This window comes from Oenanthe melanoleuca, chromosome 8 (assembly GCF_029582105.1).
Source record: "Oenanthe melanoleuca isolate GR-GAL-2019-014 chromosome 8, OMel1.0, whole genome shotgun sequence".
In the NCBI taxonomy this organism is placed as follows: domain Eukaryota; kingdom Metazoa; phylum Chordata; class Aves; order Passeriformes; family Muscicapidae; genus Oenanthe; species Oenanthe melanoleuca.
The window spans coordinates 27,263,566-27,405,549 of NC_079342.1; the positions used below are offsets into that span (position 1 = coordinate 27,263,566).

General features: G+C 54.7%; 1 protein-coding gene across 1 annotated transcript; it reads right to left on the bottom strand.

The window, feature by feature from the left end:
* Positions 1-14,421: 14,421 nt before the first annotated feature.
* Positions 14,422-110,175, bottom strand: LOC130256350 (voltage-dependent R-type calcium channel subunit alpha-1E-like). Its single transcript, XM_056497897.1, has 48 exons — positions 109,874-110,175; positions 109,086-109,352; positions 100,755-100,860; positions 100,195-100,334; positions 88,355-88,458; positions 87,479-87,631; positions 87,203-87,384; positions 74,443-74,546; positions 63,560-63,675; positions 62,613-62,666; positions 62,142-62,267; positions 61,686-61,895; positions 60,260-60,372; positions 59,905-60,017; positions 59,641-59,772; positions 59,269-59,341; positions 58,437-58,554; positions 58,080-58,147; positions 56,561-56,658; positions 52,981-53,037; positions 50,026-50,607; positions 49,672-49,928; positions 48,962-49,121; positions 48,338-48,467; positions 47,838-47,897; positions 47,466-47,572; positions 42,430-42,526; positions 41,283-41,443; positions 40,779-40,916; positions 40,059-40,260; positions 39,717-39,881; positions 39,133-39,243; positions 38,122-38,205; positions 37,913-38,038; positions 37,690-37,755; positions 35,924-36,015; positions 35,639-35,804; positions 35,359-35,486; positions 32,941-33,037; positions 27,226-27,331; positions 24,997-25,104; positions 24,440-24,540; positions 24,073-24,179; positions 23,418-23,526; positions 21,900-22,028; positions 20,358-20,538; positions 20,075-20,265; positions 14,422-18,652 (listed from the first exon to the last, which is right to left on the bottom strand). The coding sequence occupies exons 2-48, from the start codon at positions 109,349-109,351 to the stop codon at positions 18,113-18,115; spliced, it is 6,834 nt and encodes a 2,277-aa protein (XP_056353872.1). The 5' UTR covers position 109,352; positions 109,874-110,175; the 3' UTR covers positions 14,422-18,112.
* Positions 110,176-141,984: the final 31,809 nt, after the last annotated feature.

Genomic DNA, 141,984 nt, shown 5'->3' on the forward strand with positions numbered 1-141,984 from the left:
ATGCTCTTTAAAAGTGCTGCCCCACCTTTCCTGTAAGTTCTCCAAGGCTGCAATTAGGTCACCCTTTCCAGGCTGAGCAATCCAATTCCCTCAACCTTGATGGAGAAGGATGGAGCAAGCCACATCCAGAAACACCTTTAAAGCAGTGCCAGATGTCTCTTGCTGGCACCCAGAGAGGCTGGAGAAGATGCTGTGGTTCCTTGAGTCCAGACACACAACCAAGGAATTGGCAGCCTAAAGCCTGGCATCCCTGGGCAGAGCAGCTTGTTTAAATCTCTATCCCATGAAGATGCCAGGCTTGGTCTAGACCTCAGTTTTTGTTATTCCTCAGGCTGGTGCTGACAGATCCCCTTGCCTTGGGGTGGTGTGGGGAAGGTACCAAGGGCTTTGCAGGATGGATTTTTGCCTCTCTTTGTCCCAAGAGGCAAAGTCCAGGACAGGGTAATGAGAAAGTATCATGGTTAAAGAGCTGGCAAATATTTCTGCACCAAACAGAGATAAAGTTTAGATGGTTGGAGTGCAGTACCTGGAAGGCAAAGTTCTCCTGAAGGGCAAATTTCTGTGCAGCTGTAACCAGGACACTGCAAGCAGCATCTCCACAAAAAAACAAAAACAAAAACAAAAGGAGAAAAGCAGACCCAATTTGCCATCCAGGCCTCAGTATTTCCTTGCCCATTTTTCCATGTGCACCAATCTGCCAAGCCAGATGTCCAAATGAGCTGTGTGGGCAAACAGGCACTCGTGTGAGCAAACATTGCCTTGACGTGCACGCTCCCATGGGCATGGAATCAGGCACTGCACTTGGGAGAGAGCAGGGGAGGGGCTGGGGGATGCTGACCCCTCTCCTGGGGCACAAAAAACCTTCCCTTACTGCCTGGCACCAGCAGGCCACGACAAGCAGGCTCAGCAAGGTTGGCACTGCTGCAGGAGCTGCTTTCCCCAGCAGGCTGGACCATCCCACCTTGCTGCTGTGGGGTTTGTCGGGCTCCACAGCCAGGGTGATGTGATGGCAGTCACAATGACATCAAGGTGCCCACCCCATCTCACTATGAGTTCCTGTCTTCCCCAGGCTGAGGAAGGACTCCCAGGGAAGCAGGAAAGCTGTAGCACCCTAAGGTGGCATAGATATCTTCCTCTATCTATGAATAACCTTGTCTAAGCCATTAAAAGCAGAAGCAATGCATTTGCCACACTTTCACAAGCTATTCAGGATCATTACAACAAATGAGCAGGTAATTAACCAGCGTCTCAACCCCAGTAATCACATATTGTAATTCCAGCAGAATCACAAAGACTCTGTAATATTGACTCCTCTAGGAAGGAAGCAAAATTAACATATAGTCTGGATTGCTGCTCTTAAAGCAAATTCTCACAGAAACAGCAGTGGGAAGGGAATATTTTCCAGCTTGGTGCCCTTGGAGCACCCAGACCTGACAAGCCTCAAGCATCATTCCTGACAGCTCCTGCTGAGCAGCCCCCTTGGGCAGAGCAGGTCTGGGAATGGGTGAGAAGGATTTCCCCTGGAGAAAGCCTCAGCTGCAGGGTGGCCACATGTGGAGGGCTTGAGATGAGCACAAAGAATCACTTGTGGGAAAGCAAGAGTGGGAGAGGGACCTCTCAAAGCACATCCTTCTCTCTTCTGTGGGCTGGGGACCACCAGGCCTGTGTGATGCTGGATTTGGCAGTGCTGGATTAGCAGTCAGACTCAGTGACCTTGGAGGTCTTTTCCAGCCTAAAAGGACTAGGGAAGAGGATGCCAGTTCTCAGTCAGTGTGGAAGATCTTCATTCTGAACCCCAAGAGCCAGGATGGATTCCTGGAACCATCTCTGTGATTCCTGGAACCATCTCTGTGATTCCTGGACACCTCTTTGTGTCAGAGGCCAATTACCTGTGCCTAGAACACCCTGAAATGCACTCCAGGGCCTGAATATGAGTGTGCTGCAGGTTTCTCTGGGCTCAGTTGCCCCCTGGAAAGGCTGAATGCCAAGGGTGGCTCTGAGCAGAAGGAGCTGACACACGCAGCTCCCTCCTGCAGCGCCGAGCACACTTTGGAGCACGGCTCTGCTGCAGAGGATGCCAATCTGGCATTGAATTCCTCCTTTAAAATATTCCTCTCTCAGCTCTTGAAACGTCCCCCTCCCTCCCCAAAATAAACAAACAGGCTGGGGAGCTCAGGAGCCCGGGAAGGGGCAGGAAGCGCTGCGCAGTGACGGGGCTCCCGCGTCCCACGGCGGGCGGGGGTTTGAGCATCCTGCTGCCTCCTTCCTGCTGCTTCAGCCCCTCTGCCTCACCCCCACAGCTCCTGCTCCCCCACACCTCAGCTCCCTGGGGGTGGCTCACGCTGACACCGCAGGGTCACAGCAGGTGCTGTCAGGACACGGAGGTGGCACTGGGTGACCTTCAGGGGAGCAGGGTGAGGCTGTGGGCTGGTGGCTGGCTGGGGACACGTCAGGTGTGTGTTATCAGCTCTGGGTAATGGTGATTTACCCCCATGCCACACCACAGTGCTCCTCTCCATCCAGCTGGGACAGTCCAGGATGGTTTGGGTTGGAAGGGACCTTAAAGATCAGCGAGTCCCCCCAAAATCGAGGGAGCCAGGAAAGGGACTGGATGATTTCAGCCTCCATCTCCCATCAGTGAGGGCAGGATGAAGGGATGCTCCTCTCAGGGTTGAACAACTCCAAGGCTGCTCCCATCTGTGCCAAGGGCTGAGGCAGCTGAATCATCTCTCCTCTCCCTACCTAAACCTCATCTGCCCTTTATAGGTCTCTGCCCCCTCCTTCCTCGAGAGCAACAAAGCAAAGTGAAAAACAGAGGCTTCATTACAAACAGTACCTGTTTCCATAGAGATTTGCTAAGAAAATTACACGAGACAAAGATGGAAATTAGTGAGGAAAACACAAGGGCTCATCCTTGTGCACCAAAGCAATGCCTCAGCCTCCTGCAGAGCCCAGCAGCCCCACTCTCCTGGAGGGGGATCAGTGTGGCTGAGAGGGACAAGACCCCCAGCCCATCCTCACTGGCCACAGGAGCTGGTGTCCCCTACCACAGCATCCCCAGGGAGATGCTCCCAGCCAGCCCCCTCCAGAGCTCAGCAGTAAACAAGAGCCTGACTGCAAAATGGCAATGAAAAAGGCAGGAACAACATCTCCTTGAGGGAGAGGATGGAAGGACAAGCTGAAAAACTGGGAGGGGTGCAGGCAGGGCAGGGTCTGCCTGTCTGGCAGGCTCAGAATCCCACCCTACTGCTGCTGGAGGAAACGATCCTGCTGGTCCCACACATTTGGTAAAGCATATCATGGGATGCAAGCAAGGGATTAAATGGGTAAGACCCATTTAGACCATGGTGTTTTCTTCAGGAAAGGCAAGCAAACTCCCAAGAGAGCAGTACCAGGCAGAGGGGTTGGGCCTGGGGATGCTGGCACTGTTCTGGAGAGCCAGTGCACATTCCTGTGCCACAGGAGAGGTTGTTCCTACCAGGATGGATTGGAACCTGCCTCTGCACAGGCACTGTGACAGGGACACTTCCCACTATCCCAGGCTGCTCCAAGCTCTGTCCCCCCTGGCCTTGGACACTTCCAAGGATGGGGCAGCCACAGCTTCTCCGGGAAACCTGTGCCAGGGCCTCACCACACTCACAGGGAAGAACTTCTTCCTAATATCTGATTTAACTCTGCCCTCTCTTCTTGTCCTGTCACCCCATGCCCTCATCACAATTCTCTCTCCAGCTCTACTGGAACCATATTAGGCACAGGAAGGGGCTCTAAGGTTTGCCCAGAACCTTCTCCTCTTTAGGCTGAGCATCTCCAGCTCTCTCAGCCTGTCTTCATAGGAGAGGTGATCCAGCCCTCTGGGCACCTTTGTGGCCCTCCAAAGATGGATTTTATTGGCACACTTGGCTGCATAGAGGGCTGATCCATGAATGTAGGTGCAACTGCTTCCCAACAGCCCATCAGAGACAAGCAGCCATTTGTACAGAACAGACACATGAATGGCAAACACCTCTCTCAGCTAAAGAAACCCATGGATTCACGGGAAGAAAATGACAACAGACTCATGAGGGACTCAGGCTCCACCACACAGGGGCAAACAAACCTTCTCCTTGAGGAGCAGCAATGACTCAGCCCCACCAGCTGGGGAAAAACAACCAGACGGAGCCAGGCATTTTCTCAGCACAGGAAAACCTCGCTGGGGAGAGGGCAGTGCTCATCCCCACCCCTGTGAGGTTTGGGATGGAAAGAAGCCGAGTGTCCTCCTGAAGGAGCACCCGTGCTCTCCAGGCCACCCCAGAGCCCTCAGTGTCACTTTGGTGCCACCTCTCCTGGCAGCCAGGGTAAGCCCAGCTGCTGGTGCTGCCCTCTGTGCTCATTGCCCACAGGAAGGGAGGACAGTGGTGTGCCAGCCTTTACCAACAGGGCTGGGAAATTAAAATGCAAACAAGCTCATTTGGTGCAATCTTAGCTGGGTACATGGGGAAATCATCCAGTTTTTACATTCCTGCAGAACAGGAGATGCTCTCCACTGGCAGGGCCTCTGCTGAGGAAAGGAAAAATTCCTCCACCCTTGGCTGTGTCCAAGCAGGCACAAAGCAGGAGTGCTGGAGCAGAACAAGGACAAGCCATGTGTCCCCCCAGGGTGACAAAGCCCACGCAGGTCAGTGGTGGCATCCCAGGAGGAGAGTGGCAGCTCAGGCTGCTTGTTCCTGCAGGCAGCAGCTGCTGCTCCCAGGGATGAGAGCTGGGAGTGGGTCATGTCTCCGTGACAGTGCTGGCAGCAGCAGGCACATGGGGACAGCCGGGAGCGCAGAGAGCGGAGGGGAGAAGGAGCAGCTTTCCTTTAAAAACACGGACATTGTGTTCACTTGAACGCTTCAGCTGAAGTGACCAAAGCCCAGCTGGGTGAGCAGGCTGTCAGCAGCCACTGTGAGTCACCCCACAGAGCTCCTCTTCCTGACTCAGCCCTGAAAGATCCATCAAGGGCCTCCTGGGAGAGGCTCTTAGGAGACACTTCTGTGTTTGTGGCTGCTGCTGGAGAGCTTCCAAAATGCCAGAATACCTTTGCACAGGGGATCCTCACCGCTGCTCTGGGAAGCTCACACAGCTGCTGGAGCCTTGTGGAGCACCTTTTCCAGCCTCAGAGCCATTGCCATGCAGCCTCTTCTGTTGACAAACTGCCCACAATTCCCTTTGTCTTCCAGCACCCGGATCTCTGTGACACCCCAGATTTGACCAAGCCACAGGGCACAGAGGTGCTGGGTTCACCTCGATTATCTGTGGAGAGATTTTTAGATTCCATGGCAATCCCTGCAGCCAGGCAGGCATGCAAAGAGCCCCGTGCCAGGAGAGCCCAATCTGTGCTGGGCAGGCAAGGCAGGAACCACTGCCTGCACGGTGAGAGAGCTGCCTGCAAGCATCCAAAAGCATGTTCTGCTCCCTGCACTGCTGAAACCTCACATGATCAGGGAATTTGTGCTTGAAGCCAGGGCTGGGATGCTCAGGGCTCGGTGTCACCTCCAGGACAGTCTCCTTCTCCCATCGACAGGGCTGTTTGTGCCCCCATGAAACAGGATTTGCTTCTTCCACCCTGAGCTGACACATTTCGGGGAGCAAAGGCTGTCTCCTGCTGTGCATGCAGATGGCCTCGGCCCCAGGATCCCTGTCCCCACTGAGAGGCAGGCTGTCACTGCAGCACACAGCCCCAGCCCTCCCGGCAGCCTCGGAGCAGCGCCGAGAGGGCTCGTGGAGCAGAAGGGACAGCACCTTGCAGGTATCCTGCATCCATCCCTGCAAGTGTGCCAGGCCAGGTGGGCAGGGCTCTGGGCAACCTGGGCTAGGAGAAGGTGTCCCTGCCCCTGGCAGCAGGCTTAGAACAACATGAGCTTTAAGGTCCCTTCCAGCCCACAGCGTTCTGTGGTTCTGTGATCTGTCACCGTGACCACGTGAGCACCACAGCTCTATTAATGAAAAGCTGTTAGGTTGCAGCTCCCTCCTTTCATCCTCATGCTCCCAGGGGCTGGTTTTGCTTAGAATGGCTTTTCATGGGTCACTGCCAGCCCTGCTGCTCTCTCCCCTCCCTTTTGATTATGCCCTCCCTCCCTTCTTACACCCATCACCCATTTGGTGGCACAGTGACATTTAATCCTGTGTCGTAGCCAATTCCACCAGACAAGCCAAGATACAGTTTGGATTCATAGCCCACAACCCACTGAAAAAATCCCAGCTGGTTCACCCCCCAGTTCCCAAGCCACCATCACTGCTGGGATAACAGCAGGAGAGTCTGGCAGCTGCCCAAATTGCCCCATAAAACAGAGATATAGCCATGGCCATTTAGTGCCTCCACTGCTGAATACACCACAGGCCCCAGCGTTCTGCCAGAGCCCTGGAAATGCAAATTAAAGCATGGCTGTTCAAGGGAGGGTTTGCTATTCCCATGCCCTAAGCAGAGATGAGTTTCACGGAGCCACTCTTCACACCTGTCCTCACATGCACAGGAATAGACAAGAGACAAAATTCCAGCTGCATCTCCAAATAAATCTGAGTGCAGTGGTACTGCTTGACTCTCAGCTGTCCCCTCCATCCTGCCTGTCTCATTTCTCCCTCTGCCCAGGGGGGTGATGGACACAGCCAGGGTGTGACCCTGTTCAGGGGAAAACCTTTCTCTGGGGGTGAAGGAGAAAATGGTGAGGACCAGGGGGAGGATGCCCAGGAGGGTCCTTGGTGACACGGGCAGAAAGGAGCCCTCTCTCCTCTCTGCAGCACACCTTGGCATTGCCACCGGGCTGGGGATGTCAGTGGCTTGGCCACCAGCATTGTTACATGGCTTCTTGGCTTTATGGCATCAGGACCAGGCAGCCCCAGGTCCATCCAGTCCAGGTCCCTCACAGGAATGCCTCTGCCATCCTATGTGCCCTATCTGCCTCTGGATGCCAGCACCCCACGGCTCCTTCCTCCCCTGCAGGACCCAGCCTGGGGCTCTGCATTCCTGCTGCACCCACAGGAGCGTTGCTCCTGCCTTCTGGAATGCCGTACAGGGAAACAGGAACTGCAAGCACTGGAGCAGCTCCCTCTGCCTAAGCCCTGCTCTATATTCAGGCTGTCCTGTCAGGCGTTTGTCAGGAACAGGGGATGCAGTGTTCTCCGTATGGCAGCCCTGGCAGAACCAGCCACTTCCACTCAGGGCTGTGAAATTCAGCCTGGGAGGTCTGTCTAACCCTCCTGACCCCCCGTTTCCCAGCTCAAATCAGTTTTTGTGGTTGGGAGAAGAGCCAGACTCCCTCCTGGCGCTGCTGGAGGCTCTCCCCATCCCCAGCCTGTGGGACAGCATTCTCCCATCTCCCCCACGCCTGCAGTGCTGCACAGCAGTGGCAGAGCCATCCCCCTCCACTGTGAGCCCAGAAAAGGGGTAGAATGTGGGGGGGAAAAGCCTCTTCCTCAGCCTGATTTCATCCAGGAGATGATTGTAGAACATCACTTACCCACTTTTCCCTTCCCAGCCTGAAACCTGACCTGTCCTCGTAGCCTGTAATAACATCTCTGAATTAATTCACTGGAGCTGTAGTCACTTGTGTGCCAAAATAGGGCTGAAACTCTTTCCCTTGGTGCAGAGCCTGCTCCGAGGGGTGGGTGAGAGCCCTGGGGAAGGTGGGGCAGCAGCTCAGCCCCACCAAGAACTGCCCTGACTGAAAGCCTCCCAAACTCCCACTAGCAGAGCAAAAAAAGGGTTTCTGCAGGGGAGAACTCTGTGAAACACAATTAAAACATTCAGGCAGCAAATCCACAAAATGCCCTTCTCCAACAGTTTCCTGCAGCCCGCTTGCTTTGGCGTTCTGAAGGCGGTGATGGAGACAGGGGCTCTGGGGTGACAGTGCAAAAGGCTTTTCCCTGGAGAGCTGCTGGGCTCTCCAGCACCCTGAGAGCCTTTCCTGGTGGGATGAAGAAAGTTAGTAAGTTTTAGGGTGAGCTCTAGTGCTTTCAGTAAGTGAAAGGTTTCAAATGCCAGAGTGGCAGTGCGAGTTCTAATAAAAGTTAAATAACATCCTAATGTTTTCAGTAGAGGCTCCAAGCCCACAATTGTAAATGGTACTTAAACATAATAGAGCTATATTAAAAATATTGCTTACAATTACCCAATAAAACAAAATAAGTTGTTTGTGTAGTTTATATGTAACCTAGCGTGTTAAGAAACTAGAATTCTAATAGGTTAAGGAGTGGTGGTCCGAGTTTGTGTCAGAGCTTGTTAAAAAATTCCTGTATAAGAGTATGTATTGGGGAGAGTTGGTGCTTTTAGCCATTGGCTTTTGCCAGGGCTTTTTAGCCATCTGCTTATTGCCACTGCATTTGCCATTTGCTTTTGCTACTGCTTTTACCATTGCTTTCCTGCCTGCCTTTCAAAACTAATGTGCTTTGTAATAAATAACAACTTTAGCAACTATTAGCTGCTTGCTCAGTGTCCTGGTTTGGAGGACAGGTGTCTGCCAAAAAAGGCAGAAGCTTCTCTCTGAAATGGAGAATGGAAACCCCCTCCCTCCAAATTATTATTATAATTTTGGAATTAAGGGACTCTCAGGCAAAGATATGGGAATTAGGAATAACAGTTCTTCACTAGGAAAATTCAAATAGAAATACAGTATTACAAAGAACAATCCCAAAACCCTGCCAGAGTCAGAATCCAAGCTGACACCCGTCAGTCAGTCAGGGTGTTGGCACAGTCCCATTCAATGGTGGCTGCATCCTCCTGCAGGGGCAGATGTGGTTCAGCTGGAGCAGTGCTCCTGGAGAAGGTGCAGTTTTCCTCTGAAGGTGCAGGGATGATGTGGAAAGGTCTGGCTTTCCTCTGGAATGCAGTGGAAAGAAGGTCCCTTGGTGTCCCAAATCTCAGTTTTTATCTGGGTAGGAAAGGCTTGGCTGCTCCCCTGGCTGGAGCATCTCCCAGTGGGATGATGGAATTTTATCAGCCATGCAGTGGGACTGAATGGGCCAGCAGCAGATGATATCTTCCTGGAGGGAGGATGGGCTGTGGGAAAGATAAAGATGATTGCCCAGCTGGTTTAAAGCTGGCCCATGAGCAGATAATATGTGCCAGGAGATCAGGGTCACTGCCCCACCCGGCTCAGCAGATGGGGACAGAATACACATTTCTGGCCACATCAACCCAACACACCCATTCAAGACAACCCAACCAAGTCGGAGCCAAGAGCTCCGGAGCTCTGTAACCTCACAGGGAGCAGAGCCCCTGTCCCAGGGCTGTGGCAGTGCCCCTGAGCTTGGCAGATGCAGGGATCCCTGCTTGTCCCGTGGCACTCCCTGCTGCAGGAGGCAGCTGCAGCTATTCCTGCCGGAGGTGTGAGACTCTGCCACGGGGCAGGGGAGGCTGTGCTAATTCACAGCTCCTTCGCACAGATCGCTGCTTTCCCAATGCGCTCCTGGCTGTTGGGGAGGTGAGACTTGCTGATCCAGCACAGTATCACATGCTGGAGGAGGAGAGGCTCAAGTCCTGAAAATCCTATGGCTGTGTAAATGGGGGCCACGCTTTGATCGGTGAGAAAAAATTAAAAAAAAAAATTAAAAAATGAAGCCTGATTGCACTTTTTTCCCCTTCGGAAGTAAATTGTCTCACGAAATGAAGGTATTTGCAGGCACCTGCAGCACTTCAGAGGCCAAGGGAAGGGGCAGCTGGGGCTTGTGGCTCTGGCTGATGATCCTGCACACTGCATCCCTCACCCAGAGGCCCCAGAGATGCACAAACCCCCTTTATTTGCCCTGATACCATAGGATTAAACTTTGCTGGGAAATAATACCTTGGATTTATTTTCTTTTCTGCTCTTCCTCTTTTGGAAAGGAAAAAAAGCCAACTCCTCCCATCATTCATGATGGCCATGATTCTGTAGATCTGTGAAAATCAATCTGAAGATCACATCATCCATGGCTCCATAAATTGACTGAGTCCCAGGGGAGTGTGTGGGAGGGAGAGAGTCTGGCCTAAGCCTGACTTTGAAAAACAACCCATCCTTATCCCAGATCCCTCTCCCTTGCACCCCAATAGCTCTGCTGGAGTCTGGAGCTGCCCACAGGCTGTGTCAGGGCGCTGGAACACCGCAGGGACACCCAGCTCAGGTCTGCAATGCCTCCAAGCTGAGCACAGAGGGCGATTTGGGATTATTTTGGCTGCAAATCACCCCTGCTGGGTTTCCACCCACTCTCCCAGCCCTCCCAGCATCCAACTGCCCAATGCCAGGGACACCTGGAGAGCCCTGCTTTGGGGAGAGGGAGGTACCAGCTGGGGAAGGAGAGCAATTAATGCTTTTGGCATTCATTTACAAGCCAGAACTGTGTTGGTTTGGGGTTACTTTTAATTATCTACACAGAAATAGCAGAGTCAAATGAACAGTGAGCTCTTCCCTGCTCAGTGGAGTTTCAGCAGGGGATGGGATTGTGAGACAAGACAAGCTCAGCCCTGCCCATCCCTTGCTCCCTGCTGCCTGCAAAGCCAAAGGTGACACAAAAGAGCTCCCCAAAACCTCCTGGGAGGCAGCAAGTGCCAGCTGGCTCTTCTGTGCCCTGGTAGGGGTCAGTCTCCAGGGAATTCCATGGGATTTCACCTGCTCACAGACCCCCTGCTCTCCGTGGCTGCTGGCAAACACAGCCAGTGCAGATGTGCAGCTCTGCACCACTGAGCAAGGCAGATCAGTGTCAAGAGACAGAAATAAATGAGAAGAACAAAAAATAGAGGTGCTGAGCCAGGCCAGGCTGTTCCAGCCCCTCAGGGAGAACAATTCTTGCAGGCACTTCCTGCTTCCCTGGGGAACACAGTGGTTCTGGAAAAGGAGTGGGGTTGTATGGGGTTGTTTGTCAGTGGGGTGCTCTCCTGTGGGACTGAAAGCAATGAGGGATTTGTCTTTGCAAACAAGCTGGTGGATAAAACTAGCTCTGAGAGAGAGAAGACACAATGGGAAGGATTCCACTGTTAGATGAACTGATTGAGAGATTTGTGTTTACAAGTAAACTGTGGGTCTGGTGATAAATAAAGTTAGATAGAGAGAGACGAAAGAAACAATGGGAAGAACCATAAATTCCACAGGAATTCCACTGATTGACACAAGGAAAAGAAAAAGGGGGTGGGGGTATACATTAGAAGGGGGTCTTAGGCAGTAGGCATTTTGGGAAGTCTGTGGCCTCTCAGTTACCTCAGCCCATGGGGAAAGAGAGAGGGAAATGTGGCCAGGAAATTAGAATAAAAAGGAGGCTGAGTCCTCTAATAATTTGGGACCCCATGGGAAATGCTCATTGACCTCTCCTTTTATTGGAATAAAGTTACAGGACTCCTCTGTCTCCTTTCAGGACATAAACCTCTGGTGCTGGTGGATTAGTTTTCCTGTCAGGGGAATGGATGCTCACCCGTGGGGGCTGCTCCTCCATGAGGGAATGCTGTCCCAGTGTGAGTGTGTCCCAGCTCCCAGTGTGAGTAAGCACCAGCCCCACTTCAGAGCCCACACACATCCTTGGTGTGCTCCCAAGTGCCACCAGAGGAAGGAAAGGGAAGGAGGAGGATGAGAGCCACCCTGGCATGTCCAAACTCTGCCCCCTAATCCTTGAACAGATGGATTTTAGGACGGGAAAAAGGAAGAGAAAATGTTTCGTTCTTTCAAGTTCCTGCCCCTTGCTCTTGTCCTTTGCACCCCTGGACACAGCCCAGGCCATGCACAGTGCTCACTCAGTGCTGCTGCCAGGGGCTGGGATTGCTCCCACATTCTGGGAGCCTGGGCAGCTCTGCTGGGACTGGGGCTGGGAAGGGTCCTGGAGCACACAGGATGTCCTGGGTTGCAGTACAGGATGTGGCCAGAAATGTGTATTCTGTCACCATCTGGGTGGGGCAGTGACCCTGATCTCCTGGCACATATTATCTGCTCATGGGCCAGCTTTAAACCAGCTGGGGCAATCATCTTTATCTTTTCCACAGCCCATCCTCCCTCCAGGAAGATATCATCTGCTGCTGGCCCATTCAGTCCCACTGCATGACTGATAAAATTCCATCATCCCACTGGGAGATGCTCCAGCCAGGGGAGCAGCCAAGCCTTTCCTACCCAGATAAAAACTGAGATTTTGGACACCAAGGAACCTTCTTTCCACTGCATTCCAGAGGAAAGCCAGACCTTTCCACATCATCCCTGGAGCTTCAGAGGAAACTGCACCTTCCCCAGGAGCACTGCTCCAGCTGAACCACATCTGCCCCTGCAGGAGGATGCAGCCACCATTGAATGGGACTGTGCCAACACCCTGACTGACTGACGGGTGTCAGCTTGGATTCTGACTCTGGCAGGGGTTGGGATTGTTCTGTGTAATACTGTATTTCTATTTTAATTTTCCTAGTGAAGAACTGTTATTCCTAATTCCCATATCTTTGCCTGAGAGCCCCTTAATTCCAAAATTATAATAATAATTTGGAGGGAGGGGGTTTCCATTCTCCATTTCAGAGAAGCTTCTGCCTTTTTTGGCAGACACCTGTCCTTCAAACCAGGACCCAGGGAAGCTGAAAGGAGCACACACAGAGCAGGTTTTTGGTCTCTGGTGACCCTGCTGCCAAGGAGGAGCAGCCCCAGCACTTCTGGCAGCCGCACCAGCAGCATCTGTTTCTGGGGTACTTTTGTTCCCAATTTATCCCCTGTCTCCTGGAGCTATTATAAGCAGGTACAATCTGCATTGCCATTGTTATTCAGATGATGTACAGATAATTTTAACCTTTCTGTTCCATTTGTCAAGGGGCTTTTTTTAGCCTCTGTGCCTGCCGGGTGGAGCTCTGTCTCTCTGACAGCGAAGGCTCCCCATTTTGCAGCACCAGTTTTCCTTGTGAGGGTGAAGCTCTGCATTGCTCTGAGTATCTTCTTCATGGCCCCAGATATTTTAGGGAATCTGGGGAAATGTGGTCAAGTAGCTGCATTCACCACTCCTCTTTGTACCAGCATTCGAGGTGGGGTTCCATGGGATGCCCATCAGAGACCTGCACACTCCAAAGGCTTTCAGAGCTTTTGGAGCAGCTCATATTTAAAACAGTCACTTCAAGGAATGTTACTGCAGCACTTCTGGCCCACACAGGAGGACATCCTCTCCTCAAACTGCTTCCAGCAGCATTGCAAAGTCCTCAGCAGTGAAGGTGGCATCACCACCCTGCAGAGCCTTCCCCACAGTCAGGGCTGCAGATCACTTTTTTGGCTATGAAATGGGAACTTACTTCCCAGCCTGAAAAAATGCTGGGCTGTCATTGGATTTGTCGCCTCGGGAAGTGCTCTCAAAGCTGGGCCATCTCCTGGAACTCTACACTTCCCACTGAAAACTTTTTATCACTTCATGAGCCAGAGAAGTGAAAAACAGATCTGTCAGCATTTTGGAAATAAAGGGAAATTTGCACAAAGTGAAGGGCAGGATAAAAACTGTTCCTACTACAGGTCATTTGGGCTTAGTCCTTGGTGGCACCAGACTTGTGAAACACACACAGGGTAAAGCTCAGCTCAAGAGAAGACGACTGCCTTCATCCTTCTCCATGCTCTTCTTGGCACAGTACTGGGAAAGCAGGAGACTGTTCTTGAAAAGCCATAAACCATCCCTGTCACCTGAGCTCAGCCTGGAGGCTGCCACAGGCTGCTGCCTCCCCACTGGCTGCTGGAAAAATTTCCATGCTTCAAACACAAAAAAAAAAAAAAAAAAGAAATACAAGGCGTGACTTTGCTTGACAACTCACCCACGAGCTTTGAACCAGGCAACAGCATCTGCATCCACCTGGCATCTCTTGAGTGCAGACATGGAGGGGTGGCCAAGCTGTTTGGATGCCCCAAAGGCATGGATCCCATCCCATCCCATCCCATCCCATCCCATCCCATCCCGTCCCGTCCCGTCCCGTCCCGTCCCGTCCCGTCCCGTCCCATCCCATCCCATCCCATCCCATCCCATCCCATCCCATCCCATCCCATCCCATCCCATCCCATCCCATCCCATCCCACGGATCCCATCTGTTTCCCAGCTCGATGCCTTTCTCCAGTGATACGATGTCACCATGATGCTCTTGGCTTCCCCTGGCCAGTTTGCTGCAGTGACACCACTAACTAACCTCCAGCTCCTGGCCCTGGCTCTCCCAGCTCCCCCAGACCCCAGCACCCCTCAGCTTGTGTCTGGAAGCAGCCAGGTCCGAGCCACAGCTAGCCCAGGATATCTCAAATATCCTCCCTGCCTCTCTCCTCCACAGCCCCCCACCCTGCCTGGGGTTGCAGAACTCCCCATCCCAAGTGATGGCAGTGCCAGCACGGGCTGTGTGCCTCCCCTCCCTGCCATGGGGACCTTTCCAGGGGTCCATGGCTTTACCCAGAGTCCCCACGGCCCCACCAGCATGGAGGAGTGCCAATGAGACCAAGCCTGCAGCAGTTCTTTACAACAAGGTTTTATTTTTTTCTTTCCTTTTGACAAAAAACATTGAGGAGTTGTACATTGTTGGTGGTCAGCTCGGTTCCCCGTTCGGGTCCAAACGAGCACGTTATGTTACAACATCCCGCCCCAGAGCCTGGGGGACGAAGGCAGAGCATCTCCCACCCTCCCTCCCACAGCCCCAGGAGACACCAGCCCCACACCGGCGGGGCTCTGCCATCCTGTGGGGACAGGAGGATGGTGCTGGGACAGCCAGCCTGAGGGGACAGCGGGGCTCTGTGTGCCAGGGCTGCCACACCTCCCCGCACACCCACCACAGCCCCCCCCAGGAGATTTGCAGGGCTTTGAGTCCAGCCCCAGCACCGAACTGGGAACCAGTTGCATGCTACTGGTGAACTCCTGCCTGGGCAGGGCATGTCCTGTGCAGGCAGAGGTTGGAATTCATCCCCCTCCCCATGGGCACGGCCAGCAGCCACCGGCGGCGAGGTGTCCTGGTGTCCGGGAGGCGGAGGAAATGTCCAAAAATCCACAGAAGAGAGACTGTACAGCAGCAAAGCCGAGTCCAGCGCCTTGAAAAGCAAGGCACGGCTGCAATGGTGCCTTCGGGTTGCCTCCCCCTCGGCACAGTCCATCCCGTGGCTCTCCCGGGGGCTGTTTTTGGTTTCGCAGAGCGCTGCGGAGGTGCCACCGTGTCCCCGCAGGTCCCTGTCCTGTCCCCCGCGGGGGCTGCTTCACCGGGGCAGAACGGGGCGTTTTCGGACCCTTTCCGGGTAAAAAGGGGCTCTGTTTTGTTCCACACAGTTCCTGTATATTAGTTAAACACAGGGCTGACACGCCGAAAAGCTCAGGTTCGATGCGCCCCGGGGGCTGTGCCACCGCTGCCGAGCATCACCAACACCGCTCGCCGGCCCCGTGCCGGGGCTGAGGAAAGAAAAGCGCCCAAAAAGCTCGAAACCCGCATGAAACGTGCCCCCGCTTCGAGAGCATCGCTGCCTCCCTCCCACCCGCCAGGCACAGACACAAAAAGCCGCCTCCTCCCCTCCCCGCGGGCTCTTACTCAGAGCCCGGCGCATTGTCAGACACCTTTCCGCATTTAGAAGGAGACGATACCGACGCCTATATTTAGAGCAGGTGCGGCATCGCCTTCCCGGCCCCCAGCAGCACCGTGTCCCTGCTCCCCCATCGCACGCTGCCCGCCGGACCCGGCTCTCCCAAATTCCGCCACAGGGAATTTGCAGCTTCGGGGTGAAGCCACAAACTGCTCGCGGATGGCTGGAAGGGAACAGGTGGTGCCCGTGCCCCCAGCCACCACCAGGGACCTTCCCCACGGCTGCATGGGACATGCTTTGTCCCCAAGAGCCGAGAGGGGGGATGCAGCATCTGAGCCAAAGCTAGAGAGGTCTGCCTGTGGAATTTTTGGACCAAAGTGTCTGTCTGGGAAGCAGCAGGGACAGCAAAGGTGCTCCTCACCATCGGGGGCCACTGGAAGCAGGAGGAGCTTTGGGCCCTGTACGGGTGCACTGAGGGCACTTTGACCATTAGAAAGAGGGGTTTGGGTCCATGCACGAGCCCTGGGGCAGGAAGCCTTCGGAGCCACTGGGATTTGCTTCTGACAAAGCAGAGCTCCTTCGGGGAGCTCGCAAAGCGATCGGGGCAGCGCTGATCTGCACATGCAGGAGCAGGGCAGCTTGTGCACCTCTCGGTCACGAGAAGGCAGGAGCTACCCAGGCCCGAAGCAAAGCCTGGCCAGAGCTGCTGCTCGGCTGCACAACAGCCCCGAGGACCCAGAGCACAACAACCTGCAGCAAAGCAAAGCCATGGGCAGGAGATGGGCAGGGTGTGGCCGTGCTGCCTTTACCTGCCCATCCCCACGTCCCATCCCCACACACGCCCGGTCCAAACGCACCGAGCATCCCCCAGCCCTCAGAGCACGCCCTTCCCTGAGGCTCCAAAGGCACAGCACCTCCAGCCCCCCAGGACCACGCTCGGGCTGATGACAGACACAGCTCATAGCAGAAACACACCACTGGTCACCAGGGTGAGGCAAAGGCCACCAGCAGCACCTCCCCGGGCTGGCAGGCACAGCACTGCACCCAGCATGGATCGCTGGGAGCTGACAGCCCATAATTACCGGATTAATTAATGGCTGGCGCTGGGAGGTGGCTCTGTTCTGCACCTTCAGTGTTTGCAGGAGGGCTGAGCTACCCTGCTCACCCCCTGGACGATGCTCCTTCCCCTGTTTTGGACACCCACCTGCTCCCCGTGGGTTTGCACAGCCAGCCCCCCACGGCAGCCCTTCTCCAAAGGGGTGCCAGGCCCAGGAGAGGGCAGAGGCCATGGCTGCAGGGGAAACTGAGGCAGGTCTGGTGCCAAAGCCAGCCAGGTCTGCCTGGAGGACAGGTCTTAAGGTACATCATGCACTCACAACATCTTCACTCCCCTGCTGACATGGATATCTTCCTTTCCTGGGAAAACAAGCAAAGAGACTTCTGAGAGGTTTGTCATCACCCCTTGGCACTGCTGGTGCCATGTGAGCCAACTCCTGGGGACAGCCCTGTCCTCATCCCTTGGGCATCCCACTCCTGCAGGCACTGAGCTGCCCAAGGAGCCCTCGCCACAGCCATCTCTAACACAGAAAATGCAATTCCCACCACTGGAAACACCTGGGAGGGAGAGGGAGCAAGGTGACATTCCCAATGCTCTGTACAGCAGCCCCCCTGGGAGGCTCGGTCCTGCCCCCAACAAAGCAGGGTGCAGGCAGCAGGAGCCCCAAGGGGCTCCCCAGCATTGTCAGGTGATTAAAACAAATCTATGTATGTGTATATCTTTATATATACAGCATATAAATATATATACACACACACCCCTATATACACACACAGGCACACCTAGAGTTCTCCGTATATAAATAAATATATGTCAGTGGGAGACAGGATACATTCGGCAGCACTGAGCCCCCCAGCCCCAGTACAAACCAGTTTTGCCCCTTCTGGCAGCCAGAGCTGCTCTGGTCTGTCTGGGTGCATCCCAACCCCTCATCCCCTGCACCCTGCCGTCGCATCTTGCCATTGTCCGGGCAGGATGGGACTCTTGGGGAGGGAAATTCAAAGCCACAGCAGCACAAGCCCAAGCGACAGAGCAAAGGGGAGCCCTTGCATCCCTTTGCTGGGACTCTCCGGCCATAGGGAGCAAAAAACCATCGGGAGGAGCTTTCCCGGGGATCTGTCTTGGAGCAGGGAGCAGGGCTGTGGCTGGGGGGGCTCTCCCTTGTCCCCCAGCACACAAGCCCAGCCGGGCTGCTCTGCTGCCCATCACATGTTTCTCTGTGCAGAAAAAAAAAAGTGATAGTAATAAATGAAAGTTGACGGATTTTAATTTTTTTTTTTGCACAAAGACTTTTTTTTCTGTTTCTTTTCTTGTTGGTGGGTTGTTTTTTTTTTTTCCCTTTTCCTTCCCCCTCCATTCCATTAGGTTGGGGTGGTTTTTTTGTTTGCTTGCTTTTTGTTATTTTTTCCCCTCTTTCCCCCCCCCCCCCCCCCCCAACCCCGCTGCGTTTGGTTTTTGGTTTGTTTTTTTTTTTCTTTTCTTTTCTTTTTTTTTTCAGTTTCATTCCCAGGCGTGGCGAAGAGCATGCATTGGAGAAGGGCAGGGCGGGGGGTGCGGGGGGGTCGGGTTGGCGAGGAGCGGGGGGTGGGGGCAGCTTCTAGCACTTGTCATCCTCCTCGGTGTCGCTGAGCACGTCGATGCTGGCCCCGCACATCACGCCCTGCGCCGCGCCCCGCCGCCGCCGCCGGTAGTGCCCGTTGGGCATCTGCCAGCTGTGCCGCAGCGGCGGCGCCGAGCCGATGGTGTTGGAGCGGCCCAGGCTGGTGGCCACGGCCGCCTCGAAGGTGAGCGTCTCCTCCTCACCGCAGTCTGAGGCGTGCGAGTCGTCGTGCAGCGCCAGGTAGGGCTCGGAGATGTAGCGCTGCGGCGTGGACTGCCGGCTCTGCTTGCCCGCCGGCGAGCTGGAAGACTCCGCCGGGCCGGCGGCGCTGGGATCCAGGCTGGAGGAGAGCAGCGGGGAGCCCCCCTCGCTCTCGTCGGCGGGCGGAGAGGCGTCCCCGGCGTGCCGCAGCATGGAGGCGTAGGACAGCAGCGGGCGCGGCTTGGGGGGCACCGGCGGCAGCTGGCGGCGGCCGCGCCGGGGAGTGCTGGTGTCCGAGATGGAGGGGATGGAGCTTTCGCTCAGGGAGCCCATGCCCTGCAACGCAGAGACACGCTGGGGAATGCGGGCAGCACCCCCTCTGCCCCCAGCCCCACAGAGCATCCTCGGAATTGGGAGGTGTTGGAGGCAGCGAGGCAGGGGTGTCTCTGAATTCTTCAGAGAGAAAACAGAGTGCAGGGATTGAGTAAGTCTTAGAGCGAGTTCTGATGTTTTTAGTAAGTAAAAGGTCTCAAATGCCACAGTAGCAGTGAGTGTTCTAGTGAAGGTTGCAAACATACTGGTATCTTCAATAGAGGCTCCAGGCCCACAGCTGTAGGCAGGACTTAGACATAATAGAGCTATAGGAAGAATATTGCTTACATTTCTTAGATAGAACACTATTGGTTGTGTACATAGTCTTATACATAACCTGGTGGGCTAAGAAACTAGAATTCTAATAGGTTAAGGACTGGTGGTCTGAGCTTGCATCTTAGCTTGTTGGAAAAATCCTATATAAGAGTTTGTATTGGGAGAGTTCTTGCTTTTAGCCTTTGGCTTTTGCCAGGGCTTTTAGCCATTCACTTACAGCTTATTGCTAACTGCTTTGCCATTGCTTTTTGCCATTGCTTGTCTGTTTACTGTTGAGACTGATGTGCTTTGTAATAAATAACCTTTTTAACTATTAGCTGCTTGTTTATTTAAGATTACCCAACAAGTAGGAGCCTATAGAGCTCCGGAGTTTGGTGCCTTAGAGCACAGGGTGTCAGAAAGAACCCCATAGGAAGGATGATTCTGCCCCAGGCTGTGGTCTGCAGCTTCCTCGCCAAGGGAAGCGCCCTGGTCTCTGCACTGACTCAAGGGAACAGCGTGAAGCTGTGGCAGGGGAGGTCTAGGGTGGTGAGGCACTGGAAAAGGCTCCCCCAAGGCAGTGTCACAGCAGCAAGACTGACAGAGCTCAGGATGCATTCAGACAATGCTCTTGGGAACATGGTAGGATTCATGATGCTGCCCTGTTCAGGGACAAGTGCTGGACTCGATGGTCCTTGTGCTCTGTTCCAACTCAGGATAGTCTACGATTCCATGCTCTTGGCGGTCAAAAGCCAAAAGCACTCCCAAACCCGCTGCAGGAAGAGCTGACACCTCACCATCTGCTGCTCTCCATGGGTGACATCTCCATGGGTGGCCTCAAGCTCACTCAAGCACCGGCACCTCCAGGTTGTGCAGCTGGGGCACCTTGACCTTGGCAGGGAGCAGATGCCACAGCAGCAAGAGGATCAGCACGAGACCCACCCCTGTCCCCAAACGCTCTGCAGGGTGCCCGAGCAGCCCCAACCTGCTCAGCTCATGGGAGACACAGAGATGCCACCACCAGGAGATGTGATGGTTCAGAGCTCCCAGAACTGGGGCTTATCTTCCCGATTCTGGCAAGGAGCTGCTGCTGTGATTCCCCTGATGCTTAGGAAGGGATCTGCCACCCACCTGCCTGCTGGGTGTCTGTGACCTGCCCTCGCTGGGTGACCGGGACTCGCGCCGCCGCTCCGGGGACTCCTCCTGTGCCTGGGGACTCCTCTCCTCGGAGTTGCAGCGGGAGATGTCAGGGGACAGCAGGTGCTTGCGCTCTTTGGATCGGCCCCGCTCCCTGCCCGAGCGGTGCCCCTCGGACCGGTGGCCTGCGGGATGCCCACGTCAGTCTCCTCTGCGCCAGCAGGGAACGCTCGGCTGGAGGGATTTTTGGGGATTTTCTGGGGATTTTTGGGCTCACCCGAGTCGGCGTTGAGGCGCCGGGCGGACAGCTGGAGCGAGGAGTGGTAGCTGCGCCGGCGGGACTTGTAGGTGTTGTCGCTGCTGCGCTCCATGGAGAACTCATCCAGCCAGGAGCTGTTGGGCCGCTTGTCCCGGATGGTGGAGAACGATCTCCGCATGGAGCTGGTGTCTGTCACCACCTGCAAGCAGCCCCGGCCGGCCGGGGACAGCGTTAGCGCCGGGCGGGGCTGGGGTGAAGAGCGACCAGCTCACCCCACCACGGGGATGGGGAAATCCGGGGTGGGGGGCAGCCAGCCTGAGAACAGCCCCCCCAGGTAATCTGTGCACAAACCAGGGGTGGGAGGAGAGCGGGGTTCAGCCTTGGAGCTCGTGGGGTTTAGCCTTCCCCAGCTGGCTGGAGCTGTGCTGCACAGGCAAAGCCAGCGGATCCAAGCCCAGGGGCTGGGGGAGAGCAGCAGCACCTCTGCTGTGTGTGGGGACATGGAGGGTACCACACCACTGCCCCCCAGGCTGCCTCCCCAGCACCCCTCCCCACCAGGAAAACAGAGTCAAGAGGAGTGATCATTGTTGGCAGAGGGGTCCCCCAGTGCCACTTGCTCTGTGTTCATTTTTCCAGCTGCCACCACTCTTCCACACGCCTCCCTACTCTTCCTTTATTCCCACATCCCTTTCCCCTGCACTCATTCCCTATCTCCCCACTCATGCTGTTGTTTTATCTTCCCTTTCCTTTTCTTTCTCCCTCCCATGCTTCTCCTTCCTACTTTCTCCCCTTGTTACACCCTGTGTTTTCACATGTTATGGGGAAAACATCACCTCCTTCCATACTTCCTTTGCCTAATTCTAGCAGCTCTTTGCCACTGCAGCCTCAGGCTGTTCTCCATCTCCTCTCACCCTTCCTGCTCCTATCCCCTCCTCCTGGTCACCTCCTTTGCTGATGAATGGCCAAGAGAGCCCATGAGACAAAGCCTGTCTTTGTCTTCACACCCCCACAAACTGCCACACCAAGACTTGGTGCCTGCACCAAGGTGACAAAGCACACCCAGAGACTTCACAGAAACACCAAACCCCAAAAAACATCTGTGTCTTGAGGGAGGCTGAGCACAGGACACAACAACAGAGAAACCAGGCAGACAGATGAGGAGGTGAGATGTGTCCTGGGTTCCCCTGGACAGACAGAGAAGGGCACATGTTGGGACAATGGGAAAGGACAGAGAAGGTGTCTCATCACCTGTGGTCATCTGACAGCTGGGCTGAGGCTCCTCAAACCTCAGCCAGTGCCCAGGGCTGGAGGAAAGGAGGGGTTGTCCCACCTGGACCTCCCCAGGAGCCAGGAGACGGATCCCCCAGGCTGCTCTCTGCTGCCAGTGTCCCCCTTGTAGGACAAGAGCAGCTCTCCTACTTGTGCAGCACCCAAAGAAGGGCAGAAGCTCCAATATTGGGGTGCTGGGGATGCCACAGGGCTCGGCACAGAGAGAAGCCCCAGCATTATCTGGCAGGCTGTGATCAGACCCAGCCTTGTGGAGGCTTTGCTTGGTTTTACCTGGGGATCCACAGTGAGACGAGGCATGGAGGAGGCCCTCCCAGAGACAGCGTGGTCCTGAGTGTCCACGGGAAGGTAGCTGCCACGGTTAGAGGGCTGCACTCTTTGAAACTCCCTAACCTCTGGCTCCTGGAAATAAACACACAGCCAAGCTCTTGGGGTGGCCTTGGAGCAGGGCAGGGGACAGCCCTGCTTGCTCAGCCAGGGGCAGAATTTCAGCTGGCCAAAAACAGGTGGTAAAACACTGGCATAGGTTGCCCAGAGAGGTGGTGGATTCTCCCTCTCTGGAAGTGTTCAAGGCCAGGTTGGATGGGGCTCTGAGCAACCTGATCTGGTTGAAGATGTTTCTGCCTATGGCAGGAGGGTTGGAACTAGAGGAGCTTTAAAAGATCACTTCCAACCCAAGCTATTTGATGATTCTATGACAAATAGAGTCTAAGCCATTAGAATTCATCACTTGCCACTGAAAAATGCTTTCCAGCTCACAGTCCCCAGGTGAGCCCTGATGTGGTGCTTCAGGCTTGCATGGTGGCCAGCTGCTCTTGCACCTCTACAGCAACAGTGGAAACCCTGCCTGGATCTGGGACACCCTGACTGCCCAGGGCTTAACTCCTTCTTTTGCCAGGAGGGGACAAATGGATGGGGTTTTGTTTCTGACCCTGCTGCAAAAGCTTCCTGGCCACATCCCTGTTAAAAGAGCACACACTGCCCGTAGCACTTGCATGCTTTGGTTAATTCCCAGTTTTTAGGGGACTCTGTGGGTGTTCACTCATGGCATCGAGGAGATGGGCACAGAGTGACCCCGGGGTTCACTAGAAGGTGACTTTATGGGGGCAGGGGGATTCTCATCTGCCACCTCTCCCTGTGGGGGAGGCAGGGGACGCCTGCCTGTGTCATGCACAGGTGACACAGAGCTACAGAGCCTGGGGACACGGACTGGGCTGGGTACCACACTGCGCTGGGAGGCACACGCAGACACGCAGATATATAGAGATGTGTGATATATATAGATATGTGATATATATAAACGTGTGATATATATATATACACACACACACAGACAGCCAGCACGTGTGTGAGGCCAGAGAGGGCTGCTCCTGCTGGAGACAGCTTGGCTGGGGACTGGGGACACCACCACTGACAACAAAATGGACACGAATCTGAAAACATCAGGTACCATCACTCAGCACGGGGTAACCCACTGACATTGAGTGCTCAGTGGAAAAAATAGCCTGTGGAGAGAAGGATATTTTACTGCAGGACATTGGTCATGGCTCTGGCCCCAAAAGCACTTGTGCTGCCTGGTCCCACGGATCAGGGCAGGTCCAGGGACCTGTGTCCCCAGGGCCAGAGGAGAGGGGCAGAGCCCCATCTGGGGGACATCCAGGGATGTTTGTCCCGTTTTGGATCTGTGCATGACCCAGCAGCTGCCATCCCTGTGCTGTGCTCGCTCCCCACACCTCCCCGTGCCCACCAGCATCTGTGCTGGGCCTGCAGAGGAGCAGTGCACGACTTTACCAGAGACTGGTGCTCCTGGTACTGCTCCTGGGCCGGATCCATGCACGCCAGCTGGAAGATCTCCTGCGGCGAGAGCGGGCTCAGCGAGGGGAACCCGCCTCGGCTGCTCCTGCAAACACAGCCCGGCTTCAGGGAGGCCCCCAGCCGGGTGCTGCCATCCCCGGGATCACCTCTCCCACAGCTCAGAGATGGGGAGCCCCGTGCCTGGCCCCCCAGGCTGTTGAGACCCCATGTTTGAGACAAACATCATGTTCCCTGGAGAGCTGCCCCAAGGCAGGAGAGGACACCAGTGCCCCGAGCCCTGCAGCAGCAGTGGGACATCCCAAGAGCAGTGACAGAAACCTGTATCATCTCACTCCCAGCACCAGGGTGTGGAATCCCCCACTGACCCTGCACTGCCCACAGCTCCTGGGGCTCAGCTTCACCCCTAGGAGGTGAAGCTCCTTCAGGAGGAGCATCCACTGGCCCCTGGCCATCCCCTTTTGCCACCTCAGCTGCTGCTGGCGATGCTGACACACACCAGGTACCTGGAATCCTGCAAAAGCTTTGTGCCAGGAGATTTCTCCCTGCTCCCAGCAGCAATTTAACCCTCTCTGGAGGTTCCTAAGCAGGAAACAAGGGCTGCAGGACCAGCAAAGTGACAGGCAGTACTCACAGGCCCGAGAGGGTGTCCTGCTGGAGGTACGGCAGCGCCTTTGCGTTGGAGATGATTTCCTGCGGCAGGGAGGACGGCTCCATGCGCTGGAACATGGGGGCATTTTTCTGCATTGGAGACAGGAAGAAACTGAGCCTGTAGGAAACCTGGATGAACAGCCAGAGCTTCCCCAGCCAAGCTCCCACCACTCAGAGAGAGAACACCGTGCTCATGTTGCCTGAGGATGATCACAGACACGCCCTGCAGTCCCCAAACCCCGACCTGCAGCACTGTTTCCATCCCAGCTGGCTGCATGTTCGGGTTGGGAGGTGGTGGGAAGCAGAGAGGATGATCTGAACGTGCCCATCCTGCCCTGGCTGAGCCTCACCTGCTCCTCCAGCTGCTGCCGCTGCTTCTTCGCCTTGCTCTGCTTGTAGTAATCCATGATCATCATGGCTGCATATATTTTCCCAACAGTCAGGTCAGAGGCTGGGAGCATGAGAGGGAACAAAACAGGGTCACTTGTGTCATAAGAGAAGGCACCAGTGTGGATCATGGGAAGAGCCCTGCTCTGGGATGCTCTAGTGACATTCAAACTCTTCTCACTGTTCCAAAAGAGAGTGCTGAGCACCCAGACACTCTCCACGGAGATAAAATAGATGAAGGTGGCTGGAAATCATCATCCTAAGCCACCAAGGCACACGTGCTCATCATATCAGGTGTGCTCAGCCTCTCTCCCTGCTATGCTCCAAAGAGGATTTACAAGAGACTGTGGCTTTGGCAGGAGTAGATCCCTGCAAACTGGGCGGTTTTCCAGAGAGTTCCCAAGCAGAACAAACCCTTTCCCCACTTCTCCTCAAGCTCTCACTTCTTCCTCCTTTGGGAGGAAGTTGCTGTGGGGATGAGGTGAATTTGAAACCACTAACAGCCTCCCCAGAGACTCACTTTTTGGCATGGGTACCAACAGGTCAAGCATCTTCTGGGACAGGTGAGGCCAAATGGTCAGGATCTCCTTTTGAAGCTCGGAGTCCAACTGCTGCCAATCTGCACCACCTTCAACAGCAGGGAGCAAAAATGGCCCACACACATCAAACCTTGGCACCAGGGTCCAACCAACCCCCCTCTCCCATCCTGAAGTGAAGTTCCACATCAGCATCCATCTCTCTGGGCTGGGAGGGCCATCTTGCATCAGCCATCCTGGTCTCCCACAGGGAAACTTTCCTACCATCCCCTCCATATGTGCCTCCATCTCCCCATCCCCTACCCTCCCACTCAAAGCTGCCACCTTCAAGCTTGCCTTGGGTCCGTCTCTGCAGCTCCAGTCCCACTCCAGCCCACACACACCTGCTGCTGCCCCACTTTCTTTTTGCTGGTGAGCAGATCATGTGCTGGTGGACGAGCAGCTCCGCTTGGTGAATCCTGAAATGCTCGGTGAGGCTGTGCACAGAGCTCTCTGGCCAGGGTTTGCTGAGCTTGGGAAGCCCTGGATCATCAGAAGCTGGCAGTGTGCCCCAACAGTGTCACCCAAGCACAGGGAAATTTGGGTGAGCTGTAGCAGACCCAGGTTCAAATCTCTGCTTTGTCTAGAGGGGCTGGAACCCATTGTTGTCTGAGCACTGAGCTTGGGATGATGTCTTGCCCTGGGTTGGGTTTTTTTCCAATAGATGAGCTGTTCCTAGGGGATATTTTATTGAAATTGCCATGTTTCTGCAGGAAGTTTTTGATCTGATGAATCACAGCCTTTCTAGCAACAACAACAAAGCAGGTTTTCCTGCTCTGAACATTTTATCTTCCCTGAGAGAGAGAGAGGTTTCTTTCTTTCCCCCACAACCTAAGGGAGCCAAGCACATATTTTCCATCTGTGGTTTGGCTTTTTACGCAGGGAGGAAGGGGAATTCTCTCTCTCCTCCATTATACAGTGGACATCAAGCTGTTTCTTTTCTCTAGAAACAGCTTCTGGTACAGAATTCTCTACCACTTCCCTAAAGAAATAGATTTTTTTTTTTTTAAACAGAAAGTGGCAGAAATATGCCTGTTCAAGGTACTTGCTCCCATCTATGTTCATCCAGGCTCTTGGCAAGCCAACCCCAAATTAGCTGTGAGGTCCTCAGCCCAGCTAAAGAGAAAGGGACTTTTTGCAAGGTGGTAGGACAAGGAAGAAGGACTTTAAACTGAGTGAGGGTAGATTGAGATTGTATATTAGGAAGAAATTCAGAAGGTGGTGAGGACCTGGAACAGATTGCCCAGAAAAACTGTGGATGCCCCATCGCTGGAAATCTTCAAGGGATGGATGGGGGAAGGTGTCCCTGCCCACGGCAGGGGGGGTGGAACAGGATGATCTTTAAGGCTCTTTCCAACACAAATCATCCTGGGAATGTACAGAAGGACGATGGACACTCTGCAGCTGTCTCGGGTTGCCATACAGGATGTGACCAGAAATGTGTATTCTGTCCCCATCTGTTGAGCCAGGTGGGGCAATGACCCTGATCTCCTGGCACATATTATCTGCTCATGGGCCAGCTTTAAACCAGCTGGGCAATCATCTTTATCTTTCCCACAGCCCATCCTCCCTCCAGGAAGATATCATCTGCTGCTGGCCCATTCAGTCCCACTGCATGACTGATAAAATTCCATCATCCCACTGGGAGATGCTCCAGCCAGGGGAGCAGCCAAGCCTTTCCTACCCAGATAAAAACTGACATTTTGGACACCAAGGTACCTTCTTTCCACTGCATTCCAGAGGAAAGCCAGACCTTTGCACATCATCCCTGCACCTTCAGAGGAAAACTGCACCTTCTCCAGGAGCACTGCTCCAGCTGAACCACATCTGCCACTGCAGGAGGATGCAGCCACCATTGAATGGGACTGTGCCAACACCCTGACTGACTGACTGGGTGTCAGCTTGGATTCTGACTCTGGCAGTGTTTGGGGATTGTTCTTTGTAATACTGTATTTCTATTTTAATTTTCCTAGTAAAGAACTGTGATTCCTAATTCCCATGTCTTTGCCTGAGAGCCCCTTAATTTCAAAATTATAATAATAATTTAGAGGGAGGGGGTTTACATTCTCCATTTCAAAGAGAAGCTTCTGCCTTTATTGGCAGACACCTGTCCTTCAAGCCAAGACAGCAACCCCGCTGGCTCTGTGCCCTCTCTAGAGGCCTTTAGCCTTTACCTTTGGCAATTTTGATGTCCAGGGCCGTGCGGATCAGGGCCATGAGGGTGGAGGTGAAGTGCACTGTCATGTCCTCGGCCACGGGCATGTTCATCAGCACCAGTCTCTGCGCAAGAGAGAGAAGAAAACAGCGGACGGAAAACAATATCGAAAAACACATCGACCAGGCTGGAGGAAAAGAAATTAAACATTAAACAAAAGGGGAAAAAAATAATCGAAATTAAAAAAATAATAAAAAGAAAAAATAAAAAGCAACAAAGAGTGTCAAAACAGCACAGCCAAAAAAGAAGGGCAAGGATCACCCCGCCGCCCCCCCCGCCTCCCCGGCTCCTTCCACCCCAGGACACCGGCTCACTGCCTTCCAGGGCTCTTCCTGCACCCCAGGAACGGCCCCTGAGCCCCCCTCCCCACGGCACCGGGGCTGCCACTGCACCCCCTGGCACTTTAGGGAAGACACACCCGATCCATGGGGGATGCGGGCGTGGGATGTGCGGGAGGGGGAGATGGGCTCAGGTTTCCGTTCCCGGGTGGTTTGGCTTTCCAGCTCTCAACCCTTCCCAGCTGGGGCAGGGGAGAGGAGGGTCCCTAACCTTCAGGGACTTCAGATCGGCTGGATTCCTCTAGCATGCTACATCCTGGCACTCCCTTTTTGCGTCTTTCAGAGATGAAGTTTGCCAGCACATGCAGGGGTCCAAATTATCCATGGGTGGGGAAGGAAAGGAAGGGAAGGGGAGGGTAGAGAAAGTGCAGAAGGAAAGAGAAAAGGGCAACCAAGGCAGGTTAGACACGCCATGCTCCTTCCCCACCCTGGGCAGGCGGGGTGCAAACCGAAGTGACCAGATCCACTTTCCAGAGAGTATATTTTGCTTTGTGAATACCTTGGGTCAGCCCTTCCCTGCCCATTCCTTCTCACCCAGCTTCTCACATCCCTTTCCTGCTTTCAAGCTCCCTTTTTTCCCCCCTGGAAGAGTGTGATGGTGGATGTATGCTTGTGTGAACAAACACGCGAGAGTCGGGGAGGGTGGAAGCGTGTTTGGAAGTGTGCAGGAATCCCTTTGTGCTAGCCCTGCTAAAAGGCCAAGAAAAATCCCTAATTTCCTCCAGGACAATAATCCTCCTGTAGCTCTGGGCCCTGTCCTGGCAGCTGGTGGCCCCAGAAAGCCAGGCAGTCCTACAGCACATCCTCCATGGCTTCCCACGCTCCTGATCCGTGCCTACGCAGCCAGGACCTGACTGACGGCCACCACGCTGGGTGGGACAGCTCAGAGCTGCCTGTGGAAGGCCCCTGGCTTTGCCTTTCCCAAGACATCTCTGGGATAGCCCCTGCTGCTGGTCCTGCCTCCTCAAACATGGCAGGCCTGCTCCTGCGGGATTTGGGATTTGTCCCCACTGCCCACCTGCTCCCCATCTCCAAGGGCTGCTGCACTGGCTGGGATGAGGATGGCTCCAAACCCCTGGGGATGAACTCCTGAGGACAGCTCACCCTCCTAACTGTGCTACAGGGTTGCTCCTCACCTCACCTCACCTCACAGCTCTCCCACTTCCACACTACAGCTGATCCTGCCCCTCCTTTTCCCCTGGAGCTGCGAGTGACCACGGCAGCTCAGTGCAGCCCAGCCAGCGTGGTCTTGTGGGCACACCAGGCTCTTCAGGAGTGAGCCAAACACACTCTGGGCACCCCAACGACTCCCCAGCTTCCCCAGTCCCACCTCCCGCAGGTGCCCCGGCTCCTGCTGGGCTCTAACCCCCGGAGAAGGAAGGGTTGATCTACCTTATAGGCCACTTTGGAAGGACATCTCTTGCCGAGGCCTAGCGGTGGTGACATAAGAGTCAGCATTTCATACATCTCAGTGTAATGGATTCGGCCACTGCTCATGGAGGGGGAAGGGGAGGGAGGGAGATGCAGAGAGAGGAGGCATTCCCAGAGAGCGGAAAAACGTACAAACGAAAAATAGTACAGGAAAAACAGGAGAGAAAACAAAACAAAACAAAACAAAAACAAAACAAAAAACAAACGGACAAACAGGAAAAGAATAGGAAACCCGTTAATCAAGGCAAATCATACGTGAGAGACTGTCCTGATGTGGATTTATAGCACTGCTCACACAGACCCAGGAATGCTGGCGGAAAGCAACTCACCCCTCTCCTCTCTGCTGCTGGCCTCAAGCGCCTGTCTCGCTACCAGCCTGGGACGACTCCTCTGGTCTCAACCCCTCTCCTAAAGCCCTCCAGCAGCCCCCACCTCGTCCCACAGGTTCCAGGGCTGTGTGCGAGTGGTATAAATCAGATACACGGCACTCGAGCCATGGGTTATTTGAGATAAGAGTGGTTTGCACCACGGTGCTCTGTGGCCTCCGGAGCGTCTTCCCTCCCGGGGGGGTGCCTGGTATTGCTTGGCATGGCCACCTAACCCATAGCCAAAGGCTGTGTATCCCCAGCTCGTGGGGTCTATGCAATTGGGAGGCAGCATCTTGCATAGAAGGCAGTGGGCCAGGGTCACTTGTCAAAGGAAGATGCCCAGTTGCTTCCGTCTGGCTCTGCGGATGGACCACTTTCCCACCATGCACCAGTGCAAAAGGCATGCTGAATCGGCTGGAAAAAAAAAACCGGGAGGAAAAGTCGGGCATGCCATGCTCCCGCCCTGGCTCTCTCCCGCATGCGGCTGCAAGTTCCACCAGGTTGGAGTTTAAAGAGTCTCAGCAGAGGCAGCTGTTTGGGCCTTCCAACATTGGGGCTCGTTTGGGTTTCCCACAGGAGCAGTTAGGGCCGGACCCACCCCCCTCTCCTTGCACTCCTCTGCTCCGTAAGGACCTGCCTGGGGTTGCTGAGCAAGGAATGCCACCAAAAACGGGCCACCTGGGACTGCCCTCTGCCAGGCTGGGGTGGCTGGGCCGTGTCTCCCTCTCTCTGCACGTCCACATCTCCCAGGGATCATCCTGGGCTTGGTCACCTCTTCTTCCCCTCGTGCCAGGCTCCCAGCCTGATTCGAGATGGTCAGTGGCACCAAAGGCATCGACCCTCGCTGCTGGACAGGAGCCCATCTCAGCTGGGGTGCCCTGGGAGAGAGGGCACTGCCAAAAAAAAGCAAGCACCCCCACGGGATCTTGGCTTCTTCCCTATAATGTGCTCAGAGCAGCATGGAAAAGGGAGACAAGATCTCTTCTTCTCAGTGTTTGGAAGCAGCCCCCCAGTCAGAAAGGGTCCTACCAAGATAAGTCCTGACTTTTCAGACGTGAACAGAACTGGTGACAGGAGCTGTTCGGGGTGCAGGCACAGAACGGGCTGGGCCAGTCACACCCAAAAGATGGTTGGTAACAACACTGGAGAATGAAAAGCAGGATGATCAAGAGGAAATACCCAGGAGTCAGCACCTTGGCAGAGCTGGATGCCCACCAACTCAGGGTGAGATGACTACAGTTTTCATGCATGAATTCAGTGAAAAAAAGGAAGCAAGTCAGAGATCTTCCAGCCATCCTTCCTGGCAGGGGGAATTTTGGGGAACCCAGCACAAAACAGGCACTGCCTTTCACACTCCACACAATGAAGGAGGAACAGAATCCATGAAAGGAAGACTTTGCATCAGTGACCAAGATGGATCACGAGAGAACTGCACACTTTGCTGCTCCTCAGAGCAGGGATCTTGGAGCTTTCTGTGCCCAGACACCACTTCCCCACAGACTGAAGCACAGGCAGGCATGTGGAATGACATCCATCTGAGCAGGATGACTCCAGGAGCTGGTCCAAGAACGGGCACATCCAGGATGGAGGATCTGACCCATCCACCTGTCTGGGCAGAGATGTGACCCACGCCTACAGCACAAGGTGGCCTGCAAAATCACCAGGGATTAATGGCTTGGCCCTGAGAGAAGCCTGTGATGGCAGAGAAGGAAATGTGGGAGACAGGACATTTGTCCTCCTGTGGTTAGGAAATAAGTACTGTGCCACACAGGCTGTTAGGAAGGGAGCACCAGGAGTTCTGTGAGAGTAGATTCAGGAAAAGGTGATGGCCACAGGGATATTATCTGTGGAGCATTCACCTGACAGGCAGGGCAAGCTCACTGAACTGAAGGGTGTGCAAGCTGACTTAGCATTTTGAGATCTGGCAAGATGCAACAACCACATGGACTTTTTTTTTTTTTTTTACATCTTTTGGGAATTGTTCCAGAGCAATAGGAACCCCTGAAAATCTCATGTTCTTGAAATATCTCTTGCACAGGGAAGAGGAGACCAAGGTAACACAAGGTAGAGATGGGGATGGTCTCCCCCACAGGACAACAGAAGCTGTTCTCTGCTTCTGCATTTCCTTGAGTTTATCCACCTGCACTGTTCTGCCCATCCACAGTCAGCAGAAATCCCATCACTCCAAGACTCCCTCTCCAAGGAAGCATTACAGTCCCCCTCTGAGCCCCAGGTGATCCAGCTTAGGAGAGCAGCATCTGCCAGTGGAGCCCTGCTGAGAAGGGCTCACCACTCCTCCTGAAGGAGTCTTTTGCCTGCAGGGACCTGAGCAAGCTGCCACCTTTTGCCAGGGATGCAGCAGCAGGGAAGAGTGGAAAGACTCCAAGGAGCCCTTCCTGGAACAGATGACCCATCTGAGATTCTTGCAAGAAATCTCCTGTTCCTAAACACATCTTCCTAAATGAGATGACCAATCATCAAAAGAAGCCTTGTCTTCATTGCGCTGCTTTGCCTCTGGCAAAACCGTCCCCATGTCCAGCTGTGGAGGGTGACAGAGCTGTTCCAGGAGTGCCATCTGGAAGAAAAGCCTTTCTGATGTTTCCAGAAGCACGCTGCAGCAAGGAGCCCTCCTCCTCTGCAGAGGCACGAGCAAGGGCTGGGGTTGTCTGAGTTCCCTCGTACGCCTCAGACACCGTGAGGGATGCAGAAGGAAGAGCAAGCTCTGTAATTCAGCCTTTTGTGCCCTGGGCACAGACAAAGGTGTCATGGCACTTCAGAGAATGTGGCAGGTGCAGGATTTTGCTCAACTGTCACCCCAAAATAAAATTTGAAAAAAGAAATCCCTTCAAGTCAGAGAGACCAAGGAGACCCAGTCGCTGCCCTGGACTCATGGCCAGCAGCCAGGAACTGAGCTCAAGGGAGAGGAGCTGCCAGGCTCCAGAGGTGTGCCGTGGTGTCACCATCTCCCAGGCAGATCCAGCAAGCTATGTGCAAGGCTAGCAGGAGTTCTGCTCCTCAGAGACACGGTTGTTTGTCCTCCAAAGTGCCACACTTGAGCACAGGGCTGTTTGGTACAGCACAGCATCCCCCAGGGACAGGGGCATCACCCTGGCCTCCTCATCCTCCCCCAGCCCTCACTGTGCAAAACAGCAGTAAAGACCCCAACATCCTCCTTCCTGAGGAGCAAACCCTCCCAAAATCCTCTCTGTCCCATGGGAGGTGCTTTGGGAAGTCGAGCAGGGGCAGTGGCGTTCGGCCTGGCGCCCCTCAGGGCTCTCTGCAGCGGTGGAACTGGGGCAGGGGTCTGGCTGGAGCGCACAATTTGTCCAAACCCACCCTCCCAGCAGGCTCTGAGCCCCCCCTGATGCCTCCCCTGGAGGGGAACAGCTGCTGGCTCTGGGAGGCAGTGGACCTCTTTAAACTCGAAGGAAAGCAAGGTCAGGGTTCCCTGGGGAGGCGGGTGGCAGTGGAGCGGGGGAAGGAGGGGTGGATGGTGTGTCCCGTGGCCAGGTTGTGGCGGAGGACTGGGAGGCAAACCTTGCACGCCACCCTGTAGGGGCAGTTCTCTCCTAGGCCCAGAGGAGGCGAGATCACCCGTACTAATTTGTACATATCCTTATACGAGATCCTGCCGCTGCAAAGGAAGCACAGGTGGGTTAATAGGACACTGAGAGGGTGCAGGGGATGATGGAGAGCTTAACGGGGGGGCACTGGGGCCATCTGTGGGGCAAGACCCCCAGCAGAACACAGCTCTTCTCCTTCTGGCTCTGCCAGACCCAGGGAGGAGAAAGCTGTGAGCATCAGCTACTGCCTTTTCCACCATGAGAGCTGGCTCGTATCTCCTCACCCTGGAGAAGGACAGTTTTGCTGGTGGACACCATGTCATGACCCTTCCTCACCATGCCCCTGACCCCTGCGCCTGGAGGGAGGGGGATTTTGGACAGGGTGAGCCTGCAGCTGGGGGGAGTTCTAACCCATGGAGTTGTGCCCCATCACGTCACCAGAGCCCCTGTCCTCACTCAGCCAGCTCTCTGAGGCCATGAGGTCCCAGTGAGGATGGCAGCTGAGCCACTTGTGCCTCCAAGATCTGGGGAACCTGAGACAGGGAGGGATAATGTGACCAGCCGCTGGCTGTGGCACCTGGGGCTCTCGAGTCCAGTCCTGTGCTCCGACCACCAGCCCAGCTCTGCCACAGGTGCACATTATTAGAAGCAAACCTTCCCAAACACACGCCCCTTTCCTCCCACGGAAGCCCAGAGCCGGTGCAGCCATCCCAGGATACGGCCGTATCCTCCCGCTCCATGGACACAAGGAAGCAGCCGAGGCAAGGAGCTGGCAGGAGGGGGTGCAGGATGCTGAGCTCCCCACTCTGCTCCAGCCCTTTGGGAAGCAGGACTGCATGGGGTGGAAGTGCTGAGGTGCAGCTGCTGCAGCCTCCTGGGCATCCTCGGACAAGCTTGGAGGGAAACCACGCGGGGAGGCAAAGGGCGGAGGTGCCGTCCTACCCAGCGCCTTTGCCTCTGGTTTCCTTCTCCTTGCTCTTCTCCCATCCCCTCTCCATCACTGGCCAGAGATGAAGGACCAAACAGAACCCAACCATCTGGACAAAGCCCATCCCTGCTCCCCCCTGGTGCTGGATGCTGTCCCCACGAGAGCTCCGTGTGGTGGTGCCGCTGTCGGGTGTGGTGGGAGCTGTTGGGATGTACTCACCCGTGTACTCACCCCGGCACCAGGCCAGGGCTGCCACCACTGTCCCCTGTGCCCCCTGGTCACTGGCTACAAGCATGGCTTGCTCAGGAATCAGAGGGGCGTATGGCAAGGACAGGACAGCTCAGGCTTGTTTTACTGTGGCTCCTGCACACCGAGGCCACCACCACGGGCAGTGAGGGTGAATCAAGTGCCTGGCATGAAGAAACCCGACCCACAGCGAGCAGGTGGGTGTTTCACTGCTCCACCTCCTCTCCTTTCTCTGGTTGGAGCGGACACTGGGCATAAAAAAATACCTTGGCTGGGGCTGGTCTCAGGAGGGCAGGACATGGGGGGAAATTCGAGTCTCCAAAAGGAGTGTGTGTGGTTGCCAAGGGCTCTTGAGTTAAGATGGCCACAGGCTCCCTGGCAGTGGTGGATCACAGCTTCAAAGGGTCCCTGGGCTCTGGAAGGGGCCACACGAGGCACTCTGGTGGTGCAGGGGCTGAGTGAAGGGCAAGCACATTCCCAAAGCTGCCAAGAGTCCCCCATTGCTCTAGGGGTGCTTGGGACCACCCGAGGAGGGGGAGCAGTGGAGAGCAAGGTCTCTGCAGCAGCAGCAGCAGCAGCAGCAGCAGCAGAGCCAAAGTCTGGGTGTGAGCCCTGTGAGCCCATCCCACTGCTGGGAACAGGCTGCTGCCTCCAAATGGGAGCCCTGCTCTCCAAGGTCCTCATCAGCAAGGGCAGGAGTGCAGAGACAAAGCCCTCTGATGTCCAGAGGGGTGAGTGGGCTGGCCAGCACAGGACACAGCCCCAAACAATGTCCTGTGCAGGGGGTTTGGCAGGAGCCCAGCAGATTCCCACGGGTGGGAACGAGCCCCGCTCAGCTCTGCTCTTATCAGGAGCTGTGGGTGCTGGGGGACAAGGGATGGAGCCAGTCTCAGGGCACAGGCTCCCAGCTGGTGCATGGGGATGGAAAAGGAGGCTGAGAAGGAGGGATCTGCCTGCTGGGTAGGGAGGAGAGGAAGAGCAGGAACGTCCAGCACTCAGGATGAACACCCCATGGCAAACTGAACATCGCCCAAGACGCCTGTGCCACCAACCAGTGCAGGAACAGGCTGCTGACCTTGTAATGACCACTGGTGACAGCAGCACATCCCTGACTATCCCAGACTTCACTGAGAGCTGCAGTTCCAGCAGGAGAACAGAGACCCTGGTTTAAAACCAGCTCTGAGAGGTTGCTTGGGAGACAAGGAGCTATCTACATACCACGCTGCTCGGTCATACTCTGCCCAGATCCGGACAAACTCATCCAGATGGTGAGGGCCCAGGATGGAGGAATCCCGTGTCAGGTATTCAAAGTTGTCCATGATGACTGCCACAAACAGGTTGAGCATCTAAATGAAAGGGGGAAAGGCGGGGAGAAAGGAGAGGGAGCAGAGAAAGGGAGAGAGAAGAAAGAGTGATTGTGGGAAGGGGGTGGAAGATGACCTGATGGCTGGGGTGCCGACAAGGGGGATGCCCAGAGCCCTCAGAGGGGGCAGCTCACCAGGAAGGAGCAGAAGAAGATGAAGGACACAAAGTAGACATAGGCCAGGTCGGTGCCGCAGCGCTCGTTCTCGTTCTGCCCGGACGTGGCCGTGGTGTCCGGCTCGCAGCCTTTGCCCTCCAGGCAGGACAGCATGATCTCCTGCCACGCCTCTCCAGTGGCACTCCTGTCCCCAACACAGCCCGTCAGCAGCTCGTGGTGGCGCGGATGCCCCCAGGAGAAACCTCACCACCCCCTGCCCGAATTAAACCTCTGCCATGAGGAGCATCTCCCATGGCTGCTCACCTGAAGAGCAGCATGAGGGAGCCCAGGAAGCTGCGGAAGTTGTTGTGCCGGTTAATGTGGCTTTCCTCATCTAGTTTGATATTGCCAAAAACCTGCAGAAGGTAGAGAAAGGGCTCAGCTCCTCAGGCTGATCGTCAGCCAGGGAAGCAGCTGCACGTTCACACTGCCATCCCTGAAAACGTTGAGGGTCAGGTTGGACAGGGCTCTGAGAAACCTGATCTAGCTGAAGACATCCCTGCCACAGGGTTGGACAAGGTGCCCTTTAAAGTCCCTTCCAACCCAAAGCATCCTCTGAGTCTGTGATTGCAGAAAAGTGCCCCAGCAAACACAGGCTGGTGCACAGCCAGCGTGCCAAGGAGCTGGTGCCAGGCAGCCATCGGGGAAGGAGACTCTCCCCTCCTTGGCAGGGATTTGCTGTGGGTGGCAAAGGCTGCGAGAGGCTGAGCTGCCATGGAAACAGGAGCATGGAGGGCCTGGGATCAACTGAGTGCAACCATTCCACATCCATCCCTCGGTGCCATCTGAGCACCAAGTGGCACCCAGCGACCCCAGGGACAAAGTGCCACCATCCTGGCTGGGTGCTGGACAGTCCTGGACACTCCCAGGAGCTCTTCCCTTGGTGGAGAAGTGGTCTGTGATCTGGAGCCAGGCACTGCAAACAGCCTGCTGGCTCAGGGAGGGAGAGACAGACCCCACCACCCCCAGGGCCAAGAGAGGCAACAAAGATCAAGCTATGGACAATATTCCAACAACAACCCTCAGCCAAGGCTGCGGTAAGACATACTGAACATTCGTAAAGTGCCTCAAATTGGAAAAATGTGCTGTTAATACTGTTAAATATTTATTCCCCTTTCCCTGAACCTAAAAATACACCAACTGCAGAGTATTTTTTCCCTGTACAGGTTTTTTGGAATGTGTAATTGTAGAATATTTTCTGCCTCCAGCTATTTTGCTCAAATAACACCCACAGACTTTACTGCTTGGGGATTTGTTCACAATGGTGTTGAAATAAAAAAAAATTAAAAATAAATAAATAAATTTAATACTACCACCCGGCAGGGAGAGGGGCTGAGTCAGATGGTGGCTGTTTAGGAGAACACCTGGAGCCGGTGCTGAGGTGTGTAGGACAGGGTGGCAAAAACCAGCCATGGCACTGCCAAGCTGCACAAGCCAGGGGCCTCTGTCACCCCAAAATCAGCTCCTGTGAGGCATTGGGAACTGAGGCAGCTCATTGGGCAGCTCCACATCCTCAGTGCTTGTCGTCGAGGACGCTTTGTCACATCCCCAGCGTGGGATTTAGTCACAGCAGAGGCGAGCCAGCCCCGCGGCACGTGCGGGGATCAGCTCACATGCCTCTTATTCACCAGCTGGAGCTGACAAAGCTGAACCTCCCTGTGCTCTGCAGACCCCCCCACCAGCTGGGAGGGCAGGGCAGGGTCCTAAATGTGACACCCAAACAGACTGCCAGTGGTGCAGCTACAGGGACAAGATGGATGGCAGACACCCAGCTGAGCCCCTGAGGTCACATCTCCAAAGCCACCAGTCGGGAAGGCAGTTGTGCAGCTTGACTGAACCAGCCCATGACAGTTTCCTCAGGGCATGTGGCCCTGCAGCTCCCAAAGAAGCTGCTCCATGTCAGCACCTTCCTGGCACTGTGAGTGGGCGCAGCAAGGACAGGCAGGCTCAAGGCTCGCTCCTGTGTGCAATACTGGGGACGTGCTGGTGTCACCGTCTGTGCCAGGGGGACACACACGGGCACGTCTCACCTGCATCCCAATGATGGCGTAGATGAAGAAAAGCATGGCAATCAGGAGGCAGACATAGGGGAGCGCCTGCAAGAGAAGCAGATGAGTCATCTCATCTATCACAGGTCCAGCCCCAGAGGAGTACAAAACACGCAGGTGAGCTGCGCTGATCCATCCTACAAGGCCTTGGGAAGCAGCACCACATCCCTGTGGCCTGGGAAGAGGCCAGGGCACTGAGACTGACCTTGAAGGACTGCACAAACGTCCAGAGCAGGATGCGGATGGTGTAGCCCTGGCGGAGCAGCTTGATGAGACGAGCAGCCCGGAAAAGCTTCAGGAAGCTCATGTTGAAGCTGCTGGTGTTCACCAGCTGGGAGGAGGAGATGAGAGGGTCAGAGGGAGGGGGGAGCCCCCACCACCACCCCACACCCCTGCTCCCAGCCCCTGCTGCACCTTGGTGTCCGTCAGGATGATCTCTGTAATGCTGCCGATGACCGTGATGAAGTCAAAGATGTTCCAGGTGTCCCGGAAATAATTCTGCAAAAGAAACAGGGAGAGAGGGAATGTGGATTTGAGCTCAGGGATAGCAGGTCTGAAGGGTGCTGGGCCACAGGCCAAAGCTGCTCATGGACAGTGGAGGAGACCTCACAGCCCATTTGTATGCAGCCACGGTCCGGAACACCGTCCTGTGTCTGAGACAGTGGCAGACCTGAGCATGTCTGCAGCAAGCAGCTTCTGCTGGGAGATGATTCATGCATCCAACAGACCACCCTGGCAAATGGGAGCAGGAAAAGCAGCCCCAGCCTAGGTCAGGCTGCAACAGCTTGGTACATTGACCCTCACAGCCAGGAGGCTGCTTTGCCCTCCTCTTCACTGGACACATCTCAGCCCCTGGTTTTTGTGCAGCAGCTGGTAAAAGACCAAACATGACCGTGACTGGTGCTACTGGGTGCAAGGAGGGCGGCTAGAAACCCTCCTGATAGTGGGCTTTGTCTCCCATAAGCAGCAAAGACTAGCTGAAGAAAAAGCAGTCCCGTGGTTTCAGACCCCAAATGAGCAGCTGGGAGCTTGAGGACTGTGAATCAGTCGGGAAGGTCTCACTGCTGCTCAGGTCTGGTCCAGCTGGTACAGCCCAAGGACAGAAGTGAACCACCACCTCCTGACTCGTGGGGACAAGGGAGCACAGCCACCAGCATGTGCAGCAGCAGTGGGCTCTAACAGAGCAGCAGCACAGAACATGAATGGCTCAGGAACAGAGCATAAGGCAAGAAGTAAAGCAGCAGCGTGGCTTCTCCCAGAAGCATCCAGCACTGGGAAATGCAATGAGAACCAAAGCATTCCAGCCCAAAAGCAGGGTAAAAAATAAGTAGCAGCAATCTCACAGCATTAACACCTTCCCTCTGTGATGTGTGCACTGCTGAAGTCCAAATTAAAAGCTCATAAAAAACAGGAGCAGGCACTCACCAGGAAGCCGAAAGCGATGATCTTGAGGACACACTCCAAGGAGAACACCATGGTGAAGGCAATGTTCAGGTACTTCAGGGCCAGCTCATAGGTGTATGGAGCAGAATAGTACTGATGGAAACAGAGACAGCACTAGCCAGGAGGGGGCCTGCCAGCCTCTTGGCTGATGACTGTCCCAGCACAGACCTGACATGGCCTATGTTTGCTGCCCTGGCTGCCTCCAGAATTCCTTCCTTTCTTCACCCCTCCCTCAGGACAAGCCTGTGGTGGTTTGTGTTCCTCGCCCTGGGGGCATCAAGAACATCTCCTCCTTACTCTCTCCACACCCCTCCCAGGGCAAATGCTACTTCTTCTAAGAAGGGAACACAGAGGAAATCCAGATCTGCTGCTGTAGTTGAGAGGTCTAAATAATTTGGGTTGTTTCTTTTAGAAAAAGTGACACCTCCAGTTGAGGTCCTGTGTTGTTCCAAGCGGCTGTGCCAAGGGAATCACACATGGACGCTGTCTCAAGGCATCTCCACAACCAACACACCGTCTGCTCCCACCCTGAGGATCCTACAGCCTCACTCAGACCAGCAGCTCACCTTCATCATGAGCACCACGGTGTTGAGCGCTATCATGGCCATGATGGTGTACTCGAAGGACGGGGACACCACGAAGTGCCACACGCGGTACTGGAAGGTGTGTCTGTTCTGGGGCATGTACCGCGTCAGGGGCTTGGCGCTGATGGCGAAGTCAATGCAGGCCCTCTGCAACAAAATAGCACCCATCAGGCCCCACGGACACCTGGGGGGTGCTGGCTGGCACAGTGCTTTCCTCCATCATCTGGAAAGGCAGCTGGCTCACGGGTTTCTCACCTTTGCAATAGCTCCCAAATTGCTAAAAACCCCATGGAAACGTCCTCATTTCCCATCCCCAGACCATACCTCGTTCTTCTCCAGGCTGCACTCCTCCATCATTTTGTCTCCTTGCTCTTGGAACGTGATGATGATGAGAGCCACAAAAATGTTGACGAAGAAGAAGGGGAAGACCACGAAGTAGACGACATAAAAAATGGACATCTCCATGCGGTTGCTGCGGCTGGGCCCGCGGTCCTCCTCCGTCACATCCACCGAGTGCTGCAGCACCCTGTGGGCAGAGAGGTGAAGAAAAGCAACCAGGGATACATCCACCACTTCCAGTGGGACCCAGCTCTGTCTGTCCCTGCATTGTATTGCGACAAGGTAAAGCTCTGTCCTAATCTGCTTTCATGGATGACCCTTCTAAATGGCTACAGCTTGTTTTACAGCGCTTTGCCGCATCCCTGATGGAAAATGGATTTTCCTGCGCTCAAAAAATACTGCCCAAACTCACAGGAGCATTTAGAGAGGCCCAGTTCTATCGTTATCCGTAAGATTGACCTAAAATATATCTCCAGGCCACACAGAAGAAATTATCCATCATTCACTCCCTAAGGAAGAAGCCAGCCCCAGCCACTGCCCCAGCCTCACAGTGGGGCTAAAAGCTCTTTTGTGCTGGTATAATTTGTTATGCTCTCCACCTCCCTGCCCAGCAGCTCCTCTCTCAGTCCCACTGGGTGCAACCCAACCACCCCAACAGGGATGTGAGCACCCTATTCAAGGGGACAAACCCAGCAGAATACTCACTGGGGCCACCCCTCGCCGGTGGACACGGTGAACAGGGTGAGCAGAGCCCAGATGATATTGTCATAGTGGAACTCGTGCCGCTTCCACTCCCGGCATTTCACCTCCATCTTGTTCTTCTCATGGTCCACGTAGTTCCCTCTGCAAGGTTGGGAGGGAGGAGTGACCTTGGGTTTTTGGGTTGCCAGAGTATGGGAAGGTGGGTTTGAGCCCTGGGGGCAGCGTGGGTATGGGGGGGAGGTCAGCTCTCCTCCCGCAGGGAGAAATTGGGGAGAATCTGGATAAGGGGGAAAGTAAAACAGAAGAGAGAAGGAGGAAAGAACAGGAGCAAATGAAGGGCTCTGCACCCCATAGAAGGATGGGACCCATCACTGGGGACAGGGCTCAGCCCATGCTGTCCCCAGGAGCAAGCCAAGGACTTAATGGGGAGCCACAGCAGACACAACCCAGCACCCTGCCCTCGCCAGGGGGGCCAGCAGCACCAGACCTGCTGCACAGGGCACCTACATGCAGTCCTTCTGCGTGTCCTTCGAGCTGTCAGTGCAGTAGAAGAACTTCCCCTTGAAGAGCTGCACGGCGATGACGGCGAAGATGAACATGAAGAGCTTGTAGACAATGAGGATGTTGAAGACGTTCTTGAGAGATGTCACAACACAGTCAAAAACAGCCTGAAAGGGAGGGCAGAGCTCACCCTGGGGAAGCCACAGCCCTGGCAGAGGGCAGCACCAAGACCATGCTGCTTGCTGGGGAAAGAGGGAAAGAGCTGGGCCTTCTCCCAGGCCAAAAGGTGTTTTGTGAATGAGGTTAACACCCAGAGTGCCCACAGCACACGTGTAGGCACCATGCAGCCCCTGAGACAGCACCAGGGACGGATATTTGTATCCTCAGTGTTCTCTGCAACCAGGGAAGCAGACAGGGGACCATCCTAATGATGCAATTAGCAGCACTCAAGACTAATTAGTGAGCACTTCATGGTTTCGAATCACCCCGAATAACAAGGCAGAGCAAATACCTCTGCCTGCCACAGCAGCACGTTCCTTAGTGCTCTCAGCCCTGGTTCTCACAGCACTTCAAGTGGGGATTGTCCTTATCCCTGTGCCACCCTGGGTCTCATCAATCAGCCGAACCACTTACAAGTAAAAAAAGGGCTTCCTTGGTCTCATACTCTTTTTTGGCTCTGTACCACATCAGCTAGGGTAGGGAAATTCATAATCCTACCTGTGATGCAGAATTAATCCCATTATTGAGATGGGAAATCCCTCTCCAGTGCAACACCGTGGCAGCAGAGCACACAAAACCCAGAGCTGTTTGTGACCTGCTCTGGTGGGAAAGATCAAAAACTTTGGAAAGAGATTTGAGCTATCCAAAACCAGGGCAGCCTATTTTTCAGAAGAACACCTGGGCTTTGCTCCCTTTTATCCACTCAAGCCCCACTTTCCCTGGCAGAGGAACTACTTCTGGACACCTTGCAGTGGTCCAGGCTTGCTTTTAAAATCTCACTCCACCTCCAGACACAAAGCAGCCTGAAGGGTGCTGTGGCTGCAGACAGGGCTCCTAAAACACCCCAAAAGCTTTGAAAACAAATTGTTTATTGCTCACAAGCAAATCACTGTGGTGGCCCACAGGATGTAAGGCAGGAGATGGAGCTCGTTACCTTCAGCTTGGGCAGTCTCTTGATGGTTTTCAGGGGCCTCAAGACCCGCAGCACACGGAGAGACTTGATGGTCTTGATATCCCGGCCCTTGTTGGTCCTGCCACGTCGGAGGGAGGCACACGCGCCCAAAAATGGAACAGAGAGACAATAACCTTGTAGACCTGGGTGCCCTGGGGAGCTGAACTGCCCACAACACCCCCTCAGCACGTGTGGAGATGGGAATGGGAACAGGAGGGGCACAAGCACTGCGGAGCGCTCAGCCCACCTGAACGCGGCTCCTCCAGCAGCCGGCAGGGATGGAAAACAGGGGAATCCTCTCTTTCCCGGGATTAGCACCCTTCCAGGGACCTTAACAAAGCCCTGGCTGTGGGAAGCAGTGCCAGGAGGTTTGCAGGGCACAGGCAGCACAAGGAGGTTTGCTTCCCTCCTTCAGGCACACGCTGTTTGCAAAGGTCACCACCCCTGCAAACCGTTTCCTACCAGTTGCAAGAAATTCAGAATAAAACGAGGGTGGTTCACTCAATGGGGTCTACATTGCCAGGGAAACTGTGGGTGCCCCATCCCTGGAAGTGTTCCAGGCTAAGTTATAAGGGGCCTTGAACAACCTGGTGGAAGGTGTGCCTGCCCAAGGCACAGGGGTTGGACTCTTGGAAGGGTCTCTGAGGTCTCTCCAGATCAGGGCTGCTCTTGCCTTCACCCCAAGCCAGCTGAGGGAGAATTCTTTAGAAAAGCCCCATCATGACCCTCATTTCTTGAATATGATGATTATTCCCCGACCAAAATATGAGGGGTTTTTTCCTTGTCTTTTAACTAAGACTGGATCTCAGGGTGGAGCAGCAAGGTCCTGGCGAAGGTGGCACAGCTTGGATCCACCAGGCACCCTTGAAAAACGTCAAGGAAATTACTTGCAACAACAGATGCTCCCAATTACACAGCTCCTTGGCGAGGGTTAATGCAACAGGGAGTACAATAATGGGCTTAATCATTACGAGATGTAAACAAAACCACTAATTAATAGTCCTCCCTAGGAGCACAGCCCTCACATGCATGGGAAGCAACTGTACAGACAGACCTAGGAGTCACTTTGAAATAGAGCCTGGATGAGGGCCTGGGGCATCTGGCTGAGGGCTGACAAGCTGTCACCAAGGACACCCCACCTGCAGTGTCTGGCCCCTGCTGAGGGGGATCCTCCAGCCCTCAGGAGTGCCTGCAGAGCAGTGTGCTGAAAATGCAGCTAAGGGTCAGCCCAGGTGCTGGACAGACTGACATCCCCCTGCACCCACCCCCTGCATCCCCAGGAACAGCATCCCACAAGATCTCGAGCGCCATAGTTACCCCAAAGCATTCCTGTCGGCGATCCAGCCCAGCAGCCACCAAGCACCAGCAGCAGAGAGATGGAAAAAGAGAGAGGAGGAAGGTAAGGAAAGTGTCAGGGGAGCTGCATGGGGACCCTGCAGCTGCTGCCCACCACCCCAGACCTGGGGTGGAAGGCACGGTGAGCAGACCATGTTGTACCCTTCAGCATGGGGCACATCTCCAGGCAGGGACTCATCCAGAAGCCCCTCCTGCCCTCCCTGCTGGAGATTTTGGGTGGGAGGCACACAGAGAGAGCTCTGCTGCAAGAGGAACCTGCATGGAGTGGGACAGTGGGCCACAGCATGAAGGCACATGGTGCTCCTTAGCCAGAGTGGTGGGGGTCAGTGGGCCAAGGGAACCCACCTGCAAGCCACATCCCAATTCTGCTAAATCACCTCTGTTGAGAGCTCCACTGATTAAGAGCCTGGACTGCAGTGCAAGATCTCCTGCAAGCCAGCAGGACACTTGACTGGACAAGCCAAGGAGGGCTCCAAGGCCCTGGCTGTAACCCAGCCTCTGCCCCTGTCTGAGCCAAGTCCTGCCATGTGCACACAGAGTGCTCAGCACCATGGGCAAAGCCTGTAGGTAAAACATTTCCTAAAACACATAAAACTAACCCCAGCCCCTGGCAGTGTGTTAGTCCAACACGTGGGAGGTGTGCTGGAAAGGTGACAGTTCAACTTTGCAGCACTTCTGTGGTGGGACCTCTGTCCTGAGCTGCCTCACACCAGGTTATTTTGCAGTACCTAGGGGTCCTTCTTGCTTCCAGGCCCTGGTGCCAATGGGCACAAGGAGATGCTGCCAGCCCTTGCACACCAAGGGCTCCACACCGGCCACTCAACCTCTCCACCAACCTTTCCACCACCCCTGGGCAGCTCTGCACAACTGCTGTGAATGTGAAATGACTCCTCAGAGACAGGCAAAGGCGAGCAGGGTCTTTAGTTGTGGTTCTTGTTATTTCAGCTGATTTAATTTGAACTCTTTGGAGATTTACAGCTTTTTATTTATGCTGTGTATGGATTGATGTATTAGCTTTCCATGTGGAGAGCTACGGATGAATGGAGACAGCCTCTCTCAGGATTTGTGGCCTCCCAGGGAGCTGTGGACAAGCCACAATGGCACTCAGAGAGATGGCTTTGGGGCTGGACACTCAGTTATCAGTGATTTGGCTGTGGCACAGACAGCCTGTGGGTGATGGTGGCACTACTGAACCAGCTCAAAGATCTCCTGCTGTGCCCACGGCCACCCAGCATCCCTGTGGGAACACCAGAGTGCAGAGGGGAGGCAAAAGGGGCAGGAAACCTGCATGGCACAGCCCAGCATTCCTGCTGGGAAGTGCTGGACTCAGCCACCAGCTGCTTTCATCCCGGGGAAGGAAAAGGAAAAGGAAAAGGAAAAGGAAAAGGAAAAGGAAAAGGAAAAGGAAAAGGAAAAGGAAAAGGAAAAGGAAAAGGAAAAGGAAAAGGAAAAGGAAAAGGAAAAGGAAAAGGAAAAGGAAAAGGAAAAGGAAAAGGAAAAGGAAAAGGAAAAAAAAGGAGAACACTCCCCCTGCTCTGGCCCCACATCAAAGAGCTCACAGAGGGAGAAGAAAAGCAGAGGGATTGACACACCACCACCACCAGAGCTTTCCCCTGGAGAGCAGGAGGGCAGCAGGCTGGGACATGGAGAGCTGGTGAATATCCTGCAGCTCCCATGGCAGTGCTGGGCTGCTGAGGGGAGAGGCAGGTGTTCTTATAAATGCTTTATAATGTATGAACCCATCAGAAATCACCGTGGTGCCTTTGTTCCCCTCACTCCCAAAGCCATGAGCTCATCTCCTCCAGCAGGAGCTATGCTGGAGGCAGGGCAGGGGGACAATCCTGCAGGTTTACATGATTAAAAGCCCCATCCATGGCACAAGCAGCTCAGTATTTCCCCAGCTGTGGCTGCAAGGAGACACCAGTGCTTGTTGCACACGTGTGGAGATGCCAAGGCCTTCCTTTGGCAAGGGTTTTGGTGCCAGGGCCGATGGGGCTGCTCACCCTGGAGACTTCAGCTCCCTCCTTCCCTCTGGAGGATGGGTGGAGGCAGGCAGGTGCAAGCAGGGCTGGAAGGTGCCAGGCATCTTCCCCACATGCTGGGGCCACTGCAGGAATTGTGCCACCCTTGTGGGGTGAGGGCAAGGGGACAGTAAACAGTTTGGGTACACTGCTGAGGACACCCCTCCACCCAGGAGCAGGCTGAGCCAACAACCTGTGCTCCTTCAGCCATCAAAATCCTTGATGGGAGTTGCCTTGGAAGGAAGAGGCTCCCTTGCCCTCCTCCTAAACCACTCAGTGCATCTTGAGGCTGCTGACCCCTTGAGCCCTGCCAGACACACTCTGAGGGGCTGTCCTGGCTCAGGAGGGACCAGCCAGACCCTGGAGAGGCTCCATCCACCCTCCTGGTGGCCTGTGTGGCCTTCCAGAGGCTCAGAGCTTTGCTCCTACCCAGCCAACCTGCCCCAAGCCCCTTCCCCACACCGGGCTCTGCTTCATCAGTGCTGAGTGAGCTGAATTCTCCCATGCCCTTCCCAAGGAGAGAGCAGGGGCTGGAAGCACTGGGTGGGGAATGGGGTGAGGAGGGTGGGGAAGGCACAAGCAACGAGCCAGAGGGGTTCAAGTGGGTGAGAACCAGGAGAAGGAGCTGCTGCTCAGTCCGGGGTGAGATGGATTACAGGCTGTAGTCCACTGAGGGACCTCGTGGCCACCCCAACAGCCAGCAGGTACCTGAGCTGTGGACAAGGCCAAGGCCAAGGCTCAAGTCTGCATGGCTGCCAGGCCCTCCCCTGTCACCAGCCACTGCTGCCAGTGTCACAGGCACAAAGAGAGAACAACAAAAGGAGCCTGAGCCTCTCCTCTCTCCTCCTCTCCCTCCTTGGGCACCAGTGGGGACCAAGGGATGCCCCTTCCCTGCAAGCATCACCCTGGCAGCACACATCCCTCCCTGAGCTCACTGCACCCCCTGCCCAGCCAGCAGCACAGGGGGCATCACAGCAGCAGGACCATCCCTGCATGCTCCTGCCCTCCATGGACACCCCAGCACCCACAGGTGCCACAAGCTCAGTCCCAGAGCCCAGTCTCAAAGCCATGCTCACTGGGGACACTGCAGGGCAAGCACACAGCCCTGTCAGTGATGCCACAGAGGATGCTGGCACAAATCCCACCAGCTTCATCCCTGTTCCTGCAGGGCTCCAGAGTGATGTCCCCTCAGACCAGAGGAAAAGTCACCAGCCAGGGGTATCCTCTCCAGCACAAACATGTTCAGAGGGCAGCTCCACCTGGCAGGCTGCTGCTTTTGCTGTCTCTGTGCACCCCAAGATGCATAGCAGGTGTACAACTCCAGCTCTGGCACCTTTAGGGCATTTTCTCCCTCTCTAACAGCCCCTTCTGCCCTGTTTCAAATCCACTTTCACCACCAATTTCTTCCTAGCAACTCCAGCTTGCCTTGCCTTGCTCCCTGCCTGCTTTCTCACCAGCTTCTGACAAACAAGGAGAAACACATCTCTGGAGCAGCCACACACCACTGCCAGGAGCCGTCCCAGAAGCAGAGCAGAAGGGTGCAGAGAAATAAAATACGAGAGCAAATCAGAGTTTAGTAGCCATAAAACACAGTTGCATCCTCCTCCCACCCCAGCTGAAGGAAGGCAGGGAGCCACTCACGCCAAGGCAAAAGCCACCAGCGCTCCCACCACCACGATGAAATCCAGGATGTTCCAGAGGTCTCGGAAGTAGGAGCCGTCCTGCAGGATCAAGCCCTGATCAATCATCTGGAGGGGAGATGCAGAGAGAAAAACAGGCAGGGAATGAGCAGCTCAGACATCAAGTGGAAGAGACAAGCTGGGGGACAGGGGCACTGCAGATACATCCCAGTGTCCTGGGTGTAGGATTTCATATTTTGTGGAAGCCTCAAGGCTGCTAAGGGAAGTGCTGAGCACTCTGGAGCACCACTGCTCCATTTAAATTTAGGAGCAGACCTGCAAAACTGAGCTATTTCCCAGAGAGGCTGCATCCTGTCAAGGTAAGGGCTCTTACCTTGATCACCATCTCGAAGGTGAAGACTCCAGTGAAGACATAGTCGAAATACCTCAGCACCTGCAGAGAGAGGGCACAGGTGCTCTGCAGCTGCTGCTGAGCAGACACACAGCTACAGCAGCTTGGGTTGGTTTGCTTGACCCAAACCCAGCCTTGCCCCTAATGGTTCAGGACAGCCCCAAACCCAGCCTGTGCAGGCAGGAGGGAATCATTGCCCATGCAAGTGGCTGGGAAATGACACTGCTAGCCAGGATCATGTGCCCCATACCAGAGCCTGTACCAGTATCTCCTCAGTTCAAGGCACTTTGCAGCTGGCCAGGCATCCTGGTCTCTAAACCCCACGTGTGGGAAGCTGAGGGTGACTCCCACAACGGAAGGTGATGGGGAAGAAGCCAGGTTCCACGGCACAGCGCCTGCCCTGATCCCACGGATCCTGCAGAGCCCAAATCCTGCAGGAGCTCTGCCTGCCCCGCTGGGGGAGCGGGAGGGGCTGCAATCACCTTGTTGCGGTCGGAGTTGGTGAGGACGGGATCCTCGGCGGCGAGGGCGATGCTGCTGGCGGCGATCACCAGGAGGATGCACATCTCGAAGTAGCGCAGGTTCACGATGTAGTGGCAGGCCCTCCTCACCCTGAGGGGACACAGCCCACCTGTGAGCACCTGGCAGGCCACAGCTGCAGCCCACGTGCACACCCCACCCCGTATCGCCCCCTTCCAGGGTGGGGAGATGGGCAGCAAAGAGCCTGAGGAGCAAAAGGAGGGGAATTTGGGCTTGTTGATCCCTCTCCTCAGCTGGCTCAGCCCCACAGCCAGGCAGGGAGAGTCCCTAGGAAATGGGGTGCTTACTCTTCCAGGCTGCTGGGTCTGGGGAAGAGCTACAGAGCAGCAGAAAACTGCAGGTAAATGTAACAAACAATGAATAAAAATCCCAGCTTAGCAATCAGCAGTCAGGAGAGAGAGCCATGAGCACCGCTGCCACGTGGGGCTTGGGGAACATCGTGGCTGCTTATCAAGCCTGTTTGGGAGATGCTCAGCTCCCTTCTCACAGGGATTCCTGGATTTTGGTGATGCCTGGGGTGCTTCCCCTTGCAGCCCTCCCCAGCCCCAGTGTGAAAAACGTCTCACGGGTTGGTGGTGCTGAAGATGAACATGGAGCTGTGCGGCACCATCGCTTTGCCCGTCTCGCTCTTTTCCTTCTTCCGCTTCTTCTTCTCCATTTCTTCCTCATCCTCCTTGGTCTCAGCCTCCTTTAAGGGGCTGGCTTCGCCGTCTGTCTTGTTGCTAACTGCAGGAAAGCGAGAGCCTTTGCCCGGCCTTGCACCCAGACAACACCCTGGGGTGTCCCTGCCACCCGGGCACCCCCCTGTTCCTGCTCTGAATCCCTGTGCTGTTACAGGGAGAGGGACTAGGCAGGAAGAAAACACACCAGCTGCTGGGATGGAGCAGATGAAGTGGGTTTAACAAGGCCAGTTTTCACCTTGCTGCTTAATTAATAACACTGTTTAAAGCAGCTCACCTTGACAGCGAGGATGCTGCTAAGGGGTTTGAGTGACAGTGAGCTGCCGGAGGCTACAGATGTTCCAGGAAAAACAGGGAATAGGAGAGTTTTGCCCAGGCAGAGAGGAAGGGGAAATGATGGATCAGATGAAGGGGAGGATGGAAAGAGGTGTGAAACGGACAGGGGCCCCAGGGGATGCTCCCTTGCAAAAGTGGAGTGAGGTACTGCAGGGAGCAGCTGAGGGATGCGGATAGGAAAAGCCATGCCAGCGGCTTTCCATCCCCGCAGGGTCCCCGAGGGCTGGGAGAGGGGCTCAGGAAAGAGAGAGGGTCCTCACTCTGTACCACAGCGGAGTCGTGGACATCGATCATGATGGCCGTGCTCTCGGTGGCCTTCTCGGCGTTGGAGGAGAGGTCGGGCTCGCTGCGGCTCACGGTGCGGCTGGGCTCCAGCAGCGCCTGCTCGCTCGTGTCCGGGCTGCTGCACTCCTGCTCCATCACCTTCCCCTGGCACGGCTCGGGCGCGGCGTGCGCCGGGCTCCCCTTCCTGGCGCTCCCGAGCAGATCGGCATCGCCAGCGGGGACCCCGTTTGTCCTGCGGGGTAGGAAAAGCGGTGGGAGGAGATACGGGGATGGGAGAAGAGGAGAATACGAGGAGCTGTGGGGATGGCAAGATGCCCTCTTGTACCAACCTGATGGACTCCCCGCTCGCCTCCGGCTCCCCTGGAATCAGCGCCTCTGCTGCAGCCGCGTCCCCGCGCCGGTCCCCGTCCTGCGCCCCCTCGGCAGCGCTGGCCTCCTCCAGCCCCGTCTCCTGGCTGGCTGAGCGGCTCCCCAGGATGCCAGCCGTGTCCTTGCCCTCCGTGCGGGCTCTGCGGTGCCGGCTGCGCCGCTGGCTCTGTCTCATCCTGGCTCTATCCTCGATGCTGCCTCCCGCCCCGTCCTGCTCTCCCGGCTCACAGTTCCCATGGCAGGATTTCTGCTGCCACGCGTCCTTGTCCCGCTTGGCCTCGCCACCGCCGGGGTTGGCCCCCGGGACCGGCTGCTCGGGCCCCTCGGCCAGCGGCCGCTCGCCCTTGCCCTGCTCCTCGGCGCATTTCTCCAGGGTTACACCCTCCCCGGGTCTCTTCCTGCGGAAGATGCTGGCGTGGGGATTGATGAGCGGCGGCTCGTCCTTGTTGATGCCCTCCTGGCTGGACATCTGCATGTGCCGGCGCAGCTGGCTGGTGCGCTGCTCCCACACCGACATGTGGTGCCGCCGGCGACGCTCCCTCCTGCAACCGGGGGGGACAGCGAGGGGTCACCATCCCGACTGCCCACACCGTCCCCCGGGGAAGCACCTGCCCTGGATTGGATCTGGGAATCCCAGGGAGAAGGAAGCGCCACCGCCAGGGTTACAGGCTGTGCTAAGGCTTCGTCAGTGTCCCGTGGAAATGGGGCTGAGAGTGTGCTTGTGCCCCTTCGGAAAGCATCAGGCTGATGGATGAGCAGCCCCAGCAGCCTCCTCGCTGCCCTGAAGCTTTCAGGCAGCACGTCCAGCTTCTGGGAGCAGCCAGCACCCTGGCTTGCCCTGTGCCAGACAGACAGGGACCACCATCCTCTGGTGTGCCTGCCTGGGGACACCTTAAATACAGGCCAAGCCCTCCTGCTGCATCCAGGGACCTGTCCTTGCCTCTCTCCCAGTACATTCCGGGTAGAAAGATTGCCCTGAGGCTTGAGGAGCAGCGATTTTGACTGTCTGAGGGGAAGGAGCTGCACTGGGCTTCTGGCCTGTGCCACCGAGTCGTAAAAAACAACACTCTGGAGAAGACAGACGTGCCCTTCCCGACACACCCGCGGCACAGGGAAACACCCGGGAGCACAGACGGGCACGGGCACTGCTGACACCCCACTGCACACCCACACAGGGCACTGCTCACACCCACACAGGGCACTGTGACACCCACACAGGGCACTGCTGACACCCCACTGCACACCCACACAGGGCACTGCTCACACCCACACAGGCACTGTGACACCCACACAGGGCACTGCTGACACCCCACTGCACACCTGCACACGGCCACTGCTGACACTCACACACGGGCACTGCTGACACTCACACATGGGCACTGCTCACACTGAAACACCCACACACAGGGCACTGCTCACACCCCACTGCACATCCACACAAGGGCACTGCTGACACCCCCACACATGGGCACTGCTCACACCCCACTGCACACCCACACATGGGCACTGCTCACACCCGCACATGGGCACTGCTGACACCCCACTGCACACCCACACAGGGCACTGCTGACACCCACACAGGGCACTGCTGACACACACACATGGGCACTGCTCACACCCACACAGGGCACTGCTGACACACACACATGGGCACTGCTCACACTCACACAGGGCACTGCTCACACCCACACAGGGCACTGCTCCCACTGCACACCCACACAGGGCACTGCTGACACCCCACTGCACACCTGCACACAGGCACTGCTCACACCCACACAGGGCACTGCTCACACACACACAGGGCACTGCTCCCCTCAGGGCACGGGTCAGACTGCACACCCACACATGGGCACTGCTGACACCACACTGCACACCTGCACACAGGCACTGCTCACACACACACAGGGCACTGCTCACACTCACACACACAGGCACTGCTCACAGCCCACTGCACACCCACACACGGGCACTGCTCACACCCCACCGCACATTGGGCATCGGCACACAGCGAAGGGGACCCCTGGGCACACGGATCCAGTGCACACACACACACACACACACACACACACGGACACAGCACACACACACACACGGACACAGCACACACACACAGACACACACACACCGCACACTCACACACACACACAGGGATACAGCACACACACACACACGGATACAGCACACACACGCACACACCCACGGACACACACACACACACACACACACACAGGCACACACCCACACACACACACACACACACACGGACACAGCACACACACACACACAGACACACACACACACACACACACACACACACACACACACACACACAGGGATACAGCACACACACACACACAGGGATACAGCACACACACGCACACACCCACGGACACACACACACACACACACACACACAGGGATACAGCACACACACACACACGGACACAGCACGCACACACACACACACGGACACAGCACACACACACACACAGACACACACACACACACACACACACACACACACACACACAGGGATACAGCACACACACGCACACACCCACGGACACACACACACACACACACACACACACACACACACACCGAACCCGTGACACACACACACACACACGGACACAACACACACACACACACACACACACACACAGACGGATACAGCACACACGCACACACCCACGGACACACACACACACACACACACAGGGATACAGCACACACGCACACACCCACGGACACACACACACACACACACACACACACACACACAGAGCGCTAATTGCCACCCCCGTCCCTGCCGGCCAGGCCGGAGGGGAGCGGGTGTGGGGTGTGCCCGGCCCCGCGGACGCACAGACAGCACAGGAGGCACAGACGGACACGCGCCCCCGCCGCCCACATACAGGTGGCTGCTGCGTGGCTCCCACATCGACATGTGGTGTCTCCTCCGCCTGTCTCTTCTGGGGAGGAAAAACAAACGGGTTCAATGCCCTCCTTCCAGTCGTGTGGGCAGCGCAGAGAGCTGTTCCCCCTCCCTGGCCCTGCACATCCACAGCGAGCCCCAGGGCCACGCTGGGCACGGGCTGCCCGCACTCACACCGACACTGCTCCCTGGGAGCCTTCCCCACACCGTGCACTGGCCACTCCAGCCCTTCAGAAGCTCAGAGACATCCCTGGATATTTAGCAGCTGTCTCAAACTGCTCCAAATTGCCCTGTGAGCACAGAGGGGAGCGTGGAGTTCCCCAGCAAACACAAGGCAGAAGGCCAGGCTGAGATGCCACAGAGCTCCTGTCACCTGAGCAGCCCTCACACAGAGCAAGTTAACAGGGCTGGCAAGGTCCTTCACACACGTTAGCAACTGGGGAGATTCCAGGCTTTAACCTTTGTGTCAGCATAGAAAAGATTCAGAAACACACAGCTCCAAGAACACGGCCCTGAGAATATGCAATCACAGAAACACAGAACATCCTCAGTTTGAAGGGATCCAGGAGGATCATTGAATCCAGCTCCTGGCCCTGCACAGGACAACCCCAAGAATCCCACCATGTGCCTGAGAGCACTGTGCAAATGCTTCTTGAGCTCTGGCAAGCTCGCTGTTGTGAACCTTCCTAACAGTTTGAAGACATTACCCCTATCACTTGTCAAAAAACCACCTTATCCAAAGTCCCTCTTCAGCTCTCTCAAGGTGCTCTAAGGTCTCCAGGTTTAACAACTTCAATCCTCCCTGCCCGAGCTCATGGGAGAGGTGCTCCAGCCATGCCAGTGATTGAGGTCTCCATGGCTCCCCTGTACATGGGAAGGGCCCAGTGTCATGCTAGAGGCAGGGCTGGAACTGCAGGCACCCACAGCATTCCCACGAGTGGCTGAGTATCTTGGGTTGCCATACAGGGTGTGACCAGCAATGTGTATTCTATCACCATCTGTTGAGCCAGGTGGGGCAGTGACCCTGATCTCCTGGCACATATTATCTGCTCATGGGCCAGCTTTAAACCAGCTGGGCAATCATCTTTATCTTTCCCACAGCCCACCCTCCCTCCAGGAAGATATCATCTGCTGCTGGCCCATTCAGTCCCACTGCATGACTGATAAAATTCCATCATCCCACTGGGAGATGCTCCAGCCAGGGGAGCAGCCAAGCCTTTCCTACCCAGATAAAAACTGACATTTTGGACACCTTCTTTCCACTGCATTCCAGAGGAAAGCCAGACCTTTCCACATCATCCCTGCACCTTCAGAGGAAAACTGCACCTTCTGCAGGAGCACTGCTCCAGCTGAACCACATCTGCCACTGCAGGAGGATGCAGCCACCATTGAATGGGACTGTGCCAACACCCTGACTGACTGACGGGTGTCAGCTTGGATTCTGACTCTGGCAGGGTTTGGGATTGTTCTTTGTAATACTGTATTTCTACTTTAATTTTCCTAGTAAAGAATTGTTATTCCTAATTCCCCTATCTTTGCCTGAGAGCCCCTTAATTTCAAAATTATAATAATAATTTGGAGGGAGGGGGTTTCCATTTTCCATTTCAAAGAGAAGCTCCTGCCCTTCACACCAGGACCCTGAGCCTCCAGACGTGTCCATGCAGCGTGTCCGGCACCAACACATCTGGCAGCCCCGAGCCATCTGTGCCTGGCTACAAACACAATGCTCCAGTGGCCACCATGGCCACCCACGGCATCCCTGGCCATGTGGGAGCACACATCCATCCCCACACTGCTGGATCTCTCCTCCAGCAGGAACGCCCACGCCAACCTCAACGTGCCCACATGGAAATGGAGCCGCCTGTGTCCACACAAACCAGCTCTGAGCTCCCAACTCCCTTCTGTGCCAGCTCTGCTCTGCCCAGGCCACCACTGTGTTGTCCCCACTGTCTCTCCACAAGCTCAGCACCACCAAAAGCACACCAAACCTGACGCTGACTGTATCATCAAGCCTAACCCGTGGTGTCGTACTGCCTGGTCCTGACCCCAATCCATCCTGGTGAGTGGGAGGAGCTGGGGAAAAGCCTCATGAATATTAATACCTCCCCTTTCAATGCCACCAGAACAACAAGGAAAGGCTGAAAAGATCTGTTTTGCCAACCAGCTCTATCTGACAATGACTAGAGAGCTCTATCAGGGATGTGCAGTGTGGGCAAATCCTTGACTGCCCTAATATATTCCATCTCCCCCTCTTCCTCTCTCCTATCAGTCCATTCCTCAGCCTCTTCCACAGCCTAAAGCTCTCTATTCCCTCACTTTATCCAACACATTCCCACTGGTATCCAGGAACAGAGCCAACATACAGACTCCACCACCCCTCCTTTAAACCCCCCTAGTACTTGGGCAGACACAGATTTTTATGAACATCCCATCAGCCCCAATCTGGGGTAAAATCTGTGGCTGCTGGGGGATCAGGCAGGCCTTACAAACCCCAAAACCACTCAGGATGCGGGACCACAGCATCCCAGCACTGCCAAACCAGGGAGGGGGCCATTCCCAAGGCTGCCCTGACCCCCCCAGATCAGCACTAGCCTGAAGACAGCAGTTTCTCTCAGCAAATCTGCAAGAGATTTGCTGCTATGCACAAGCTTGGCTGGGTTTCAAAGCATAACGAAACCTAAAATTCCTTGGGAAGGGATTCTATTTAAAAAAAAAAAAAAAAAAAAAAAAAAGGAGAAGACGAGGAAAAAATAAAATAATCCCTTCAGCTGTACTGAAATGTACTGTTTTGGGAAACAAATCAAAACGCCTCGTTCCAATGTTGACTTTGAAAGTTTTATGTGATTTAGACCATATGACACCGCAAAATAAAGAGAAAAAAGGCAGCTAGGAAGGAAAAAACAGAATTTTCTCCTGCTGAAATGCAGAGACAAGGCTTCTTAACACCATGCTGGAGGTTTATATGGTTTGGGGCTTTTTTTCTCACCCAAATCAAATTTTTGTACAATCAAACACAGTTTCACAAACCTGCTCCATCTTTCCTAACTGCATTCGCTCCCAAGGAAGGAGCCCCAGGGAGATTTGTGACACCACTGCTCCCTTCTCCCCCAGCCCTGGCTGCTCTCCTGCAGCTCTGCCATGAAGAAACACTCCCCAGGAACAAATATCACCCCTCCTCAAGAATGACTTGAGATACCTTCCTCCTCCCCAGCCTCCTACCATCAGCCCTGAGTGCTTGAGCTCTATATTTGGGGCAGAAAGCCTCTTCTAGCATATTTTCACCATGCCCAAGCACTGAGGCTGCAGCTTGGCGTGGGGTTTGGCAATTCCAAGGCCTCCCTGGTGGCCTGTTCCCCACGCTGTCACCTCTCTACAGGCACTGCTGCTCGTGGGGAGCACACTCCTAGACCTCCATCCATCTCCAGGAAGATGGCAAGAGAGGGAGTCACCCCATGTTGGCAGCACCCCAAGCAGCCATACCAGGCTGTGCTGCAGCTCTGTGCCCTCCTAAGCCTGGCTGGGCTCGGGGGTCACCAGGGTAGTGTTGGGGAGTCACTCACTCGATAGCAGGCATGTTTGGGGCAGACATGGGGCTGACTTCTTTGGCTTTCTGGAGGGCGTGCTTCTGGTTGAAGGCCTCCTCTTCCTCCTGCTCATCCTGCAGAGAAAAAGGGACATTGCTCAGGGGGATGTCAGGGCTCTGAGGGAAAGCTCAGCCATCAGGAGCAGCAAGGGATGTGCAGGGCAACCCTTGATGCCAGGGCTTGAGGGATTGAGGGGGACCTGCGCTTCTGATGCCTTGGAGTGGCCACCTAGAACAGAGGCTCGACAAGATTAAGAGAATAAAAGTGGGGGTTTATTAAAGACCTTGGGGCTACACCCAAGATGGAAGTGGTCACAAGTTTTTCAGACAATTGTAAATTTGGTCCATTTACATATCAGGGGTTAATCCTCCAATTACAGCTTCAGGTAATGAAGTAATTTACCCCCAGTTTGCTCCCCCATAATTCACTTTTGTTTATACTTTTCAGGGCCTGAGGCTGTAGGGTGTCTTTGCATCACAGGCACAGAGGAATTGCTTTGTCCGACCAAAATGTAAAGACAGCTAATTAACACTTTATATGGAGTTTTGGAGTTATGCAGTAATTGAAAAATGTAAAGGCTAACATCTTAAGGCATCCCTTGCAGAGACACTTCATTTCCCTCGTGCCGCGGGGATGCAGGCTCCCCACCAAATCTTCCCCAAGGCATCAGTGCTGCCCGAATGAGTGAACCCAGCCCACTCCAGGCAAGAGCTGCTGGGCTGAGCACGGTGGGACCCCCAAATTGAGCAGGGGGCAAGGCATCCACGAATGACCGCATTGCTTTAATGAGCATGGTTGTGTCTCCGGAGCAAAGAATGTCATTAGGAGTCATTAGCGAGCATTCAGCCTCTTCAAAAACTCAGTAATTGATGCTGCTGGTACCCGTGGGGCTCTCCCATCCCTCTCAGTGCCATCTGCATCCCCCCACCATGGGAGGACCCCTGGGCACACACCCCTCAGGCAAACCAGCACCATGCCCCGTTTAGGGTCAGATTCACACCAGCGTTGACGCCTCCCAGTGAGCCCCAGGGGTGTGAGTAATAGCACACAAAAATCTGGGCACCACAGGATCACCGGTCTGCTCCACAGAGTGGCAACGACCCTTGCAGCTCTCTCCTACTCCAGATGGTGCCCCAACAATTTAGTGTTCCCCAAATATTCCCCAGCATGGTCTTAAAAGCAGCTAAGCACCAGCCTAAATTGCATCCTAAATCACATCTGCTGCCCAGTAGGCAGATGGGGAATAAATATTGACACCACTGGAAAATGCTTCCCACCCCACACCAGATCCCATCCAACAGATGAGGGTTATCTCCATCTGACCGACAGGCACACAGAACAGGGCAGTTAAAATGGAGAAATAGTTAAAGCCATACTTGAAGTGTGGGTGTTCCTGGAAGGACCAGCAAGTTTAAGGGTTTTTCTAATTCAAAGCCTAAATGGCTTTGCCCCCACTCTCTCCACGGGAGAAGGAAATGGAGCAGCAGGAATGTACCTTGGTGAGCTCCTGAGCGTTGGCCAGGTTGTCCACGGCAATGGCCAAGAAGACATTCAGCAGAGTATCTGAGAGCAGCTAAGGATGCACAAGCCGCCTGTTAAGGACATGTGTATCTGCAGCTCCCAGGGGAGGGTGGCCTGGATGGCTCCTCAACATCTCAAGGCACAAACTCCCCACCCACCCCACAAAAACAGCCCTCAGTGCACCTCCCCACAGCTCCTTCTCCTTGGGACGCCCAGCACAGCCACACCCGTGTGGTGGGTCTCCCTGGGCTGGGAGGGGAGGAAGGAGCAGCCCCCAGGGAGGGTGAGGAGATGGGGTGTCAGCAGGAAAAGCCCAGCAGCCGGTGGATACAGTTCCCAAACAAGGTGAGGACGATGAAGTAGATGGAGGACCACATGCCCGAGCGCACGCCTCCCTGGGAGCGGATGCCGTTGTACATCACCTCGTTCCAGTCCTCGCCCGTCAGGATCTGCGGGGACACACGGCTCTGTCACCTGCCCCTCCCCGTCACCTGGACACCTGTGCCACCAGCACACAGGAGCCCCCACACAGTGGAAAACCCACTGTGCAGCTGGATGCCCTGAGGGAGATCCCATTGCACACTGATGAGCACTTAAATTCACAGAATTCACAGAATGACTGGGTTGGAAGAGACCTTCAAGATCATCAAGCCCTAACACCTCAACTAGACCATGGCACCAAGCGCCACATCCAGTCTTTTTTAAACACATCCAGGGATGGTGGCTCTACCACCTCCCTGGGCAGACCATTCCAGTACTTTATCACTCTTTCCATGAGAAACTTTTTCCTAATATCCAACATGTATCTCCCTGGGCAGCTTGAGACTGTGTCCTCTGATTCTGTCAGTGCTGCCTGGAGAAAGACTGACCCCCACCTGACTACAATCACCTTTCAGGAAGCTGTAGAGAGTGATAAGGTCACCCCTGAGTCTCCTTTTCTCCAGGACAAACAGCCCCATCTCCCTCAGAAGAGTTTTGAAACTCTTCATCTCCTGTAATAGAGGCGGAAGCATTTCCATCTCTTTCCATCCACTTTGTTGTGCAGGAGAGGGAGGAAGCAACATAGGGGAACTTGTTTGGTGTGAAGAGCCCCTTCCAGCCATGGGGAGTGAGCAGGTGGTCCCAAGTCCCCTTGTTGAGTCTCCTGGCAGCCCAGCTCCTACCTGAAACACTGTCATGATGGCTGCAGGGAAGGTGTCGAAGTTGGCCGATGGGGTCCCATCCATGAAGTTAAACCTGGAAAGGGAACCAGGTGAACATAAATGGGATGGAATACCAAGGTCACCAAAGCCCTGCCTGATGTGCTGTTGGTTCTCTTGTGTTTAGGAGGACCTTTCCCCACTCCAGAAAAGATCTCCTGAGCATTTGGTGCCAGAAACCAGAAGGTCTCCTGTCCAGAAGGACCCACGCAACCCAAAGGCAGCCCTCGAGCAGGGATTTTTGTGTAGGAGGAGACTGCTGGGCCCCTAAAGAGGGTGTCATCACTTGGCTTTAACACCAAGAAACTCCTGTTCCTCAGCCTTGAAACTACATACCTGCCTCCAAACAGCTGCATTCCCAGCAGGGCAAAGACCACAATGAAGAGGAAGAGGAGGAAGAGCAGACTGATAATAGATTTCATGGAGCTCATCAGCGAGACCACCAAATTCCTCAGGGATGCCCAGTACCTGAAAAACAGAGATATTGCTGGAGCACTGGAAGGATGCTGATGCCATCAGCAGGAGAGCAGGAGTGACTGGACCTGGGCTGCAGCCACAGTCTCAGACAGAGGATGACAGGCACTGATGGTGGGTACGCACTTGGTTATTTTAAATATCCGCAGGAGACGAAGAGCTCGTAGGACACTGATCCCAAAAGAGGTTCCTGGTCTGAATATAGCCCAAACCACTTCAAAGATGCTTCCCACTGTGACCTGAGAAGCAGACACAGCCACAAGTCAAAGACAGGCTCAGGATAGGCTGATGCAGGGAATCTTAATGTCCCCGAAGACGAGGCACCCGCCACCCCGTCCAGGACTGGTGTCTCAGGCTGTCCTGGCAGAAAGTGCTCCCTGCCCACTCTGAGGGACATCCTGATCTCCTCTTTGGTGCCTTGCATTGCAGACCCTGCCAAGCATCTCCCCCCCACACCCACAGCATCCCCGGGGCTGCTCACCCCACAGTCGAAGCAGTTGAAGGAAGAATGGAAGTAAAGGCGTGGCCCCATCCCGTACATCTTTAAGGACATCTCCAGAAGGAAGAGCCCAAGGAACAGGAACTCTGCATAGTCTGGAAGAAAAAACCCAAGCATGCTTGAGGCACCGAGCTGTGGGGAGCACACTGCATGCACTCACCAGCTGAGCATCCAGCACACTACAGAGATGGGACAAGTCAAGGACCATGCTGCATCCCCAGACTCTCAGGGTTTGGGATGGGGGAATTTTATCTGTGAGGAGCTAAACCGTATGTAACAGAGCATCAAGCCCATGAGTTAATCCTTCAGGGAAGATACCCCTTCAGTGTCCCAGGGGATTGAGAGGACCAGACATGGCCAGCACAGAGCAGAGCAGCTCTTTGGCATTAAACCACAGCAGCTGAGGAGCCTACAAAGGCATCAACCACACGAGACTGTAGGGGAATATTATCAACCTGGATTAAAATCATTGCATGGCTGGAATTTGGCCAGGGAAACAGAGCCGAACAGCCAAGAGCCAGTGAAAAGCCTTTCCAGCTATTTCATAAACATTTAGCAGGCAAGAGCCTTGCTCTTCACCTTTCCCATAAGATGCTTCTCACCACGACCAGCTGCCATACCTCACTGCATCGTGCTGGGAGCCCAGCAGGCCTGAGCCTACTACTGCAGATTTGGGTAGAGCTGGGTCTTGGCAGGGACATTTTGAAGGTGAGAAAAAATAACACAACTAAGAAAGCAGTGCTGTCCCCACTGCAGCAGCTCAGAGGTGACACGTGGGAGTGACCATGCTCTGCAGTAGCCCATACTGCAGAGGACATGGCCCCAGTGCTTCTGAGACCTGACCTTATGCCTTGGCCCATGCTGGGCTCAGGGTGGCTCCATAACTGGGAACTTCCAAGCCTGGGATTCTGTCACCATGCTCTGCACAAAGATTTTAACCAGGGTGTTCTGTCATGACCAGTCCCATCCCTGAAAATTCACACCTTTCCAGCAATAGCTTGTGCACATTCAAAGGTGGTTCTCCAGCCAGCTCTCCATCACCACTGTTCACAATTTTGGTATAAACCCCACTGAGACTGGCAGCATTTCTCTCTCATGATGAACACATCAGACCTGAAGGACACAGAGCCAGCACAACTCCTCCGTGTTTGCTCACAAGGCTGAGACAGCCCCCAGTGGCCATGGGGCCAAGGGCAAAGCTGAATTAAATATCTGTATGTGGTCCTTTGTCATCAACAGTGACTGGAGCTGAGATTATTCCCCACCCAGCTCCACACCAACATGAGACTCATCCCTGTGTGCCTTGAGACAAGCAGTGAGGGTGTGCTGCAACCTCCAGCCACTGGAGATAAAAGGGTTTTGCTGCCCAAGCAGAGCTCTCCCCGTCACAGCAAGCCCAGGGACTCACAGAGGAAGTGGGTGAGCCAGGCTGGCTGGTTGTGATGGACGATGGCCACGCAGGCAGTGTTGAGAGCCACCAGGCTCAGGACGATCCAGTAGAAGACCTGGGATTTCACCATGTGGCGAACGGAGATGCGCAGCAGTCGCTCCTTGTGCCGCAGGTAGGAGGCACCGTCCACCCTGGCACCTTTGAGGCCAGAGTGACTCGAGGGGTTACCTGAAGGAAGAAGAAGGGGAACAAGGAGTTGGGTGCTCCAGCCTCTCCTGCAACATGAGACAGGACAGGTGGCTCATGGACATTGCTCTTGTGGAGCGCCCATCCAGAGAATTTTTATGTGGCGCAGGGGGCAGCTAAACTAGCAGAGATGGCAGGTCTGTGACACTCTCCACGTGATGGGTGTGACTCTGGGAACATAATCAGCTGGCAGAGGTTTGGGGGAAGCAAGCTGCAGACTGCACTGACCCAAGGTTGGATGGAGAGGTCTTCTCTGTGCCAGCCTCCGCTCGCCCACAGAGGAGATGTCGACACAGTGCTCGTCACCCGACATGGCATCCGTGCGGTTCCGCTTGATGGTGGCTCGCCTGAGCACTGGGAAGGCAAGAGGAACAGCTGCTGGAGTCTCAGTGGCCCAACTCTGCCAGCAGCCACCTCGTTGGATCAGGACCTGGTGATCAGTGCTCAGGTCTGGTAAGTGATGGAGGGACCCAGGTGATCCCAGTCCGGAGCCATCCCTCGTGTGGGATCAGACATCTCCCAGCCTCCACACTCTCTCAGGAGTTATGGTGCCAATCCACCTCCCCTCAGCCCTCTGCTGGGCTGCAGACCCCACTGGGGCCTCCCCAGACCTCCCACCACAGCTGGAGGGTCTGAGCCTCCAGCTCTAGGCAAGCAGAAGGAAGGGCAGGCAGATTTTAAGGGCATTTATGGTCTTACCTTCTAAGGCTGAGGTCCCCGAGTTTTTGTTCTCTTCAGCCAGCATGACTTCCTCTACGCAAAACACACAGTTCAGCATCAGGAGACAAGGCACTGTCACATGTCACTGCCTTGTACCCAAGAACTTCCCCCAGCACAGGGGCTGGCTCTAGATTGCAAACTCCTACCAAGTATTGGTTAGGGGCGCAAAAGCGAATTCTGGAGGGTGACAAGTGGCAGCTACCAAACATTGCATCAGAAAGAATCACTTGTGATCAGCCCTTTTCCCTCCACTGTCGTTAACCTCACTAAAGAAAGAAAGAAGCTTAAAATGTAGGCAGGTCTGGGGCCCAAGCCATCCAGTCCAGGGCTAAAGCTGAGGTCTGGTGCTCAGTATTCATTTGAAGACACCCATCTTTTACAAGTCTGAACGCTGGATAGAAGTGTAAATCATCCCTTCCCAGAGCTGAATGCACTGACCTGATTCCTACAAGGAGCAAGCAAGGACATGGGCTGTGGCATTTGGGAAGAACCAACACCCACGGGCTGTCATGCCTGTGTCAGGAGGAAGCCTGGAACCTCCACCACCCCCAGCCCAGGTCCAGGAGTCCCAAGGTAGGAACCAGTAAGTTCATCCTCTCCAGTTGGCTTCAGGAGGAGTTTTAACTGGAAGACCCCTCTCCCTGTTCACTGCTCTTCTTTCCCACTGCCAACCACTGCAGGGGACTCCAGCAAACGCCAGGAGAGAGGGAGCCACGGCAGAGATTGTGCTTCGTGCACAGAATGTGACAATTTCACACAACTGGAGGCTGGTGAGTCCTCGCTCAAAGCCCGGTGGGACCATCACACCAAGCTCACCCATGCACTCAGCATCCCCGTGTGAGCAGCTCGGGCACTCTGGGCGTTCCTTCCTCTGCCCAGCACCCCACACAAGCAGCACCCCCAGCACCCCTGGCAGCATCCTTTACCCGCTTTGTCTATCCACGCCCGGTAGCCGTTGAGCTCCCGCTCGATCTGCTGCTGGCGCCGCAGCTTCATGAACGCCCGGCGGTTCTCCACGCGCTCTCGCTCTTTGGCAAACTCCCTGGGGAAGGGCAGGAGGGAAGGGTGAGAGCAGGGCCCAGGGGCAGCAGCATGCCCAGGGGCTGGGGAGCCACGGCAGGGAAAGCAGGGACCAGGCTCGGCCATCCCCAGCCACCAGAGGATGGGTGAATGGTCAGGGAGGGGGAAAGCAGGGATGGGTGGATGGATGGATGGATGGATGGATGGATGGATGGATGGATGGATGGATGGGTGGATGGGAGCAAACACCCTGCTTGATTGCTCAGTCCTGCATGCTGCAGCTGGGAACTGCTGCCACTCAGAGAGTGCCACCCAGCTCCAGAGCCAGCTCAGCTTTCTGCATATTCTTTCAGGGAATTGAAGCTGGGCACTGTGAGGAGGCAGTGGGGAGATGGAGGAGGGAAGGTCCTGTCCCTTGCCTTCACCTCCCCCTCTGAATCCTTTTCCTTTCCAGCCTCGCCTTGGAGTATTTTCCCAGAACCTGAGACTGTCGTCCTCTGGATCTCAGAGTCTCACAAGAGCTGTCCAGGCGTGATGACCAGCACAGAGACTCCCTGCCCCATCCCCTAGTCCCAGCATCTACAGAACTCCAGCCCTCAGCCCCTTCCCAGTCCCAGGATGCCATGAGGCAAGCCTGATCACAAAGAGCAAATGGCACTGCTGTCTCTGTGAGAGGAACATCTCTCCCCAGAGACCAGCAGCAATATCAGGCCTCAAAAAACAAAAAACTGTTCCAAAGAACGGAAAGAGCTGGTCTGTCTGCTGCAGAGAGCCTTCAAGTGCATTACCCCAGCTGAGCTATTACACCCTGATGCTGTGTGGGCTTTTGCATGTGTGTGTGTGTGTGTGTGTTTGTGTGGAAAGCCCAGAATGTTCCCTGCATCTCTTGTTTAAGATCCCCAGACAATTAAAGCGCTTTTAATTCCACCCCAGGAAGGTGAAGTTTCCTGCCGCTCTGGCATTAAGCGTCAGACTCCCCCTCCAGCACTGGCTTTCAGCCTGAAATGAGATTTTCTTCCTGGGGCAGGGAAAGGAGGGGTGAAACAAAAGGCAAAGAAGAGAAAAGCAGCCTAAGTGAAGGGAAGGAGGGTGGGAGGAGACGGGGGAGAAGGAAGGACCTCCCCAGCCAACAGTGAAATGCAGTCTCAGTTTTGGGCATGCCATGCCAAAACACCTTCTTCCTCTAGCTCAAGGAAAGGCAGGAGAATTTTGGCTGTGCTATCACCCCTCACCACCCTTTGCAAATTTGGAGTGTCAAAGAATGAGAAGATGCTGTTTGGAGTCAGAGTTGGAGGGGAAGTTGCCTGTCCTCCTCTGGTTTGGTCCTCTGGTCCTCCCAGCTCTGCCTCATGGGCCATATTCCATGGCAGCCTTGGCAGCACTTTTCCCAGACCCCAGAGATACCAAATCCTAGAATGATTTGGGTTGGAAGGGACGTTAAAGACCATCTCATTCCTTGCCATGGCCAGGGACACCTTCCACTACCCCAGGCTGCTGAGAGTCCCATCCAACCAGCCCTTGAACACTTCCAAGGAAAGGGCAGCCACAGCTTCTCTGGGCAGCCTGTGCCAGGGCCTCATCACCTCACAGGGCAGAATTTGTCTCTAATATCTAATGCAACCCTGCTTTCTGTCAGTGGGCAGCCATTCCCCCTTATCTTGTAACTACACAGCCTTGTCCAAAGTCCCATCCAGCTCTCTTGAAGCTTTAGGCACAGGAAGGGGCTCTAAGGTTTCCCCAGAGCCTTCTCATCTCCAGGCTGAATACCCCCAACTCTCCCAGCTTGTGGGCAACTGGGAGAACTTGGGCAGCTCCTCCTGGTTTGTATCAGCTACCTGGCTACTCTCTGCTGCTTTCTGCTTGCCCACCCCTCTGTCCTCCAGCTCCTTTTGCTGCACAGCAAGAGAAACCATCATCATGTGCCTACGGTGGAAGCCACCCAGCAGGACCAGCTGAGCCTCAAGCCACCTTTTCCTGCAGAAGGGAATGGGGCACTGGAAAAGGTGCTCTTCAAGCAACACCTTCCCCCAGGCCAGCCCTTTTGCTGGTGGAGCACTCATTTACAGGAGGCTGGTGCCAGGGACAAGGTCCGTGCAGCTGCGGCAGCGTCTCCGAGGGAGCCACTTCCCACTCACTTGATCCCTAATGGAGCTTAATTGCTTTTGTCCATTAGAAGGAGGAAGGGGTGGCAGAAAGGGGAGGGGGGGAAAAAATAAAGTTAATCTCAACTTAATGAATTATTACATTTCAGAGAGACACGTTCCCGAGCAGGGCAGCAGCGGGGGCTGGTGACATCTGAGAGTGGGTAGGCGATGCTGACAGATCAAGGATTGCTCAGAGCCAATTTGCAGCAGCGGGTAGAGATAATACTGTGTGTGTGTGAGCGAGAGCAGGGCCAGCCATGGTGACTGACAGCAGCTTGGGAAGGCTCCAAGTCACAGGCAGGGCAGCCTGGCATTGCCCAGAGAGCGGGTGCCTGCCTCCCATTGAAGGGTTCTGCTCCGCTCTCTTGGGGTTACCTCACCAGGAGCAGATCAGTTCTGCCCTGCAAAGAGCCCAGGGTGGTGCTGCCCCATGGGGTCCCTGCAGTGGGGCTCAGAGCACCCCAGCAGATTGCACAGTCTCCACCAGCAGCAACTCTGCTTGTCCAGCCAGGTCTTCTGACCCCAAATCCTGACGGCTCCAGCTGAACAACATGCACCCCCGACAGCCAAGATCCGTGATGCCAACCTTGTGTCACTGCAGCCCCTCTCTGCCCCGTCTTGTGGAGCCAAAGGCACTCAGAGAGCTCTAGAGGCAATTGCTGAAGGCTCTGGTGGGGTCTGGGGATCCATGTGCCATCTGTCCTCCTGCTCCCCAGGGCACCATTCCCCCACACCCTGAGCCCAGCCCGCCAGGGCACTGGGAGCACTGATGCTTCACTCCTTCTCTGCCTGTAAATTCTCCTCCAGAGCCTTGGCATTGCCCTCATGTGGCCTGAGAGCATCTCTGCTCCTCCTTGGAGACCCTTGGGGACATCACTGTGCTCAGCCACATTCCTCTCCAGGCCCCCACAGTGATGGTTTTATTCCAACATTATCTACTCTACGGACTGGAAAGCCCAGGTCTAGTTTCAACAGGAGAACCACTCGTGGAAGCATCCAGCTTAAAAATGGGTTCCCTCTTAAAAAAAAACAAAACACAGGAAAAAAACCCAAACAACCAACTACAAGAACCAAAAACAAGTTCAGGGAAAAGAGTATCACAGCTACTGCAATGCATTTTTCTGCTTTTTAAACCATCTTTGAGTTCAAAGCAGGTGAACAGCGCCAGTCACATCAACGTTGTGGCCTCCATGCTTTGAAATGACAAACCATCTATCTTCAAACCCATCAATTCACCACCTCTTGCCTCTGTTAAAGGTACTTTGCTTCCAGCAAACCAGTTATCAAATCAGCCTTAAAACAACTTGAGGCAGCAGAAAGGATAGTATGGGAATCAGAGAAATACTGGATTACACACTGGGGATGAGGCAGCAGCTTTGAAAAAAACCCAAATATAATGGGATGCATAACAAGAGAGACCATCTGTAAGACAACAAGTAACACTAGTGCTCTCCTCAGGCCTCTCTGCTCACAGCTCCACTTCACGTTTGAGTACCACAATCTGAGGAAAAACTCCAGGAGGGTGTCAGAGAAGGTTATGGACAGAGCTGACAACAGACGGTGTGGCAAACACAGCTGAGACAGTTGCAAACCGGGGGGATCAGATGGTATTTACCCAAGAGGTGTAAAGGAACTGAAGTGAGAGTGTTGAACTGACTGTGCAGTCTGTAACCTGGAGCCTCAACTCAAACAGACGGTGACAGGCAGAGCTGGCACTGCAGACTGGGATTACTGCACTGAACCCACAGCAGAGGCAGGAGCAGGGTGTCCAGAAGGTACAAATACCTCTGCAGGGGAAGGTGGCCTGCTTTGAAGGAGACCACGAGCTTTTCAGTGAGGGTAACTGCTTGATTTATGTTCACTTGAACTGCCAGAGTGAGAAGAGATTGAAGGCCAGGCTGGATGGAGCTCAGAACAGCCTGGTCTGGTTGAAGATGCTCCTGCTCAGTGCAGCGGGTTACAGCTGGCCTTTAAAGGTCCCTTCCAACCCAAACCATTCCTTAGCAAAGCTGGGCTGTCTCAAGAAAGGATGCAAGAAGCAAGGCCAGAGAACCAGCCCATTTCTGGTGCTCTGTCCAGCAGCTCTGCTCCCCCGTGTGCTTGGGGCTGTGTCACCGCGCTGTGACAAACCCGCAGTGCGAGGAGCACATTTACAGAGAGCTGGCTGTCACACGAGCTGGGGAAGGAAAAGCTGACAAGCTGGTGGTGACATGGAGCGGGATACCAGCCCTGAGACTACCCATGACATCACTGTCCCAGTCAAGAAGGGGCAGATGCTGACAGGTGCCTTCCACCCTGCGGGAAACTTGTGGCTGTCCACCTGGATTTCTCCAAGTGTGCTGACACCAAACTGAGTGGGGAAGTGGACACTTCAGAAAGGAGAACAATCCTGCAGGAAGACCTGGTCAGGCTGGAAGAGTGGGCTAACAGAACCTTACAAAGGGGAACTGTGGCTGCCCCATCCCTGGGAATATTCAAGGCTGGAGCAGGCTTGGAACAACCTGGTCTAGGGGAAAGGGTTCCTGACAATGGCAGGAGTCGTGAAATGGGATGATCTTTGCAAGGTCCTTTCCAACCCAGGCCATTCTCTTACTCAAATGTAAGGTCTTGGACATGGGAAAACAAAATCCAGGAGGGCAGCACAGGCTGGGATCTATCCAGCTAGGGAGCAGCTCTGTGGAAAGGGACCTGCAGGTTCAGTATGAATGAGCAGTGTGCTGCTACAGCAAAGAAAGCCAACAGGGTGCTGGGCTGAATCAACAAGGGCAGAGAAGAGAGCCACAAACATTGTAGCTGCAGACTCTCAATTTCATCTTTTTTCCGAGGTTTGCATCGCTGTCCCACTGCCCGGAGAACTCTGTCTGCAATGCTGCACCAAAGGCAGCAATAGCACACTCAGCCCACGCTGCAAAGAAGCTGCAGAAGGGTGGCAGAGGGTCTGGCAGCCCCAGCAGCAAGGAGCAGAGATGGGAGCTGGAGATTGTGTTTCACTCTTATCACGCAGGGCTGGCATGAGCAGCGCAGCTTCAGTGCTTCAAGAGCCCCGGGCTTTGTTCACAGTCACTCCCACTGGCTCATGCAGTGCTGGGAAAATGTCACTCCTCCCTTTCCCTCCTATGCTCCAGTTTTTATCCCCTCTGTAAGCAGAGAACATCTTTATAGTCTCCTTTTGCATGTGACAGCAATCCGCAGATGAAAGGTGTGTGGTCAGTACTGAAGGTGAGATGGAGTACGGAAAGAAAACCCCACATCAATTTTCAACCTTTCACCACATTTACTTCCCAGGAGCTTCCAGCACTCAAATCAACACCTTCTTCATCCAACAGCAGCTTTTCAGGGTGGAGGAACTGGGAATCTCCAGAGCCATCCGCCAGCTCAAATCCCTGCAGCCACGGCCACGCCATTGTGCCATCAACCAGGAGGACAGAAATTACCATAATCTGGAACAAACCACTCCAAATGCAATCTGTAAGCGAGCACTGTCTGCTGAGTGCTTTGTTGGGAGGATCAAAACGGAGCCTTTTCACCCACAGCCACAGACCACAGGCAGACCATGGAGCAGATTTCCAAGGAGGCAGGAATAAGAGCAATTTTGAAGCAGCGGGGGGAGACATGCTGGCAAATAATTTGCCAGGAGAAATCAAAGGGGAAAGCCAGCGAGTCATCTTTTTGTTGTGGATTTTTTTTTCCCCTTCTCACCCAGCTGGCTGCAAGAGGAGTCATTATTCCCTGTACCAGCAGAGGATCCGGCACAGCAGCCACGCACGCCTCTTGTCAGGCAGCTTGTTTGCATGGGGCTTGGAGCCCTTGGCAGAAAGGTGGCCCAGCAGAGCACGGCAGAGAGGCATGAACACATGAATATGGATGCCCACCTGCCTGCTGAATAGAGATGAAGGTCCCCAGGGTTTGCCTGGCCTGTGCTCAAGCTCCACGGCGATGACAAAGCGACGAGCTTGGACGTTTCTCACGCATCCCGTGGTGGTGCTGGGGGACCTGGGAGGGACAGCACAGCCCCCTCCTCGTGACACCCACTCCTCTGTTCAAAAGGGACCTCAAGTGCTGAGTTCCCAAGCACAACACAAGTGCAGACATTTCACACCTCATCCGAGCCACGCCTGGAGATCCTACAACCATTCCAGGAAAAGCTAGCGTGATGCTTCCAAGCTTTCATGCTTCCAACTCCGTGTTTTTTGGGCGTAGAGCTACAGACTCATTCAGGTTGGAAAAAATGAAGATCCTCAAATCCAACTATTAACACAACAGCACCGTGTTCACCACTACACAATGTCACATCCAGATGTTTTTTGAACACTTCCAGGGATGTTGATTCTGCTGCTTCCCTGGACAGCCTGGTCCAAAGCCTGACCATTCTTAAGGCAAAGAATTTTGTTTGTTGACATCTTCCTGAGGATTTATGGTCTCTCCACAAACTCTCCTTGATTGTGATGTGTCCCCCCACTCCTTGAATCTTCAAGACAATTATCATTTTCCCAATGTTTTTGTCTTCAAAGCACCAGATCCCTCTCAGCCACGTGGGGCCCAGGTTTTTGTGTGGAGCTGGCAAAAAGAACCCTCTCTCCATTGAAAATACACACTTGTTCCCTCAACACCCTTATTATTAATTGCTATAAAACTTAATTTTATTCATCGTTTGTTATGCATCCAAATTGGATGGGGAAAAAAAATTCAAATTAACTGAAGTGAAAAGATTTCAGAAGATGGTACAGAAGGCTCCTGAAGGAACTGAAGAAAACTCTCCGGAGACTGGGAACGCAGTGCTAACCCAACCTGAAAGAAAGATCTTAAGACAAAGAAATCTTGCCAAATTGATCCTTTAATTATAACATTAGTCTTTTCTTTCAAAGGCTTAGTGTAAGAGCTGGGGGTGGGGGGCAGAAAAGACTTAAAGGGAGAAAAGACTTAACATCACCGGGATGAGTGGAAGCAATTAGGAGGATTTAAATTACTCTCTTGTTTGGTACAGATAGATTCCATTTTCCTTGCCATTGTGCTCAGCTTCTTGCTCTGCCATTAGTTTCCAGAGGTCTTCTCCTTGGCTGGCCTGAGGGCCCAGTCTTCCCAGGTCAGGCAGCATCTCCTTCCACTCTGCACCCACTCAGAACCAGAAATACCAGTGATTATAACAGCTCTGACACTCTGGAAAGGGGCTGGATGCACAGGACTGGATATGGGGATGGAGTCTCCCAGATCTCAACAGAAGGATGATGCTGCAATGAATGGAGGAGGGTGATTGCAAACCAAATTTTTTCTGCAGAGGCTGTGGTAGGGGAGGTGGGAAAGAGTCAAAATGCAGCCTGTGTGGTACTGAAGCTCTGTATGAGTCCTCAGGAAGCTCTGCATGAGTCCTCAGTGCTACACCTCCAAGCACAGCTTATTTTTTATTTTTTATCTTCACTCTTTCATCTTCTTGCTCCCAGTGGCAAACTAGACACAAGCCATCTTCTTGCCAGGAGGGGCAAAGCAGGCAGGGCCTCTGCAGTCAGCAGGACAGGACACCAGTCCTGATGGCTGTGGTCACTCCTGGGGTGGCCAGTGGCCACTACTGCCACTGGCACACGACACCAGCAGCAGGGACAGGGCAGCAAGCTCTCATCAGGTGTCTGCTGCTCTGGGGACAGAGCCCAAAAACACGTGCTCTAATTGTTTTATGTGAGAAACAGCTGAGGAATAAAACCCCCAAACTGCACAATTTCACAAAAAAAGGGAGAGCAGATCCTTGCAAATCTCCAGCAGATACAACTCCTCAGGTCACAAGGCAGCCTCAGGTAGAAAACAGCTTTTCAGTGGATGCTCCATCCTCACTTGCTCCCACTGACTGTCTTCTGCCAGGATTATCTCAGTAGCTCGTGTAGCTTTAAAAGCTGAGCAGTCACATCTCCTTGGGCTCCGTACCTGCTCCAAAGAGGAACGGGGCCAACTTTTTTAAAAATCTTTTTCTGCTTTCAGTCAGAATTAATTGATCCATAATTGCACCCATGGAGGGTTAATAGGCCCAGTAGCAAATGCCAAAGCCACAGCAGAGCTGGCTCTCCAAGCCCCAGCCTGGAGCAGCTCCATCTCCTCTTTATGGAGTCGCATGCGATTCCAGTGCGTGTGTGCCTGTTCGTATTTAGGGAGAAAAACTGAGGAGCCTCGCTAGGATGAAAATCATTTCTTTTCCTCTCCCACATACTTTGTGCTCAAGGAGCAGATGGATCCAGGCTGTTTACATCACAGAGGTCATGCCTCAGCTTAACAGTTGGGGAGCTGACTGTTGGGAGAGATGCTCATCGCAACCAGGAGATTGCTAAATCTGGGCTCCGGCAAACTTCTGCTGGTGGCAAGCAAAACACACAAATGTCCTCCTGCAGCCTCTTTGCATTCAGGACCAACCCTGGGTGTTGGGCTGCTTCCCCAAAGGGAGCCACTGCCGAGACCAGGCGAGGGCAGAGGCGGCTCAGCAGCAGCTCCTGAGCGGAACCTCGAGGAGAATGCTGGAAATCCCGAGGGCACCTTGTTATCCACCCATGCAGATGGTGTGGTTTGCAAGCTACATGGGGCCAGGTCTCTGCAAGGAGGCTCCCAGTGGCCATGATTTCAGCTGAGCACGGTCTGGCTTTCCCAAAAGCAATGCTGTAACTGCCAGAGAAAGAATTCCTTCAGTGGAGGTGTTTCCATGGAGCTCATTCCCAAAGTGACCGTCTCTTCTCAGTTCAGCACAGCCACGGGACAAGAGGGGATATCTGGCCTGTTCATCCAGCTGAGAGCTGGGCAATGGAAAGGTCACACCTCCCATCCCCCAGCAGAGCCAAGCACTCTCTTCCAGCAGCAGAGGATTGCAGTGAGTGCTGAAAACAAGAAGAGCTCAGCAAGCAGAGCAAGGAGCAAGGCCCGTCCTGCTGCACTCATTATTTGTGTGAACCTTCTCCTTCCTCAGGTCCTACTCCTCCATGGCTCCAGCAGCAGCTTTGGGTGATCCACCCAGCCAAGGTGCTGCACCCACTGAGCCACGGGGGATGTGGCCGTGCCCAGGCAGAGGGACAGGACAGTGGCCATGCCCAGGCAGAGGGACAGGCACAATGGCTGTGCCATGGAGTGGCAGAGCCCAGCTGCCACCTGTGCCCACCTCACTCAGCCCTCCGGGGAGCTGAGCAGTCCTGCTTTACCCTGGATATCTGCCACGCCACAAGAGCATCTCCATTGCCAATTAGGCCACCCACCCACTTGCATCCTTCCCCAGTACAAACCCTATTAGCAGTAAACAAACAGTGGAAATGCCAGCCGGTGCCTGGGAAGAGTCCTAGACAGCTGCATCCAATTCAGCAGGCATGGGAACAGCTGCCTCAGGCAGTCCTGCTGCAGGGAAGCACCAGGCTGGGCCAGGGCATGGCCAGGAATTCACCAGCCCCACTGTGGTTCTCTGGCAGTGTCTGGCCTGTGTCCCCAAGCTGCTTCCAGCATCACCTCAGCACCAAAAGCCTCAGTGTCCACACAACACACGACACTGACATGGTTCAATGTTGTAATAAGGGGCTTTCCCAGCTTTCTAACTTTCCTTCTCCAGGCTTTTGTAGGAAAGCTCCTGCTTCACACCGAGACCCAGCTGGGCTTTGCCCAAATGCCCAAGCTGGATTTGGCATAAGAAGTACAAATTTCACCCAACGCTGCTTGGATATCTTCATCCCCCACAAGAATTCCCTCTCTGCCAGGCAATGTGGGGCCCTTCCTGCAGCCTGTCCCCAGAGCCCCTGGACTCAGTCAGACCCCAGAATGAGAGCTGGGAAAATTCAGCCCAATGACAGACCCCAAACAGCCACTCTAGAAACTGCTGAAATCACCATCACACTTGAACTTCCAGGGACACTCAGGAAAGGGACAGGGACAACCAAAGCCATTCTCCACCCTGACCTTTGCATGTAAGGGCTTTCCATCTGGCCACACCAGTGCTACAATGACTTTTGCATTTTGCAATGATGTGTAATTAGCTAAAAATTTGCCTGCTTCAGTCAGAAAAGAGGAGCCCCCGTCTTCCCCCAGTGCAGAAGAGGGCACGCTCTCGCCATTCAGCAGCCCCTGCCAGCAGCTGAGGATGTGCTGATGCAACCACAGTTCATTGTCATGGAGACAAGAAGGGTTTTTGTCTCCAAACCCAGCTTAATGGCTTGGATTAAAACTGCCTTCCCCTTGGGAAGTGCAGGACAGGGACAGTTGCTCTGTCCCTTCTTCCTTATCTTCTGGGTTTATCCACGTGCATCCAAGCACCCCTATCCTCACCAGATTGCACCCCACCAGTGCAGGGCACATCCTCCTGGTCACAGCACAGAGGTGCTCTGTATCACTCCCCCAAACCATCCCAACCCACACACACCCCACCACAAACAGCCTGGACTCAAACACATTTTCACAGACCACCCCCCATGTCCCTCCCTTCAAGCAGCCAGAAGATCCCCAGGGGAGACCAGAAGCACAAGATCTTCACCAGGGTGAAATAACAGTAATAATAAATATCTTCAAGGCTGTCCCTTTCCCAGCTCCTCAGGACAGAAAGAACCAAGCACAGCCAGGGAGAAATCCTTTGCTGTGGGGCAGGCAGGTATGGAGGGACACAGGGTCCCAGAAAGGTGGAATGATGACCACATGCTTACCCTGACAGCACTCCCAGGACAAGGTTGAGGACAAAGAAGGATCCAATGATGATGAGGGGGATGAAGTACAGCCAGTTCCAGGTGGCTCCTAAGGCATCATTGGTCTGGAGGGGAAAGAAAAAAAACATGACATCACCTTCAGCACCAGCGAGGGGGCAGAGGGAGGGTGTGTTAACTCCAGGCTGACCACACCAGGCTCCTCAGGGTGACATGGCCATGCCTGCCAACCTTGGTGGGCACCCTTCCCCACCAGAAGAGCCCTGGCACCCCTCAGCACCCTGCACCAGCCCTACTCTCCGGTGTCCAGCCCTCATCAGGCAGGACTGCTCTCCTCCACCCTCTCCAACCACCCCTGCAGAGACTCTGAGAGATGGGTATAGCTGGAGGTGCAGGGTCCTGCAGCCCAAAACTGGGGTGCTGAGGGTGAGGGGTGACCCTGGGCATGTTTGGTTCAGGGCTCCCATGCACACACACGAGGACAGGGCAAAGCAGTCGACCCTGAGCACAGATTTATAGGGTGCATTGAAACCAGGGAAGGTGGCATCTAAAGAAGAGGCAGCCAATGTTTGTCCCTTCATGCATGGTGGGAAACCTCCAAACAGGCATTTCCATCACTAGCACCTTGCAGCCACCCACCCAGCACAGGTACATCCCCCAAGCCAAGGAGCTGAGATCAGACGGGAGCTCTGAGCGCAGGGCACAGCCCAACAGCTGCAAAGGCTCCTGCTGAGCCCTGCTCAACACCTCCAGACATTAATTCACCAGAGGCTGAAATAAAGCAGTGCCCCTCTGTCCCTGCCAGGCCCCATTTGTCCTCTGGTGTCAGGCACAGCGCACATGACGCCAGGCTGAGGGTGATGCGGCAGAACGTGACTGTCTGGGGGAGGTGGTATCAATCTTCCTGCAATGAAAGACTCTTTCTCTTTTCTCTCTCTTCCCCACTCTCCCCGTGCTAATTAAACCCTCATCTTCATCTGAGTCATTGGCACCACATCTCCTGGTCGGCCAGTGCAGGAGCTGAGGCGAGGCTGCGCGACGGGAGGAGCGCGATTCCGGGAGGAAAGAAAGTCACCCTGCTGGAACCTCCAATGGACACCTCAGCTGGGTGTCCCATCACCCTGACAGCGAGCCCAGGGCTGGCAGCACACCCCAGCACAGGCACTGACCACAGCCCTGGCACAGGGCAGTGATCTCAGTGGCAAGGAGCACCTGGCACACCTAAGAGCTGCCGTAAGGGCATCTGGAAGGACTTGCTGCTCTCCTCCTGTGGCACTAGGGAAACCACACACATCCTCTCAAGATCCTGCTCTTTCAAGAGCCCCATTTCACCTCCACGTGCCTTTCTTTAGGGCCACAGGAGAAGCAGCCACAGGGAGGAAGGAATGGCGTTTGGGAATCCCAGACTGCCAGCGTTCACCTCCAGAGACACCCAGGCCATGTGCTCTGCTCTGACATCTCCCATGGCTTCAGCCTTCAAGGCATCACACAGCCCTCAGCCCAAGCTTGGCTGGGCTTCAGCTCCCTGCCAAGATGCCACTGGGTACCTGCCACTCATGTCAGGATTGCTTGCCTGGCTCCTGCCCAAAAGGCTTTCCCCAAGGTCCTTGTCACAGGGAATGCAAAACAGGCGAGCTCCTTTCCTACAGGAGAGCAAGACATCTTTCCCCAGAGCTGGGCCATCACCATCCCTTCTTTAGCCACCTCAGCAGGAGAGAGAGGGGGAAATGGGCAGTTTCCCCAGGGTTATCAGTGCCCAGACCACCTCTTCCCTCTGCATTTTTCAGGCACAGCAAAGCTGGTGGCACTGGGGACCTGCAGCAGGGAAAGCCGAGGCAGGGGCTTGGCAGGACTCCAGTGGCATGGGGTGATTGTGATCCCAACCTCTGTGCATTTGAGTGCCTGGCTCCCCTGGAGGTGGAGGCAAAGGGGGTTGGAGAGATTTTCAAGGGGATTTGGGAGGTCACAGCACCACTTGCACCCAGCAGCTGCAGGAGGGGCACTTCTGGGGTAGAGGAGGAGGTGGGGAGCTGTGGCCATGGACCCACATACTCAAGGACACAGCACTGGCCACAGTGAGCTCAGGGTTGGTCCCAATCACCCAGGCTGCCACCAGCAGCCCCAGGAACAGCACTGCCATCAGCAGCCACAAGGGTCCTCCTGGCTGGTGCCAGCGTGGCTGGCATCTCCCAATCCAACATGAAATTTCTCAGAGGACATCCCAATGCTCCCCACAAGCCCAGGAGCTGGTGATGCCCAGTCTGGATGCAGTGGCTCCAGACCATCATCTGGTACTTGCTCAGCCACTCAGACTGCCAAAAAGTCACTATCCCCACTGGAAGCCTCCTCAAGCAGATGCTCCAATGGCTGCTGTAATTTCCAGCCTAAATTTATTTGTGGTCATTTTCTATACCACTCCATTCTTTTGCCAGCACTGGCCTTTGGCTGAAATAGCTCTTTTCCTTCCTGTTTCCATCCTGATCTATTTCTAGACAGCAGTCAGAGCCGTCTCCAGCCTCTGCTTTGCTGGCCAACTGGCTCTCCTGCCCTATTTTATCCAGTAGCCCTTTCCCTGCTCCAGTCCAGGCTCAGTTCATCCTTCTTGGACACAGGAGACCTGAGTGAGCAATTCCACGGGTCACACTCCATCCCTGCATGATGCCACAGAGACTTTGCCATCCCCACCTGCATCCCACCATGCTCCCTCCTCCCTCGTGACACCCCTGCCCTGCAGCCACCTCCTGGTCACCCCGATATCACCCGTCCACCCTCTCCTCCCCAGCCAACAAGACCTGAGCTCCAAGGAGAGCTCTTTGCTGCTCCTCAGCAAGCACTTGGCTTTCCATTCCTCACTGCATCACACATCTCTTCCTCTGGCCCTCAAATGCCTCCCAGTGCAGGATGGCAGCCTCTGTCCCTCCAGCTCTGGGAAGCCAGTGAATGCTGGAAGGAAAGCCCAAGATGCATCCCCAAGGCCTCCACGAGTCAATGACATCCCCTCTGTCCCCTCAACACCATCCCAGCACCGCTCACCTCCCCGCCAGCCTCACAGAGCTCCTCATCCCCTTCCCCCCTTCCCCTGCCCACTGCCACTTCCCCATTTACAAACCCTTTACTACGAGGAGCAGCCCTGCGCCACCCAGGCCTGCCATGCCAGGTTAGCCTGGCGTGACCTACCTTTGACAAAGGCATGATTCACTCCCCTGCCTTGCCTCCCAAAATCGAGGTCAGCCTCGCACTCCTGTTCCTGCAGCCTCACTGCTGCTCCCCTCCTCCCCCCGCTTTTAAATATAGGCACCGCGCTCGCTGTGCTCCAGTCAGATGGTGCCTCCCCCAACTCCTTGGAGCTGTTAAAAATACTTGTTTCCAGACCTGCCATTTCATGAGCCTGGGGGGAAGCCGTCCATGCGCTGGTCTCAGCCTTGGGCTCCCACAGAATTCACTTTCCTGGAATCCCAAAGCCTTTTCTTTTGGGCTGAAACGTCCATCCACGCCCAAATCTCTCCAGATGTCATTGCACTGGGCCTTGCTTCCATCTGCAGAGGTGGGGGACTGCTCACTGCTCCTCCAGGAGGTCTGTGTCAACACAGCTTTCCTGTGGCCCTCACAGCACTTCCCAACATTTTTGGCACAAAGATGTTGTTGTCTTGACTGAGCAGCATCTTTTCCCATTCCTTTTGGGGCATCATTAGTTCTTGATATCCCTCTGTAGGCAGCAGCTCATCATCTTGGTCCACTGTTCCTTCCCAAAGGTTTTTTTACTCTTTGTTGAAGGTACCAGGAGGTTGTTGTTGGCAGAATTCAGGGCAGACACAGGAATTTTAATCCCTAAATTACACCAGTTCCTTTAATAATGAAATTCCAGGTTCCTGCCTTGCTCCCTGCACAGCTGAGCAGGTCCCATCACTCACCCAAGCCCTTTGGGACAGGCTTTTTATATTCCTTTGGGAAATGGAAGAGCTGCTTGGTGCCAAATTTTTGCTGCTTCTTCCCTTCCCTTTGAGAGACCTCTTTCTCATTATGCACCCCACCACCCCTCAAACTCTTCTGTGGCCACCAGAGCAAGAACCATCTCACTATCTCATCCTGCTGCCAGGAAAGCCCTCTAAGCCTATAAATGGCACCACCAAGGCGTGGGAGCAGGACCCTCCTGAGGGAAAGAGCCCCCACCAGCTCCTGCTTCTCAACCCCCAAGAACAAGGTTATTCTTTAGGCAGCTCTTGTGGTGTTTGTTTGGTTTTTGGGGTTTTTTTTTTTTTTGTTTTTCTTTTTCCCCCCAAAGGGCAGGAAAAGGCGCGGGAAGCTGCAAAAGCAGGTCTCACTGGGGGGGCCAGAAATCTAAAGAAATCTAAATATATCCTCAAGTTGAATGTACAGCACAAGCTCACAGCCCACACGTCCCCTCCCTCGGGCTGCAGAGCATGGGAACCTTCAGGATTTCTTTGCTCTAGGGGAAGGGAGGGGGGAAAACCTCAATAAACCCCTCAAACTCAGCCTCTCCTGGCTAAAAATAAACAGAGAGCAGGTTCAGTCTGTGCAGGGAGCCTTAATGGCCACTCATCACTCACCAGCCTGGGGAGGGGAACTGGGGACCCAAAGCTTTCAGGGAACAGCAGGATGTGGATTTCATTCACACAGGGGTTTGGGGATGGTGGGAAAAGCCATGGATCTCCAGGATCTCAAGGGTCTTTGCCCTCAGAGCTGTGCCTGCCTTCCCCAGAGCTTCTTGGGTTCTTGCAGAGCAGGACAGAGGGTACAAAACCACCACAGCTTCCATGATTTGTGCTCCAAATCCTTGGCTTGGCGACTTCTGATGGTCTTTGCCTGGTGGTGACACCCAAGGTGCTCCTGTCACAGCTGATGGTGTCCCCCCCAGCATCACCTGCCCAGCCCCTGAGCTGCTCCTCCCTGCACAGCACAGCTGCATCCAGCTGAGAGCCACACACAGGCCAGCAGCCACAGCCTCCCAGCCCAGCAGAAGGGGAGGAAATTAATTCCAAAAATACCTCTCAGCAGATTCCCTGGGCTGAGCAGTTCCCTCCAGACGCCGACACCCGCTGCTGCTCTCCCCAGCACAGTAACAGATCTCCCTGTTCCCTCTAATAGCAGTAATTGAATCTCCTGCATGCAGGGCCATGCCTCACTCCCTGCCTGGGATCCATCAGCGACCCTGGCACTGCACAAGACCTGAATGGAAATGCTTTGCTTCCCCAAATGAGGTTAATGAGGAAATGGGTGCATTTCCTCTGCAAGGCCAGGACTGGCCCAGGGTGGGACACATCCTGCCATGGCCAAGTGTCAGGGTCTCCAGGACCGTTCCCTTCCTCCAGCACTGCCCCACACTGGCCCTGGGAAGCTCTGGAATAACGCCAGAAGGGGACAGAAAGCCCAGCATAATCTCCTCTCTGAGTGTGTGCAGGGAGGGAGTGGGGGAACAGGAAAAGGACACGACGTGTTTCGTTTTTCTGTTTCCTAGATGGAATGCAAAAAATGTGTTGCTAGAAGCTAAAAATCAAGCATTCTCAAAATATTTTTAATAGGCACCAAGATCAATTTTGGTGCTGTTCTCCTCCAACCCAGCAAGAATTTTCACCCAGATGCCCCAGTATTGATGCACAAACCCAGTCCCTGTGTGTGCCTCCCACTCTGCCTTTCCCCACAGTCATCCCTCACTGTGATCCACTTCAGCTCCCAAACTTTCACCTTCCCCCCACCCAGACCCCTCCTGTGCCTTACCCTAAGCACTCTGCAGGCAGGATGAACTTTTCCTGGAGGAGCATTTTCAAAGCTTCCCAGTTCTTTCCAGTGCAGACCGATGTGCCAGTGCTGCTGGATCAGCTGGACCCAGGCCCTGGATGCTGCAGCAGGGCATGGCTTCCACAGATCAGCTTTGGGGCTGTTTTCTCATGGGGCCCGGATCCCTGCTTTGTTTTGGGCATGCTGCAAGCCCAGAGAGTCAGCTTGGGCCCCTTGATAAGATTTTCATCGTTGTATGACACTCCTAGGTGAAGGAACATCCCCAGATTCAGCTGTGCTGCTCTGGGACTACAGACCCCTGCACAACCTCCCCTCACAGTGATGCCTTGGGTTTTAGCTTTTATATTTTCCAGAATCTCTGCTGCTTAGTGTGTAACTCTGAAACCTCATATTAGGTGTTAGTAAGCTCTCCTCACAGGGTAGTTAGACAAAGCAATCCCTTCCCAGCTACAGAATCAAGGACACCTGGTACCCAAAAAGCAGAAACAACAGTGAGGGAAAGGGGGCTGAGACTTCATAGCCTGGGGCTGTGGTTGGAAAATTGACCTCAATATGCAGATGAACCCAAACTTATAAAAGTGGAAAACTCATGATCAGGATCCATCTTGGATTTGATTTGGGTGTAACCCTGGCTGGGCTCTTGCACTGCCCAAAGTGTATCCTTTCAATAAATGCCTGTTTTATTCATTTTGCCCTGTCTAGTCTCTGTTTCAGCTCAGCCTTTCCAGGCAACAATAGACCCCAACAGCCCCACATCCCAAGCACAGGAGCACATTCCCCAAGAGGTCTGGAGCCAGCTTTTAACACCTCCCCAGCGCTATTTCCAGCACCAAGCCTGCTGACGGAATTACAAATCCTGAGCTTAACGAAGATGAGCAAGGCAGCACTGAGACCCCTGCCACCTCCCACCCCTGAGCCTGGAGCTGCTGGGTGATGCTGGATCACTGGTACCTCCAGCAGCCCCCCTGAGCTGCCCCAGTGCTTCCAGCAGACCTGGAGTCTCGGAGTGAGACTTTCCCGCGCGGGCAGGGAGGAGGGTGTGGGCAGGGAGCTTTTGATAGAACATGCCTGAGAGCATCCAGCAGACACAGTTTGTTTCTTGCTGTGTCATTTCATCACATACACACACACACACAGAGGGAAAAAGGGGAAGAAGGGAAGGAAAAAAAAAAAAAAAAAAAGGCAGGAACATTTGGCAAGCTGGTGAGGGTCTGGCTTTGCTGAGTGCAGAGAAAAAGAGGTTTTTAGAAAGGGAGGAGAGGGGAGAGCAGGCTGGCTGCCACACACGTGCCTGGCAGGGCTGGGCTCCAGCACAGACACCAACTGGAGCCATTCGAGGAAGAACAGCTCATTTTTTGAGTCAAAAGGGTTTGGACCTTTGGGGTGGAATCTGAAATCTCCTCTCAGAAGTGCTCTCAACCATGCTTAAAGCACGCAGCATTTCGGAGGAGGGAGGAGGGAAGGGCTCTGTCCCACGGTGTCTCAAATGCTGGGAACATTTTGGCAGCCCCCATTCCTGCACCCTGAGGCAGCAGGAGTGGCTGCAGAGGCATCACAGGCTGTGCTCACTGCTGAGCTGCTGGAGCTCTGGGTGCTGATTTGATTTTCGTTCCTCCCCGCCAGGACATTCTGTGTGCGTTGTGTTTTAATTTAAAACACATGGGAAGGGACTTCTGCTCCCTTCACAAGTGATCTGGCTGGGGAGCCTGGCGCCATCCCAGAGCACACAGGGCTAAAAAGCCAGGTGGTGTCCCTCTTTTTGCCATCCCTCCCACCTCTCCCACTCTTTCCCTCCTCCTCCTGCTTCTCCTTCTCCTCTTCCCAGCTCCTTGCTGGGAGCCACTGTTATGCATCACACTCCCAGCCTGCTGCTGTACTCAGCTCCTCCAGGCCACCAGTGTGGTGTCAGGGCTGGTTTGGGGATCTTTGCACCACAAGCAGAGTTCTCACAACCCCTGGGGCCCTAGGAGACAGACACCAGTGTCCAGAGGATCTGTAGCAGCTCCTGGAAGTACTGGGGCTCAGGGAAGTTTCCCAGCTCATCTCAGGTCTGAGCAAACCCCCCCCAAAAAAGAGGAAAATCCTCCCTGGTCAAGTCGTTAATTTTGCTGCCTCCTAGCTCCTCTATGGAGCTCCAGGCTCTGTCCTCACTCTCCAAATGTTGAGGAGGAATCCACCCAGAGCTGCACCATGCTCAGGTCTCTGAGTGCTGAGCACCCCAGGGGATGGCTGTGAAACCCCAGGAGCTGATACCAACATGCAGTGAGCAATTCTGTACACACACTCATGAAAAAAAAACAATTTTTCTGCAACAGACTCCTTCTCTGATCCCCTCCAAGGCCGACTGGGGGGAATGGGGGTGAGGCAGGAAGCAGAACAGCCAAGCCCTGCTCACATCTCTGAGCCATGTGCTCCAGCATGACTGGTGATATTAACACACCTCCCTTCCCCAGCTCCCAAATCGAGCTGCCCTGAACAGTCCCTGTTTCAAAAAGGATGGATGTCACTGCATTTCAAAGCCAGGCTCCAGCAGAAGACCTTCAATACTTTAATGGGGCTCATAAGGAAGATGAGGACAAACATTTCAGCAGGGCCTGTTGTTACAGGACAGGGGGTAGTGGTTTTAATCTCAGAGGGTTGATTTAAATTAGATATAAGGAAGATTTATTTTTTTTACAAGGAAGGTGGTCACACACTGGCACAGGCTGCCCAGAGAAGTCGTGGATGCCCCATCCCTGAATGTGCCCAAGGCCAGGTTGGATGGGGCTCTGAGAAACCTGGGCTAGAGGAAAGTGTCCTTGCCCAGGGCAGAGGGGTTGGATAGGATGATCTTAAAAGGCCCCTTCCAATCCAAGCCATTCTGTGATCCTGTGATCTCGAGTTTGGTGCTTCACAGACAAAACCAGTCTGAGCCAACATTGCAAACCCAGCCCACATGGTGAGATTCACCAAAACCCTTCTGCACCCCACAGGCAGAGGACATCCCACAGACTGAGGGGATCCTCCCCTCCTGGCCCCAGCATCTCCAGCACACTGGAAACACGTGGGGGTTGAGTCACATACACTGCAAACCCCCATCCTTGCAGCAGCTCCCGTTTCCCAGCCACTCCTACAGCATCCCTGCACACACAGCTCACACCTGGCACCAGCTCACCCCCCTGCAGCCTCCTGGCTCTCTGCTGCAGCTGCCCAGCCATGCATGGGGCTGCAAGACCCAGACCCACCTCCCTGAGGCCGTGCACACAGCTCTGCTGGCCACCACTGCGGTTTGGGAGGTGCTTTTGGAAGCCACCAACAGCTTTGTGTTCTTTCCCCCAGCAAACGCTCCCCTCCTGCTGCAAAAGCACCCAGAAGCAGGGGGTGCTCTCAGCACTCAGCCCTGGCATCTCCTGAGGCTCCCTGTACTGTTTGGCCCTCCTGCTTCCCTATGGTCCCAGCCCCTCGTGCCAGGAGAGGATGAGGGGCTCAAGCTGACTCCCTGCAGGGAAGCAGGCAGCAGGCTCCGAGCCTGGAGCAGTGCCAGCAGGAATAGAGCAGTGTTTGGGCTGGGAAAGCCCTCTGAGGTCATGGAGGCCAGCCATTAACCCAGCACTGCCAAGGCCACCACGTCCCCAAGTGCCACATCTGCACATCTTCCAAATCCCTCCAGCTGGTGCCAGGGCTTCACTATGCTTTTGGAGTTTTTCCTGATATCCAGTCTGGATCTCACCTAATGCAACTTGGGGGCAATTCTTCTCACCCTGCTGCCTGGGAGAAGGGACCAATCCCCACCTGATCCAAACCTCCTGTCAGGGAGTTGTAGGGAAGTGAGAAGATCCCCCTTGAGCATCTTTTTCTCCAGGCTGAGCCCTGCTCCAAGCTGGAGGAGCAGGCAGCCCTGGATGCCCTCGCAGAGCCCCCCTGCCCCCAGCACATCCTTGCCACGGGTGTTTTCCTTCCCATCTCAGAGGAGAGTGTCAGATCCTGGCAAGTCAGGCTCCTCCTTGCTACCTGCAAGCACAGCAGCTGAGCAGTTCTGAACAGGAACACAAACAAACAATTGCAGGGGATAAATACAGCCTCTCCAGCTGGCGTTCTGCAGGAAATATCCACTGCAAACTCCTCACCCCTTTGTTCCCTGGATGCTGGGAGCCAGGGTGAGGATCCCAAGCCACCAGGGTCACCTGTGCCCCTCAGCAGCCCTGCCATCCCCCCAGGCCCAGCAGCACTGTTTAATGACAAAATGCATCCCTGCCCCACGCCAGCAGGGCTGCAGAGGAGGAGAAGTAGGACAGTGAGTCTCTTTGCCAGCAGTGTGCTTCCCTCTGGTCCCTACAGAAATCAGGCTTGGGCTGGAGCCAGCTCAGGGAAGGGGCGTCTGCTCCAGGAGAAGAAAAAAACCTAAATACTTCCTAGCCCGTTTCAGACCACAGAGGAAGTCTCAAAGTCAAACTCCTCTCCAAAAGAAATCAAAGTCTCCCAGGGACAGGAGCTGGAAAAGCCACAATACCCTACAATTCTTTTATTTCAACCCATACTGTGATTTCTACTTCATGAAGGCAAAGCTGACATGAAGAAAGCAAAAAGCACACGGATGAAATAATCCATGTGGAAATTAGCCTGTTGTAATGCTGCCTGCAAATTCCAGCAGCCACACTCTCAGATCTGGTAGAATGGTGGAAAAACAGATCTTAAAACCATGATGCAGTCACACAGGGGAATTCTATAGTAAGCAATTTCTTTGAGAGATTGCTAAAGTGGTTTTGCTGCCATCTCCCTCTCCCCTGCAGCGTTAATCCTCAAGGACACAGCCTCCCATGGCTCTATCCTGGTGGGAAAGCAGAGTGCCCCACTGAACCTCCCAAACCTGGGGCATGGGCTGGCCAAGGTCCATGCTGGTTAGCAGCAGGAGCCTGCCCTGGCTTGCTGCCCCAACTGATGGAGGTGATGGCAGAGCAACCCTGTGGTTTTCCAGCCCTCCTCCTGCACCCCCCAGGGACTGCATCCCTCAATTTTTTATTAAAAAAAATAATAAAAAAATCAATTTTTCTGTCTCCAAGTAGCAAAAGGACCAAGCACCCACAGCCTCTGAACCATGAGAGTCCCTGGGGAGGACGGGAGGTGCAGCCCAGCACTGCTGGGAGCACCAGCTCTGGCCACCCCCCAAGGTGAATCAGCAGCATTTAATGATACCAAGGCCCCAATCTCTCACTCAATTAAAAGCCAAGGAAGGTCCCTGCTCTCTTCCATAACTGGTCAGTAACAGCTGGTTCTTTGCAGAGGAACAGGGAAGGGAGGCACCTTATTTATGGTCCTGGCCATTGGGAACAGGGTGACAGAGCGTGACAGTGGCACCAGTGACAGAGCACGTCTGCCCAGCTTTGCTAATCATGCTGGGAACATGATTTGGATCCCAGAGAGCTCCCAGTTCAGCAGCTGGGGTAGTAAATAGGAGTTCCTGTAGGGCAGGTGCAGCTTTCAGAGCTCCCAGCTCCTGGGTGATGAATCAGCAAATCCCAGACACTGAAGGGATCAGCTCCAGCCTTCCCAGCAAGGACAACCCGGGCAGCAGGAGACCAGACTCACTCCAACAAACCCCTGAGGTCCACTAGACCATAAATTGCCAGTCTGTTCCCATCCCCTCAAGCACCACCAGCAGGACTCCAGCACGGGCAGTGCTGCTGCTGATTGCTGCAGGCTCCAAAGGCTGGGAAGGGGGAGACCCAGGAAGCACTGATGGAAGCAGGTTTTGTAGTGATTAACACAAGAGCAAGGCTCAGGGCAGGTGGCTGGCACCAGCCACAGGATACATGTGCATATATATGTGCATATATGACAGTGGGAGCAGCTGCCCAGGGCGCTGGGAAAACACCTTCCCTGATACACTCAATTATCCCTGGGTGCTCTGGATAAGTGTCTAATCCCATTGACACACCAGACACAGACACAAAATTGAAATTTTTTGCTCTGAACACTCAGGTGGTTCAATCCTGCTTAATTCCCCCACTGACACAGCAAGATCCTGACACGCCTTTAAGGAAGAGGAAAACCAAATCCTTGTGGAAAGGTCAAGCCTTTGCAATGAGCTCTCCCCTTTCTATTCCAGTCTGGGTTTCAAAGCCCATCTGTCCAACACGCCATCCTGCACCCCCAGAGGGACCCTGTGACAGACTGAGCAGCACAGGGGCCCCAGTGCTGAGAGCCTGGCACTGGCCTGGGCTTTCCCAGCCCTTCAGCCCCTCCTGAAGCAGCTTCCCCAGCACATGCCATCCCACTTGCCTCCTGCAGAGCAGTGCCACTCCGCAGCTCTCCGGGCGTTATGGGAACCGCGGTATAAAAACATTCCCGGTGCCATGACGCCAAAATTGATGCTGAAATTAGGCTGGGAACAGAACAGGCACGGTTGCTTCTAGCCCACAGACTCAAACATGCTTCCATGGCCAGTCGCCCACGGCCATGTTGCACTCTGGGATCGCCTGGAGCTTTTTTTCCCCAGCTTTGCCCTCAAGTTGCTCCCTGGGCACTCCAAGGCTTGGGGCATCAGCAGCTTCCAGCAGCTCCAAACCACGAGAACTCAGCCCAGCCACTCCCTGCTCCATCCCCACAAAGATCCCAGCTCCCTGCTGGGCACTGAAATGCTGTGCCTGCCCCAGAGAGGGGGGTCTGAGCCCATCCTCTGCCTGCCCTGCAATGCCCTGACACCACGTCCACTCTCACAGAGCTGCCCTGGGGAGCACAGGAGGAGCAGGCAAGGAGGGGTTCCTCCCCAGGGACAGCCTTCAAGCAGGAGAATCACTGCAGGACATGCCCACGAGGTTTTGCTCTCTGCAATGAGTCAGAGATGGGGACCAGACCCTCACAGCTCCCTCTACTTGGAGAAATGGAACACACCCCCCTGTCCCCCTTCTTCTGGAGGGATTAACCCCATTTCCATCACGAAGGAAACTCTGGATCTCCTGAGCTTCCAGCACACAGCAGCAGCCCCCAGCTGCCCACCCCTATGAGCCCCCAGGGCAGCAGTACTCACATTGTACAGGACTGTGGTCCACCCTTCCATGGTGATGCACTGGAAGACGGTCAGCACAGCAAAGAGGATGTTGTCGAACTGCGTGATCCCGTCGTTGGGACCGATCCACTCCCGGCACTCGTAGCCCGGGGGGCAACCCTGCACCCCGCAGGGATGGGGGGGGTCCAGCTCCTCCAGTTCACCTGCAGGCAGAGAGCCAGGGGAGGCAGAGGTAAGGGGCAGCTCATCCCAGCTTTTTTCCACTCGTGGGGTGTGAAGAGGGTGCCCTGTCCCCACCTGAATTGTTTGTGTAGCAGGCTCGGTGCAGCTTCCCGCTATAGAACTCCAGGCCAATGATGGCAAACATGAGGATAGCAAAAAAGAGCAGCAGGCCAATCTGGAGGAGAGGCACCATGGCCTTCATGATGGATTTCAGGACAATCTGCAAGCCTGGGAGAGGAGAGAAAGGGCACAGCTCAGAACAGCAATGCAGATCCCCTTCCAGGGACACACCCATCCCAACTCTGGCAGGAGGAAAACAGGGAACAGAGAAGATGGACAAGTCAACAGAGAGATGAAAGAGGCCAGCACAGCCTGGAGGATCCCTCTAGGCAGGAGGATCCTGGAGGAAAACAGGGGAGAGAAAGCCAAGCTGCAGAGCAAACTTCCAGCAGAGGTTGTTTCTGGTCCCCACTCCAATGTCCTGCTTGTCCTTGCCCCACCTGGACGTGGTGGGATATGGCTTGTGCAGCTCTGTCCCCCTCATGGCCCCCTAAGGCATGGATCCAGCCCTGCCAGTGCCCAGGGCACGAGGGGCAGGAGGACTGGTGCCAGCAGCAGCCCAGTTTCTTTATTTATCCCCGTGCCAACAGACGAAATCTTACAACAAAAAGAAAAAAAAAAAAAAAAAAAAACCACCAAGTAATCTCCCCTGAATAAACCCCAGTCCTGAAAGGATCCACCCACTGCCTTCTGGCCAGGGAAGAGGAGCTGCCAGCGGGCTCTGCCAAGCACAGGGCGGGCTGGGCAGGGGACAGTGCCACCCAGGGACACCAAGCGCTGCCACCTTTGATGGAGAGGTGGGATAAGGTGGCACAAGCACCCCTCGCACCCCAGGGACATCAGGGACGGATGCAGACACCCTGGGAGGGAGATGAGGAGCATCCAACTTACTGGGAATGCCCGAGACGAGCTTCAGAGGCCGGAGCACGCGCACGGCGCGCAGCGTCCGCAGGTCCACGTGGGTGTTGAAGTGTGTCCCGGCCGTGGCCAGGATGCTGTGGGCACACAGGGACAGAGCACAGTTATCCCAGGGAAAGCCCTTGGCCACTGCAGTGCCATGTTCTCACGCCAGGCTGAGAAGGACAACCATGTCCCTGCAGAGATTCGACTCCTCCCAAAGGTCAGCGAGCCTCGTTTGATGCTCACACCCAAGTTCTGTGACCAGAAAAAGCCACGCAGCAGCCCCCCATCAGTGCCCCCCACACCCCAGGAAGGCTGGGGACAGCCCCACACCACCCATGGATCCCATCTGGGGTCTCAACACCACCAACACCACGCTGATCCCGGCTGCAGAGGATGGACCTGCCTCCCAGGAAGGTGGCACACGGACCAGGAGCAGCACCCCAGAGGTGTGAGCTGCTCCCCTCCATGCACCTCCAGCCAGCAGCTGCCCTGGCTTTTTCCACACATGGAGCTTCCTCAGAGTCCCACCTCTGGGATTGCTGAGAAGGAGCAGAGAACCTCACACACATTCCAAAATCTATAGTAATGAAAGTTTGATGACCTTGGAAGGCAACCGGCAGGCGCAGGAAGGACTCCAGAGGTTTTCTTTTAAAACACAAAGATTTTTATTTTTTTCCCCAAGCCCATCTCTGGAAAACAAATTGGGGCAGGAGGGAGCTGGTGCACACTGAGTCCTGCAGTGGAAACACTCAGGGCCCCTGCACCTGCTGTGGGGACAGGGATGCTGCACCTCAGGGATGCTGGCAGAGCCCTCTCCCATCCAAGCTTGGTCCCCAGGTGCTGGGCAGAGCAGCAGGGGGTGGGAGAGGAGGGGATGGGGAGGAGGACGGGACAGAGGGAGGCAGCAACCTCAGGGTTGTTTGCAGCAATCCAAAAACCGAGGGAAATTGGGTCATTGTTCCACTAATTCATCTAATTACAGGCCAGAGCAGCTCTCTGGCGTGCTGAGCAATTAGCACTCTTTCTCTCACCCTCTCCCTGAGGTACAGCAGGTACCAACCTGTCCCTCCAGAAAGGTGGCTGGGTTTCCTAGGATACCCTGGCAGCAGGAACGCTCTCACATCTGCAAACCGGGTTGTTTCAGCCCCTTTTCCCAGTCTCCTCTTCCCCCCTGCCCCATGCAAGGGGTCACAGCAGCAGCTGGGATGCACTGCCCACAATCCCCTTTGTGTCACACTGCTTGTCCCTGAGATTTACAGGGATCTGGTACCCTTGCTGGCATTTTCCCCTTTTCCTGAGCCCTTTCCACGCAGTCTCCGTGCCCCAGCCCGTGCCCAGACCCACAGGGCTGACAGGAGAGCAGAAAAGGGATTTCATTAAGTCGGGAGCACCCAGAGCCTGGGGAGAGCCGTGCTGTTAAATCGGTTGTAAGATTAAAATCAGTAAGTACGATAAAGCACGGCCACTTGGCAATGCAGGGGAGTGAGAACAGCCCTGTCGGTGCCTGTCCCTTCACACCCCCTGCCAGAGAGAACAGGGGACACGAAACGCCAGCACAGGGACACGCTGTGCCAGCAGCATGCTGGACACCCCGAGACCCTCCTCCAGCTTTTCTCCTCATGTGGCAGCCCCTGGAGTGCCAGAGCCTCCCAGAGGGGCAGGAGCAGCCCCAGCGCTCCTGCAGGGGATGCTCCTGGGCGGGCTCCGGGCTCCAGCCCTTCCTTCCCCCCAGAGCCAGCGGAGCCGGGCTGGGATGCGCAGCTCTCCGCTCTCCCCACGGATCCCAGGCGGTGGGAGATGGAGGGGGAGCCCTCGCAGCCTCACCACACCTCCACGCCCCACCGGAGCAAAGTCCTCGGCTAACCCAGATTTATTTGAAGGGCTCCGGAGCCGCCGCGCTCAGCCTCCAGGCAAGGCTCGGGCGATTCCAGGGCGCTCCTTCCCTGCTCCAAATTAGCTGCTAAGAATGGGACTCCTCTGTGGCAAGGTGACATGCTCCTTGTCCTCGCTGGGGGACGGGGGACATCACGAGCTGCTCGGGAAGGAGGTTCGGACAGATCACCGGAGCGAGGTGGCTGCGCTCAGACCTGTCACACGGGCGGTGACAAAGAGCTGTGACACATCCTCCGGCAGAGGCACCGGGGCTGCTCCCAGATCAACCCAAAACGAAGCCCAGAGCCTCTGGGCACACGGTGTGAGCAGCCCCCAGACCTCATAGAGAGGTTGGGAAAAGCGATCCGAGCTCCCAGGCTGGCTGCTGGCTGCTTCCCCCGTGGAAAAAACCTCCGTGGCTGCAAGTTCCACACATCCCCTCTCCTGGATGACCTGGGAGGCACAGACACCACCACACCACTGCTAATTATAAACCCAGTGCTCAAAGCACACCTTGAGCTTCAGACTTCAGCACATCTCACCTGGCAATTGTTTATTAACCCTCTAATCGTGCCTTTTATTAATTCATTTTTTGAACCATATCAGCCAGAACTTCCAGTTTCTGAACTAAGGTTTCTCACAGCTCCTAAGGGGACTCAGGCTGTGACAGACCCTTGTGCTGCCACAGGGCAGCAGCTCTGGTATCTGTAGAACAATTTAAACCCTTTTCGATCACTTACAATATCCACGTCTGATGTGCTAATAATTATTCTTTATTTTTAGGCAAGGACCCAAACTAAAATTACATCTCACCATCCAAGTTATTTGAAAAAAGCTGCCAGATTTAGGCTATAAAAATCCCAATGATCTCATGCTTTTCATCATATGTACTGGAGGAAAAAAAGAAGGGGAAAAAAAAAGTGAAGGCGTTTTTATAGGTCACCCAGGCAAAGGGGTTAGTTTTACTTCAGAGGAAAGGGGGAAGAGAGACTTCAGGTGGAGAAAAGAGCAGAGAAGAACTTTTGGAAGGATGCAAATGAGAGAGGAGGCAGGATGGGAAATATATGCTAATCCCCCAAAGTATAATTGAATAGTGAGCAATCACCAGCAGACAAAAACACTCTTTCAGGAGAGGAAAAAATAATAATCCAATGCTTTGTGTTTGCAACCAGGGTGATTATTTTATTTTATTTATTTGGAGGCTCTGGGGAGGAGAGTGAGCTCCTGCTGGGGCCACCACCCTGTGGGCTTTGGGGCTTGGCAGAGCCAGGCTCAGCCCCTTGCACCTTTAGATTTCTTCCCCCAGGGGTCAAAAGAAGGGGGAAAAAAAGAATTATCTCATTTTAAAGGATTCCCTGCTCTTTGGGATGCAGAATATGCAGAATAAAGCACAAGTGATGCTTGATGACGCTGCTCAAAGTCAACACTGAAATAGGGCACTATCCCACTGAACAGCACCCATTGTGCCCCCTGTGCCTGTGCCAGGGGCTGTGCATTGCTGGGCTTCTATCTCCATCATCATCATCATCATCATCATCATCCCATCCCATCCCATCCCATCCCGTCCCACCCCTCAGCCCCAAGGGACAGCACACAGCTCAGGCCACACTACAAAGAGCTTCACACCAGAGACCTCAACCAAAGGGCTGAACCCCAGATCAACCCTTGATTCACCCCCCTGACCCCAAACTGAGCCCCTCTCAAGCATTCCCCTCAGGGAGCACTGCTGAAGCTCATGCAGACACACTGTCCCAGCAAAGGGTGTGCTGGGTGGAGAGAGGCATAGGCTGAGACAGACTAATCTCAGCCCAAAATCTGGGGCAGGCAGGATGCTGGCTGGCATGCAAATTAATATTTATAATTAAGTGGAAAGGCCCCTGAAGGCTTGCACTGCCACCTGACTCTATGAGGGAGACTAGTTCATAATTAATACACTGGTCAAACAGCTCTCAGAAAGTGAGTTACCTGATGAACTCACCCCGTTCCTGCCCTGCTCTGGGGGTGAACCAGTGGGGTGAATCCATCCCTCTCTGCAGGCAGCATCATGTGCAGCAGGGCATTCTCACAGCTCTTGGGGCCCTGAGCAGGGCCAGCAGGGTCAGGTCACCCACTCTGAGGATGCCACACACAGCTGAGCCTTGGGGACACCATGGGAGAGGGACACCAGGGCCAAGCCCTGCCCTTGGCACACTTCAGAGCAACGTCAATGCCTCCATCACCTCCTCTTGCTCTTTCTAGGTTTCGGGGCTGTGACCCAGGTGGATTGAGCTCTGCAGAGCTCCTGCTCCCGCCCCTCCCAGCAGCTTGGAGAGGTCTGGATGGGCACAAGTGACTGCCTGAGAGGTGTGATGAGGCTGAAGGATGAAACCAGCCTTTGATTTGGGGGGTGAAACGATCCCCCAAGGCCACCCCTTCCCGGAGAAACCCCAGGATTTGGGGGATGAGGGAGCATCCCCTGTTCTGGACCCTGTGGGTTGGCCTAGCCCCATATCTCCCCCATGCCTCCATCCCCACACTGCCTCTCAGCAGATACAGGATTTGGCAGGGTGAGGTGACACTGATAAAACTGCATTTGCACATACAGGACCTGGGGGAAACCTAAAGCCTCTGGCAGCAGACAGGAGAGCTGTCCCTACGAGAGAAATAGAGAACAGGTGAGGGTGGAGCCATGCCAAAGGAGGGCTACAAGACCCCAGAGCATCCACCGTGTGATCCCACCTTCCCCCCGAGCATGAGAAGGACACAGCCCACTGCCCCTTCCCTCAGGCCAGGCTCACACCCTCACCCCATCTCCCAGAGCAAGGTGAAAAGGAGCTTTATCCCCACAGGATCGTGAGGGCATCCCCCAAGAGCAGGAGCTGGGGTGTCTGGGGTGCCGGGCAGGGCAGGCAGTGCCCCAGGGACCAGCAGCCCCGTGGGAGGGACTGACTCACGCTGCGGCTGCGGGAAGCCAACGGCGGGAGGAGGAGCCGGGAGGATGGATGGAGCTGGGAGGATGGAGCTGGGAGGATGGATGGAGCCGGGAGGATGGATGGAGCTGGGAGGATGGAGCTGGGAGGATGGATGGAGCTGGGAGGATGGAGCTGGGAGGATGGAGCTGGGAGGATGGATGGAGCCGGGAGGATGGAGCTGGGAGGATGGATGGAGCTGGGAGGATGGAGCTGGGAGGATGGAGCTGGGAGGATGGATGGAGCCGGGAGGATGGATGGAGCCGGGAGGATGGAGCTGGGAGGATGGAGCCGGGAGGATGGATGGAGCCGGGAGGATGGATGGAGCCGGGACGATGGAGCTGGGAGGAGGATGGAGCCGGGAGGATGGATGGAGCCGGGAGGATGGAGCCGGGAGGATGGATGGAGCTGGGAGGATGGATGGAGCTGGGAGGATGGATGGAGCCGGGAGGATGGAGCTGGGAGGATGGATGGAGATGGGAGGATGGAGCCGGGAGGATGGATGGAGATGGGAGGATGGAGCTGGGAGGATGGATGGAGCCGGGAGGATGGAGCTGGGAGGATGGAGCTGGGAGGATGGATGGAGCTGGGAGGATGGAGCTGGGAGGATGGAGCTGGGAGGATGGAGCCGGGAGGATGGAGCCAGGAGGATGGATGGAGCCGGGAGGATGGAGCTGGGAGGATGGATCAAGCCGGGAGGATAGATCCGGGAGGATGGATGGAGCTGGGAGGATGGAGCTGGGAGCTGGGAGGATGGAGCCGAGAGGATGGAGCTGGGAGGATAGATCCGGGAGGATGGATGGAGCTGGGAGGATGGAGCTGGGAGGATGGATGGAGATGGCCGGGAGGATGGAGCTGGGAGGATGGATGGAGATGGGAGGATGGAGCTGGGAGGATGGATGGAGCCGGGAGGATGGAGCTGGGAGGATGGAGCCGGGAGGATGGATCCGGGAGGATGGATGGAGCTGGGAGGATGGATGGAGCCGGGAGGATAGATCCGGGAGGATGGATGGAGATGAGAGGATGGAGCTGGGAGGATGGATCCGGGAGGATGGAGCTGGGAGGATGGATCCGGGAGGATGAAGCCGGGAGGATGGAGCTGGGAGGATGGATGGAGCTGGGAGGATGGATGGAGCTGGGAGGATGGAGCCGGGAGGATGGATGGAGCCGGGAGGATGAAGCCGGGAGGATGGAGCCGCGATGATGGAGCTGGGAGGATGGATGGAGCCGGGACGATAGATCCGGGAGGATGGATGGAGATGAGAGGATGGAGCTGGGAGGGTGGATGGAGCCGGGAGGATGGAGCTGGGAGGATGGATGGAGCCGGGAGGATGGATGGAGCCGGGAGGATGGAGCTGGGAGGGTGGATGGAGCCGGGAGGATGGAGCTGGGAGGATGGATGGAGCCGGGAGGATGGATGGAGCCGGGAGGATGGATGGAGCTGGGAGGATGGATGGAGCCGGGAGGATGGATGGAGCTGGGAGGATGGATGGAGCCGGGAGGATGGATGGAGCCGGGAGGATGGAGCCGGGAGGATGGATGGAGCCGGGAATTGTGTGAGCAGCACGCGGGGTGCCTGGCTCCCCAAAGCCAGAGCTGCAGCTCTGCCTGCCGCTAGGACTCTTCTGGGACGGTGGTCAGGACAAACTCAGGAGATCTCTGTATTCTGGTCTTGAAGTTTGCAGTGTATTACATGGGGTGTGGGTGAAAAGGGCTGGGAGCTGCAGCTCGGAGCAGGGCAGAGAGTGGCGAGTAGTGAGAGTTCTAAGAGGTAAGAGAGGGATTTTCCCATTTACAACACAATAAATCTTCTGTGTCGAATATTCTAATTTCCACTAACCAACCTAATACAAGATACAAATTCTCTAACATTTGCATACAACCTATAGGAATTGCTACCATGTTTACTTCTTTCTTATCTCTAAACCTGATCTCGGACCCTTCCTGTCATGCCTGGAGAGGATCTTTGCTGGCTCTTCAGTATTTGCAGCATCTGGTATTATCTAAACAAATGGAGGAGGCCTTCGAGCATCCACATTGTTGCTCTCAGCCACACAGTTGAAAACTGCTATCATTTCTATCTCATTTATGGTTTCCATATTCTCAAAATCTTTTGCTAGGCACTCATATTTATAAGGTTTTCCTGAACATCCTTCCCAGCCCCTGCCCAGGGATCTCCACCCCCCATCTCCAGACACAGGATCCTTTTCCCTCCTCACCCAGCCAGGGAAGGGGTGCTGCCCTTTGTGCAAGGTGCTGATATTGGGCACGTCCCAGGGCTGTGGCATATGGCACATGAATCATTCACCGAGCTGGGAAATTAATTATTCATCCAAACGAAGCACCAAACCTTTTACTAATTGTCCTGAAAGGAAAGAGCTGGGAAAGGGGTGGAAGAGGGGCATCAGGTTGGATACTGCCAATATTCATGAAAGGAAAAGAGGAAAGAAGAGGAAAAAAGTCTTGTCTGTGTCATCAAAGTATTGCTGGGCTTTTGGAACTGGGCTTGTCTCTTTGCTGGTTTTCCCTACAGGACAGCACTCCTTGCAGTGGCTCAGCAGGATCCTGCACATTGCTCTGACTCCACACTTGTGCTGATTCCACACTTGTACTCCAAATCTCTTATCCATTCCCCCAAGCTTCCTTGCCTGGGCACGCACTGCAGTCCCTGGGTTAGGGAAATGCAGGTGTGGGTGCCCTGGGAAGAGCCTGTTCCCAGCCCAGGTGTGCTGGTGTGTGCTCTCACCTGTGTTTGGTGAGCCAGACACCTGTGGGGCCAGCACCCCACACCACCAGGGCATGCAGCACATCAGTATTCCCAGATGCAGCTGCTGCCAGTGTCTGTTCAAGGATCCCCCTCCCATCTCTGGAACTCTAAGACTGAAAAGAGCCCCCAAACACACGAAACTGGGGTTGTGCCAGGTGCACTAAATACCTGAGGGCAAAACATCCCTGCCTCTCCCACGGGGGAGCTCAGGGGAGCTGTGGAAAGGGAACTTTCCAGGACAGTCATCTCAAAATCCAGGCAGCACCAAAATGAGAACAAAATCCAGCCTGCCCTCCTCATCCCTGGGCTCAGCTTGCACCCCTGCAGCACAGCAGGGAGCAGCTTCCTTGGAATGATGCCATCCTGCTTCCCACCAGCCACAGCAGGAAATCAGGGCACGAGTGTGTGCAGGATTGCCCTGGGAGGTCAGAGAGAGAGACCAGGCTCACAGCTGCTGCTTGGCTTGCTAGGGAGTGGATTTTGGGACAGGACTTGGAGAGCCAGGCTTCCTGCTCCAGCACAGGCTGGTGCCCCTCTGGCTGGCTCTGGCTTTGCTAAGGGAATGGAGGCAGTGCCAGCAATCCTCCTCTCCTGCCTTCCCTTGGCCATGCTCCACCCCACAAAACCCTTTAATGAAAACCACCGTGCCCAAGGGCTTCACAAAAGGCACCCAGGTGTGCTGGCTGTTATTAAACCCTCCCAAAACCCTGACAGCAGCACTTCCTTTGAGTGACCCTGGCCTATTGATCCAGCTCTTACAGCAGCTGCTCCTGAGAAGAACAACTTCACAAGGCCCTTTGATTCCCCTCTGGATTCTTTTCCCCGTTGTGAGCAGTGCTCCCCCACCCCTTCACCTCTCATGTGTTATTGTATTACTGCTATTGAAAAAAAAAAAAAAAGCCAGTGGTGCCTTGATACTGCTCAGGCACCCGAGTGTGTGAAGCACACACCCACCTGGATATTTGCAGAGGGAGTTTAACCCTTCCTGTTCCATCAGGGAGGGTGTAGGACAAAGCAGGCAGCTGTAGGGTTCTTGTTCTCAATTCCTGATGGCACCCAGGCAGCAGGGAGCTCATGCTCCAGTTGCTGGTGGCTGAAGCTCTGTCTGCCTCACCTTTCTCAGAACCACCAACTAAGAGGTCACCAACCTTCCTCTGCCCTTTCTGACCATTTCTGAGCCATTTTCCCCTTTTTTGGTCCAGATCACACTGCATCAAGCAGGTCCCACATCCAGCTTCAGCACCTGGCTGGCTCTGGTTCACACAGAGACAAGGTGAGCACCCCCAAACCCCATGGAAAATGCAGATGTTCCCCTCAGTGGTTCTGCCTCAGAACAAGTAAAGGTATTTTTTGCACACTTTCATTTAAAGTTATTTTTAGCTGAGGAAGAACAGACTGGGTTTTTTTGTTTGCTTTTTTTCAGGCAGCAATGATGATTTGGAAACCACAGGTTACAAACAGTGCAGGTTTACAAATGTGACTATTAGTTCCTCAGTGGAAGCTTTAGCATCAGGGAGTTTTAGGTGGGTGTTGATTTCCACTGAGATGAAAAAGAAAAATTGATTTATCGACAGGAGAAGCAAACACCAGTTGAACCCTAGTCAGTGCCATCCACTCCTGCACAGGGTCCCAAGGGGCTGCTCATGGGATAAATCCCTCATTAGGCTTATTTACAGCAGGGAGAGGGTGAAGAAAATCCCACTGTGCACAGAAATCCCAGAGTGGTGTCTGTGACCATGATGCCACCTGCATAAGGACCCCTCCCACCCATACACGGCAAAAAATAACTCCAGACATGAGCAGCAATATCCTGTGTCACAGCTGGAGGGGTGAGGGCCGCTGAGTGTGATGCTAGCTCTCTCAGGGATGGCTCCTGGGATGGATCAGCTCACATGGATGTTTTCACTGGCCCATCATGGGATGCACCAGCACCCAAACCCACCCAGCCCACCCTGAGGCAAGCGCTACCAATCACAACATCCCTCCAGCACAGCCACAGCCTTTCCAGGAGCCACAAGATCCGCAGGGCCACCGAATCTCGCAAATCTCCGTGCAGACACCCTGAGATTCGCCAGGCAGAAGGGCTGAGTCGCAGAGGCGATCCCGAATTCCCGAATTGCCGAATTGCCGGTGCAGGCTCCGCCGCCCGCCTTACGCAACACAGAACGAGCCGCCAAGTGCAAACCTTCTCCCACAAGCTGTTTGCAAGTCATTTGCCAGCCAAGGATTATTTGCTGCAGGAATTTGCCAATAATTCAGCAGATTAAACAGGCGAGAGTTTCCTGCATGGGAAGCGCTACCGAGGAACAGCTCTGGCAGCACCGCAGGGCAAAAGCGAGAGCTGAGCAGCACCGAGGAGCTGGTGCAGCTGATCCCAGTGACCCCCAAACCAGCCCAGGGTGAAAATCCATGGGTTGCCTCCTCCAGCCACCATAGGACAGAATTTGCCCCACCAGGTCGGTGAGGCCACGCCAGCGGGCGCTGCTGGGGAAAGCCGGCAGGTGAAGGGGCATTCATTCCTCGGGCAGGGCTCCTGGCTCTCTGCTGGAGCACACACAGGGTCCAGGGCACCGTGGGGAAGCGGAGGCTGGAGGGCTGTGCCCCGGGGCTGGCAGTCGTGGGGGACACGGGCACCTCCTGTGGGGGTGGCCAGCGCAGCCCTTGGTGGACAATAGATTCCCTGGCACGGGGCCCGGCTCAGGCTGGCAGCGAGAGGAGCTGGCGGGGATCCTGCGAGTGAGTAATCGCCGAGCGCTGACTCAGCACCAGCTCGGCACAGCAGCCAGCCCAGAGCGGCGGGGAGGGCAGCGAGGGTCCCTGGCGAGCCCCCCCTCCCAGCCCAGCGCTGCCCGCAGGGTGCCCGGGTGGGGACAGGCGATGGGCATTTCCCTCCCCTGGCTGCTTCCTGCACTCTCAGCCCAGGCTGAGAGCCCCTCTTGTTGGGTCCCATGCAGTCCCCAGAGGTGTGAGCACCTCTGCCCGGCCCAGGAGCCACAGAACCCTCTCCATGAGTCACTCTGCAGATGTGGGAGAGCAGCAGCCTCCCATGTGAGGGCTGCACCTCCCACAGGCCGCCTGCTCGCTGCCCATCAGAAGCATCACCCGCCACCAGCACACAGGTGACACGGTCCCACCCCCAGCAAGGCCATCCCAGTCCCCATTGCACCAAAAGTCAAAATGTCCCCAGCCATGCTCTCCTCTCGTGCACCCACCAGCACCCACCACCACAGACCAGCAGAGACAGGCTCAGCATCCCCTCCCTCCTCCAAACACCCAGCCAGGTGTCACATCCCACGCAGTGCCACCACCCTGCAGGCCAAGAGCCAGGACTGTGCAGCAGCAGGAAGCTCTGTGGAGACCCCAGGCATCCTGCCTGGTCCCCATGCCTCAGTTTCCCAGCCAGCCCTGCAGCTGCTCCATACCCAGCACTCAGACCCATGTCTGTTTGTACACATCAAACCAGCTCCTCTGAGCACGACGTTTCCATCAGCAGGCAAAAAGAAATATCCACAATCCAGGCACCACCTGCCTCCCCACAGAGAGGGGCCCAGGGGTCACCCTGGGTGGGCTTTGGCTCAAGCTGACTGCCAGTGTTGGCTAGCACAAGCCCAAAAGCCCCTGCTCATTTCTGTGTCACCAGGACAGCCCAGCACACTGCAGGCAGGACTCAAATCTGGGCCATGTCGCTGGCAGGTGACACCACCAGTGACACAAGCTCTGTGTGCTACCACCCCCAGCCCCACTGCTGCATGCTGGGGTGATAACAGCATCACCCAGGAATGTCACCCTGCCCAGACCTCATTCCCAAACCTCCAGCACCAGGGCAAGCCTGGAAAGTGCTTGGGATGGCAAGAGGAGAAGAGATTTACCCCCTTCCCATGTAGGTTTTGACCAGAATCTCTCCCAGATCACATCCAGGTGCTCATCAGGTCATGCCACCACCCTGTCCTCACCTTGCCTTGTATTCAGGTGGGTGACAGGCCACCAAGTGAGGAAAGCTAGACATGGTGGCCTCATGGCCAGCCCTACTGCCCCTACAGGGAGCCTGATCCCACCATCAGTGTCCACAGCCAAGCCAACACCTCCAGCACAGGAACCATCCTCCCTTCCCTCACCAGGACAACAAAACACCACTGACAGAGCAAACCAGGGGCTTTGCCCATGTCCTGGAGACTGTGTCCTCACCAGGATGAGCCCCCAAGCCAACCCACCCCCCAGTGGCCCCACAGCACCCCACTCACCCGCTGAGGACCACAATGAAGTCCATGACGTTCCAGCCGTTGCGCAGGTACGAGCCCTTGTGGAAAACGAACCCCAGCGCCACGATCTTAATCCCAGCCTCGAAGCAGAAAATCCCAATGAAGTAGGGCTCTGTCTTCTCCTGCCAGAGTGAAATCAGTGACCCAGTGAGAGGGGGAGACTGAGCAAACACAGCACCAGGCATTTCACATTGACCCAACTCGTGTCCCATCCCACCTTCCCCCGACCCATCATCTCCTCTGGGAGCTTTCCTAGCCCTTTCCCAGCCAGCAGCAACCTCAGAAATAAAAAGAGGGTGGCTATGACACACTCAGGTCCTTCCCTACCCCTTTTAAGGGGTTTAAACCTTCCTGAACCCTTTCCATAGAGAAGGAATATGTTCCAGCAGCCCCAGGAAGGCTGGAGGAGCTAGTCCCAGAGGAAACCTCCTGTCCAGCCTCCCCAAAATCAGAAGAAATTGCCTGGCAGGATTGGGTGGCTGCCCCTGGCTCCTCCCCCAGCCCAGCAGCACAGGGAGGGAGGGATGGACACGGGTACTCACTAATCTCCGTGACATGGGCGTCTTGTCATCCTCGGGGAGGTGCTGCTCCAGGGCCAGCACGATGCAGTTGGCAATGATGGTCGCCAGGATCATGTACTCAAAGGGAGTGGAGGGGAGTTAAGGAGCAGAGAAGAGGTGGGTGACACCCCCAGCCCTCCAGCCCACCCCTCGTTTCACCTGTTTTCCCCACGGGAACATCCACACACGCCTCTCTCAGGAGGGTGAAGCCCAGCTCAGTGCTGCTTGGAAAGGAGGGATGAGGGAGTGAGAGCCTTTCTCCCTGAAGACCTGGGCCTCATCACCTCCTCCCTGAGCTCACAGGACATCAACCAGAGGTCTTTGTTGGGATGAAAACCACCCTGGGAGAGAGATGCTGCTTGTGCAAGGAGCCCAGAAGGTGGACAAGGCTTGAAGTGGGACACCAGGCTGGAAGAAGGTTTGGCATGATCCTTGGCATGATCTCCCTGGCATGGCACACTGCTGGCCAGGGTTGACATGTCCCTGTTTTCCTTCTCTTTTCCATCACCAATCAGCAGGAGATGGGGTTCAGAAAGGGGAGCTGTCACAAGGTATGGCCAGCCCTTGTCCCAAACCGTCCCCATGGGAGGAAGCACAACCTGAGGAGGATGGAGCATCCCTTGCAAGTCCTGGGGATCTCACCTGGATCAGTGCACGGTGTGCCCTTGCCAAGCACCCTGTGGGCAGCAGGGTGAGCCCAGGTGGCACAGGGAGCTGCAGAGCACTTGGCTGAGCATTGGCAGCTCGAGGCACTGATGGCACCTGAGTCTGAGCTTCACTTCAGGCAGGGTGGAAACTCCCTGTGGACATATCCCAGCATATCCTAAGGGCAATACTAAATCCTAAATCCATGTCTGGGTCTGACACACCCCTTCTCCAGGAGCCACCCTGAGCCAGGACAAGTGGCAGCAGATGTCTGAGGAGCTGAGGAAGGCAAGGGCAGGTTGATGCCCAGGAAAGCACCCCAAACTCAGCTTCCTCCTGCCTTTTGATTCATGGGATCGAGGCAGGGACACGGAGCACTCTCCTGCCTGGCCCACTGCCGAGCTCTGAAAACAAAGCACTTCCAAGTGACAGCATGGCCATATCTTTCCAACTTGCCATCCATCTCTCCCAATTCTCCACAATAAAAGCCCAGTTGTCCTCAATAACTAAATGTGGAGCGATACAGCAGCAGGCAGCACACCCCTGATTCCACTCCCTCTGTGCCAAAACAACTCTATTACTGGCACCACTGCCACCAGCAGCCACCCAGGGAGAGGACTGCTACCTTCCCAAAAATCCTGTCTGTGGAAAGGGGATGTGATCACACCTGGGATGGATTTGCCCATGAAGGAATCATCCACTCTCCCACCATGCCAAGCTGGCTAAGCCCTTCCCCACCACACCAGGCTTCTCCAGACCCAACACTCTCAGGCTGAGATGTTTCAGGAAAAGAGGTGTCCAAGGCCCATCCCATCAACCCTGGGAAAAGGAGTGATTTTGTCTTTTCCAACCTCATCCTTTGGCCACCAATTACAGTGAAATGCTTTCAACAAGTGGCCTAGAGCCCATAGGCAAGAGAAGACAGCCTAGTGTCCCAGGAAAACAGGAAAGCATGAAGTGATCCCAGCAGCAGCAATGCTGGGCATGCTGGCAAGGTAGGAGCAGGGATGGGCATGGAAACAGGTCTCCAGAGAGATGGCCAGGAAAGGCAGGGATGGGAATGGAAACAGGTCTGCAGGGGGATGGCCAGGAGAGGCAGGGATGGGAATGGAAACAGGTCTGCAGGGGGATGGCCAGGAGAGGCAGGGATGGGAATGGAAACAGGTCTGCAGGGGGATGGCCAGGAGAGGCAGGGATGGGAATGGAAACAGGTCTGCAGGGGGATGGCCAGGAGAGGCAGCCAAGGAGAGCCCGTGGGAGCTGGGATGTATTTAACCTGGTAGGAAGAAGAGCCAGGAAGGATACATCCAAGCATTTAAAAGGCCACTCAGTGGAATTAATGGTTGCTAAGTTAGAGGCAAACCCAAAGAGAGAGGCTGCAGAGCTCCCTGCTGCTGGCTCAGACCTTGCTGCCAGCCAGGCACGGAGCAGGAGCGGCTCCCTGCGCTTGGGAAGGGGGGGCAGACTCCAAAAGTTTTCCTCTGGGGCTCGACACCAGGGAATATTTCACTGCACGGCTCCGGCAGAGGCCACGTCCCCTCCCTGCATCCCACTCCGGCTCCAGCGGCCGCGGCGCTGGCCCCGCGCCACCAGCCAATTCGGGATCTTCTCGTGTCATTTTCCTGAAAGTCTGCGAGCAATTAGCACCGGCTTAAGAGACAAACAGCGCGTTAGTGGGGCGGGGCAGCAGCTCCCCAGGCACCAGGCACATTTGCCTAGATGAGAAGTGCGGGAGCGGCGCAGAGAGTCCGTCTGTCCGTCTGTCCGCCCAGCATCCCTGCCACCGCTGCTGTTCCCGTGGGAGAGACACACGGGTGGGAAAAACAAAACTGCAGCAGTGCGGGAGCTCAGAAGTGCCTGGAGGGGTCAGGACCACCCGGCCCCAACATCTGGCTCAAAGCACGGGGACGGTGCACATCTGTCACACCCCTACGGGATCGCGTTCCTGCCCCACGCCAGCAGGTGGGTGAACAGGTATCACGGAATCAAGGAACAGTTTGAGTTCCTTGGGGACCTTGAGTTCCTTTAAGGGACCTTAAAGACCATCTCCTGTCATGGACAGACACACCTCCCACCGGGCCAGGGTGCTCAGAGCCCCGTCCCACCAGGCCGAGCCTAAAAGGGCAGTCGCTCCCCAAAGCGCCGACCTAAGCACGAGGTCACTGCCAAAAGCGATTCCCCAAATCCCACTGGCCCAGGTTCTCCAGGAGTTGAGCCTGGCTTAGCACATCCAGAGCTGTGTGAGCCATCAACCCCATGGACACCAGCCCCCAGAGCTCCAGCTGTGCCAGGTTTTGATGGACCAAGAGGAAAAGAACCTCCCAGGGGACAGCAGGAACATCTGGCTGAACTGAGGGATATTTTATCCCCACTCTTTGCTTCTGCCAAGCATCCTCCCTCGGGGCTGGAGCCCACCAGACAATCCTCTATCAGTGCTTTGTTTTTTTACTGAATCAGATGAGTAATTACACAGCCTCACCCAAAATGCAGAGTAGCCCTCGCCTCCCTCCAGGCCCAGTAACGAGAGCCCATCTCCCTCCAGCCTTCTCCTCCTCCTCTTCCGTCTGGCTTCTCCTGGAGGATCATTAGGGAGCCGATAAAAATAGGTTTTCTTATTGATTTATCTCCTTTACTCCATGCTCTCTCCCCTGCACCGTTGACTTGTTTCCTTAGCAACTCGGCCGATCCCTGTGCACGCCACACCTGCAGCTCCACCTCCCCTCCCGGTGCCTCTGGGGCGGGGACAGTGACCCCAGGCCATGGGGCATCCCCCGAGCGCCGGGCCCATGCCTGGGGCTGGAGCTCCTTGGCAGGGAGATCTTCCAGCTGTGACCTTCCTCTTCACCCTCCTCCCCAGCCAGAGGCACGAACCAGCCCACCCAGAGCACCCATCTTGTTAAGGCAGCGAGTGAGCCCAGCTCCAGAGCCTGGAGATGGGTTCTGGTGCTGATGGGACATTGACACAATCTCCACAGGGTACAAGATAAATCCCTCCCCAGATGCCAGCAAGGACAGCTCCCCTCCATCCCACCCTTTCCCAGTCCCTTCTCTCCACTCCTGGGCAGGCAGGTGGGGAAGGAGCAGAGGAGCCAGAGGAGTGAGGCCACACAGGCCTTGGGGAATCCTTCCTTCCAGTGCCACCAAAAGAGCAGGAGCAACTTAAATCCTGTCCATGCCTGCACCATTCAGTTCCAACATCTCCTAGAAAGTCATGTCTCTATTTCCCACCTCTCCTCACACCTCCCAGCGGACCTGCTGCTCTGAGGAGCTTTCCCCTGCTCAATTCCTACACCTGTGGACTTCATCTTGCTGTCCCAATCCCAGCACTGCTGCCTGTCCCACACAGACAGAAAGGTGCACATCCTCATCATCCACCCTTAGGATGCCCCAGTCCTGCTCCTCTCAGCTCCACACCCCAGCAGGAAAGAGAGCACCTTCTCTCCAAGGCTGTATTCACAGAATCATGGAAAGGTTTGGGTCAGAAAGGACATTAAAGGTCATCTGGTTCCAAGCCCCTGCCATGGGCAGGGACACATTCCACTTGACCAGGTTGCTCAGAGCCCCATCTCACCAGACCTTGAACAATTCCAGGGCATCCACAACCTCTGTGGGCATGTGAGGTTTTTGGTTTCCAAGAAAAAACGAAAGTGCCAAGTAGAGCAAAGCCTGTGAGTGGCCCTAATTCAACTCTGGGATTCCCCATCCCCACAGTACCTCCCTGGCTTGTCCCTGAGGACACAAGGGATTTCTGTCCACTGCTAAGTCCATCATCCACAGAGCTGTGGTCCCTGTTTCTATCCCTGTGTCCTGTCACCCAGTGCCCCCAGCCCATCCATGCTGGGGGGGATTAAAAAAGTGACATCCAGACCCCAAATCCTCCCACTCTGAACACAAGCTGCTGTGTGTCTGCTCCAGAGAGGCTCAGGAGAGTCAATGTGGGCTTGGATTGTGCTTGTGTCCTGGAGCACCCAGCCTGCCTCAATCCCCCTGCATGGACACAGGAGACCACACTCCCTCTCTGCAGCCACAGCTGCAAAATGCAGCAGTTTGGTTTCCATCAGGGGTTAAAGCCAGGAGTCCAGGGCAGAGCTGCCCACACTGCTGCTGCTCCCATAGGGATGAGGGATGCAGGATGTGGGATGCCTGCCTGCCACGTGCAAACAGCTCCATGGAGAAGCGTCTCCTTCTCCCCCACCTCACCCTGGAAATCAAATCATCTCTCCTCTCCTCCTCCTTTTTTTTTTTTTTTTTTCCTCCTTAAACAAAAAAGGACCACATCATGTGATTTTCCTGCCTTAACATCAGTTTTTTAACTTTGGTTGCCACAGCAACAGGATGCAACTTGGCATCACCATGACAACAGCTGCCTCTGTTTAAATTCACCATCTGACAGGCAGCCTCGCTCTCCCCGGCTGTCAAAAAGATGGACCTGCCATTACACCTACCTGCCCCTCCCCAAAAAATCCTTCTAAAATCTGATGAATGGAGGGCACAGAAAACAGGCTGGGAGGTGGGGAGGGGGAAATGCTCTTGGGGAGGGCGAGGATGGAGCTCCCGAGGATGGCACGACATGGCGCAGGCTCTTCCCTTGGGAAGGCGAGACCTGCCGGAATCCTGGCTGGGGAAAAGCCAAGGTGCAGGAGATGCTTGGCCAGGTGGGGTGTGACATCACCAGGGCTCCCAAGGGGCACTGCCCACACAGCATCAGGTCACAGGGAGAGTTCTGCTGAGCAAAACAGCTCAGGCACTCACGGGTGTGCTTCCCATGGAGCAAAATCCCCCTGGCTGTTGGGATGGGGGTGTGCCTGGGGCTCTGGGCACTCCAGCTGCTCTAGGCCAGCCCAGCACCAGATTTGGTCCTCAAAGAGGCTGAGACAGGTGAAATCCCTCCCCACAGGGAACAGCAAGGTCCTGATGGACCATCCTCTTTCCCTGCCACACTGGGGGTAGGTGCAGTGGACAGCCTGTCCTTGGGGACACAGCCAGAGCCACACAATGTCATCTGGCCTTCCTGGGGCGGGAGAGGGATCTTATCCAGGTCAAATGTGATTAAGTGGATGAGGAACGGAGCAGATCTAGATGAGCTGCAGCCCATCTCGTGTACTAACTGAATTGGAGCCTTCCAGGCAGCCAAACAAATGAAATCAGGGTGAAAGGCCTGGCCATCAGCAGGAAGAGAGCAGGCAGGAGGACAAGGCAGCGTTTCCCAAGGAGAAGAGAAGGAGATGTTCCTACAGCCAAAACAGCAGCTGCCCCGTGGTTTGGGCAGGACCAGTTTTAAAAGAGCAGCTCCAGTGGAGGCAAGGCACTGGGCTTTCCAGAGAGGAACTGGGCAAAGATTTGCCTCCCGTGGAGCTGCATCCCAATCCCAGTTGCTCGTATTTCTCCTCCTTCTCCTCCATGCATCATCCCTATTTACACTGGGAAGCCAAACTGCAGAGGCTGCTGGTTATAATTACACAGTTACCCAGCAGATATCCAGGCCTGAATCACCAGATATTTTTAGCCCTATTACCTAGTCAACCAGAGCTGGATGAAGAAGAGCCTCCACTTCGCCCTGTGCTCCTCTCCAGACCCTTTGGCTTTCTCTGGTGCTGTGCCTGCCCTGACCCACAGCACCAGCAATGGCCCATCTCCCTCCCAGCAGCTCCTACTGACTATGGCCAAGATCCAGAGCTCTCTTCCCCAAAATACCCTCACCCAGGAGCGATGCCATGGGCTCCAGGCCAGGCTGCTGAGGTGCTCACATGGTTTTCCTGGCCCTACCAAAAGGCACCAGCTGCCTGTGCCAGGCTACAACTACAAGGATGGGAACCACTGGCCTGGCCAACCTAACCAAACTTATCACCAAAAGGCCTTGCCCTTTCTCAAGCCCTCAAAACTCCAGTGGTGCAGAGAACCATCCAGGGTGGGTGCGTTTTTCTCGGAAGGAAATGGCAGCAGGGTGGGGGATAGGCAGGAACGCTGAGCTCCCGCGCCTGGAGCACGCCTGTTCCCAGCACTCACACGGGAATATGTCACTTACTTCTGGAAAAAAAAACCATAAAATGAGCCTATCTCCCTCATGCATTGCAAATTCCAGGGGAGAATAATGCTGGGGAGTTCTGCTCGTGTGGTGGTGGAGCTCCAGTCTCTAGGAGACAGCGGCTGCCTGGAGATGAGACATCACTCCGGCACGGGACCCCAGCCCACGCCGGGAGTGCCAGGCCAGTGGCAGCACCCCAGCTCTTTCTGGCTCCCAACAAAGGCTGGAGGGGCGAGAGCCCTCCCACACCACACTGGGAAAGCAGAGGAATAATTTGGCATATTCTGGAAAAGCAGGCGGCCGGCCTGGCCGCTGCCCTGCAGGGCTGAGCCGAGCTCGCCGCCGCACCAGCGGCCCTGCAGCCTCCCTGCCAGGAGGGGCAGATTCAGGGATGCCATGGGGAACTCAGCCCCTCCAGCCCAGGTCACCCCCTCAAGCCTGGAAATGTCACAGCTCCCCAGGCAGGACCGGTTCCTGCTCGGCAGAGGCTTGACCTGGTCTGTGGGAGCTGCAAAGGGACAATTCCCCTGCGATGCCCTGCAGGGCAGGTGAGCCTCACCAGAGGCTTTCCCCTGAGGTACCTGTTGCACCAAACCGAGGCACTGCTGCCTGGCACCAGGGAAAGCTCTCCTGTGCCCACCAGAGGAGCCGGGAACTCAACCAACAAGTTGCAGGGAGGGAAAGCGGCAGCAGCGGGAGCCGCATGGAATCGCTGCTGCAGAGCCCGGCACGGGGAGGCTCCTACAGCCAAGCACGGCCAGGCTGAAGTTCTCAGGCTCAGCTCCCCCTCGGGGGCAAAGCCCGGGAGGTGTCCTGGGGGCAGCAGGCATGGAGCCCAGGCTGGTGTGGGGCTGGGCGCTGTGGTGCTGGGCAGCAGCCAAGGCGCCCAGGGGCACCCACAGGCAGGGTGGGAGGAGAGAGAGGTGCGTGGGGAGGTATGAAAGGATGGAGGAGCAGGGGAAGGAGTGGGAGAGATCTGCACCCTCCACCCTGCGCTAGGAGAGGGGTCCCTGGGATAAAACCAGGGCTCCCCCTGCCAAAAAGGGCCGTGGGGCACAGCCAGAGGTTTCCAACATCCTTCCCTCTGCCGCAGGGAGGGAGCAGCCGGTTCCCAGAGCCACCGTGGGGGGCCGGGGGCTGCAGGGCGAGGACGGCTGTGCCCCTGGCAGGCGTGATCTGCAGCAAAGAGGGCACACGCAGGAGGGACAGAGCCACCACCCAGCAAGGGCTGGAGATTCGTGGGCTCCCGGGTGGCTCCGGGCGGGGTGCGGCGACAAAACTCCACAAGACATCGAGGCACAGAGAAAAGGCCACTACCCACCACCTCCCCAGGCGCGCACACAGAGCATCCCAAAGCACGCAGGGACCAGAGCACCCGTCCCTATCGGCACGGGGGGCTAATAAACCCAAGCCTCAGGAGGGGCTGGGGGGCTCCCAGCGGGGAGAAAGGGCTCAGCTCCTGTCAGGAGCCGCGGGCAGAAGGGGAAGCAGCAACAGGGCGAGGAGAGCATCCCCGGGGGCCGGGGCACCCCTCTCGGCACAGCTTACCTGCCCGATAGTGCCACACACACGTGTCCTGGGCGGCCACCGAGGCAAATCCGGGCAGCGCGGGTGGGGGCTCGCAGGGGCTGCAGAAAGGATATGGCCAGTCGATGAGCTTCTTGGCGTATTTCCTGACTATGTTCTCTTCCCCAAAGAGGAAGAGCGATCTGTTGACGGTGAAGCAGTTCTGCCGGACGGGGATGGGGTTGTACAGAGCCATAGTCCGGGCTCTCTGCGCTTTGGTTTGCTTGAAGGCTCCCGGGCTCCCTCCCGCAGGGGCAGGAGCTCCTTGCCGGCTCCGGTTCTGGTCGGAGCCCCCATCTCCAGAGCCCAGCCTGCCGGCCACTGCCTCCCCAAAGCGAGCCATCCTGGAAGAAAACACACAGGTGAGCCAAAGCAGCAGCACCGAGGCGGCGGGGGGGAGGGGGGTGGGAGAGAAGAGGGAGGGGGTTGCGGGGCGCAGTCCCAACCACAGCCCCCTCCTCCTCTCCGGGTGATGCTCAGCTCCGTCTCTCCTCCATCCCTCCGGGGGAGCAGGGACCCGCGTGCAGGAGAGGTGGCAGCGTGCGGCAGCGGCTCAGCAGCTCCGGCACGGCACGGCACGGCACGGCACGGGGGGCAGCCGAGCCCCCGGCCCCCCAGCACGGCCACCGGGCAGCGGGGCAGCGAGCCCTCCTCCCCCGTGGCCCCTAAGCGCCTTCCCCCCCGAAGCAAGGGGTTAAAGCCAGCCCCATCCTCCCCGCCGCTCTGCCTGCCAGCCCGAACCAGCCCCTTCGAGCCCCCCAGCCCTGCCGCAAGGCGAGCAGAGAGCAGGCACGGCAAGGGCAGGGATGCCAGCCCTCCCAGCCACCCCCCGGCCGAGCACGGAAGGCGCGATTCGGAACAGCACCCAGCGCAGAGCCGCGGCCGGGGGAACAGGTTGCAGCGCGGTCCAGCCTAGTTGGAGCCAAGTGTCCAACTCCTTCCTCCCGACTCCATCTTCAGCATCCTGCGGGAGCCCGGCCGCCCATCTGCGGGCTGGCTGGGGCAGGGCGGAGGGCTGAGCCCCGGGCGGGGGGGATGCCCGGCCCTCGGCTGCCGGGGCAGGAGCGCGCAGGGCTGCCCGCAGGAGCCGGGCCACGGAATTAAAGGCTGCCGCGCCTCTGCAGCTCGGGGACAGCTGGCTTTAATGAAGTCAGTGGCAACACAGGCGCGCACAAGCGCGCACACACGCGCAGCACGCCCGGCTCGCTCCCTCGCTCCATCCAGCGCGTTCTTTTGGCAAGCACGGGAGCTGCCGCAAAGGAAAATCAGAGGCGAGGGGTGGGTCTGAAGGGAACAAAGGCGATGGGGGAGCCCCCACCCTGCCAGAAGCACACGCGCCCCCCGCCCTGGCTGCAGAGGGCTTTCCAGCACGCGGGTGCTCCTAGGTGAGTGGCTAAATTGGGGAGCAAAGGGGGGGCTCGCCTCCCTGCGTCTCCCCCACCCCACCTCAGCCCGCACGGAGCATCTCTCTCTGGCCACACGCATCATCCTCCCCCATCCCTGGGACACTCGGAGGCTCCCGGCTCCCTGCCCGGTGCCAGCGGGTGCCCGGGGAGTGCCCTCCTGCTCACTCGCATACAGATGAGCCTCCACACCTCGGTATCTTCCTTCTGACACGGGATGATGTCTGGACGGAACAGCGGCTCATCCAAGCGGTGTAAACAACCCGGGCTGGATGTGTCCCTGCAGGAGCTCCCGTGGGGGTGGGGGGGATGTCTCTGACCCTGCTGCCCCCCACCCCAGGCACCCCAGCAAGGGGAGGGGGCTGGGGACACTGCTGATGCTGCAGCCACGCGTGTGCCAAGGTCACCCAGGGATGCCCAGGGCTGGGCTGTGCCCTGGTGGGGGGGCTGACTGCCCATCCACCCTTCCCTCCTGGCACACACAGGGCACCCCCAGACCCCCAGGGGTGTCCCCAAGTCCTCTGTACCCACCAGGCAGGGCACAGCACACAGCACACCCTGTGAGCTGTTCACACGCAGGGTCCCCGCCTCTCCTGCTCAACCCCGAGGCCACAGAGCTCCCCAGGGCCTGTGACACTCCCTACCTGCATTTCCCACAAGCAAAGCACCCATAGCTCCAGCCAGCAGCACAAGACATCATGTCCCTGTCATGTTCTTCCCTCGCCCACCCTACCAACCACCTGCTCTGCAAACCCAGTGGCTGCTGCCCTGTCCCTCAAACCTGCTGTGGGGCAGCCAGGACTGCTTGAGGCATTGAGATAAAATAAATAAACTAATAAATACATACATAAATAAATCTAGCTCTTCATCACTTGGGCCAGTGCTTCTCCCTCTGTGCAGCCTGGCAACACCTGACCAGGGACTTTCCTCCTTCACAGGCACTACAGTGGCTGAAGGGCCTCAGGGCTCATTTTCTGGCCCAGACTCTCATGGGTGCACTGCCAGCAGCCCTTGGGTGGCTGGGAGAGAAAGAGGAAGGTCCAGATCCTCCTCATCAAGATAACAGAGGAGCTTTTGCAAAAACGGCTGTGGGATCATTGTCCCAAACTGACCCAGGCACTGTGAATCCACCAGCTCTCCGTGACACCCAGCTGCTGCTTCCCTTCTTAACTCTCTCCTTCCAATGATCTTTATAACCAAAGTTGGCAATCTGGGAGTTTTCACCAAGTCCCCACTACCTCACCACCACCCTGCAGCACAGAGTGGAGCAGAGGTTCTCAGATCCCTCCCAAAACACCTCCCAGGCCACCAGCCAGCCAGAGTGACCCTGGCTCTTCATTCTATGAACAACAGGCAAGGAGGTGGCCACAGCAGCTACAGACTCATTACTGTCCCTTCGATTCAGTGCAGGCAAGGCACTGCCCTAAACGAATCAATTATTATTTGTAGCTCCCCCACCTCCTCCTCCTCCTCCCCAGCACCAACACAGCTTGGGCAGAGATGCCACTCTCCCACCTTTCAGCCCCTTAAGCCAGGGTTAATTAAGCCTGAGGCTGGGCCCATTGCCAGGAGCAGATCCTCAGCCTTGCAGAGCTCCTGCTCCTGCTCCCCCAGCCCTCTCCCATCCTTGCCTGCACGGCAAGGCCCCACCCAGCCGAAATGTTCAGGCTCTGTGTGGTACCCAGAGCCTGAGGAGGATGGGGAAGGCTCCTGCATCCCCTGCCTGGCTCAGAGCAAGGGGCTGAGGGGCAGGAAGGCAGCCTTCCTCCTCCATCCCCTTACAGCAGGGGTGCACCCCTTACCTGGACACTTCTGCTGGGACACTGAACCCAGAGCTGGCTCTCATCTCTCCCCTGCATTCGCTGCTGCAGAGAGAGCAGAGCACAGGATGACCCTGCTGGGAGCCTCTCTCCAGCTCAGACGGTGCTAAAGGATGGGATATTTATGAGAAAGCAGCTCCTTAAGAGAAGATTGAGAGCCAAAAGGAAATAAAAAAGTCTCTGGCTATGCCAAGAGATGCAGGCTCTGTTTCCCAGGATGTTTATTGCCGTTCTCATCTTGACCCTCACCCAGCACGCTGGGATCTGTGAGTCAGGGAGAAGTGTGGCTGATGCCCACATGATTCAACATGGCACAGGGATTCAGAGCCAGCCATGTGGGGCTGTTTGGGTTTTTGTCAATGGAGGAAATTCGAGAGGACAGGGAACAGCTGGTGCCAGGACAGGAAGGCATTGGGGATGCGCTGGGTTTTACCGAGACAGGCTAACACTCCTCCGGTCTCGAGCACAGCTCTGAGAAGGAGCTGAGGCAGCTGAGGGGGGCTCAGCCTGGAGAAAAGGAGGCCTGGGAGAGACCTTATTGCTCCTGGAAGGAGGCTGTGTCAAGGTGAGGGTTGATCTCTTCTGTTAGGCAACAAGGGACAGGACAAGAGGAAACAGCTTCAAGTCACACAGGGGGTGTTCAGACTGGGTACTAAAGTCACTCAGGGGATGTTCAGACTGCATATTAGCAGAGGTGCCTTCCCCAAAGGCGTTGCCAAGCCCTGGAACAGGCAGCCCGGGGAAGCGCTGGAGGCACCGTCCCCGGAGCGGTTTGGAAGACGTGCAGATGTGGCACTTGGGGACATGGCTGAGTGGTGGCCCCGGCAGTGCCGGGTTAATGGCTGGACTCCATGACTTTAAAGACCTTTTGCAACCTGAATGATTCCACGATTGCCGCACCAATACTGCCATCCAAGCCGCCTCTTTGCCTCTCCCCCGCCACCCCTGCAGGGCACATCCCCGGGGACGCGGGCTGTCCCCCCGAGCCCCGTGCCACATCCCGCCGCCTCCCCTCTCCGCGGGTCGCTGCCGCCGCTCCGGCATTGCCATCTAGTGGCAGCTGTCCCCTCCCTGCGCCCCTGGGCTGGGCTCCCCCGGCTGACCCTTCCCGAAGGATGCTCGGACCGCACGCAAACCCCCCGCGCCATTCCCGCATCCCTTTGCGGAGTCACATCCGTGCATTGCTGGGTACAGGCTCCAAAAAAAAAATATATATATAACAACAAAAACCCCACCAAAACTGTTTAAAACATCCTCTGTCAAGCCCCAGGTTGCTCAGAAAGCCAGAGCTGCCCCTCAGCTTGGAGGGAGCACCAGGCAGGGAACGGGTCCCTGAGGAGAGGATCAGAGCTGGCCTTGTTCAGCCTGGAGAAGAGAAGGTTCTAAGGAGAGTTTGGAGAACCTTCCAGTGCCTAAAGGGACTCAAGAGAGCTGGAGAGGGGCTCTGGACAAGGGTTTGGAGTGACAGGACAAGGGGAAATGGTTTCAAGTTGACACAGGGCAAGGTGAAATGGGATATTAGGAATAAATTCTTGACTCTGAGGATGGGAGACACTGTCCAGAGAAGCTGTGGCTTCCCCATCCTTGGAAATGCTCAAAGCAGGTTGGATGGGGTTTGGAATAACCTGGACTAGTGGAAGGTGCCACTGGCCTATAGCAGAAAAGTTGGAGCAAATGATTTTCAAGGTGCCTTTAAACCTAGACCACTCCATGACTCTAATTCAGGGTCTGGAGAGGGAGGACAGGCTCCCCTTCCATGACTGATATTCCCAGGAGATGTGATGGACTGCACTCATCTTAGAAAGTGGCTTTTGGCATCCTGATTTATTTTTTAAATATGACTATGCTGAGATGAAAAAAAAAATTAATAATAATTTTAAAAAAAGGATCAAATGAGAATCATCTACAGTGTGCTCTGGCCAAATTTCAAATTGGGACTGAGTAGCTGTGACTCAGAAGTGTGCTTATAACCATGCAGGAATGCAAGTTTTTTTCCAGGAACAGTTTCATTACCTGCTGGATTAGGAGGAGGATGCTCTCCCCACTTGCAAAGGAGAAGTCCTGCTGAGCTGAGCACCTCTGAATCCCTGGGCTGGAGCATTTCACCCAGGGTGGCATCTCTGGAGGAGGGCACCACAGCAGCCCCTGCCTGATGCTCCTCTGTGCAGATGTTGGCAGCTGTGGCACAGGCCAGGGCAGCCCTGGAGGCATTTCTTGTGCCAAAAAATTCCTGCAGAGGCTCTGCACCACCTCACAGCAAGGCAGCTCTCACCCCAGCCAGGGAAAGGGTTTCCTCTCTGCCATCTGCTCCCACGTTTTTCCAACAACCACTGCCAGAGATGGGCACCACCATCCTCACAACCACCAGGACACGTTCCCAGCACCACCCCAGAGGTGGAATTGGCAGGGTCAGCACTGGCATTTATCCACTGAGGGATCAGAGGGCTGGAAGGGAAGTGAAAGCCAGCAAATCCCACACCAGGCTGTAAATTCTGTAAATTCTGCCTCCAGACTGAAGCCACTGCCAGCATTTCCTCACCCTGCCCTGGCTGCAGCAGCCACTCCAGTGTCACACAGCAGCCATGGGATGTGTGAGGCTGCAATTGGAATTATCTCCACCCTGCTGTGGTGAAACATCCCCACATTCACAGACACCACTGCTTTAATTACCAGGGCCCACGAGTGCAGCAGCCAGCCCTGGCATCTTCAAAATCAACAGGAAAATAATCTTGTACAGCTCTCTTTTGCTGGGATAAGGGAATAATGCTCTGCAAAAGGAGACTTGGGCGGCTGTAGCTTCCCCCACACACAAGATTTTGCAGGTGATGGAGATACAGAAGAAGCAGATCTGTGGTGACATCTTTCTGTGCTAGCAAAGGGGAGATGCATTAATGGTGTCTTAGGTGTCATGACAATTTTTAGGGTTTTTTTAATGATTTTTTATATTTTTAGTAGTTTTAACATGCATATTTGCCAGTTTTTAAGTTTAATAATTTAGCATCGTTTTGATATTTTCTTAAGCTGAAAAACCAAACCTCTTAAAAAAATGTCACTGTTAGAAGCTAAAAAGTCTCACATTATTTTGAAAAACTGAAGTTTATTTTAAAATACATCCTATAAATGAAGGTGGGACTGGGGCAGCCTCATGCATCAGAGCCACTGATAAAGCAGAACATTGTCATGTCTTTAATTAAAGGTGGATTTAGCAACTAAATCATGGAATCACAGAATGGATTGGGTTGGGAGGGACCTTTCAAGGCCACCTAGTCCCTGCTGTGAGAAGGGGCATCTCCAACTAGACCAGGCTGCATGACAGAGCCCAAACGAGCACAGGGGTTTGCTGGCAGCTCAAGCAGAGGCAGGTGAGACTCCATCACCCCCAAACCACCAAGAAAAGGGACAGTGCTGGCTGCAGGGATGCTGACACTGCCTGCTCTCCCCTTTCCTACCTAAACACCCCAGTCCTGCCAATTCAGAGCTCCTCAGGCTAACTCTGCCTTTGGCCAGGATGCTTTGTGGCTCCACTGAAGGGCCCTGGAATAAGCACCCACTAATAAATTGCCTGGAGTGCCCTGCTGCTTTATTTAGCTTTGCCAGCCCGGGCTCTAATTAGCATTTGCAGTCACATCCTGGCTGCTCTGGGCAGGCAGGCAGCAGTCCCACCTCTCAGGGAACAGCTATCCACCCTCCCCTGCTTTGCCATCACATTAAAGCAAATTTCCATCCCTGCTTCCAGCCCCCAAATCCCTCTGCACAACCTGTCCCCTCAGCCAAAAGCTGTAGAGCATCCCAGCCTGGCACTAAGCGAGCTGGCAGGAGGTGAGATCACACCTCTGCATCCTCCTCCAAACTCAGGTCCAGCTGAGGGCTAGGCACTTCCAGGGAGATCCACTTGAGAAGATCCAGTGGGGGAAAATAGGGATATTTGAGAATGGCCCTGCCCAAAACATTGGGACTGGGCAGCATGGATAAAAGGAGAGCAAAGAGATGAGGAGGGGACAGGGGGGATGTTCCCCTCTTGCCACCAAAGCCAAAAGCCAGACAGCAAGCTGCCAAACTTTACATGTGTGTGGCAACAAGCCATCCACAGACAGCCAACAGCAAAGTCTCACTTCTAGCCTGTCAGAGGGCTGGAGAGGGATTTCTAAAAGCATCTTTTCAACCACTGCACTACCCAAAGCAAGAGAAAACCCTCCTCATGACCCCTCGTGGTACAGCAGTGTTGGCTGCAGCCAAAGCCAGCAGGAGATTTTCTTCTCCCTCAGACCCCCTCTCCACCCCTCCAGGAGGCAGGTCCATGCCTGAGGACCATCCAGTGCTTCCTCAGATCCTCTGCTTGCCCTGCAAGGCTCGAGTTGGATAAACACAGCAAGACACCCTCTGCCAGGGGGTGGGATGACAGAGGAGTCTCCTTCCTGATTTTGGGGCTGCAAATTCCCCCTGCAACAAAAAGAAAGTTGGACCAGAAACCCACCAACTCCATTTCCAGCCTAATCAACTTTCTCCAAAGCAACCTTGCTAGCAAACAGGGGTGGCTTTGACAAAACTACATTGTCAGGACAAGTGCCAGGAGAAGATGGAGCTGTTGGAAATTTTCTTCCAGCAGGTTTGAGCTTGCACTGAGCAGCTGATGCTCAAGACAGCCAGAGAAGCCCCATCCCTGGAACACAGCCAGGAAGGAGATGCTGCTTCCCTCTCCCAAACCTGTGAAAGAGAAGAGGCCAAAGAGCAGAACCTCTCTTGGAGAGCTCCTCAGTGCTGGGAGGTGTGAAAAAACGTCCCCCTTGCTGCAGCACAGGCAGCTCAGCAGCCTCTGTGAAGGCAAACACCCTCAGCAGCCAAGGCTGAGCACAGCTCCCAGATTCCTCAATGGGAAAAAACCCATTGAAGAATTTTCAGGTTTAATTCCACCCAAGAAAAAGCACTGAAAAGGCAATTACAGTGTACCAGGTGCTATCTCACAGGTGGTGGAGGGGTGGGGGGAAAAGCAACTCCTCTGATGACAAATAAAGGAGTTGGGATTTGTAGCAGAGCTCGTGGAGGTGATGCAGGTGTCATCCCAGCATCACCCATGGTGGTGTGCTCCAAGCTGGCAGGAAAGCTCATCCCACCAAGCAAACTGGCTGGCATCATCCAGGGAACACAGGACAGCACCAGCTCCTTCAGGTGGGTTTTGGGAAGGACAGTGCCCCACTGACCTCCTTCCCCACAGCTGGGAGAAGCACCAGAGCACTGAAAGCTGCTCTAGTACAATGTCAGGGACCTTCCTGAAGTTCTGCAGAATCATGGGATGGTTTGTGCTGCAAGGAAGCCCAAAGAGCATCTTGTTCCAACCCTATGGGCAGGGACCTCTTCCACCAGACCACATTGCTCCAAGACTGGCTTTGGACAACTTCAGACATCCACAACTGCTCTAAGCAACCTATGCCAGGGCCTCACCACCCTCAGTAGAGAAAATGCCATTTGGGAGTGCACAGTCAGACATCCTCTGTATTTTTAAATGGAAAATGTTGAGCTAAATGAAAAATAAGTGATTGCCTGATCAAACTAGATACTTCCTGAGGTCCCTGAATTAACCTTTGTCATCCCTGAAATACAAACAGTGTGGGAGGGTGGAGGGGCAAGGCAGGTACTACACCTGAGAAACTGAGAGTAGTAAATAACATTAACCCTACAAACTGGAGAGGCTGGAAAACCTCTGTCACAAACACTTCCCAGGCAGCCTCCCACCAGAACCACACAGGGACAGCTGGGGGCTGCCTGGGAGAGGGGAAGAGGTTGAATTATTCCGGGGGAGGGAAAGGACAAGGATGCAAAGGAGCAGGAAGCATCAGAAGTTTCGGCTGCACCGGATCCCTCTCTGCCAGCGCAGGGAGATGCTGAAAACCAGGATTGCTGAAGCAGAGGGCTGTGCTGCCATCCAGAGGGACTTCAGCAGCCTGGAGGAGCAGCACAGAGCTCAGCTCCACGGGAAACACCAAGCCCTGCTCTGGGGAAAGAACAAACCCAGCGCTGGCTGGGAAGGGGCTGGGCAGGGAGAGCCCCAAGGGACCTGGGGCCACCAGGAATCAACTTTTTCACTGTGAGGGGAGCTAAACATCTGGGACAAGCTACCCAGAGAGGTTGTGGACTCTCCATATCTGGAGATACTCAAAACCCACCTGGAAATGCTACTGGGAGGAACTTGGAGGACTGTGGAGCCTGCCCTAGGTGACCCTGCTTGAGTTTCTTTGCCACTTCACTGCCTCACAATAATTCTGTTTCTGAGCCACAGCCAGCCCCAGGCTAAGGGGGAAGCTCTTTCCCAGGGCTGGCTCCTGGAAAGCACAGCCCATGGTTTGAGCACTGCTCCAAGGTGTGCTAACCAAGCTTCCCAACACCTGGGATTGCAGTGAGGGAAGCAGGAGCTGCCAGGATGCAGTGGCACAACACAAGGCAGCAGCTCCCAAGAGGAGGCATCTCCTGGGAAGCAGCCTGTCCTTCCATGCCCAGCTCCTCCCTGGAGCCGCCTGGGAGCCTGCACTGGCTCAGCCATGCAGGAATCTCGGACTGTCCCCGAGCGCCCACCCCCCTGGCAGCCCTTGGGAGGCTCTGCAGTCACTGGAATTAGCTCAGGGAATTCCTGCAGGGTGTGCCAGAAACCCAGGCTTTGAGGAAATTCGGTGAAGGATGCTGCTATTTCCATGCTGTTGCCAGGATATTCAGTGGAACTCGAGTTCATGCCAGGTCAAAAAAACAAGCTCCTCCCCAGGATGCAAACCTAAAGGGAAGCAGGGAGAGCACAGGGAGGTTCAGGGCAGATACCTTTTGGAGAGATGTTTTTCTGCTGCTCAAGGCAAGGTGCCATGACAAAATCCATATTTTCAGTGCACCCATTGCCAGGTTTAGCACATCCACAGTCCTTTTCACTGCCTGCACTGCTCCTCATGCAGGGTAAAACACGAGCAGGCAGAGTTAACAAAGAGACACTCGTTATGCTCAGAGAAGTTAATTGCTTTGCAGGGAGTTGTACAAGACTTGGGAGCACGGGTGGATCTACAGGAAGGATCCTCCCAGGTACATAATCCACAGCATCAGCTGCCACTGGGATCTCAGGGCTCTGACCTGCAGGGCTCCTGCCAGCTGCCTGAGCTGCCCCAACCCTATTCCCAGCCCTCCCAAAGCCCTGGGGTCATGGCAACAAAAATCTGAAGGGAAGCCCATGGTGGAGAAAGACAGACCCAGATGGTGCTGGGGAATATGCTGGGAGGCAGCAAGGGAGCTGGCAGCACATACCAAAAAGGCCCTTTGTCTCATTCAGCACCAGTAAAAAAAAAATTAAAAAAAAAAATATATATATACATGCAAGGAAAAAAAAAACTCGGCTTCATCTGTAATCTGGGATGCAGAGCATGTGCATAAGCAGGCAGAGGCTGCCAAGCTGTAAAGAGGCACGGAGCTCTGTGCTTTGCAGGCTGCTGTGCTCCCTGCCTGCCTCCCCTCCAGCCCAGCGGCAGAGCCGCAGGAGCGCTCCAGCCCCCGGGGCTCCCCTCGGGAGAGGCAGGCAGAGCACAGAGCTCCCCACCCGCAGCTTGAGGGGTCTCCTCCTCCCGGGAGCTCCCTGGGCTCCCAAACACGACACCTCGCACATTCACAGCGCCACAGACATCAGCTGAGCTGCTCCAAGGCAGCACATCACTTCTGTCCTTATCCACATCATCCTTGCGTTACACTCAGACCCTCCCCCCATCACTCCCAAATTACAGCATCCCACCTCACACTGTGCCACCAGTCTGCTGCTTCCCCCCAGTCTCCTCCATTCCCTGCCCAACATCTGCCTGGAATCTGGCTTTTCCATGCATCCTGCCTGTAAATATCATCCCAAAACGGGGCACAGCTTGCATTCCCCGGATTGCACTGAGCTTAACAAATTCCCGTGCACACCGTGTGGGTTTTGGCCATGCAAAGCAGGCTTGGGTCCTGTGTGATTCAAATTCAGCCTGGAGATTTTCTGGGATGTGCTCCCTGTGTGGCTCTGCCTGTCCTTACCATCAGCTAAGGAAGCAGTTCTCCTCCTGAAGAAGCCACAGGAGGTTCCTTGTTTGCTTATTTTGATGAGGAGCTTTTCTTTTAAGCTTTCTTTTAAGCTCAGCATTATCCAAAGGATGCATCCAGAGCAAAGACAGAATGATTCAACCTTGGAGCACTGCAGATCTCTCCAGATACCCCTATCCCTGATCCCAACATGTGGATGGAGGGCAGGGCAGCAGGATGGGACTCTGTAAAAACAGGATTTAGTGTCTGCCCTGGGCAGAAGTCCCTCAGAAAAGAACAAGATGGGCTGCTACATTCATTTTTCACCATAAAGTTAATCCCCCCCAGAGCCCCACAGGCACATTGTGGTTTCTGTTCTCTGCCTCAGTTTCCTCTTGGGAAAAAGAAAAAAAAAAAAAAAAAAAGAAAAAAAAAAAAAAAAACCAGGGAAAAGATCCTTTTACCCTTCCTATTCTCATTCTACTTGTGGAATTGTTTCACTGGAAAAAGGCAGCAGAGGTAGAGGTTTAGTGAGCAAACCAGATAGAGAGCAGCTAAACAACATCTGGCTACACACCAGGAGTGGCACATCTGCAGAGACAGGGCTGCTCCAGGGGCACAGAGGGCTCATGCAGCATCTTTTGCTGGGCCCAGCCACAGCCTGTAGCTGCTCAGACATTTTCCATGGTTCCCAAGTCCCATTTAATGCCCACCACAGTGCTGGAGCTGTGGGAGAATACCCCCCTCACTGCTAATCAGAGCCAGACTGTCCCAGTGAAAACCCCCAGGGTGATCTAAGGCATGTGAGATGAGCCCTTCTGAAAATGAAATCACAGGGAAATTGCATTATTACTAATAAAATTACACATAAGGAAATTAATTTGCTTTTTCTCCCCCACAGGGTATCCATCTATTGCCAGAAAACATCTATGGCACTGGGGTTACTAGCTCTGCACACCTACCTGGGCCTCAGCAAAGCTTTTTGGAGAACACTGATGGTTTGTCCCAGAAGGATAGAATGGTTTGGATTGGAAGGAACCTTAAAGATCATCTTGTTTCAGCCTCCCTGCCATAGGCAGACCCACCTTCCACTTGACCAGGTTACTCCAAGCCTGGCCTTGAACACTTCCAGGGATGGGACAGCCACAGCTTCTCTGGGCAACCTGTGCCAGAGCCTCCCCACCCTCACAGGAAAGAATTTTTAACCTTAAACCCACTCACTTTCAGTTTAAAGGCATTCTCCCTCATCCTGCCACTGCAGGCCCTTATCAAAAGTCCCCCTTCTCCTGATTTTTGAGTCTGATATTAAAGCAGGAACCTCTGGCACGTGGATTTTGCAGGTTGATGGGGAACCAGGATGCAGAAGTCTAGGAAAGGAGTAGATCAAACCCCGTGGTGCTGCCCAGCTTCCCAGGAAGGGCCTGGCAGAGGCAGGAATGGGGATCTCTGGTTCTCAGTGGGACATGAGGTCTGCAAAGCCCAAGGGCCAGAGCCCAGTGTCCTCCCCAGCACCAGAGGCTTCCCAGAAAACCATCACAAAGCGGGATGAAATGACAAACCACATCACCCAGGAGCTGGGAAGTGCAAAGACAGGACCCTTCCAGCCTGGGGAAACATCCTGTTGAACCACCCTGGGATGGCAGCACTGTGCTAGAGACAGAAATATCAGGCTTTGTGTTGAGGGCAGCTGGGGGGACACATCCCACCCCCAGGAGCAGGAAGGGCTCCAGCTCCACATCCAAGCAGAGCTGTGGAGCTGCAGGCACTAATTAGTGCTCCTCCAGCCGACAATTAACGAGGCCACCCCTCTGCTTCCTGCCCTGCCATCATTTATTCATCTGGCATCCCCGGTGGGCTGCACAAGCTAACGAGGCACCGAGCACCTGCCGAGCCCATATGGCAATTTATCTGCCCTGAGTGGCTGGCCAGGAGGTTCCCTGGGCACAAAGGGATGAGCACAGAGCTGAGAGGGCTGGGAGAGCCTGCCTCAGCCATGGGCTGCTCTCCAAAAAAAGCAGGAGCAGCCTCAGCCTGGTCACAAGTGGCTTTATCATGGAAACCAGCCCAAAGAAACCGCAGCAGGCTCACACAAGCAGAGAGCTGACCTAGATCCTGCCAAAGCAACGTGCCACATCTAATTAATACAGGAGCTCCCATCTCCTTTGGGTGCTTTATTAAAAATTATTCCCCAAATCAAGGCAGGGAACTGCTCCAGACCAGTGAGAGTGGAGTAGGATGTGCTGCAGCAGCTTATCCCAGAAAATCTTGCTGATTGCTGAGCAGGAAGGGGAATCTTGTCATTTAAATGTGGGACTGAAGCATGTGGCTGCAGTCCTGTCACATAGTGAGTGTGGGGTGACAGAGGCTAATCCTGGACTTGGGCTTTTCTCACAGCACCGAATGATGAGAATAAATTAATTAAAGGAAAATAATAAATAGAACCGGTGGGTTGTAGCTCTGTCAAACACTTCTGTTTTCTCAAGCTTGCTGTGATTCAGGAAGGCTTGGATGCTTTTTAGAATTAAATACAAATCATGGAATCATTGAGGTTAGAAAAGACCTCTAAGATCAAATCCAACCGTTAGCTCAGCACTGCCAAGTCTCACAAAAAATGTCCCCAGCCACCATAGCTACAGATAATCCCTTTACAGCTGGGTCAAGCCACAGCAAGAGCAGAAAGTCAACAGCCCCAAATGTATCTAAAAACCCAGATACAGCCAAGGGAAACTTCCAACTTGCCACTTTTCCCTAGCATCCCACAATTTGGGGACACTATTCCCACGGGATGCTACCCTCCAGCTCAGAGCCATGCAGCCCAACTCAGCAGTGCCAGGAGATGGAACACATCCAGCACTGGCCACTCCATAGGGAGCCAACAGGACATCTCTGTAATATATGTTATAAAATAATTCGTGTTTGTGTGAAATTTATGTGGAATAAAACATGCTCGTATGAAAAAAAAAATAAAAATCTTTAGAACACGCGCAGCTGGGTGGCTTAACAGAAGTGTGAAATCAGAGCTGACCAAGAAAAGAGACCTAAATTAGCAAGTTAATAGAGGTGGCTCAAGCGGAGATGGGCGCAGGAAACACCCAAGCGATGAACACTTGATGAGTATCACCAATCAAGACAACCAGGGAAATACATCTCAATATGGGATTCCCCAAACTAAAATCAGCGGTCATTCATAGCTTCCCAGAAATGGCTTTGTCCAGCCCAGCCAGAGAAAGAAAACCACATGAATATTCGAAACAACGAAAGGAAAGAAGCACCTCTGCCCCAGGCGGGGAAAACTGTATAAAGCCAGCCCGGCCGAGGGGACATTTGTGAGCAGAGGGGATCCGGAGCGGTAGAGCTCGGATCAGTGCGTTCACCCAGCGCCGACCCCGGGCTCGGCGCTGCCCTGTTTTGACTGTGGCTATCTAAGACCGTATTTCGGTCTCAAAATAAAAATCTTTTATTTTGATTATTCGTAATCCCTCTTGTCCTTTTTATTGTCTATAACACCCCCAGTCCCTCCGAGCAGCCACAGGTGTGATAATTGACAAATGATTCGTGTTAATCGTAGAAGTTTTGGAGTTTGTATAAACCAAAATACTTAAAATAAGAAAATAACATGGACCTAATAAAGGGAAATATATGATTAAACCCACTCTGTTTAAATCCCCCTGTTATGGATATTGTGTATACCAGTTTGTAAAAGGAAAAAAAGGGGGTTTCCATAGTCTGAAAGGTTTTTGGCAGAATCAGATTTTCTGCCTTTGTGTGATCAATCACAAACTATCTGCTAAAGATCAGACTTCCCACTCCTTCTGGTTTTTATCTGCCAAGACCAGATGGTTACATGGCCAATTGTCCCAAGAGCTGTCCCACGGAAGTTTGGAAGTTTCTTTGACCACCACTGCTTACCTTGCAGAATTACTACAACAAAACAATAACAATTATTGATTACTACAAGGAAAACCAGACTATAAAAAGGGAGCTGCAAACCAAGTTCGGTGGAAGTGTGGAGTGGGCGGTGACCCCTCACATTTTCCCCAGTGCTCTATATTAAATAAACCAATTAAATTTCACTGAATATCGAGACTGTTTCCATTTACAACAACAGGGAAGGCTCCCCCTCCCCAGCTGCCCACCTGGGCCGGGGGCTCTCCGGTACTTACTCCCACTCCTTCCTGCGTGCCTGGGGCGTGCTCTGCATCTTGTGTGCCTCGTGTGCCTTGATGATGTCCCTCTGCTCGATGAGCCCCCCTCGCCGGCGCTTGATCACGTCGGGGCTCACGGGCCCCATTCCCATTCCCATTCCCATTCCCGGGGCGTCGCCGTGGCGGGAGTGGCAGAGCGCGTCGAAGGAGGCGGCGCGGGACACCAGGGCCCGGGCCAGGCCCTCGGGCTCCAGCAGGTTGCAGGACTGGGTGCTCTGCATGAGGCCCAGGCGGTGCTGGCGCCACGTCTCCTCCTCGGGCAGGGCCAGGATGCAGCGGGACGAGGCGGCGTCCAGCTCAGCCGCCCTCGCCGCGCCCATGGAGCACGTCCCGAACCCCAGCATGGCTGCTGCTGCTCTGGCTCATCACTCTGCAAGGGGCGAGACAGAGGCAGGCTCAGGGCTTTGCTCTGGTTGCCCCATGACTCCCTCCCTTCCCCCCACATCAACCAAAAGTCCCGTTTCTCCTGGGTTTGCTGGGCTGGACCCTCTCACCAGGACGCGCATCACTGGACCCCCAAGGTTAGGGCATCCTTCCCAGTTCTGGCATCCCTGAACCTCTTGCAGCTTCCTGACCCTGTAACCAGCCCACCCTGCAGCAGCACAGCTTGATCAGATGGGAAAAGTGGTTTGGGACACCTGGATCAAAGCACCCCAGGCTCCTTCCATTGTTGTTCTCCATGGGGAACCCCCGGCTGGAGCACCCAGATCCCCCTCCAGCCCCACCCTCAAGGGACAGCCAGGCAGCCCCAGAGACAGGCAGCACTTCAGGAAGCTGGATGGGGAAATACCAGCATGGGTTTGATTTAGGAGCTGCACATGGGAGCCAAAGGCACGGGAACAGTGCCAGGAACACCACACCGAGCAAAGTAGGTGATGCTCTACAGACAGGAGATGCTCATGTCCAAGACTACACCCAAAGGTGAAATGTTTTATTTTTGTGTTGGAAAAGCTCTGTTCAGCATGCTACTGCTGCAGGAAAGGCTTTGATTTCTCAGAAATTCCCCATACAGTGTTTGCCCACGATGAAGGTGAAAAAGGGGATGAGAGAAAGCAGAAGGCAGCCAAGGCCATTAGTCCCTTCCTAACTCCATCCCTAATGCAGGAGAAAGCAACCCAGCAAGGAAAAGGAGCTAAATCCCCCAGTCATGCAGCAAACTGAGCATATCATCATCTTAACCCCATCCCAGGGCATCATTTGGAGACACCTCCAGAACAAACAGAAGAGAGGATGGGATAAAGGCTGGGGAACACCACACCAGAAGCAAAAATAAATTTAATATAGGGGGGAAAAAATTAACAGCAACTGAGGGGACAACATGGAGCATGGCCTCCATCCTAGCCAAAATAAGCCTGACATTCCTGACAGGGGGAAAGGAAGCAGGGCCCTGGGGAACACATCTCCTTCAGGTCTTTGGTGCTGCCCTGTAAATAGAAATCCCTCAAAGTCACCCTCAAATTTAAACCAGTCCAGCCCAGGGGATACTCAGCCCTTGGCAAGCTCTCCAGAAGGAAAAAGGCAACTGCCAGCAAGAGCCTCAGCAAATTAATTAGCACATTGATAAGACGAGTTTGGCTGCTCCCACTGAGAGCTATAAACGGATCCTTCACTCCACTACTTTGCTTACCCATACGACTTTTTTTAGGAGCATTAATTACTTCTTCAAGTCAGTTCTGGACACCTTCATCATATCTCATTTTCACCAACTTCTGCTTTTCCATTTCATACTGCTCTGCTCATTTTCAACCCTCCCCTCTTAAAGTTTAACTCCAGGTTTCCTTGGGTTTTAGGGTTGTTTGGTATTTTTTGGTTTTCTTTTTCCTGTGGTTGATGAGCTTTTTGGTTTGTTTTTTTTGTTTGGCTAGGTTTTGTTTAGCTTCTGTTTGTTTTGGTTTTTTTATGTTGTTTTTTTTTTTTAAGCAGCTATTAGCCCTGTTCCTTTCCTAAACGTTTCCTTGGCAAGGACAGGAGGATTTCATGCACACCAAGTGTGAACACTGCAGGTTTCAGCCATGCCTGAGCACAATTAGCCAAGAGCAAACGAGGATAAATCCCAAGGGGAGGTCCAGCATCCACACAGACACTGGCTGTGCTGATGCCTCCCAGTGCATCTCCCACTCCAGTTGACTCCCAGGCTTGGGAGCAAGTGGAAAAGCTCAGGCAGAGCCCTCAAACAAAACACTGAGAAACTTTGAGGAAATAAACAGAAATAATTAGCTCTGCCTCCGCCCAAGCAAACAGGGCTCACGCTGCCAGCAGAACAAGCCATGTTCCCTCTGGAGAAGTGACAAGGAGAGAAGGGAGGATGCCAGAACATTTTGTTAAGGAAAGCTGACGAGGTTTCACACTAACGAGGGTGCTCGAGGGATTCCACATGGCAGGTACAGAGCATCTGGCACCAGGGCCCCTGCCCCTCTCCTGGCCTCTGGACCCCTCCTCACACACTGAAAACAAACACTTTATTTTTACCCAAAGTCGGAATTAATGGGGAAAAACACCACATTGGCTCATGCAATTTGGCTTCTGCTGTTTAAATGCCAGCCCTGCTTCTGTTGGTGGGAATCCACAGCTTGGGCTGTGATGGGAAAAGGTGTTGGCCATGGAGCCATCCAGCAGCCCTGGATGCTGGATTTTCTTAATAGCACAGAACTTGTCTACATGTGTGTCACAAAATGGCCTGGGTTGGAAAAAGCCTTTAAATTCATCCCATTCCAACTCCCCTGACAAAGGCAGGGACACCTCCCACTAGATCAGGCTGCTCCAACCTGGCCTTGGTCACTGCCAGGGATGGGACAGCCACACCCTGTGCCTGGGCCACCTCATCTTCACAGGGCAGAATTTTTTCCTGATATAACACTTCTCTGTCAGTGTGAAGCCACTTTGTCCTGACACTCCAGGCCTTCATAAATAGCTCCTCTCCATTTTTCTTGTAGGCTCCATGCAGGTTTCAGTGCCTCTGAGCCCTTCCAGCTGCAAGCCAGCCCTTTCCTGGGAATAAACCCAGGTTTCCACACAGCACCACGTTAACAGCTGGGCAGAAGATGAGTTCACACCTCCACTAGTGACAATTAGGGGTTAAAATATCAAAGGAAAACAGAATATCCACCTGTGCTGACCCCCCTGTAGTCCCACACGTGGTTTCCCACAGGTGATCCTGGCTGATGCTCACTGTCTGTACCTCTGGTGGTGTGACTGGGATGCACTGGGGACATGCCACAGGAACAGGGATGTCACTGCCCAGCAATGGAAGCCTGTATTTGATACAGGAGACCCAAGGAACTGCTGCACTGTGACACAAAGCAGGCTTTCAGTACTTTATAATGAAGCCTCTAGAAGCTCTCATCTCCCAAACTTCATTCTAAATGCAATAAAAGTCAGGAAATTCACTGCTTGCTCCTGCTGTGGAGAAATCATCTGGATAAAACCATGGCCACAGGGCACTGAGAGCAGCCAAACTGGATTAGAGAGGGGATATTCAGCTACAAAAACATTGGCACTTGTGCTTTCACCTGCACAGGGGCTGGGAGCAGCGTGGTGCCCCCTGCTCAGCCCAGGGCACAGCTGCAGGTCACATCTCTGATCTCCATCACAGCTGGGCATCTCAGAGAGACTGCATCCATCCATCCATCCATCCATCCATCCATCCATCCATCCATCCATCCATCCATCCATCCATCCTCTCCCACATGGAATTTACACAGCAAAACGGGCAGAATGGGCTGAAATGGGACACAAAGGCGGCACGCCCACCCCACAAATCACTGTGAAAAGGCTTTTCAAGCACCAGAGCACAAGCGATGGAAGAGGAAACGCTCACACATCCTCTCTACAGCATCCCCAAGAGACCCAACCCTGTTATCTCCACCCCAGCCGGGGATCCTGAGATCTCACACCATTCTTCAAATTTTCCCCCCTCTGGCAGCTGATTAACTAATAAAGAGCTGCAGGGAGGAGCAGGCTCCCAGCAGCAGCGCTGCCCTCCGAAGAGGAAATTCCTTGTAGGGGTTTACTCGTGTGTTTGTGTTACAATGGCAGCAATCAAGCCTTTAGCCAAGTAACGATATATTTCCATAATAACTACACTCAGCACTTAAGGCGCCGGGTGAGTTCTTTGCTTCCATTATCTGAACAACTTTTACCAAAACCCCCGGAGTTAAAGCAAAAGGTTTGATGCTGTGCTGATCCACGGGGCTGATTTTCCCCAGGCAGCGCTGCAATGCTGAGCTCCAACCTGCCACAAGCCCCGGGGGGAGAGCAGGGACACAGAGATCCCTTCCCGGAGAGGGCAGGATGGACAAACCCTGGCTGTGGTGTATTCCACAAGCAACAAAGCTGCTGGAGCCCTCCAAACGTGGTTCAGCACCCCAGCAGCCTTCCCTGGGGATCTGGAGGATGATTTTGGCAGCAGCATCAGAGCAAGAAGCTGTTAAATATGTATATAGATGAAAAACATATGATACTATCAATCTATACATGTAGTATAAATCTACATGAGAACATCTAGGATGCTGCTCCCCAGGCACCTTGATGTCATGCAAGAACTCTCCTCTTCACCAGCCCACAGGGGATGTCTCCTCCCCAGTTGGGAACACACATTCTGGGATATCTTGGCCTGGTTCCCCCCTTCCCAAGGCACAGGGATGCTCCAAATCCAGCCTCTGCTGCCCTTCCCTCCAACTCCCTGACCTGCTTCTCCCCAGGACCACTTGGCTTCCAGGACAATCAGAGCCTCTCTCCAGTGAGCCGTGCTTGCCCTGAGCTGCCAGTTCCAGCCCCTGCTCCGAGGGGGAAGGGGAGCTCAGCAGTGTGGAACAGCAAAGCACCGAACCTCCGAGCGCTCAGAAGAATTTCAGCGTGGGGCTCTTCCAAACAGAGACAGATGGGCTGTGAGAGAGGCTGATTCATCCTCGTGGCCTTTTCCTCTCCTGCCACGTGCACTTCCCCTGGCTGGGACGTGGATGCTGGGCTGGGTGAGCCCTGCCTGGGTCAGCTCTGGGCCCCCCTGGGTGCTCCCAGCTCCCTGGCTGTGGGAGCCAGCTGGTGAGGGGATTGTTTTTAGTCAAGGCATTTGATACTGGGCCAAAGTTTGTGGGATTAAACACCCCTCCCAAAGCCCCCAGTACTGGTGGATTTGCAGTGGCTCTGCTGGGAAGAGCATCCCTGGGACCCAGTGAGAGCTAGGGCTGCATTCCAGGCTTGGGAGCATTGTATACCACTAACAGAGGGACTTAAACAGTGAGAAGGAAAGAAAGAAGGAAAGAAGACATTTACAGGCAAAGGCTCCTTGCACTGATTTAGTCCTACACACAGCAAAAGGTGTAGATGAAAGGGTCAGGATAAATGTACCAAAATGGGAGAGTCAGGAAAGGTAGCATCACATGTGCCAGTGTGTTGAGAGCAGAGGGACATGGTGGAATCAAAGAAAGGTCACTTGGCTCAAAAAACATCATTTTCTCATCATCCACTCATACATTACACACTATTTTTTGGGCCATCGTGGTACCAAAACAACACAACAAAGACCCTTGGAACACCTGCAAAGATCAGATGCAGGGAAGAGCAGAGCTCAGGACACCCAGGAGCTACAGCTGGCCAGGAGAAGCTTCAGCAGCAGACATCAGACATCCTTTTGTCTGGGAAGCAGCTTTTGTTGTGCCACGACAGGGTTATCACAGCTGGGGGGATGCTCCAGCAGCAGAGTCCATTCCTTGGGCTCAGCACCTCTTCTGCTTCCCAGGAAAAGCTGAGCACAACCCCGAGCACAGGAGCACCACTCCCAGCAGGATCAGCTTTGGGAATACTCATCTCTCCTCTAAGAGCAGCAGTTAAACAACACCACTAACTATTTATATAAATGTATGTGAAAGAACTCAGCATTTCTCCAGCACAGAGAGCCAGGAGAGACTGAGACAGCAGGACCATAGCAGGCAGCAATGCCCAGCCCTGAGGATGCTTTCAGAGCATGGGCAGGCACATCCCTGCTGGGGTGGCAGTGACACAGACTGGTACAGGGGCAGAACCAGGCACAGCAATTGGCAACACCCATCCCAACACCCAGACTTCTTGCAGCACCACCTTTGAGACAGTCTCATTTCAACCCTCCCCGCTGCAGGGCAGGCAGGGCTCTGCAGCTCAAGGCAAGACACCCCTCCTCACACATCACACAACCTGCCACCCCCACTTCCAGCTCCACACCAGCACCCCACATCCCCAGGAGAGCAGAGCAAGGGTGCACAGACAGACCTGAGGGGGTGTGTGCCATCCACCGTGGGCAGGATGGGGAGAAGGGACGATGCCTGGCACAGCTCAGCCTTCCCCTTCCACGTGTGAGCTCCTCCAGCCAGCAGGGGAGAGGGATGTAGTGGTGGGAGCAGCTCTGCAGACAGCAGGGACCACCAGGAATAACCCAGGCTGGGAAAGCCAGAGGGATCCGTGCTCAGCAGTGCCCCGAGCCCAGCAGCGCTGAGCGCAGCCAGAGCGCCCCTGGGAGTTTGCTTTCCAAAGAAGGGCACAGCCAGCACTCCTTAAGATCATTTCCAGGCCACCCTCCAGGAATTAGCTCTGCTCCTGCATAAGAGTACAGGCTGTCACCCCAGTGGAACTACACTGCCCTTCTCCCTCTGCTCCCACCACGAGGAGATTCTCCTTGGAAAGGCAGAACAGCCTCCTGGGCTTGCTGTAGTGCCCCAGCACGTGGCACAGGCATGGAAACAGCCCCAAGCTCATGGGCCTCTGACTGTCCCCTTGCCCAGCCACACACAGGGACAGTGGCATCTCCACAGTCCAGGCCACCATTCCCTGGATATTTGGTGATCCAAGAGCCAGTGCTTGCAGGTGGCCCTGGACAGAGCCCCACCACCCCAAGGACAGCATAAATCCACATTTTATTTTTTTTAGTGCACAGCAGCAGCACTGACTCTGCCCATCACATCTCAGCTGCTCCCACACCCAAGGAATGGGAATATGGGAAGCAGCATTGCCAAGCCTGGTAATTCAGCCTGAGCTGGCACATTTCTAAGGGGACAAGAGAACACACACGACATAAGAGCTCAGCCTCAGTCCCCATCTCCCTGAGCCCTAAAGCAGCTGAAGAATTGCCAAGGTATGGAAAGGAGCAGGAGCTGCCTGCACGAGCCAGGGTGTGTTAGAAGTTGCTGTGCAACAGAGAAAGAAAATGCTTCTCAAAATAAATAGAGCAGCCTCTGGGAAGCACTGCTGGCAGAAGGCAGCCAGCCCTGGCTCCTCGCTGTGGAGCCTGCAGGAAGGAGCTGAGAGCAGGGCATTGCTGCTGTGCTGAGGGACATCAGGTCAGCCTGAAAACACAGACTTAAGGAGGATTTGATGCAGACAGAGAAGGAGAAACAGGGAGCCATGCGTGAAGCATTCAGCTCTCCTGTGCACTGCCCTGGGAGAAGTTTGTTCACCTGTGTCAAGGCTGAGCATGGGTGGTCCCAGGATCCCAGAATGATTTAGTTTAACATGAACCTTAAAGCCCATCTAGTTCAATGTACCCTGCAGCGGAAAGAAGAATTTTTTTCCAAATATCCCATCTAACCCTGCCCTCTGTCAATGTGAAACCATTCCCACTTCTCCTGTCACTTTGTGCTCTGCTTAAAAGTCCCTCTCTGGCTCTCTTGCATTCTCTTTTAGCACTGGAAGGGGCTCTAAGGTCTCCCCAGAGCTTTCCCCTCCCCAGGCTGAGCATCCCTAGCACTCCCAGGCAGTTCTCACAGGAGAGGGGAGTGTAAGACCCTGTGCTCCCCAGAGGGTTGTCCCACTGCAACCCAGGCGTCACCAGCACTCATCCCAGCCCTGGCTCCATGCTCCAGCTCATGGCTTCTCCAAAAACACCTGCCCTAGCCAGGGGCAGGAAGGACACAAAGGGACAGCATCCCATGGCCAGGGAATCAGTGTTTAACCTGGAAAAGGCAGGGGAAACAAGCTCTCATTTCCAACAGTGCCTTGGATGAGGTGACTCACGAACCACAATGTGTGTCAGTGCTTAATAGACCTGCACAGGTAATTATCCCATCCTGGAAACAGCAGATTCCTGGCAAAAGGAGTCACAGCACCCCTGAGAGGGGAAAACAAAGGGATGCTACCAAGGTGAGCGACAGCAGGCTTTATTCTTCTTTGACTTCTGCTTCCATTATGCACCTTGCTGAAAAGGTCTCATTGTTTGTGCCAAAAGGAAAGCAATCTCTTGCACAAATTGCACAGTGAAGAAGGGAAGGGGATAAAGGATGAGTCTGGCCTGCCCTGCTGGGGGGGAAGAATTTCCTTCTGGTGAGGGTGGCGAGACACAGGTTGCCCAGAAGGAGATGTGAATCCCTGGAGGTGTTCAAAGCCTCTTTGAGCAGCCTGGTCTCATGGAAGGTGTCCCCTCATGGCAGGGAGGGCTGGACCAAGATGATCTTTAAGGTCCCTTCCAAGCCCAACCATTCCAGAATTCCATGGAGAGCACATGATACACATCCTGCACTGCAGGGTCCTCACCAGCAGCTGCAGCCACAGGCACTAGGACAGAGCAGAGCCCAAAATCCCTGGTAAACACAGCAAAACCTTCCTGATTCCACCTTGAAGGAGGAAAAGCAGATTTTCCTTTTGCTCCTTCACCCAGGCCTTCTACAACCAGTCCCTGTTTACCTCGTGCACCAAGAGAACTAAGTGGATTTGCTTTATCCTGGCTTGAGCAGGGTTGGGACAAATGCACAATAAAAAGCAATTTCTTGTCCTGCCAGCATCATATATGCACAAAGCAGGCCCTGAGGACCCTTCAGCAAGCAATCAGATCCCTGCTGGCTAGGAAAGAATATCCCAGGACACTCTGCTGCTTAGGGCCAATAGCCTGGACCAGCCCCTCCCCTCCCTCCCATTCCACATCCTTCCCTGATCCTGCCATCCTCAGCCTCTCCAAGCTGCTACACACCCTCAGAGCTCATCCTCTGAGCCCAGTTTCTCCCACTCTTTGGGAGATGGGAACAAAACAAATAAATGTTATTGTGGAGCTAAAAAGAACATTTCAGCAATCCTGCTCCTTCCACCAGGACTAATAACCTGGGGCTCAGCAAGCACCCAATTCTCACTCCTGCTCAATGCACACACTCCCAGGAAGTCCCAGGGGCCCCTCTCCTGCTCAGGGGGCACCACCAAATCCCTCAGGAGAGCCTGGCTGCTTCCTCCTGGCTGCCAAAGGCTGGACCCTGCAGAGGGCTGCTCTAAGCCAGCCTGGCCACGAGCCCAGATGCTTTGCCAAGGTGCCAAGTGAGGGGTCTGTGCTTCTGGAAACCATCTGGGCAGGAGGACAGGCCTGGAGCACAGCATTTGGAGGCACTGCTCTCTCAGCTACACCCAGCTGGACCTCAGCCACCATCAGTGGCCTCCTTTCCCTCCAGCAGCCCAGCTTTGCCCCCAGCTCCTGCTCCACACCACAGCTGCAGCGGTGCCCATCGCCCACCATCTGCCTTGCAGCCAGCAATTCCAGCTCCTCCCTTTGGACCAGAGCCACTGGCTCATCCTTGGGCTCCCTCTCCTCCTCTAAATGTCTCTTCTTTCCACAAGGGCTCATCCAGCGTGGCTTTCCCTTCTTTTATCCTCTCGCTACAATCGCTGGCACCGAGCCACCACTGCCTTCCCTCCTTCTCCTCTTTGTGGCATTAATTCATCTCTGCTCTTCCATCCCCCTGCAGCACATTTCTCGGAATAATTTGTGCCACAGCAACCTTCCTGCCAGAGAGCTGCTTTGTGGGACACTTAAGCACGGTGCAAATGAGCTCAAATTAAGGATGAGACTAATTCATAGAGCAGAGGAGGGCAGGCACAGCCAGGAATAACAGGCTAGCCCCAACCTCCAAGCTCCAAGCTGGAGCCTGGGAAGATCCAGCAGGGAAAGAGCAATGCACGTCCCATTTCTTACACCAGTCTTTAATAAGACATGCATCAGTCCAGCCCAACATTCTCCACAGCCCTGCCTGAGCAGCCAGTCAGGCACAGAGCTAGAATGAGTTCTGACCCAAGCTGCTCCACTCTCCAGCTCCATCTCCCTGCTGAAATGATGCCCCACAGCTCAATCAGTTCCTAAATCCATCACAGAATTGTCCCTTTTGCAGCAGCCCCTGGACTTCACTGCATTTGCAAACATCAGCCCTCCCACTGTGGTGGCTGCTCACTGATGGCCCCATCCATCCATCCATCCATCCATCCATCCATCCATCCATCCATCCATCCATCCATCCAGAAAGGCTCCTCCACAGACCACACACACATACAGCTCTTTTTACACCAAGGAGCTGCCATCTGGACTTTTCAGACATCTCCAGGATGGCTGGGGCCCGGCAGTGTGAGACTGCCAGCGTGTGTCACCCAGCCTGACATACCAGGGGGGCTCCACCAGCCTGGCACGGCCAGCTGGCACTGCCAGTGGTCCAGCAGGGCCCTGTGCTCACCACCACCCCCACACTGGACACCAGCAGAGCCCTTTGGCTTCCAGCCCCCCAGCAGCTCCCAAACAGGCAGGGCTATTTCTGGCAGCAGCACTCCCCCTCTCTCTCCTCTTGCCCACTCACTCCTTCCTAAACAGCTTCACACCACTGATTCTCCCCATGCCAGCCATCCACCCTCTGCTGGCAGGATTCAGGGCACCAGCAGCATGTTTGAGCTGGGGAGAACCAAGCAATCATCCTCCAGGGCCCCCAGCTCCCACCTGCACAGCTCAAAGTGGCAGTGACCAAAACAAATCCATCCCAGAGGGGACCAGGCTGATACATTCACCCCTCCCAGACTGGCATTGACACATGGCTGCCAAACATTCCAGGTTTAAACCAGGTCATTTTCTTGCTCTGAGCCTTGTTGGTGTGGCAGCTGCCAACTGAACCACTTGTGAGGGCTCCAGTCTCCCTCCAGGGTCTGTGGATCTGCCTGGGGTGCATTAGAACTGTCACACAACACCAACTGGGAATACTACACTCATGTGCTCCTTACACCCTTCCCTCTGCCTGAAATGGGCTGGACAGTCCCTAGTAACAGGGCCAGCAATTTGTCACAGCCCCAAGCTGAAAACAGGGGGTGCTCAAAGCTTGTGAGACCCAGATGGGATCCCCCATCTCATACCTGGAAAAGGTCCACAGGGTCAGCACTGCAGCCAGAACCAGGCATCTCCAGAAAAACCCAGGCTCCCCTAAAGCACTGGCTGCCAGGGCTGAGTTTGTGGCCTCCCCAGCTCCAAGAGCCTCACAGCTCTGCCACCCTCCACAGGCAATGCTCAGGTCATCACCCCTGCCACAAGTGACATCATTGCACTGGGGCCCATTGAATCTTCACACTCAATAAATGGTTTGGGATGGGAGGGACCTTAAACATGATCTTGTTCCAGTGGCTGTGACATGGGCAGGGACACCAGGTTGCTCCAAGCCCCATCCAGCCTGGCCGTGAACACTTCCAGGAATGGGGCACCTGAAAACAGGTGAAGGCAAATGGTTTGTCCTGGTCCTTTTTCCTGTGAGTGAACAACTCCAACATGCCAACAAGGAGGAGGCAGGATTTGTGTACAGAACTCTGCTCTTCCCTCCTCCCCTGCTTGTGAATGCCCCATCTCTGGAAGTGCTCAAACCCACTTTGTGCAGCCTGGTCTCATGGAAAATGTCCCCCCATGGCAAGAGGTGCTAGACCAAGATGATTTTTAAGGTCCCTTCCGACCCAAACCATTCCAGAATTTATTGAGGAAGCACCAGTTGGACACAAGACATAAATCTGCCTTGAGACAAAGCACTGGCACCTTCAAGCTAGAACTACTCCTACACATAAGCCAGCCCAATACAGTCCAGAGCAGACCCCTCATGTATTTCCCAGCTCCCAGGCACATCCTGGGATGGATCCCCAGCCTTGCACACACAGGCTGCATCTTGGCTGAGCTTTGTTTTGCAGAGAAAGCTCACCAGGAAAGCTGTTTAGCACCAGTGAGTGCCCAAGGAAGGTGTTGAGCCACCTGCAGGGAGCTTCCTGAGCTGTCAGTATCCACACTGGTTTAAGGCTCTTTCCAGCCACCCTGGATCTCCAGCCAAAGTGTGCAACCACCCCTAACCTGGTGGGGATCCAAGAGCAAGCCCAGGTATTCACCTCACTTCCAAGAGCCCAGGGTGTCCCACAGTGCCCCAGCAAAGTGCCAGGAGCTCAGCCAACACCTCTGGGTCAAGATCCCTTCACCTCCAGGCTTCCCACCCCAGCACAGACCCCATCACACAGCCTAACCCCCAAAATAAGCCTTGGCTGAGGATGCTACACACCAAGCAACACATCTCTAAAAGAGCTTTGGGTGCTTTCCACATCCCACAGGAGCTGTAGCACGAGGCCAGTTCTGAGTGTTTCTAAAAATCTCTGCCTGCTGCGAGACGTGGAGCCCCATGCATGTGCTTGAAATGGCTAACGGGCTGCAATTTTTCCAAGCTTGCTATTTCCATATGCCAGGAGGAAAAGAAATAATAATAGAAAAAAAAAAAAGGCCTAAATCAGATCAGTGATAAATTTCTAAAGCTACTATAGCAAAGGGAGAAAAAAACAAAAAAAACAAACCTGTAGTAGAAGCAGCCTCCCAGAAATTCCCCTGTGCTGCAAATGCCAAATCAAGTCAAAAGGAAGAGGAGGGGGAAAACCCACTTCTATAACAACATGTTGTGGACAAAAGGACAGCAGCAATAACCACAGTCTGTCACTGCTGCCATCGAATCCAGCATCCCCTGCAGCAGCTCATTATTTGAGAAGTGAAAGCTGCACTTCCACCCCCGGGTCCAAAGCAGGGCATGGAAACACAGGCTGGCCCCACTGCCTTGGGAGAGTAAGGAACATGCAGCCACCAGGCTGGCACCTAACCAGGAGTGGCAGGGATGAGAGTTCAGCCCAAACCCAACAGGACTGGCCTGATTTCACCCTTGCTGCTGAATCCCAGTGAACCCCAGCAGGCTGATGCAGAGAGCTCAGACATCTCCTGTGCCAGGTGCCTGCTCTCATGGTGCCCAGCAGGGAACAAGAGGCCCAGCCAAACCTGCACAGAGCTCCTCAGCAGCCCCAGGGTCAGCTCTGACCCAGCCATGAGTTTTCCATCCAGCCCTTCACTCCCAGCACAACCCAGGTCCCACTAAAAACACAATGCCAGCCCAATCCACCACAGAGGGACCCTGCAAACCTAATGATGCTTCATGGAAACCCTGGGGTCTGCAGGCAGGAAATTCAGCCCCAGCCACTGAGGCTTCAGGAAAACACACACCAAGCAAGCTGCTGGTTTACTGGAGAGTCCAGAAAAGAAGCACGGCATGGAAAAAAAACATGAGTTTGGAGAAGAGATGAGAAATGCAGTTATCTGGCTTTCAGAAGATGAAATAGAGGCAACAGCATCCTCAACACCAGCAAGCATCACTGAGAGCCCACCAGAGTGAAATGTTCCACAGCCAAAACAGGGCTGGACCAGAAGCCCCTCCCAGCCCTCCCTCCTTGTTCCCAGTTTCAGAAAACATACAGACCTGGAAAAGTTAATGCAAGAAGCTAAGAGTTAATTCAAGAAGCTAGTGTTTTTCAGCTAATTTTTTATTAGATGACAAACTAAAAGCCTCACACATTTCTATATCCCAGTGCAATGTTTACATTCCCCAGCTGAAGGAAACAGCAGGAGCAGCCCAGAGCCTGCAGTATTCAACCTTTAAATCCACTAAACTACAGATCCACCCCAAAACAAGGGGAGAAAAGGGATTAAAAACCCAAAGACGTTCAATGCAACCAACACACAAGGAGACCTTTTCAAGTCACCCACACCCTCCAGCCCGTTGGAAACACATTAAGCACTCCAAGACAGGTTTTACAGATTGTGCTGAGGACCATGCATGGCTCCAGGGAGGTGATTTGTCTCCTCCTCACAGTGATGCACAGCCACAGCCACCGACAGCCTGGCTGATTTGAGGGTGCAGAACGTGCACCAAGGCACTCTGTCTGTGGCCACATCCACCCAGTCCAGCTTCAGAGAAGCCCCTAAAGTCAAGGCAGGGCATGGGGAGGTTATTCCCACCCCGACATGCCAGTGGGAGTTATCCCATTCCAGCAAAGCAGCATCACCTGGGCAGATGGAAACATTTCCCAATGCAATCCCGTACAGCAATAATAATAATATAATGTGCTGCAAGACAGGGTGATTAATTCCTGGTGTAGGGTACTTGTGTTTTCTCACAGCAAGAATCCAATATCACCCAGAAAGGAGAACTGTCAGGGCTCAGTACTTACTCTGTAGCTCCAGGAGCCACATTCCACTTATTTGCCAAGACTGGTCTATTTAATATAGGAAAAAAACCCTCCTGAATTATTAAGGGAACTGAGGAATAACAGAGGGAGATGAAAACACCATCAGTTGCTCCCTCTCCAATCTCCTCAACCCGATTTTTTTTCGAGCATTTAAATCTTTGCTTTGACTCTGCTCCTGCTGCTGGGCACTTCATTCACAGCATAAACCTTTATTAGTAAAATACATACTTGAGCCATCAAAGCAGCTTCAGCTATTCTTTTCATCACCTCACCCCAGCTCATCCTGGGATGAGCTGCACGGTGAGGGGAGCAGGGAAAACACAAGATCGCTTGCAAGAGCTTAACAAATTCCAAACAAAGAGAACAGCCCTTGGGGAACAGAGCAGCTTAATTAAAACATTAATTCAGCTTGCAGCTTTCACTCTGGGTGAGTTCCAGCCACCCAAAAACCCCAGCAAGGGATAGCAGCAGGTCAGAGCCCAGCTCTGAGGCTCAGCCCTCTCCATCACCCCCTCCCCGAGGCAGAAGCTGAAAAACCACCTCCCTTCAGAGGGAATCATAGGGAAAACAAGCTCCAGCTCTCAAGAAGCAAGTTAAATACCTGGAATAACAAGTAGGAAATAGGCTCCAAGGCTAATAAAGCCTCTGAGCAACACTAACTGCTCCCTGCATGAGCAACACAGACTAAGTGACTGAAACAAAGTCACGACAGCCACAGGTGAGTCGGGTGGGAGGTGGCAGTGAGTTTTGGCAGGTGCTGGAAGCAGGCAGGGCACACTGCAGCATCCCTGGCCACACAGTGCTGGGAGAAGGGAAACACCACTCCAAGGTCCAGCTCAAGAGCCTGGACCATAGCTCAGTAGGAGAAGGGTGAAATCCTGCAGCAGAGTGAGAAATTCTCCCTGCAGGATCTTTAATAACACACACAGGTGCTGCATGCCCAAGGTGTGGGGTGGTAGCAGGGCACAGGGTAGGAGAGATCTGCTGGGGCCAAAAAGTGCCAAGAAGTGGGGAGAAGAAAGAAAAAAAAAGTCATTTTATCTGGTGGGAACTATCTACTCCAACAGCAGATACGCTTCATTTCAGTTTTGCCTTTTCTATCACATCCACCACAGGAAAAGAGCACAGGATTTAAAAGATGGCTTTCAAACCTAGAGCTCCCAAACATTCAGCTTCCTCTTGAACACATCATCAAATTTGGATGCTTTTAAAGCCTTCTACCCTCTTTTCTCTCTTTTTACTGATTCTCACCATTTTGCCTGGTGCAAACCAGCTCCACCCCACAGAAGATTTCAATTTCAACCCAACTGCTGCTTCCAAGGCTGGGGGCACATCCCTGTCCGTGGTTGCCAGACCACACCCTGGTCCAACACTGAGGGTGTCCTGGATTCCCTGGCACACCACGCTGCACCCTGAGGAGCTGGTTTCCTCCCCTCCTTGCTCAGCATCACTCCAACCCACAAAAAGACATTTGAGGGCATTCCTCACCCTCTGTGACTCTGCAAAATGCTCCAAGACCCAGCAGCACTTCTGGTGCCCCAGGATCTGCAGAGGGGATGGTCCTGGGACAGCTGCAGGGATGACAGCTCCCAGACAAGTTGGGCAGGAAGGGGAAGCAGCCTCTCCCAGAGCTCAGGACACAGAGAGAGGGAGCAGGAGAGGGTTTACAGGACACCAGGCTGATGTACAGGGTGCAAGACTGGTGGCTCTCCAGCCTGGATCAGAGGCAGGCTGGAAGGAGAGGGATGAGCTCCACATACACGTGTAAAGGTGAACCTGGATAAAGCAAAGCTCTCCTGCCAGGACCAGCTTCCCTCTGGGTTACTGTGCCCATCCAGGTCCAGACCAGCTGACATCCAGCCCATTCCTGCTGCCTGTGCATCCCAGCCAACCTGGGACACGGTCCAGCTGCTCCCAGGCAAGGAAAAGGGCTGGAAGGGCTGCACTGGCAGAGAGACCAGCAACCCAGAGCAGCCTCCAAAGATGGAATAGGGAGGCAGGAACACCACTGAACACAGAGCAGAGAGGACCAAAAGCAAGGACAGGCACGTGAAGGATCCATAAACCCCAGGAAGATGTGGAAAAGCCACGTGAGCACCATCTCACCACAGGACACCGGTGAAGCGGCAGCCACAGGGCAAAAGATCAACCCAGTCCCCTCTTCCTCCTCCTCCTCCCAGGAATCTGGCACCCTGGAAAAACCTGCCCAGCCTTTGCATTCTGCAAACCTCAGCTCTAAAAATAACGCTGGGTGCAAGTGACACATTTCGCGCGGCGCCGGCGAGCGCAGCCCACGGATCCAGACTCCCTTCACCAGGGACAGGTTTTGTAAACAGGGCTTTTTTTAAGGCTGCTTAGTAAGCCATAATCAAACATCCAAAGCCTTCCTTGGGTGGGGAAGGGCTGAAGGAGGGACCCCCATCACAGGGAACAATCCCATAGAGGAAAACAGGGTGGGGAAAACTCGAGGGTTGGCCCCTGTTTCCCAGTGCATCCCATATGTCTCAACTCACACTTGTAAGGTTTTAACGTGGAGTTTCTCACCCTGTATCACACCACAAGAGGGGTCCCAGCTCCAACCATGCCCACAGCAACAATACTCCCCTCACCAGCTGCTTCCAGAGAGAAAAACTCCTATTTTTAAGGAAGGCAGAGGCTCAGAGATGGCCAGGAAGACAACTTCACTGCCCCACCTTCCAACCCCCCAGATAAACAGAGTGATCCTTCCCTGCCTGCTGCAGCCGCTCCCCAGGGGCCAGGAGGAGAGGCAGAGCAGGAGGAAGAGCAGCCCAAAGTGTTGCTCAGTTAATCACAGTAATTAGCCACCATCTTGAGCAACTCCCATTAGTTACAGCCTGATTTTCTCAGGCACAGTCAGCACACGAGGTCTCAATTAAAACTCATCTCAAAACCAATGTGGAAGTACCACCCTGACCCACCATGGGGCTCATCCAGGACATGGGAACATGCACAAGAGGTGCTCTTTTCCTTCTGGTTTAATTAATTTTAAGCTGGGTATGATTTCCTAGCCCTGCTTGAGAAGCCTCAGCACCTTCTGCCTGCAGGCAGGTAAAAAAAAAAAGCCAAGGGGAATGCAAATGCTCTTGGCTGTACCAGAAAACTTCTCAAAAATATTAGCCACAGCTTAATGAGGTGCCTCCAGGGATGTGCTGTCAGAGAGGGGTAAGGCTCAGCATTCCCCAGGCCTGCCCACACCTCTGTGCTTTGAGGCACCTTTCCAGCTGGTTTGTGCTT

Coding starts and splice junctions, on each gene's coding strand:
- LOC130256350 (XM_056497897.1), bottom strand. CDS start 109,351: ATGGCTCGCTTTGGGGAGGCAGTGGCCGGCAGGCTGGGCTCTGGAGAT. Junction 60,373..61,685: donor CTGGCTCACCCACTTCCTCT/GTGAGTCCCTGG, acceptor TTTTTCTTCCAG/ACTATGCAGAGTTCCTGTTC. Junction 38,039..38,121: donor TCATCCTGACGGACACCAAG/GTGCAGCAGGGG, acceptor TCCTCCTCCCAG/CTGGTGAACACCAGCAGCTT.